This window comes from Diceros bicornis, chromosome 5 (assembly GCF_020826845.1).
Source record: "Diceros bicornis minor isolate mBicDic1 chromosome 5, mDicBic1.mat.cur, whole genome shotgun sequence".
NCBI lineage: Eukaryota > Metazoa > Chordata > Mammalia > Perissodactyla > Rhinocerotidae > Diceros > Diceros bicornis.
In genome coordinates this window covers 17,348,914-17,454,319 of record NC_080744.1, presented here as the reverse complement: position 1 = coordinate 17,454,319, position 105,406 = coordinate 17,348,914, and the positions used below count along the sequence as shown (strand labels likewise).

General features: G+C 37.1%; 1 protein-coding gene across 6 annotated transcripts; it reads right to left on the bottom strand.

The window, feature by feature from the left end:
• Positions 1-5,725: 5,725 nt before the first annotated feature.
• On the bottom strand, positions 5,726-104,617 carry HEATR5A (HEAT repeat containing 5A). Of its 6 annotated transcripts, none has more exons than XM_058540753.1 (36): positions 104,535-104,617; positions 91,015-91,215; positions 89,572-89,783; positions 88,577-88,685; positions 85,387-85,536; positions 84,528-84,702; positions 79,406-79,566; positions 77,663-77,918; positions 76,889-77,044; positions 75,254-75,504; positions 72,900-73,011; positions 68,728-68,880; positions 67,653-67,752; positions 60,466-60,575; positions 55,791-55,954; positions 55,529-55,704; positions 50,369-50,474; positions 49,530-49,720; positions 48,097-48,256; positions 45,443-45,632; positions 44,030-44,199; positions 38,763-38,901; positions 35,744-35,923; positions 34,149-34,388; positions 32,270-32,451; positions 30,921-30,989; positions 27,881-28,060; positions 25,860-26,082; positions 23,545-23,793; positions 21,651-21,778; positions 19,651-19,798; positions 18,513-18,785; positions 16,108-16,332; positions 9,964-10,118; positions 7,540-7,753; positions 5,726-7,234 (listed from the first exon to the last, which is right to left on the bottom strand). In XM_058540753.1, the coding sequence occupies exons 2-36, from the start codon at positions 91,180-91,182 to the stop codon at positions 6,927-6,929; spliced, it is 6,183 nt and encodes a 2,060-aa protein (XP_058396736.1). In that variant the 5' UTR covers positions 91,183-91,215; positions 104,535-104,617; the 3' UTR covers positions 5,726-6,926. The 6 variants fall into 6 exon arrangements, with proteins under 6 accessions (XP_058396736.1, XP_058396740.1, XP_058396739.1 ...); XM_058540757.1 differs by having other exon boundaries at positions 9,964-10,115; XM_058540756.1 differs by having other exon boundaries at positions 79,406-79,563.
• Between the last annotated feature and the right edge of the window lie 789 nt (positions 104,618-105,406).

The following is a 105,406-nucleotide window of genomic DNA, read 5'->3' as shown; positions in this document are numbered from 1 at the left end:
ATAAAATTCAGCCTTTTAAAGTGTACTATTCCATGGTTTTCATTATATTCACAAGGTTGTACAACAAACACCACTATCTATTCCAGAGTATTTTCTTCATTCCAAAAGGAAACCCCATACCCATTAGCAATCACCACCCCCCTAACTCCCCCAACCCCCGACAACCACTAATTTTTCTGTCTGTATGGAGTTGCCTATTCATAAGCATTTCATATAAATGGAATCATATGAGGCCTTTTATGTCTGGCTTTCTTCACTTAGTATACTGTCTTCAAGATTCATCCACATTGTAGCATGTATCTGTACTTCATTCCTTTTTATGGCTGAATAATATTCCATTGTATGGATAGACCAATTTTGTTTACACATGCATTAGTTGATAAACATTTGGATTGTTCCCACTTTTTGGCTATTACCAATAATTCTGCTATGAATATTCATGTCCAAATTTTTGTGTGAATGTCTTCAAATCTTTGAGCAGACTTGCTGAATTATATCATAATTATGTTTAACTTTTTGAGAAACTACCAAACTGTCTTCCTAACCAGCTGCACTAATTATTAAATTCTCATCAGTAATGTAAGAAGGTTCTAATTTCTCCATGTCCTCCCCAACACTTGCTATTGTCTTTTTAATCATAGCCATCCTAGTGGATATGAAGTGCTATCTCATTGTGGTTTTGCGTTTCCCTAATGACTAACGGCACTGAGCATCTTTTCCTGTGCGTATTGGCCATCTATATACCTCCTTTGGAGAAATGTCTATTCAAATCCTTTGCCCATTTTTAAATTGAGTTGTCTTTTCATTGTTTTGTGTGTGTGTGTGAGGAAGATCAGCCCTGAGCTAACATCCAATGCCAATCCTCCTCCCCCTTTTTTTTTTTGCTGAGGAAGATTGGCCCTGAGCTAACATCCGTGCCCATTCTTCCTCTACTTTATATGGGACGCCGCCACAGCATGGCTTGACAAGCAGTGCGTTGGCACGCACCCAGGATCTGAACCTGTGAACCCCGGGCCGTCGAAGCGGAGTGCATGCACTTAACCGCTTGCCCCACTGGGTCAACCCCCTTTTCATTGTTAAGTTGTAAGAGTTGTTTATATATTCTGGATACTAGACTCATGATTAGATTAGATAAGATTTGCAAAACTTTTCCTCTCATGCTGTGGGCTGTCTTTTCACTTTCTTGATGGTGTCCTTGGAAGCACAAAAATCTTAATTTTGTTGAAGTCCAATTTATTTACTTTTTCCTTTGTCACTTGTGTTTCAGGTGTCACCTCTAAGAAACCATTGACAGACACTTTTAAATGATTACAGAAAAGACGATTATGAAACTCACATAATGAGATCTGCTGACAGATTTTCAAGGAAGAGCATGGAAACTCGCAACCTTTTAAAATAGAATGAACTGTTCAAAATGGTTTAGGCATGTGTTTGCCTAGAGACAGGTTCTGGGGTGATTTCTGGAAGCTCCAGTACTATGTTAAAAACATAAGTAAAATAAAGAAAGTTCTTTATATTATAGAAAATTCTACAAATTTTTTGTACAATATTGAGAAACGAGAATGGTTACATTATTAATGAAAAGAGAAAGCGTCTGCAGTGAAAAATGTAGCAAATGGTGGAGAAACAACACAGCTCACTGGAGAATAGGACGTTTGTGGTCTAACCACTTCTCCTTTGAAATTGACTCACAATAGGTCTGCTGACCGCTGAAACAGAAGCATTTCCATAACTGAGAAAATCTATTTTTAAGAAGCTTTGTGTTTAAACAAAGGCCTAGATGATGTGTTTCTAGTTTTCCTCCCTGGCAGGACTAGGGAGGGAAAGGTACGGGAGACCAATCAGCCTGGCAGTTCAGGGAGTGGCAAGCACTCCTCCAGCATTTGACTATAAAATACAAGGCCCGAAGCTTGCTAAGACGACAAACAAGTAAGTGACAGAGAAATACTGGGGTTTACAGCCTCAGTTTTGGTTGCACTTGCACTACCTCCAATAATAGCACTAACAAAACTGTTTTTGCTGTGTCACTGGCATACTTCAAATTGCTTTTAAAAATATCTCACTTGGTTTGTTCTTTCTTGTAGTATTATATAAAGCAGCCCAGTACTTCTGATATATGTGTATATGCAAATATATATATTTTTGCTTATAAAGTTTTTTTGCCTCCACTTATTTTTTCAGAAAAAAATGATTAAATTTTAATCCCATTGACCAAACATTGCCAACATGTTTTTTTTTTTTTCATTTTTTTTTTGTGAGGAAGATCAGCCCTGAGCTAACAACCATGCCAATCCTCCTCTTTTTGCTGAGGAAGACTGGCCCTGGGCTAACATCCGTGCCCATCTTCCTCCACTTTATGTGGGACGCTGCCACAGCACGGCCTGACTAGTGCCTCGGTGCGTGCCCAGCATCCGAACCCAGGTCGCCAGCAGTGGAGTGTGCACACTTAACCGATACGCCACGGGGCCAGCCCCGACATCAGTTTTTTATTGGCAACAATGACCTTTCACTTTCTTAAAAAATATAGTTAGACTCCTTTAAAAAAATAAGTTATTTTTTTGAAATACATTGTCTATTTAAAGAACGATATACAGATGTGTACCAAGAATGCCTATCTAGTAATGAGAATTTCCCCCAAATAGCTTGTGGAATGATCATTTTATAGTGCCCCAAATAAAATAGTGCAGGAGTCCTAACCAAACAGAAATGCAATTCAAGGAAGCTAGCTCCTTTGAATTTGCAGAAACTGGGATTATATTTGTGGTCCGTACTGAATCTATTCCAGCTCTATATCACAACACAAAACTTCCCATTTCCTCAAAGCGAAAAGCCCAGGCATCAGTTAAACAGACTGGTAAACAGAAAAGTCAACATGGGCACAATTCATTAACTGGCCGATCATCGTCACTCAGCCGGCAGTTGGTTAACTATATTTCTAGCAAACATGGAAATAACCTTCTGATAAATTGAGATCTTTCAAGAGTTAACAAGTTATTTGTAAAGAGGAAAGTACATTCAATTGATGCAGAAAATGCAACACAGGAATCCATTGGGGATACATTCCAAGACCCCCAGGAATGCCTGAAACAGCGGATAGTACCGAACCCTAGATATACTATATTTGATAAAGTTTAATTTATAAATTAGGCACAATAAGAGATTAACAATAATAAAATAGAATACTGTTAGTTACCATGGATCTTAGCAACCTGAGCATATAATTTTTTTTCTTTCCTTGTTAAGTCAAGAACTTTCAACTTTTCACTTAAAGTAAGTACTTTACAACTTCTCTTTGGCATATCCGAGTTGCCAGCATCACTACTCTTGCGCTTTGGGGTCATTATGCGGTAAAACGTGGGTGACTGGAACACTAGCACTGTTCTACTGTGACAGTCGATCTGATAACCCAGAAGGCTACTAAGTGACTAGTGAACCGCCGGTAGTATGTACAGTGTGGACGCGCTGGCCAGGGGGTGATTCACAGGGAGGACAGAACTGGACAGCTCGAGATTTCATCAGGCTACTCAGAACGGCACGCAATTGAAAACCTATTTAATATTTTCGGACCACGGTTGACTGTGGGTAACTGAAACCGTGGCAAGTGAAACTTTGGGTAAGAGGGAACTACTGTACATGTAATTACCTTGACTCCACAGTTATAGATGTTAATGGAACTCTGGAAAGATACTTACAGGCAGAGTGTGGAAGCTTTAGGACTGTTGCCTTCATACACGGTAATGGCAACCATGCAATTGCCAGAAATGACTCAACATTTTAACTTTAGTTTTTTGGGGGAGTACAGAATTTATTTCATATGCTGTCAGTTTTGTATTAACATTATCATAGTTTATTAGCTTGAGGGTTGAATTTCTTCCCTCATAATGCAAACTAGTATTATAATAAAAAGACAAAGGGAATTCTTTAGGATATGGCATAAAGCAAATTTTCCTCTTCAACATTAATGTTACAAAAGACTCGTGGGCTACGCATTTACTCCATCAAGTAAGTATTGTTCTCTCAGCCTGTATCATATGATATTTCTTTCATAAAGTCCATCTTGGAAGCTCCTTTTCTTATCTGGGCTCCCACAGCACTAGGCTTATATTTCTTTTATACCACTTATTTGTATCTTTTGAAGTGCCTTAATGTTCCCTGTAAGTTGATGGTGAAGTTTGTTTCACAGAAATAGAATTTTGCTTCAATGCTCTATTAATTAAAATCTATTATATCCAATGTTATTTTTTAAGTCTTTCCATGATAAGCTTTCAAACACTGGGTTACACAGAATAAGACTCAACTCATAGTTTTGGCTCTGTTTCTTCCCTTAGAAAAATATAAAGCTCAAGACAAATATTAGATCACTTTGTTTCATCCAAGTTGCTAATCAACATGTTTACTTTGTCAAGAGTTACCAAGCTAGTTAGACTGCTTTATCACCACTGGAGAGTTGTTGAAATAAACAGAATTTTTGTGTGTGTGTGTGTGAGGAAGATCAGCCCTGAGCTAACATCTGCCAATCCTCCTCTTTTTGCTGAGGAAGACTGGCCCTGGGCTAACATCCATGCCCATCTTCCTCCACTTTATATGGGATTTCGTCACAGCATGGCTCGACAAGTGGTGCATGGGTGTGTGCCTGGGATCTGAACCGGCGAACTCCAGGCCGCTGCAGTGCAGCGCACGCACTTAACTACTTGCGCCACCGGGCCGGCCCCAAAATTTTAAAGAATTTTTGATGTATTTTTCAGATTTAACTATTCACTTTAAACAAATCAGAACTTATATCAATATCTAATCATATAATCTATTCCCACAGAAACTAGAGGACATAATTAAAAAAAAACCTTTTTCCTACTGTATTAGTCAGAAACCTTTTGGTGGAAATTTGGAGAAATGTAACTGAAAACATCTTCAGCAAGGACTGAGGAAGGCTCCTGAGGGAACCTAGAGCACTGAGAGAAGAGACAAGCTATATCTTGATGGAACCAGGACTGCCAGAGCACTTTTTCTGTCTCCAGCATGGACCCTGGGATCAGAAATACGAGTTCAAATCCCAGCTCTTAAGCCTTAATTTCCTTATCAGTAAGGATATATTTATTAATTCAATGTTGTATTAAACAAAGTGATACATTTAAAAAAAAGGCTATCCAGGGGCTGGCCCTGTGGTGTAGTGGTTATTCGGCACACACCACTTTGGCGGCCCCGGTTCATGGGTTTGGATCCTGGATGCAGATCTCAACCACTCGTCAGCGGCCATGCTGTAGTGACGACCCACATATAAAACATTTCCCTTTTAGGGAGATAAGATATTAAAACGCAATCTGATGTTTCATGCATAGAAGAATGCATAAAGTACTACAGGAACACAGATGAGGAAGCAGTTAAATCTGCTTAGTGTAAGAGGAGGATAAGAAGTGTTAAGGAGTGTTACCAAGGGGAAGCAACATTTAACCCAGGCCTGAAAGGAGTGGGAGTCCGCCAGATAGAACAAAGGAGAGAAGGGCATTCAAGTGAAGGAAACAATAAGAAGTATACACTCAGGTTTGCATGGACAATTGGGAAGACAGAGAATCCAAACCATTGCAAAGAATGCTCCAAAGAAAGAGCTCCTCTGAGAAACAAGGCCAAACTACAGAGAAGGGATATTATACGCTCCATAGGATTGATTTTCTGGAATCTGTGGGACTACCCAACCACCTTTTGTGGGTAAAATAATTTCAAATACAAGAATGATAAAGAAAATTAGTTTTATTTATGTAAATTAGAAAAATCAATTGTAGTGTTAGATTTTGTCAAATGTTTTCATTCTAAACAATTTACAAGAATATTTATATACAAACATAATAAAATAGAGTCCATCACATTGCTCTGGCTTGACTCCAAGTGTCTTTTCAATTCTGAACGTGCCCCTATCACTTCGGTTTTTAATTTTTAATAGGGAAATGCTTTGTTTTGACGTAGTGCTTAATTCATACAGTATAACACTGAAGTGGAGGAGAGTCAATGATTACCAACAGTTAAAAAATATTTTTTCAACCAATATGACTTTATCATTAGATTTTTTTCTATATTAAAATATGTTTCATGTTAAAAAAACATACTTGTACTCACTGATGATTTAAATTTTTTGTACTAAATTTGACATTTATATAAACTCATAGTTGATCTAAATATAGATATGAATCTATATTAAACTCATCAATATGAAGGTCTATCACAAATGAAAATGAACAAAATTGTTGGAACAGAGGTAACAGAAAATCCATTTGAGAAACTGAAGTGGAGATGGCTTATTCTATTTAAAATGAGTAAAATTTCCATTTTCTGACCTCAATTCAAACTAAACCAAGAGGTGGTGAAAAGCCATGATATTTATAGACACCAACTCTTAAGTCACACTGTAGGGCTGTTATGAATTTGTACTATTATATGTCGGAAAATTCTAAACCAAGTTTCCTAAATGTTTCCAATCATTTATGCTGTTTGGGAAATCCAAGAAAGTTTAATACAATTACTGAATAAGGCAGAATTTTAATTTAGTGGTTGGGATACAATATAAATGCAGATAATTTATACTAGAGTCAAATCTATATCTGTCATAGTATTAAGTACACCATGTGTGTACGGACTGTCAGAAGAAATCCATTTCATTTTTAAAGCAGTGGATTGTTTAGTAAATTCAGTTCTTTAGCACTTTCTTGAAACTCCTGGCAAGAATTCTGATAAAGCTCTGTGGTTTTATTAAACAGAAAAAAAATCCACAAAAAAATTTATGTTTGCTGTTACTTTGAAAAGTCACAGCTATTTAAGTTAAAACAATTAACCAGACCTCCAAGTGTACTTGTGTCTAAAATGTCACTTTTTGCCCCCAAAGAGAAAGAAATGATCAAGTATAGCATTAAGGTGCTTACTATTAAAAAAAAATAACATCAGAGGAAATGGGTCTTTAACTGGATGCTTGAATTTTTTCCTGGGTTCTTAGTACGTTTAGGTGTTGGGGTCTTGACTTTGACACTCTCCTGATTGCCCTTTACAGCAGCCTCCAGGCGGGCTTTCAAGGCTGGAGAAGAAGCCATTACACTTTTAAAAACTGATGAATACTGAGGCCCAATCTGCATGAGATTTTGCAAAGCAAAGTCATGTAAATTTCTCATTATGGAAGTTGCTGATCCCAGAGCATTCTCATCCAAAAGGAAGGAAATGAGGATGGGTAGAAGACAGGCCACCAGCTGAGAGCCTGGAAAAGGAAACAAATGATGTAAGCTCTAGGTCTGGGGATGTAAACGTGCATTATACAAAGTTGTAAACCCACTTGATCTGTACACATTTTTCCCCACCTAAGGGGAAAACAATTCTTCCAATTTCTTCTCCCAAATTAATACTAAGTAATATAAATATTTGGGATTAACATAACACCTGCCTTTCAATGAATGCAGAAATATAACGTTAAATGACTAATTGAATGTTTTACATTTTAAATAACATTAAATTTCTGATTTTGGACAGATTCTCATTTAGTATGACTTTAGTGCTGACACTTACGATGCTGTTCTTCAGCAACGGCTACCAGTGCTTCCAAGACCTTTATGCCTTCTTGGAAGATCTGAAGCTCAGTAGTGTCTTCAGGTTTTCTCTTGTCTATTTCCTGCAGTTTTTCCACGATAGAGGATAGTAAAGAATAAATGTATGGGTAGGAAACAGCTGGATTCGGATACTGAAAAATGGAAAGCAGGAGCTGATAGGTCTTGATTTGTACCTAATCAGGTAAGAGACAAAAACAGTATAAACTGTAAATATAAAATTACATTTATATTAAAATGTAGATTTCAATGCAAACTTTAAAAAGTAAACTAAAAAATGTAAATTTTGGGGCCAGCCTGGAGGCATAGTGGTTAAGGTCACGTGCTACGCTTCAGCGGCCCAGGGTTTGCAGGTTTGAATCCTGGGCATGGACCTATGCACTGCTCATCAAGGCATGCTGTGGCGGCATCCCACATACAAAACAGAGGAAGATGGGCACAGACGTTAGCTCAGGGCTAATCTTCCTCAGCAAAAAGAAGAAGACTGGCAATGGATGTTAGCTCAGGGCCAATCTTCCTCACCAAAAAAAAAAAAAGGTGGGGGGGCTGGCCTGGTGGTGTAGCAGTTAAGTGCACGCACTCCGCTGCAGCAGCCCAGGGTTTGCAGGTTCGGATCCCGGGCGCACACTGATGCACCGCTTGTCAAGCCATGCTGTGGTGGCGTCCCATATGTAGTAGAGGAAGATGGGCACGGATGTTAGCCCAGGGCCAATCTTCCTCAGCAAAAAGAGGAGGATTGGTGACAGATGTTAGTTCAGGGCTAATCTTCCTCACAAAAACAAAAGTAAATTTTATTTATTTATTTATTTTTAAAGAATTTATGGCTGTATTTTTTATTTTTTTTTTGTGAGGAAGATCAGCCCTGAGCTAACATCCGTGCCAATCCTCCTCTTTTTGTTGAGGAAGACCGGCTCTGAGCTAACATCTATTGCCAATCCTCCTCCTTCCCCGCCCCCAAAGCCCCAGTAGATAGCTGCACGTCACAGTTGCACATCCTTCCAGTTGCTGTATGTGGGACACGGCCTCAGCATGGCCGGAGAAGCCGTGCGTCGGTGCACGCCCGGGATCCGAACCTGGGACGCCAGTAGTGGAGCGCGCGCACCCAACCGCCAAGCCACAGGGCTGGCACCAAGAAGTAAATTTTTAAAGATTTTATTTATTTATTTTTTCCCCCCAAAGCCCCAGTAGATAGTTGTATGTCATAGCTGCACATCCTTCTAGTTGCTGTATGTGGAACGCGGCCTCAGCATGGCCGGAGAAGTGGTGCGCGCCCGGGATCCGAACCTGGGCCGCCAGCAGCGGAGTGCGCGCACTTAACCGCTAAGCCACAGGGTCGAAAGAAGTAAATTTTTAAAAGTCCCTAAAAAAAGATATTTATTTTGAATTTATCTTTAACCTTGGAAGTCCACGTGCTCACAGGTATTCAAACTTGCATGCTCACAGTGGTTGTGACAGTTTGGAGTGGGAACAGAGGCATGAGGGTATGTATAATAGGGAAGGATAACTATAAGTGATTAATTTTTCTTTTCTCTAGTTCCCATTTTCCCCCTCATATGCCCCTCTATAATGTAAAAAACAAAAACCAAAACAAGACATGCACATAAACTTGAAAAATATTTTTGATTTCAGAAAATGTTTTAAACAAAAATCACATATATCTGACGTTCAAATGTCATGGTCTTAAGTAACCATGTCTGGACCATAACCATGTGTCATCACATGTCAGAGCCACCAGCGTGAGACCACTACATAAAGCTCCTGAGAAGGAGAAAAGGGATGACTAGACATCAAATATATAAATCATCCCTCATTCAATTCATTGTGTACTTGAATGATTATTGTTTTCTGAGAGAAAACCTGGTTCTTATATTTTAAGAGTTGATATATTTGTGATCTTGTGCTACAAACTCAGTCTGTAACACATAAAGGAACAGGAAATTAATCTAGCAAACGAAGGAGCCATAAAGGAATGGGATCAACTTGTGTGTACTGTTTTTGGAACGGGTCCCCTTATTTCAAAATCATACACTGAAAGCATATGCTGGAGTCTTCCTTCCTTCTTTTTTTAGGAAATCCACTATAATAAGCTACAAAGTATCTTACTAAATGTCCCTTGTAAAGTTCTAGAGATAGATCAATTTTAAGATGCCCCTATTTCAAATTTAGTTTTTTAAACATTTCCTTTATCTTTCTCCATCCTCAGGGCCAAAGAATAAGACCATTATTATTTGGCTTTGTCACCCTAAGAATAGGAATTAATCCAAACCTAAAAACAAAAAATTTTAGTCTGGTACTTCTTGTTGGAGCCAACAAAATCACAAAGAAAAGTTTTGCAAAAGCCTAAACATATTCCTATTACAAATATCTCTCTGCTAAAGACACCTACCATAGGCTCTTTTATCTCAAGAGCAGCCTTAAATTTGTCAATACAGCGCTTCTGAAGGCATGGAACGGTAGTTACTTCTGGACTGGTAGACAAAATAAATACTGTGACAGCAGTAAGCAGACTGACTTCATCAAGTTCTTGGTGTGTTCCATCTACTAAAGAGAAATGATTGATAAGAAACAGATCTGTTTTACAGATCTGTGTGAAGTTGTCTCTAGTTTGTAGTAACAATTTCTTTTCTGTACACAACAGTTACAGACAATAAACACTGATTGATTGACTTCAGAATCCTGGCAAATGTAGGTTTTAAAATGTGCATTCTAAGTAATTCTAGAGGCAAGAATCACCAAAGTAATTATAATCTTCACAGGTAAAGATATCAGTAAATACATAAATACATTTATTAGAAATATACATTTACTAGTTGTGTGACCTTGGACATCTAACCCCGTCTTCAGTTTTCTCATCTGTAAAATGGGAATAACAACAGACCTACATTCATAAGGTTATGAGGATCAAATGAGTTAATCCACGTAAGCATTCAGAATAGCATGTTGCACGTAGTGCTCAATATGTATTAGCTATTATAGTATTATTTTTATTGTGGAGCTATACAGAGATGCTTAGACAATTTTTTTTGATTAAGTTTAAAGTATTCATATTTTGAAAATACAGTCATGCTCCACATAACGTTTTGGTCAAGGACAGACGGCATATACAACGGTGGTCCCACAGGATTACCATATGGCCTAGGGGTGTAGTAGGCTATACCATCTAGGTTTGTGTGAGTACACTATGATGTTCGCACAACAGAATCGTGTAACGACACATCTCTCAGAACATATCCTCATTAATAAGCGACGCATGACTGTACACATGTCAAGTGGAAATATCTTAGTATTTTGCTACGTGTACTATTTCTTAATAGTACAGAAAAACCTGGAAACACCTGCAGGGGCCACAAACATTTGAAGGAATTTTCTATTAGATGTAATTTACCTTCATTTCCCAAAGTCATACTCTCATTGAATAATTTTAAATGAAACTGCTGTGAAAAATCAATGTTATTTGAAAAGGAAAAGGTGTGGCAAATTCAACTCTAACCTGTATAAGAATGGACTGCTATTTATGAAGAAATGACATCTCTATATATCTATCTATATGTAGTGGCTTTGGTAACATTCATCCAACAAGTATTTAAGAAACATTTACTGGGCCTGGCAGGTGGTGTAGCAGTTAAGTTCGTGCATTCCGCTTTGGCGGCCTGGGGTTCGGTGGTTCGGATCCTGGGCGTGGACCTACTCACTGCTCATCAAGCCATGCTGAGGTGGCGTCCCACATAGAAGAGCTACAACTCTACAATTATGCTACACAACTATGTACTGGAGCTTTGGGGATAAAAAAGAAAAAGAGGAGGAAGATTGGCAACAGATGGTGGCACAGGGCCAATCTTCCTCAAAAACAAAAAAAAGAAAGAAAAGAAAGAAACATTTACTATGTGCCAGCATTCTTTTTGGCACTGAGAGTACAATTTACAGAGAAGATATACTATATACCAGGAAGTAAATAAAGAATTTAATTTCAGCTAGTACAAGATTTATGAATATAAAAAAAAATTAAAAGATAATAGAGGGCCGGCCCTGTGGCTTAGCAGTTAAGTGCGCGTGCTCTGCTACTGGCGGCCCGGGTTCGGATCCCGGGCGCCCACCGACGCACCGCTTCTCCGGCCATGCTGAGGCCATGTCCCACATACAGCAACTAGAAGGATGTGCAACTATGACATACAACTATCTACTGGGGCTTTGGGGGAAAAAAGGAGGAGGATTGGCAGTGGATGTTAGCTCAGAGCCAGTCTTCCTCAGCAAAAAGAGGAGGATTAGCATGGATGTTAGCTCAGGGCTGATCTTCCTCAGAAAAAAAAAAAAAAAGATAATAGAAAGCAATCCAGGAGTTGCTACATTGGGTGGTCAGAGAAAGCCCTGAGGAGATGAATATCTGAGCTGACATTTGAGAGACAGTTACAATGAAGGCATAATATTATGGATGAGTGGGATTTATTTTATGAAAATCATTTGAATGATTTTTCTTTTTTTTGTGAGAAAGATTGGCCCTGAGCTAACATCTGTGCCAATCTTCCTCTATTTTGTATGTGGGATACTGCCACAGCATGGCTTTTTTCTTTTTCTTTTTTTTGTGAGGAGGATTGGCCCTGAGCTAACATCTGCCAATCCTCCTCTTTTATTTGCTGAGGAAGACTGGCCCTGGGCTAACATCCGTGCCCATCTTCCTCCACTTTATATGGGACGCCGCCACAGCATGGCTTGCCAAGCGGTGTGTCGGTGAGCGGCCGAGATCCAAACTGGCGAACCCCGGGCCGCCGCAGCAGAGCATGCACACTTAACCACTTGTGCCACCGGGCCGGCCCCCACAGCATGGCTTGATGAGTGGTGAGTAGGTCCGTGCCTGGGATCAGAACTTGTGAACCCCGGGCTGCTGAAGTGGAGCTCGTGAAGTTAACCACTATGCCACCGGGCTAGCCCTAATTTGAATGATTTTAAGGTAAAATAGGTACATGGTCAATGTTTAAAATTATGACAGCATTATTATAAGCACTTTATATATATTAAACAATTAATCCTCACAACAGCACCACAAGGTACATACTCTTATTTCCGTCATTTTATGGAAGAGAGACTGAGGAACAGAAATTCAGTTATTTGCCCAAGTCACCCAATGAGTAAAGACAGTTTGATTCCAGACAGCATACTGTTAACATGATGCTACACTGCTTCCCATGGAGTCAAGTTATTTTTAGTCATTCATAGCAACTTGAAACTACAACATAGTCAGCCAGGCTGTCCAGAAAAAATGTCTTTTTATTCTCAGTAAGGTAAAAGCTCTCCTGGGTTCCTCTTCACATTTCTTCTAAAATTCACCTATTGTCCCTACCCCTGCCCAAATTCCTTTATTCCCATTTTCTTTTACAGAGAACAGTAGAAGGTTCCCTTAGCACTAGCCCCACGGAGAGGAGAGGCCTGTGTGGTAAGCGAGTGAGGCCTCTGGCCAACAGCCATGAGTGAGTCATCCTGGAAAGGGATCCTCTGGCTGCAGCCCCGGCCAACAGCCGAATGTGAGGAAGCTCAGGAGAGACCCTGAGCCACAACCACTCAGCTGTGCTGCTCCCAATTCCTGGCCCACAAACTACCAGATAATAGATGTTCATTGTTTTCAGCCACTAAGTTTTGGGGCAATTTGTTACGTAGCAAATGGTTTACCCGTCATGATCAGCTCCTTTAACTTCTCTCAGTATTTAGTCTAAATCCTCAAGGTCCTCACCTCATTCCCCGATACACAACAAAAACCCCTCTTCTTGTGTGTGAGATGAAAGAGGCAAGCTCATTGTAACTCAACATAAAAATTTACACCTATTACTTTCCTTCCTTATCTCCTTTTCTTCCCTCTCACTGGCAGAGGTTAATCCTTCTCAACGTGCTGTGAATTTTATTCCTTCCTGCCTAGAAAGGGACATTGCTTCCCTCCCTAATACTTCCAACTCCAACCCCACCCCTGCCTTCTTTTCTCTCCATAAGCATGAACTCGTGCTAGTCTCATCCTTAAAAAAAAATTCCTTGACCCTACCCCTTCCTTTGGCTTTTCTTCCTCCTGTCAAGGGAGCCTATACTTGATTCTTCCCCTTCCTTACCTCTCATTTGTACCCTGACACTGTATTTTACACTGCCGACCACTCTCTAGCCATGAAAACTCTTGTCTTTGGCTTCTGTGACTGCATTCTCTTCTGAATCTCCTCCCACCCTGCTCCATAAACTTAAGCTGGTGATTTCAAATATCCATAGGTTGCACTGACAACGCCCAAATATACGTAGTCTAGAATCACCTCTAGCCCAGACTCCTTTTTGAACTCCAGACCTCTACATATTTGCTCCACTTGATTATTCTAGACATTTCAGGTAACGGCACGATGAGTGCTCCCATCACTCATACCCTTGCAACTCCTAAACCAAACTATCAGTAAATTCTATGAACACACGCTTAACATCTTATTTTCATTATTCTACTCCTCTTTATCCTTACTGCTACTATCTTACCTCCAACAATCTTGCTTTCTTTTCTAACTGCTGCCAGAGCAATCCTTAGAAATGCAAATTCCATCACTTTACTCCCCTTCTTAAAACCCTTTAGTGATTCCACATGCATATTAAAAGAAGTCCAAAGTATAAATCATGCCGAACCCTCCACAATCTGGCCCCACGTACCATCCAACTTCATCTTTCTCTACTCATCACCAGTGTCACCACTCTCCTTCGCTTTTCCCTCAATCCCATATTCTCTCATTTCTCTACTTGCTGGCCCCAAATGTACCATTCTATTTAGGTCTCCAGGTGTTTGATCAAAATGTCGTGCCTGGAATCTGCTTCTATGACGTCCATGTGGAGAATGCTTTCTAATCCTGTAAGAAATGGACTCTCCTGGGAAGCCTCTTGTGGCAGACACAGAGGTGCATCACTGAGATCCCCTTTGTGGGGGCAGGTGCTGCCCAGCTGTGGGGAGTGTGGTCAGCTGTCAGCTCCCTGAGGACTGGCCTCAGCTACAGAGTTGCCTTGACTAAGATCACATCCTTCCTGGGGCAGCCCGCCTCTGAGGATAAGGGCCAGGCCATTTCTGTCCCACGTGAGACAGTCTCCAGAGCGCCCATAATAGGTTTGCTGAGCTCTGTTGGTGGCTCGCACTGCAGACTGACTTCTCCTTTTGCCCAATATAGCTTTCCATTATTTCCTTCACAGATGTTGCTCCTTAATCTCTTGTTCCTCAAGCCCCATCTCAGCATGACAGAACCCTACTGGTGACACTCTGTTTAATTCACTAAACAGAGCTGATTACTCTAATTTTTGCCAGTTAGTCCCTTTTTTATTGTACTAGAAATGCAGTGATAATTAAGACATTACTGTTGCTTTCAAGAAGCACCTTATGGAATTGATCATACCTTAAAGCAATTTATAGGCACTAAACTCTACTAGACTCTCAATTTTGGATACAAACTAGGTGGTCAATAAATGAATTCAATTGAAATCTTTTTACCATATGAAAGAGAATATGGTGAATTGTGACCTTTATAAACAGAATAAGGAAGGCGGAGATAATTTGTAATACGTCTAAAGATTTTTTCTTTTCTTTTTTTGTGAGGAAGATCAGCCCTGAGCTAACATCTGTGCTAATCCTCCTCTTTTTGCTGAGGAAGACCGGCTCTGAGCTAACACCTATTGCCAATCCTCCTTCTTTTCTTTCCCCAAAGCCCCAGTAGATAGTTGTATGTCATAGTTGCACATCCTTCTAGTTGCTGCTGTATGTGGGTCGCGGCCTCAGCATGGCCAGAGAAGTGGCACGTCGGTGCGCATCCAGGATCCGAACCCAGGCCACCAGTAGTGGAGCACGCACACTTAACCGCTAAGCCACGGGGCCGGCCCTAAAGACTTTTTTCAATCACTATAGCATAACGTTGAAAATGAAAACTACACAACAATAACAAGAGAAAAAACAAATTTTAATGGATACTGAACATAATACTGACTATCATTTAGTGATATATGCCAGGTAACAAGCAAGGTGCTTTTCGTATATTATGTTACTGCTCTAACAATTTCCTGCAACATAATATCATTATTTTGTTAATGAGAAAACCAAAGGCTCAGAGAAGTTGGGTAACTTGGCTAGTCAGTTACTTAGTAAGCCCTGGAATGAGGATATGAACCAGATGGGTCTTAATTTATATTTATAATGCATAGTTTATGCACTTTTCAGACTGTGCATATTAAAAACTTTTGTCAGCTAGTCATGGATCATACTATATTTTTAAATTAACATAATACTACATTTGAAGATCTGTCACTGTCAACTTAACATACAAGCTGCCAGTCAATTACATTAAAGGTTAAAGATATTAAAATGAGAACATAGATGTTTCTAGATTATCTACTTATACATATTCTGTAAAGTCATATGTAGTGAATATGGTCTCCTCCAGGTGAGACTGCCAAACATGATCAAGTAAATAGCTTATTCTCAAAAGGCTGTCCCTCTTGCTTTTTAAAACAAACTGAACAACTGCCTCCAAAGAGCCTTAATTACCTGGATCCCAACAGTCAAGAACTGTTGTTAAAGCACTTCGGAGAAGGTCAGTCCAAGCAGTATGGCTCTTTTCTGCTCTGGCCATGGGAGAAGACAGTATTCCTTTCAGAGCCTGTAGGGAAGCTGCGACCGTTGAGGATAACTGGCCGCCAGGTAACTTCACAGCAGTTTCTCGGAGGACCCCAATTGTGAGGTACAGTAGAGTAGGGAGAATTGAGATGCTTCCTGCAAGATACATGTAAAAAAAAAATCTCTGTATTTCAGTCTATATATGTAGTTCCTAAAAGGAAATCATCAATGAGTACGACAATGTCAAATATTTCTAGCTTTTAAGATTATTTTTCATAAAGGATTATAACTGTTAAGATAATTTAAGTAACATTAAGATTTTTAAGATCGGATCAAATTTTGGTTATAATTGAACATGTTATTTATTTATTTATTTATTTATTTATTTATTTCAAATCTTTTTTTTTTTTAAGATTTTATTTATTTTATTTTTTCCCCCCAAAGCCCCAGTGGATAGTTGTGTGTCGTAGCTGCACATCCTTCTAGTTGCTGTATGTGGGACTCGGCCTCAGGATGAACGGAGAAGTGGTGCCTCGATGCGCACCCGGGATCCGAACCCGGGCCACCAGCATCGCAGCGCGCGCACTTAACCACCAAGCCACAGGGCCGGCCCTGAACATGTTATTTAAATTGTACACAGTATCATTATCTTTTTCTGTTCTGTGTTATTTGGCAGTTGACAAATGTTGAATTTACTTTTATTTATTTTTTAATGTGGTAAAATATACACAACATAAAATTTACCATTTTAAAGCGTACAATTAAGTGGCATTGAATACATTCACAATGTTGTGCAACCATCACCACTATCCATTTGAATTTATTTTATATTAAAATTTTTTCAAGGAATTTGTAGCAATGCACTCGGTACAAAATATTAAAGTTTTCATGGCCACTAAGGAGTTGAAAAGTCAGTAATGTGTAAAATGAAAGAGACTAAAGCCTAAATGGTCAATTTAATTTTCCCAGAGGCTACTCAACAAAACTCCTATATTTTTACCACTCATCTTCTGCTAGTCATTTTTTCTGCCACTTGGAATAAGGCAGTGGTGAGAACAACGAATACAGGTTTTAATTAAAATTGAAGCTTAAAGTCTTGTTAAAAATAAGTGAGCACAAAAACTGGTCAAGATACATTTAAGCAGAAATAGCTTACCAATTACAAAGTATCTACTAAGTACTGAGAACCTATTATGTACTAGATTTCCTGGAGGATACAAAACTTCATTGCAAACAAAGTATATATGTCTGTATATATATTTGTCTTCTTTATATATAATAATAAATTACATATAATGCCTCCATATGACACACAAAAACTACGTATTACATATAGAAGCAACATATAGATATACATACATGCACATGAAAAATCAAAACTCAATTAAAACCAACTGAGCTAGAGTTTTTAGGGAGACAGTCACAGATGAGGGAGGCCTGGAGCTGAACTTCAAAGGAAGGCGAAATTTTAAAAAGGAGAGAAGAGACGGGGTCACTTCAGATCAAGTAACACCACGGACAACAGCACAGAAGAGGGATGAGCATCAAGCCTCCTGTTTGACTCCAAGAGTCAAACAGAGGGCCGGCCCCATGGCTTAGCGGTTAAGCGCACGCGCTCAGCTACTGGAGGCCTGGGTTTGGATCCTGGGTGCGTGCCAATGCACCGCTTCTCCGGCCATGCTGAGGCCGCATCCCCCATACAGCAACTAGAAGGATGTGCAACTATGACATACAACTATCTACTGGGGCTTTGGAGAAAAAAGAGGAGGAGGATTGGCAATAGATGTTAGCTCAGAGCCGGTCTTCCTCAGCAAAAAGAGGAGGATTGGCATGGATGTTAGCTCAGGGCTGATCTTCCTCAAAAAAAAAAAAAAAAAAAAAAAAAGAGTCACACAGAAAGAATCGGGAGGAGGCAGTGACCCAGCAGAGCCCTATGAGCGCCTTAAATGATATATATTAAAAGTATGGACTTGACTCCAAACAGAACTGGATGTGATGACAAACTTCTGTCATCACTGAGGCAGGGAAGTCCATTAGATACTGTACAACCAAAAACACCCAAGAGCTAATAACTGCCACAGACCGGTTTAAAATATTGTCAACCATATTAGAGCTTATCCGTCTACAGTACTTGCTGTCTCTGTATTTACTTTCACCCTTTTAGTAACACAAGTTATTAGATGTAATGTTAATCTTAGATGATTAAAAACATTACTCAAACCTTTGGGTCAGCATTAGTTTAATGAGAAAAGGATTAGCTACCATTATCTCCTGTATCTATGGAAACCAGTCCTCTCCTTCCAGGTCAAGTAAAGCAATCACACAGCACAGCATACCTTCCGGAGAGCACACGGCAGGAAGTTCAGCGAGGATAACTAAGGCAGCTGAAACCAATCTACTTCCATCTTCTGACAGCATCTGTGGCTTTGTGGCTTTTACTCCTGGGCTACCTGTCAATTTAGGATTTAGTTCTGGGAGCTGTCTAACTAGGATGCATACACACAATTCCAATGTCGCAAAAACCAAAGATTTCCCAGGCACAAGTCCTCCTGTGTCCTTTCCCTCTCCAAACTCTGGCAGGGTTTCCTTTTCAGCAGCCCCATCATCAACTAAAAGACAGAAAAAACAGCATTGAATAAACGCTTTGTGTTTGTCTTGCTTCTGGCAGATGGCAATTTAGTTCATTTCTGTTGTAGGTAATACATTTAAGTGGCTAAAGTCTTGGGTGTTAAAGACTGAATGAGAAAACAGTTATAGAGATAAAAGCAGTTGTCTTTATTATTGCAATGGACCACAAGAAATCCTTGGTAGCCTTCTCAGTCTTAAAATACTGCCTGGTTAATTCCTTGCTATTAAGAATGTGTACCTGACAGCTGGAGCTCCAGCGCTGACCTTGTGACCTTAAGCAATGAGAGCGGCTGGGCAGAAAGACAGGAAGTGGGGTCCCTGATGTCTTTTAAGAAGCTGCAGTACCAGCCCAGGACTGCCTACCTCTGGTCTTCTTTTAGGTGAAAGAAGTCGTCCTTGTGTTTTAAATCCACTGTTACATTGGGTTTTCTGCTACATGTAGCCAAATGTAATCTTAAACGATAAACTCACCAATATCAAATTAGACTTGCAAACAAGCAATTTAATCACTTTGTAAAACCAAAGTCATTTAAAAATTGTCAGTAGTTCTTCCATTTACATTGGTAAACACTTAGCTAAACTAAGTATGCAACCAGTATGAGGGATTTTTTTTCCCCTTTCAGAGTTTTGTTAAAATTCTCATTTCCCCAAGGAACAGTAGTTTAGCTACTGACACTATCCAAGCTAACATGTAGAGGTGACTGAGAGGACTTAAAGCCATACCTACAGATGTTTCATTTGTACTACACACAATAGATTATCGGAACGACACAGACACATAAGCAATACTTTAAGAAATAATGATGTTATGTGATTAACTTAGCAGCATTATGGGTTAACATTCACCTTCTGCACTTCGTCTTTTCTCCTTCACATGTTCTTGAGCTGCACAGATAATCTGCCTTACGACTTCAAGGGAAGCCAATTGAATGGAAGGTGATTCTCGGGTCAAAATTACTCGATGTAGAACATTCAACAACTCGATACCCAAGTCCTATCACAGAAAACATTTAGAGGAGACTGTATTGGAAATCACAGACTTTCTTTTTTCAAAATACCAATGTCAAAGGCCATGACAAAATTCAGAAAAAGAGAAGATAACAAATTGCTCACAAAAAATAAAGGTGTTAGTGCAATGAAGTTATGGAACATTTTCTCCACTTTAAACCAACTCCAGATTGGTTTTTGTCCAATCCTGTGGGAGATGGCACTATGACAAAAGATCATTTTCACATAGGTCCTAAATTGGGAAAATAGAAAAGGAAATTTCCAAAACAAGATGAGAAATTTGACTTAAAAGAATACACTGCCATGTAAATTCCCAGATTTAGGATTAAGGTATTCTAGTAATAACAAAGAATGACGGAGAAGTATGACATTAAAAGTGGATAAGTTAATAAGCATAGAATGGATATCTCTCTAAAGAATAAAATACACAGGACAAATACTATCTCATTTCCCCCTTTTCTTTTCTATTGGTTACTCTGATAGCTTTCTTTTATCTTTGAAAATAACCGTAAATCTGTCATAATAATACTTGTTTTAACACACAGAACAACCAAGTACAAAAAGTTTAAAATTTATTCAAGTACAATCCAAGTCAGATAGGAACCTGATTAATACTTTAAACCTAATAAATGAAAGTGTTAACAAGTTAAATAACAGTCTATATAGAGACGAAATCATACCATCCATTTTTCTTAACATCCAAGAGTCAACGATAAAAATCTACTATACAGGGGCCAGCCCGGTGCCACAGCGATTAAGTGTGCGCACTCCACTTTGGCGGCCAGAGGGTTCGCTGGTTTGGATCCCGGGCATACACCAACGCACTGCTTCAAGCCATGTTGTGGCGGCGTCCCATATAAAGTAGAGGAAGATGGGCACGGATGTTAGCCCAGGGCCGATCTTCCTCGGCAAAAAGAGGAGGATTGGCATCGGATGTTAGCTCAGGGCTGGTCTTCCTCACACACACACACACACAAAAAAATCTACTATACAGGTAATACATGATGCTAAGGGGGCCTGCCCACTGCACACTTGCTCTTGGGAAAGCAGTTAAAGGAAGTGCCATACCCCGTACAGTGATCCTTCTACCATGGTCACAAGTGGCTCAAATATTACTGTCTGACTCCACCTATAGGCCAGCCAGTAGCCTCTTAAAAAGACCTGAAAGGAGAACTCAGCCAACAGGAATACTTCCTAAAAGACAGTAACTACAAGGACCAAGCAGATGCTCTCTTGAGGAAACGCAATATAAATTCTACATGTACCCAGTGGCTATTGCACTGGACAGTGCAATATAGGACCTTCCCATCATCGCAGAAAGTCTGACTGAAGAGCTGCGACACAGAGTGTTAGCTGGCAGCAGCAGAGAGAGGCACAGCAGAGGCAGAAACAGAAAGTGACAGTCGGGGGCCGGCCTGGCGGCGCAAGTGGTTAAGTGCGTGCGCTCCACTGCGGCGGCCCCAGGTTCGCCGGTTCGGATCCTGGGTGTGCACCGACGCACCGCTTGGCAGGTCACGCTGTGGCAGCGTCCCATATAAAGTGGAGGAAGATGGGCATAGATGTTAGCCCAGGGCCAGTCTTCCTCAGCAAAAAAAAGAGGAGGATTAGCAGATGTTAGCACAGGGCTGATCTTCCTCACAAAAAAAAAAAAGAAAGAAAAAGAAAGTGACAGTCAGAGGCATGACTGCTCCCGGGTCAGCACAGTTCTGAGGCCTAGCTGTGCGGCTGGCTCAGTTTTCTTTTTATTTCGCTGTGTTCATTCTCTGTTCACTGTGGTAACCTGAACATGTTTCTGTTCCTTGAAATCTACAGAAGCCTAACAAGAAACAAGAAATCACCTGGTCACTGCCAATTTTAGATCTGGGCCAAGGAACATCTAGAAGGGCCTGTAATGCATGTAAACAAGCAGTAATGCTTTCCATGGTTGCATCTGAGCGTAAGGAACATAGAAATTCCACACTGATCCCTGCAGAAAGCAGAAAAAGAGGAGACTTCTTTGAGATTCTAAGTTTATGAAGTTAAATACTTTGACAAGATATACAAATAAACTTAGCAAAAAAGGTAATGCAAATAAGCCAGAATGAATTTAAGATCCTAAATAATTAAGTGATAAGGCAAGTCTTTTAATAGTTTGTTTTAATCTACATGTTCACAAAGAATAATCTCAATTAGGCTTGTGCACTATTGCGTATTTGCTATTAAATAGTTCAAAGATGCAAAAATTACAATAAAATTACACCAGCGAACTTAACATGTAGAGTTTCATAACTTCATTTTGACTAAAATTTATTGAGTGATTACCATGTTATCAGGCACTGCACTTTACATGTATCATTTCATTTCATTCTCACAATACCTGAGGAAGTAGGTACTATTATTATCCCTCTTTCTGAGACAGGGAAATGATCAAAAGTAATTTAATTTGCTCCAGGTCAGTTACAATGGGGTGCATCAAGAATCTGAACTGAGGTAGTCAAACTGCATAGCTTATGCTTGTAATAACTCTGCCATCCTTCATTCTATAAAAGTTTGTTTTTAAAAAGCTCGTCTCAAGGCAAATGGAAACAAAATTTTAATATACCTTAGGATATAGCAAATCTGGTCATGTTTGTTCTGGAAAGGAATAATAATAAAGTCTAAGTACCACAAATCTTAATTTATTTACCTTTATAACCTTCACATTTCATTTAATCAATAACTTCTTCATAGGTAGTGATCTAATGTGATCTAATGGATTGTTTCCTCAGAACTAGGTAAACAGGGCCGGCCCCGTGGCTTAGCAGTTAAGTGCGCGCGCTCTGCTACTGGCAGCCCAGGTTCGGATCCCGGGCGCGCACCGATGCACCGCTACTCCGGCCATGCTGAGGCCGCGTCCCACATACAGCAACTAGAAGGATGTGCAGCTATGGCATACAACTATCTACTGGGGCTTTGGGGGAAAAATAAATAAATAAAATTAAAAAAAAAAAAAAAACCTTAAAAAAAAAACTAGGTACACATGAAAAACATTTATTCCATTTATTCTAGAAACTCATTGTATCTTAGAAAGATACCTCATTTTAAAAATGAAGTTCCAAGAAAGCCAAAAAATGGGTTACCCTTCATAAATCTAAAAATCTCATTTATCTTTGACCTTAAATATTTGCTCGCAATTCTGTACCTTTGAGTATACTTGGTTTTTTTTGCTGAGGAAGACTTTCCCTGAGCTAACATCTGTTGCCTGTCTTCCTCTCTTTTGTATGTGGGTTGCCACCACAGCGTGGCTGCCGACGAGTGGTGCAGGTCCACGCCTGGGAACTGAACCCAGGCTGCCGAAGCAGAGCGTGCCCAACTTAACGACTAGGCCACGGGGTTGGCCCTGAGTAAATGTTTTGAACCCTGCAATCTCTGAGAACGGGGGTGGGAACCCCTCAAAATATTGATATTTTTTATATACATTCTGAGAAATTCAGAACATTTGCAGCCACCACATGGATCTTTTAAAAATCATGTGGCTTTTCTTGCAATTTCTATCATTCATTCAGCTTGATGCTGAAGCCAGCTTGTAATGGGATTCTAGACTTAATATAAAGAAATTTACAACTTTATAAAACGTAAACAAGTTTACTCAGTTATATCAAGACTATCGCTAATACCTAACAAAGGAGGTATTAACCACCTAGAGCTCATAGGCAGCGAGGCAAAATTCAAGCAAAACTCTGAAGGGTTGGAAGCTAGTAAGCTTTTACTGACCTAAAATAAGGTGGAATCTATCAGTGTAGACATCCTCAGGGGACTTTACTGCTGCCCCAGATGATGATCCCTGACACATGGAAGTTGGTGTTACAGGCCTTGAGAGATTAGATGCTCCTTCATCCGGGTCAGCAACCACAAAGCCTGTGCTTGTAAGCCACAACGCTGTAGCATGGAGGATAAGCGCCCAGGAGTTGGAATAATGCAGTTTTGCATTTTCACTAGTCTCTGCTGTGTAGAAAGCACCACCTACAGAAAAGAAGCCAACAGTTTCAGGAGGAATAAAAGAAGACATTAGCTCATACTTCATTTTCTCTTTTCTCTGTTACAAGATAGAGACCATTTCCAGCACCCCAAAAGTTCCTTTAAGACCCTTTCCTGTCAGTCCCCTACAGCCCAGGGCAAATACTTTCTGACTTTTACAACCACAGATTAGTTTTTCCTGTTCTTGGTCTTCACATAAATGGAAAAATAAGCAGTATGCACTTGTTTGTGACCGAGTTTTTGTTTAACAACATTTTTGGAGATTCGTCTAAGCTGCTATGTTATCAATATTTTGTTATCAACATTTTTATTTCTACTGGGAGTACAATTGTTGGGTCATAAGGTTGATGTATCTTTACAACTTCATAAGAAATTTGCAGGCTAACTCTTAATTTTTTATTTTTAATCATAAAATATTTTAAAATAAGTATGTGATGTATGTATGTGTATTTAAAACAAATACTGATACCCAGTTACCTAACTCTAAGATTAACATTAATGTTTTGCCTTTCTTAAATCTAACTCTTTTAAAAAAAAAAACACCTAAAACTTTGTTACACCACTAATTCTTGCCCCTCCTTCTGTAACCACTTTCCTCAGATCGGTGTGATTCACTCCCATAGATGGTCCTACACTGTGATCACACTGGATGTCTGTATTGATAAATAATATAAACTATCATTTTGTGTTTAAATTTACTTAAAAGGCATCATATTGTTATGTATCCTTTTTGAACTTGCTTTCACCTAACATTGTTTGTGAGATCTACTTACATTGATTTATCTGTCATTCACTTTTGCTGATAAATTATGTCAATAAATCAGTTTATTTCCATTTTTTTTTTTGTGAGGAAGACTGGCTCAGAGCTAATATCCATTGTCAATCCTCCTCCTTTTGCTGAGGAAGATTAGCTCTGAGCTAACACCTGTGCCCATCTTCCTCTATTTTGTATATGGGATGCCGCCACAGCATGGCTTGATGAGTGGTGCATTGGTCTGGGCCCAAGATCTGAACCTGTGAAGCCCGGGCCGCCAAAGCGGAGCGCGCAAACTTAACCACTATGCCACCAGGCCAGCCCCTAATTTGTTTCCATTTTTATGCTATTGAAAAGTACATTAAACACTCTACATATCTCTTTGTGTCTAACTCCAATTAAAATTCTAATACAAGTTGGCAGGCTGACCCTAAAATTCATATCAAAAGAGTAAAAAAAAGAAAAAATAGCCATTTCGGGACAATAAGAAGATTAAGAGAAGATACCACATATCCAAACCTTAAAATGCAATATTAATAACTGACCATAAAAATCAGATCTTCATCCCCATTCCGCATACACAAAATAAATTCTAGTTGAACTGAAGTCCAAAATGTAAAAAGCAAAACTGTAAAGCTTATAGGTCTTTACGATCTTAAGTAAAAAAAAATGTATCAGGTATTACACAAAAACACAAACCATAAACAACTGATTACATTAATTTTAAAACGGTTAAACAAGTAAGTTACAGACTGGGAGAAGGTATCTGCAAGACACAGAACTGCAAAAGAATAATATTAAAAATACATAAAGGATTAACAAATCAGTAAGAAAATGACAAGTATCAAGTAGAAAATGGGGAAAGATTATGACTAGGTGATTTACAGAAGAAGAAACAGCCCATAAACCTATGAAAAAAGATTCTCAATCAAGGAAACAAAATAAAACAATGAAATACTATTTCATATCCATCAGATTGACAAAAATTATTAAGGATGATAACATACAATAAGCGGAAGATGTAGTGAAACAGAAACATGCTGTTGCTGGGCATATTAATTGTCACCACCACTTTGGAGAGCAATTTGGCGGCATCTCGTGAGGTGAGATGTGCACACTTCATGACCTAGCGAATCAACTTCAGGGTGTTCACCCTGAGGCAACTCTCACATGCTTATTCTATGAATGAAAATATTCTGAGGAAAAAGTTTCAGATAAACATTACCTGCTAAAGGAGAAATTCTGAAAAGTTACTGACTGTCACTCTAGGAATTATATAACTCTTTTACCCCCTTACCGTCAACAGGAAGTTGGGAGGCAAATTCGGAAGGCAAAGTTAAGAGAGCAAAATCCTGAAGCGCAGCAAGCCAGAGCCGGCTGAGTGTGCCCAGGTCTGTGTGGACTAAGTCAAGCAGTCCATCTGATGAATATGACCCATTTCTGACACTCTCTTCTGAACAGGTAGTAGTCTTCAAAGGTTGTTTGTGGTTTTTATGTCTTTCTACAGCAATTATGTAGACCTGTTAAAGGTTAACTTGTAAATAGGAAAATCTTATACCTGCTGAAAAGGTGCTATAATATTTTTATCTTGCTGAGGAGGCAGACTTACCTTTGAGCATACTGGACTCGAAATGCACTGTGATACCAAGAAGGTATACACTTGTAACTACACATACAAAACTGGGGTAGAAAGATCCAAAAGTATTATCTTCAATGAGATATGTTAGGGATAACAAATACTTGGCAAATATGCTGCCACCTTGCATTTTACATTCATGACAGCTCTAAGGAAATGATCTGAGCACTCTTTCTCACTAAACCTAGTTATTATAATCCACCTCACCTTATGGCTTCAGGTGGCCATCTCTGACCTGCAATTAGCTGAAATACTGAAAATATTTTCTTTCAAAGTTACCACTAAATCACTATAAGTAGTTTACATAAATAGATTTAACATAGACTGTTTATAGGACTAACTATAGGTTAAACTATTCAACATAGTACATAACATGTACTACCCCTTTATCTATAACTCTAAAATCCAAAAAGCTCTGAAAAATCTAAGTTTGTGGAAAATGAATCTGGTGGCAAAACTGACTAAATTTATGTGTCGCTAAATTATGTGAGGCTATTTATAGTCTCTATCCAACACAGTGTGAATATTCAAACATTTTACTACAGATATATTAATGTGTTTGATCACAGTTTCTATGGTATTACCCCAGACTTCCTGGATGGATACATGAAACATGCACTGGATTACTTTTCGAAATTCCCCCAAATTCTGAATTCCAAATATATCTGGCTCTAAGGATTTCAGATAGTGGATTATGGACCTCAATTATACAGAACTTGTTGGTCAGTCATTATCTTTACCAATGAGAGAACAGGAGGAGGTAACAGGCTTAAGCAAGAGCCCAGAGATTCAAATTATTATAAAGAACACTGTATAAGCAGAGACTTATTTGTAAAATAGGTTACAGATTACAGAATTTCTGTGTGCTCTACTAAAAGTATATGTTTAAAAGCATACAGAGTTGACTGTTAAAGATCATTAGATCCAGTTTATTAAATCTAGACAGAACTACTTCCTCATCAAGGTTTGTTAACCCTAAATAATGACAAAAATAGATATTCTGCAATCTTCAGGTTTTAATTAGCTCTAGCGGAGGAAACTCTTTCTTACACGTTGCTTAATTCTCTCAATTGTAATCTGAGACTATGTACCTTCATTAAAATGATGTATGAACCCAGACTGGCCAAGTTTGGTAAACTGCTGGACCTAGATGATGATTATATGTGGGTTCATTATATTATTCTATCTACTTTCATATATGCTTGAAAATTTCCACAGTAAATTAAAAAATGGTACAGCTCTCTTCCTGATTAGGAAATAATGGTTAAACATTTTCCTATAAAATTTCCTTAATCTTAGAAAACTATTATTTAATATTTATAAATGTCATTCTTTGAAACAGCATTAAAACAAAGTGTATGTTATACAGTTGATAGAACATACAAGCAAACCCACATTTCCAATAATTCAGATTTCAATAAAAGTTGATTTTCATTGGCTATTATAAAGTCTCTGTGGCTCAGGACTGACCCTGCTTAAAGCAGTAGATAACAGACAATGGAGGACACTTCAGAATGCTTGGCCAAAATATCAATTAACATATAAATAAATCTCACGTTGAAAGTCTTTTATTAACCTTAAAAATGGACTTATTTGTGTTTTAAATAGTTAATTTCAGTTCATGGCCTAAGGTGTTTATTAACAACTTCCAAAATTCCAGTTTTAAATTGAGAAGTACTAACCTCTGCCCAGGCTTTTAGCACAGCTAAGATCTCCATGGTGGAAGCACTTTCATTATATAAGTGACTTAGAGCTTCTTTTCCAGCCTGTATTTTTGTTAATGATGAAACAAGCAACTGATGAACTCTTCGAAGATCATTAAGGTCACTTACAACTCCACTTGCTATCCAGGCACTGCAAACCTGGTTTTTAAGAAAATCAAAAGTTACATTTAAAAATTATAAATATCTCCCTTGTGAGTTCAGCAGAGCTCACCTACATCTTAGGAATCTAGTCACTGAAATCATCTTGCTATCAAGAAACCCAATGGATGCTGCTGATAATGACAATCAAAGCCAGTATTTCAAAAGGGAATGAAGTCTAAGGTTGAAGCAAGGAAACCAGTGCTACTAAGTATATAAATTGAAGAGTCTCAGATGCTATTAATATGGAGAAATGAAGCCTTGAAAGGTACCACTTTATAAATGTTTGGATTAGTATTTGAATTAAATCTCCAATCTTGATTGTTTCATCTTATTATTTTAAAATCAGGGATTGTAGGGGGCCGGCCCCGTGTCTTAGCGGTTAAGTGTGCATGCTCCACTACTGGCAGCCCACGTTTGGATTCCAGGCACACACTGACGCACTGCTTGTCCGGCCATGCTGAGGCGGCATCCCACATACAGCAACTAGAAGGATGTGCAACTATGACATACAACTATCTCCTGGGGCTTTGGGGAGAAAAACAAAAAATAAAATAAAATAAAATCAGAGATTGTGTGGTTAATTAATAAAACTGTTGAAAGATAAAAACCCTAACATTTAAAATCCCAATGAAGATTTTGATTCTTTTGAAGACAAGATATTAAAAAAAATAAAATAAAAAAACCATCATTAATAAGTCCCCAATGCAAAAAGTTTACTCAATTATCAAGGGCTGTCTATGGTTTTCCCAGGTGTCACAGCATTTCTCTTTTTCTATAGAAAATTTATTTTTCTTCTTTCCTCAATTTATTCTGTTCCTGTCTCATTTCACAAAAAATTTCAAGTGGCTTATAGCAAGAACACATATAGTAAAGTGATGATAAATTAGAGACTTGGCACAACATTTAATACAGTTCTCTGAATACTGAAGATAATCACACATTTCCTAAATACAACTGAATAAAAAGAAAGCTGCAAGAATGACGAAAATTAGTTTATTCCATTATGTTTATAATTAATTTAATTCAAGTCAGTTCTGCTTTTATTTATTTATTTATTTATTTATTTATTTATTTATTTTCCCCCCAAAGCCCCAGTAGATAGTTGTATGTCATAGTTGCACATCCTTCTAGTTGCTGTATGTGGGACGCGGCCTCAGCATGGCCGGAGAAGCGGTGCATCGGTGTGCGCCTGGGATCCGAACCCGGGCCGCCAGCAGGGGAGCATGCGCACTTAACCGCTAAGCCACGGGGCCGGCCCCTCTGCTTTTAATTATTTCAGGTCATTCAGGGCTGGATACTGAGTAACTGACAACCACTCCTAGAAAAGCAACTGTTTAAAATTGTATATTATATGGCTCTTAGATATATGAAAATGCTCAATCTCACTTGAAATACAAACCTAAACTATTCTGAGATAGCCTTTTTACTCCATCACAGACAAAAATCCCCAAGTCTGAACATAGATCCAGAGACCAGACTGGTGGTTACCAGAGGGGAAGGGGGTGGGGAGAGGGCAAAAGGGGTAGAGGGGCACAAGTGTATGGGATGGATGGCAACTAGACTTTCAGTGGTGAAGACGATGCAGTCTACACAGAAATCGAAATATAACGATCCACACCTGAAATTTATAGAATGTTCTAAACCAACGTGACCTCAACAAAAAAAAGAAAAAAAAGAAGATGGGTAAAATTTTGACTGGCAGAAATGGAAGTAGAGGGAAGGTGTGCCCCTAACATTTCTAGATCCTGGGGCAGGAATACAAACGGAACTATTTTAAAGTCCTAAGTCAAACTTATGCTTGACTGTTGGATAAAATGTATACTAAATAAAGTTATAAATCAAGCTAACAAATATTAAATAAAACATGCTCTATCCTTTTACCTTGGGGGGAAAAACCCTAAAAGTTGACAACTCAACGTTGCTGAGAACGTGGGACAACAGATACTTGCATACATTGCTAACAGGAGTTTAAACAGGTAAACCCCTAAAATATACTCTTTAACCCAGCAATTTAATCTTGGAAAATTTATCTCACAGATAAGCTTGCACCCAGTGAAATTATCTATGTAGGGGCCGGCCCCATGGCTTAGCAGTTAAGTGCGCACGCTCCGCTACTGGCGGCCCGGATTCGGATCTGGGGTGTGCACCGACGCACCGCTTCTCTGTCTATGCTGAGGGGGTATCCCACATACAACAACTAGAAGGATGTGCAACTATGACATACAACTATTTACTGGGGCTTTGGGGGGAAAAAAAAAGGAGGATTGGCAATAGATGTTAGCTCAGAGCCGGTCTTCCTCAGCAAAAAGAGGAGGATTGGCATGGATGTTAGCTCAGGGCTGATCTTCCTCACAAAAAAAAAGAGAAAAGAAATTATCTATGTAAATAAATTATGACATATCCATATACTGGATTACTATGCAGTTATACAAAAGAAAGAGGAAGTTCTCTAAATTTAAAAAGTAAAGGAGGGGCCGGCCCGGTGGCGCAAGCGGTTAAGTGCGCGCGCTCCGCTGCGGCGGCCCGGGGTTCGCTGGTTCGGATCCCGGGCGCGCACCGAAGTACTGCTTGGTAAGCCATGCTGTGGCGGCGTCCCATATAAAGTGGAGGAAGATGGGCACCGATGTTAGCCCAGGGCCGTCTTCCTCAGCAAAAAAAGAGGAGGATTGGCGGATGTTAGCTCAGGGCTGATCTCCTCACAAAAAAAAAAAAAAAAAAAAAAAAAAAGTAAAGGAAAAGGAGCAGCTGAGATAATGGTTAGACAACTACAACAGAACCTTGGTATCCAATACTAACTGGAGAACTGCTTCCCAAGAGAGGGTTTTACGTCTTGAGCTTTATCTTTTTAACCACTTACCTGACACGCTTTGGCAGTGACATCAGGTGGAGTCTCTGAAGCAAAAGCTGGTCTAAGTGCTGCTCCCACCTGGCAAGAGATCATACGACCCATCAAGCATCAACGAGGAAGACAGCACAAGCAAACTCTTTCTCTTTTTATAGTGATTTTTAATGTATTTATTTATAATAGGTATTCTGGACATCTGTTGTTTTTGCCTGTCCAGCATATCTTCCCGTTTTTTGGATAACAGCATCCCCATTTTCCTTTAGGGAATCCCCTCTTTCCCCAACTCAGCCCATGTTGTTGCTATGGAGCTGACAGCACTGCCTGGTTCCAGGGACCCACGCTGGGACATCAAAGCCCTCCTTAAGACTTCTGCTGGGAGTACTGGGAAAGAGGCACTGCCTTTTTATAAAACTCTGGGTGCTAAGAAAGCCATGCTGACTCCACTTGGAGAGAGCAAATTTGAGAATAAAGCCAGTGTAGAAGAAAGTAGAGCCAACTAAGATTCCTGAAAACAATTTGCCTTTTCTCCTTAAGTGAGCTGTAATTGTATTTCTATCATTTGCAATTTTAAGAGGGCTAAAAATATAACACAGATCCCTTTAATTAAGTGGAATTACAATATTTGATTCTAATATGATAGTTCTATGTAAGTAACTCTAATACCTTCCTCTTGCTTTCTCTCTAAGCATACACGGGCATGACCTGCTGGGAAGGCGTGATGGAGACTGGTAACTGGTGAACTTCTCTGGTCTCCCTAACTGCTAGCCATCAGAAGCTGCCTCTGAGTCACAACGAGAGCTATCCTGGAGGATTACATGTGATGTGCGTGATGTAACATGTGATGATTTTGTTATCTTCCTTGTTCTTCCTAGATTGCTCAATGCACCAGTCAAAGATCAGTTAAAAAGATTATAGAACCAGTAATAGAAACCTGAATTCTTTTCTAAGTCCAGAAAAAAAAAGAGGAGGAGATTACATCTATTCTAGGAGTAATGATCTGAAGATAAAACATGCATGTAGCCTAAGTGGAATATTTAGTAATGATTTTGTGTTATCTCAAGCTTATTCAGATATTTTTGTAAAGAATTTAATTACCAAAGTCCTTTGTTCCCCTGAATTACCAAGGTTTTAATTATGAAAATTAACCTTTAATGTTATACATGACCTGCTTTATATACCAGTTTGCTTTTACTTGAAGATTCCTTCTTTAAACATATGCATTTTCTATATACTGATTATACTGGTGATATACTAGCAGAGATATATACTCATTTATGTATTACGAGGTGGTATGTCAATCAGTTTCATAGACTTTTTACCTGTGTGTTTAATAATAAAATTCTCTAACAGAAAGTGCTTACATTGGCTTGATACTGTTCCAGAATCACATGACCTGGAAACTCTGGTTCTGGAATAGTTGCAAATCGCCGAATAACAACTAACAGTGTTTCAAGGCCAGAAAGACGGAGCTGATCACTGTGATCTGTGGCAGCCATAAAAGCCATGCGAATTAAGTCGGCAAGATGGAGCACCAAAAAGTCATCTACAAGATTAAAAAAATATTATCAAGAAAAAGAATATGCCGGAACTAAGATTTACATTAAGTGATAATTTCTCCTCCTTTCAATTTCATAACCAAGACTTGCTTTTAAGTACCTCTAATTTGATCTACTGCTTTGTTTTACTTTTTGTTAAATATACACTTTAAAGCTAGATTTACTGCACCACTGCAAATACTCACACACAAAAACTATCCCAAAGCAAATAATTATACAGCTATTCAAAAACCAAAGGCAGAATCAGCATCCTTTAAAACAGTGCCAATAATACCTTCACTAAAAATTTTGTCACACTTTCTGATACAAGTAGATTAGAAGGTACTTAGGAGACTGGGTTTTGATGAATAGGCAGTTATTTAATTATTCTCTTTATGTCAAGTTGAAGCTAAAAGATTTAATGTTCCTTTTTAAAAAAATGTTTTATGTGGTTCTTTATATGCACTAATATCTTATTTTTGCATGTCTTGCCACACATACAAATGATGGGAATATAAAAAACATTTGTAGCTACAAAATTATAAATGAGAACTTCTTTCATTCGTATAACACATTCTTTGGTATAATAACTCTACTGGGGAGAGACATAAGACAATCATTTAACAATGTTCTAACAATAAAATGTTCAGGGGTACAACTAACCTTTACCTAAAATATATTTGAGACTAACTCAGAGAAGAATAGTTACAGGTCACACTGAAGAAACCAACAAATCTTACTGCCAATTACAATTTTAATTGGGAGCACAGGAATCAGTAAGCATCTAGGATATACTCATTTTATACCTCTCATTATCTGGGACAGTGCTCATCACAAATAAGACACTCAATAAATGCCTGCTTGAAAAATCATTAAAACAGAGACACCTAATTCATACTCTCACACTGGCAATAGCAACATTTTGCTTTGTAATTCTTTTATCTGGTAAAGAATATTTCCAAGCACTTAGATATGTGCATTATGTCTTTGAACATATGTGCTTAAGTGAATTTTAAAAATCAGACATCAAACCATAACACATATACCTTCTAGGTAAAAATAATAAAACTGAACAATAAAAGGTCAAAATGGTCTTACAACCAGGGTTACTTTACATTGAGATAGGCTCAAATGTTTTCTAGGTAACATCCATGAAAAAAAAATAATCTATAAGCAAAATTGTTATAAGTTAAAATTCAGAAAATAAATTTTGGGAACTAGTTAACGCACATACTACTTTCCAAGAACATGATTATTCTCTATAAACTTAACCCACGCATATGTCCATTAAACAAAAGTGAATGCCAATTTAAGAAGCTTTATCATTAAAAGTGTGTTTATACATTAAAAATATAATAAATTTATAGCTTATATAAATGTTGTAGTCAAGTTTCATAACTGATTTGGAAGAATAAAAACTACCTTTTAGTTTTACTTTTTTTTTTTTGGTGAGGAAGACTGTCCCTGAGCTAACATCCGTGCCAATCTTCCTCTATTTTGTAAATGGGATGTCGCGACAGCAAGGCTTGATGAGTGGTGTGTAGGTCCATGGCTGGGATCCAAAGCCGCTGAAGCGTAGCACGTGAACTTAACCACTACACGGCCAGGCCGGCCCCTGGTTTTACTTTTTAAAGTAATATTAAAAACTCAAGCAGACAGTATTTCTACGTATATCATTTGGTCTTTTCACTGTTATGCTACTTACTTCTTGAATCCCTTTTTCTCATTTCTTGTGCTAAAGCAATGTCAAAATGCGCGCTGTGTGCATTCTCACACTGATTAATTATCCTACAGACACATTCGGCAGCAAAGACTCTAGTAACCCATCGGGGATTGGTGAAAGCATGGGATTGGTCACCACTTCTGTTGGTCAGAACTGAGGCATCATCTCCTTTATCTCCTTCCTCTTCTTGCATCATATCCACACAAGTTACAGCTGTAAAATCTTTATCAACGGAGAATATATATAATTACAATCGATTGGAAGATACATTTATAAAGAAACAAAAATGACTTCAAATTCAGACTAGAATTACTGTCAATCAATCACACATCTTTTAACAACGTAAAATAATCATGTCTAATAAACACAGATAACAGTGGTATCTGAAGAAATGCTTTAAGAGCTGTTCTAGGTCAAAATGACAAAGTTGTTAAATTATATTCAGGGGCCGGCCCAGTGGCGTAGCGGTTAAGTGCATGCGCTCCACTGCGGTGGCCCAGGGTTCGCAGGTTTGGATCCCGGGCGCACACCAACACATCGCTTGTCAAGCCATGCTGTGGCGGAGTCCCATATAAAGTAGAGGAAGATGGGCATGGATGTTAGCCCAGGGCCGATCTTCCTCAGCAAAAAGAGGAGGATTGGCATTAGATGTTAGCTCAGGGTTAATCTTCCTCACACACACACACACAGAAATTATATTCAAAGTGAAAAACTGAACATAATACTAGATACTAGGATAATAACCAATCCCCTAAGGAAGCTCAAAATTCTCTACCAGTGAGTGTGGTGTATTAAACTAGGGATGTGGCTTTAAACACTGGGGCCTTGAATGGATTTAAGAAGGTTCTGAACCCACTAAAAATACTTTTCTTAGGATAGACCCATGGCTGGCTGTATAGTCTCACACCGTCCTGAAGGTCGGAGCCACTGAGTAGTAAATTATTTCTTCTTTATATATATATATATTTTTTAATAATTTTATTTTATTTATTGTTCCCCCAAAGCCCCAGTAGATAGTTGTATGTCATAGCTGCACATCCTTCTAGTTGCTGTATGTGGGACGCGGCCTCAGCATGGCCGGAGAAGTGGTGCGTCGGTGCACGCCCAGGATCCGAACCCCGGCTGCCAGTAGCGGAGTGCGTGCACTTAACTGCTAAGCTACCGGGCCAGCCCTAACCCTGTTTGAAATTAACATCATGAAGTGTGGAGAAACTGGCTTGCTCAAAATGTCATAACTGTTGGTGAGTTTTCTAGTAGGCTGATTTGAGGCACTCCTTCAAATATTTATTACAGGTATGAAAACAAACAATGAGGCTACTATAAGTTAGGTCATCCCTTTTATAGCATAAATAACATCTCTACTTGTTACACAGGAAAGTCATGTAAGACAATGAAAAAAAAACTGGCTTAAGTGTTGGACTTAAATACTACACTAGAATCTTCATTTGAAGAAAGGAACATACAATTATAATCCAAAATATTCAGACAAGATTGATGAATTGTCATTGACAAACAATTTTATACAACACATTTTACTTTCCATTTTACTATTTCAACTAGTAATCACCAGTACTTACCAGCTGATGCAGCAAGTACATCTTTACAAAGCTTTAACCAAAAGGAGAGTTTATCCACTGCCATAGATGTGAGCATATGGTTTAAAGTTTCTTTGACATCCTGGCATAATCTCTGATCTGTCTCTTTGTCTAGTAAGGTCAATAATGCCCCTTCAAGGCCCACTTCTCTGATGTTAGCATCTGACAAGAAGAAAATCGATGATCTAAGTAATACAGAAAACAAAACTTCCATATGAGAAGCACACACATTCAGTAGTTATTAAAATTATAAAATAAAATCACATGCAAATATATTTTAAAGAACTAGTCCAAATATTGTGCCTTAACCTACTGAGGTCTATTTTAGTTTATACTTAGTTTGGTATTATTCGTGAGACTGCAATTATTTTTTATGCAATGTCACTGAAAGATGTCTTTTTTTTTTTTGAAAGATAAGTTTTTATTAAGAGTTATTAACATGTTTTCTTTAAATTAGGTAAACATTTTAACCCATTTAACATTTAATACATATAAAATTTTATATAATGTTTCTTGGTATGATTATTTTATTTTCTCTCCAAAGTTAATTTCAAATAAATAATCATAATTAAGTTTTCTTTATTCTGGCATAAAGGCTTCAATTTTATTAACATGAGAGTAAAACTCAGACAGAAAACAACTATTGTATGGAGAACAGTGTTTAATTACTACAACTAAGCTACTGTGGAATTAAAGAACATCATTGAATTAATATGAATTGCTATACAACATTCTCACTGCAAAGTAAGAAAGCATTTCAAAGGAGAAATATAAGCCTTGATCTAGCATCTGTTTCCTCTAATTCTGGAAATGCTAAAGGACAACTAAATTTTCTCTTGAAGATTTACCTTATCTAGCATTTATGAAAGCATTTAGATTCTAAAGATTATGCTACTATTAGACTATTTTAAAAGAGGAATTATCTTTTAAAGATCAGAGGGCAGCAGTAGGAATGTTTCCAATTAATTGTTCTAAATTGTTCTAAAGAGACAGAACAACTCATGCAATGTTTGAGTCAGGACTGGATCCTAAATTTGGGTGGGGGTGAGGGGGCAGGATGGAGTCATAAAGGACATTTTTTGGACAACTGTGGAAATTTGTGTGAGGACTACACGTTCTAAGACGCTACTAAATCAATACTGATTTTACGAGGTGTGGAAATGATGTGTGGTCTCATAGTAGAATGTCCTTGGAAAACACACACTGAAGTATTTAGGGGTGAACTGTCATGTCTACAGCCCGCTTTCAGATGGTGTGACAAAAGGTTTGTGTGTGTGAATGTATGGAAAGAAAGAGAGAGAGATAAAATGAGTGTCATAAAGATACTAAGTAGGTCAATCTATGTGTTCACTGCACACTTCTTTCAACTTTTTCATGGGTTTAAAAAATTACAAAATAGTGGGCCAGCCCCGTGGCTTAGAGGTTAAGTGCGCGCGCTCTGCTGCTGGCGGCCCGGGTTCAGATCCCGGGCGCGCACCGACGCACCGCTTCTCCGGCCATGCTGAGGCCGCATCCCACATACAGCAACTAGAAGGCCGTGCAACTATGACATACAACTATCTACTGGTGCTTTGGGGGAAAAATAAATAAATAAATAAATAAATAAAAATTTAAAAAATTACAAAATAAAAAAAAAGATTTATATGAGTTCTTTACCATAATTCTATTCACATAGCTAATACCATAATTCTATTCACATAGCTAATTCAATAATTCTATGAACATACACCATCATGTTTACAGAAGCAAAGCCTAAAGCAACAGGGCTGGCCCGGCGGCGTACCGGTTGGGTTTGTGTGCTCTGCTTCAGCCACCTGGGGTTCACCGGTTCAGGTCCTGGGCACAGACCTGCGTACCACTAGCCAAGCCATGCTGAGGCAGCGTCCCACATAGAGCAACTAGAAGGATGTACAGCTATGACATACAACCATCTACTGGGGCTTTGGGGAGAAAAAACGGAAAAAAGGAGGAAGACTGGCAACAGACGTTAGCTCAGGGCCAATCTCCCTCAAAAAAAAAAGCCTAAAGCAACAGATATAGAGATCGTTTCAGTGGTGAATGGAAACTGAAGGTCACTTTGGGGAGAATACCTCTCACATGGTTCGAAGATTAAAATGTCTCTGGTTAAGGTAGGTAATCAGAGAACAGTTTTCAAACGAGCTCTGCAATCTGTTTGGTGACTGCTATACCAGTTCAGCAATTCTGATTAACTCAAGCCAGAGCGAAAGTTTTAATATAATAACAAAACTGTAATTTAAAGAGCATGGCATGACAGTAAAACAATTATGGATCTGAGAGCTTTAGATATTGGAAAGCTTTGTGAAGTCTGAGACCTTCTAAAAGTGTGACAGCACTTTGGAAACTATATACATAAAACTCTAAGATATTATCATTACTATTTTTGTAGGCTGTCTGAATTTATATGCATGTTTGGGTCACTCACATAATTTTTAAATGAAAGGATAAATACTTAAATCCTACTGGCTAAGAAATCTTTTAATTCAGCTCTAAAATATAGAAGAAACATAAAAACCCTTTAACTTGAAGCGAACACAACTATGACAAATTTTATTAAATGAGATTTTGGCGGAAGAAAGAGACATATGATAAATTACTTAAGGGTTAAATCCAATTTCAACTGATTGGTGTGAAAAAACTTGCTCTAAACCAGTGGCTCTCAAACTTGAGTATACGTTAACACAGGGATTGTAAAAACATAGATAACAGATTGCTGGGTTCTACTCCCAGAGTTTTGGTTTAGCAGATTTGGGATGGGGCCCAATAATTTGCATTTCTAACAAGTCCCCAGGTGAGATGGATGGTTTGGGGGCCGAAGTGTGAGAACCATTGTTCTAAACCAGTAACACCACTGGTTGAAACGGTAATAATTGCTAGCAATGGTCTCTTGTAGCAGGTTTAAGACGTTTTATATATTAACTTTTAAATTTTGTTTTAAAAACTCATGTTTATATGGAAGATTTAAGATCAAAACAATCATTACCTGGAGTCAACTCTTCTCTGCTCTCCTTAGCAAGCATAACAGCATGTTCTGAAACCTCAGCTGCTTCTCTCTGCACAAGCTGACGTAAACAAGCCAGCACTGCTCTTCTCAGTAACAAATAGGGACTACAAAGGTTCACCTGAAAAACACCATTTGGGGAAAAAAAGAGCTGAAATTCTTTGAGGCACTCAGTAAGTCTAACAGATATTCACTGGACCCCTCCCGATTCTGTCCAGTCCATCACTGGGCTGGATGCAATTTTAAATACACAGAAACTTCTTCAGACTATTCTAGCACATATTTTTGATTATATAACTTAGAAATAGCTCAATGAGTAATATATGTACTTCATTATGCAAATTCATAAACAAATCCAAGCAAAAGCCTCTTGACAGTGTTAGAAGACACAACATTTATGAGTAAAAATAGTTTTGAGAGATAAAAGAAATACAATTGAGAAAGAATTTATTTGCAGCTTATACATTTGTGCTCATGCAACTATAGTATAATGTTTCACAATTCTCTAAGGAGAAATTTATACAAATCCATATAAGCAATATAGCAAATGGTTAAAATGGAGGCTCTGGAGGCAACGTGCCTCAATTTTGAGTCCTGGATCCATCACTTACTAGCTGTGTGACCTTGGGTAAGTTATTTAACCTCTCTGTGCCTTAGGTTTCTCATCTGTAAAATGGAGATAACACTACCTACATCTCACAGGGCTGTTGTGAAGTTAACACAAAGAAACATGCAAAAGTGCTTAGCACAGTACCTGGCAAATAGTAAGTGCTCAATAAATGTTAGTTATTATTAATGCAGTCTCTAACAATAGTATTTTATTCAGATGCCAGACAGAATAAGTAAATGCATTTTCAAATAAAGGCAGAAAGAGTTCGACTCAGAAAACATATTCACCAAAAATGCTTTCTAGAGACAAACATTATATACTGCAAATTTTATGTATATCTACTTATATATGGATATACATATGCGTACGCAGATATGTACTTAGTATCTTAGAGATATAGTATATTCTCGCTCAGAATGACACTCAATACATATTCTTTTTACTTAGAAGTATTTAAACAACATAAATCTCAATAGGGTGTGTCTACCAAGGGTAAATGATACGATTGGTGACAATACCTTCAACGAACAATTAAAACAAGTCCAGGTTTCTGGATACAAATTCTTACTCAGTGATTTCATAAGTAGAATAAAGTCTAGAGTTTTTGAAATTTATTTTGTTCAAATTATGAAAGTAAAGAACAGTTTGGTGCGGTTTACGACAATGAATATGTGTCTTATGATCATGATTTTCTACCCAAATTTGAGAAATAATGGCATAAATTCTTAATAGTGATCTTTAGATCTGGTGTATGTGGAAAAACAGGATGGAAGCAGGTGCGTTGGTTGAAAAGAGCAGAGGCTAAACTCTGAGAAAAAGAGTAGGTGGTAGCAGCTGTTTTTTGATACATAAGAAGAAACACAAGCAAAGAGAGCTAAATCCTAAATATTATCAGAAGCCAAAAGACAGAAAACGTTTCTGAACATATTATCAGTGAAACATATGGATGGGAATGGCTTTATAAATATGTTCTATTATACCCTCAACCCATATCATGAACTCAAAAGTGGAAAGAGAAGAATGCCATTCAAACTCTCAAGGTAACACCATTCCAGTCATGTTTAAGAATTCTGTTGTTAGAAACTAGTACATGGGATAACAGAGAAGTTAAAATGTAAAAAGATTAAGTTGATTCATGCCCAAGATTACAACTATATTCAACAATGACAAAAAAGCACTCTATAAGACAATTTTAAAGAAAAGTTAACGGATTTACTAGTTATTTTAACTGGAGTTTTACAAGCACATAACACAAGGCAGGTGCAGCATTTATTCAGGCTGGTCAAACAATCTTTTAGAAAAAGCATGCTTAAAAGTACTCTTTACTTGTTTGGTAGAAAAAAGACTGAAGGCTGTCATACCAAGCAAAGTGGGACACTCAATATCTCCATGTCATTCTCCAGCATTTATGTTGAGAAGAGGAACAGAGTGGGTTAAGGCAAACAAACCAAGCAGGCAAAAAATAGAAATTAACCTGTAATTACAATTCCTTTCTGAAATGAATATATTAAATCAAAATGATGCAAAATTAAGCGCAAGGAGTAAGGGCACCAGCTGGAGAAGGTTAGGGAGGATTTGTTTACAATGGTATTAAGTAAACACCAGGTAACATGCTACACATACTGGACTTTGCATTAACGGTTAGCTTAAAAAAAGAGACGCAGAGGAAAACAAGAACATCTACGACCAAAAAAAAGACACAAAGAAACAGCACTGCAAACTTCAAAAAAAGTTAGGAATCAAGGCTCAGGGACCTACCAACACAGAATTATCCAACAAGATCTCCTGCACAGAAACAAACGACAGACCAGTCACAACAAAGCCAAGAGATAAATACTGGGATGATGGGACAACAGTCAGCTAAGCATACAATATAAATGTTGATAGAGCTATCATTCAAACTGGCTTAGCTTAAGCTTTAAAAATATACCATAAATACTTCATTTTCCAGCTTAAAATATGAGTTAAGATCTTGAAAACGGTCAGCTCGAAATGTAAAGATATAAAATATACAATAATTTAAAAACGTACATTTGTGTAATTAGGTTTTCCTTTGGAATCTTTCATTAAGCATCAGTAACAAAACCAGATCAAGTAGACATGAGTGGGAGGGGAGTGATCTGGATTTCATTTACATGAACAGGTGTCTAGCAAGGGACAAAGTTAATGGTTTACCTCATCACAAGTTAATTATAGACTTTTACTCTTGGAAGCCAAGTTTTAAAACTGAGAGTACTCAGAATTGCTAGTGTAGCTAAGGACAAGTTCAGAATGGAAGTTAAATAGCATGCAGTTAGAAGAAAACCCTTGCCAGTAAGGTGCTTTCCTAACGATGAAATGTATTCTGAATATCCAGCGAGTTTCAATTAATATGAAAACACTTCATGCTAAATAATTAAATTCTTTGTAGAAAAGAAAACCTGATCACAAAGTTGTTAAATAGGAAAGCAAAAGCAATTTCCTCACTATAGGGAATACTCTGAAATACAACAAATTCAATCTAATTTAGTAAAGCTTTACTAACCAAAATATTAAGACATAAAATTAACAAACTATGGTGATAGCAATTTTTGAATATGATTTCTGTATAAGAAAAAATAACTTTATTTATTTATTTTTTTAACAGTTTTATTTATTTATTTTTTGTGAGGAAGATCAGCCCCGAGCCAACATCCATGCCAATCCTCCTCTTTTTGCTGAGGAAGACGACCCCTGAGCTAACATCCATGCTAATCCTCCTCTTTTTCCTGAGGAAGACTGGCTCTGAGCTAACATCTATTGCCAATCCTCCTCCTTTTTTTTTTCCCCAAAGCCCCAGTAGATAGTTGTACGTCACAGTTGCACATCCTTCTAGTTGCTCAGCATGGCAGCAGAAGTGGTGCATAGGTGCGCGCCCGGGATGCAAACCCTGGCCGCCAGTAGCAGAGCACGCGCTCTTAACCGCTAAGCTATGAGGCCAGCCCAGAAAACATAATTTTATAACAAATATTATGAGTAACATGAATAAGATTTGTAATTGTTACTTCTAATTTTCTCAATTGCTCTGAATATACCTAAGAGAAAAATCTGATACTATTCTTTATATGTAACCTTTCTCAGAATGGGAAAAGAGAAGAGTAACAAGTTTAATCAGATCTAATTCATCATGAATTAGTAGTTAGTCTTGCTCTTTACTTCTCAATAAACTTTACTTAATAAATGAATTAATGTATTGGTTAAAGGAGAATTTTAAAAGGCTATTAATGGAAAATTTCTACTACAATTCAAGAAGAAAAAATGGCAGTATCATCACATTTAATGGAGAGTGAAAGTTAGACCAACTGGCAAAGGAGTGGATATTTTTCAATAATTGGTTGTGGCGACGGTTCTTCGAATATAAAGAGTAATATTTCTGGGGAAAAGTCGTTGAGTGGGAAAGGTAAAATCTTTTCCAGTAAGTCCTATTTTCTCTAATACATGTTTAACACAGACAAGATCTAAAGTTTCTATCAGAATCTTCTTTTTCAGAGTCTTACATAATTATGACTATCAAAATCAATATGAAGATTAATATTATCTATGTTTAAGTTATATGTTAAGAAAATAAAAACAACTACTATTTATTGAGTGGTTATTAAGTGCCCGAGACACGTGCCTTTACAGGCGGCATCTTGTGTAATCCTCATGTTTTACAGACGAGGTAGCTGAGGCTGGAAGGTCATGGGACTTCCCTAAGGCCACACAGCTGGGAGGTGGCAGAGCTAAGCACCATCCACAACTACGCAGTCAGTATGAAATAATGAAATGAGGACTGGACAAGGAGTTCAGAAACCTGCGTTCTAGACTTAGAGCTACCTACCACTACCTAGATATGTTATCTTGGGCAAATTATTTGACTTTTTGGTCCTCAGTTTATTTTTTCATTGAGAAGACTGGTTTTATTGATGTTTGAGGTTCTTTCAAGGTCTGAAATGCATATTTTGCCAGAGGTTGAAAATGAAAGGTCTGCGTAATGATTCTCAACTGTCATGTCACTAATAGTAGTGTGCTGTGAACATTGCAGAGGCAGAAAAAGTTGGAAAGCAATGGTGTCAAGTTTTAATTCCAAATGTAACTCAATTTTTGAGGCAAGTCCAGATAGAAACCAGTGATACTGAGGATAAATCTTAAAACCACTGACAACTATAAACCACCTCATCATAACTGTTAGGTGATTGCCCTCATCTTTCTATATTCATTAAATACATTATTAGAACCCAGATAATGATGCAGGTGCTGCTAGAATATTAAGGAAAAATGTTATTTGCCCATCTGGGATAGAAAGAACTTTATATGTAATAATTTGGAATACAGGAAAAAAAGACATTACCACAGAAATTTTTCCACGTCCCATAGCATTTATACAGTACCTGGGACACTCAAGCACGCAATGTACGTTTACGGATCAATGAATAAATATTCCAAGTATTAAGTTCAACATTAATGGGAGAAAAATGAATCAGTATATGAGAGGTTTAAGACTAAATATAGGAAAGTTGCCCCTCCTCTAAAAGATAAGAACTGAGGGAAAACAGCTATTGCACATAGTCTAGAGAATAATTTAAAAAATCTAAGTTTCCAATAAAAGAAACTGAGGACTCGTTTATAATTTTACACTCACACAGAGGCAGCCGACCAGGCTGGACAAGTTGACGTGCCGTGGAGCAAACATATGGAGCTGCTGAAGGCACGAGATGGCCTGAGCCTGAACCAGGCAGTCGGGGTGATCCTGCATCACGGCACAACCCAACAGACAGGAAGTCCTTAGGGCAGAAACCGAAGTACTGCTACCTAAAACGAAGCAGAAAGCTTTTAATAATTGGCCTAAGAAATCATTACTCTTTAAACATATATTATTGGGCTTTAAATTGTTTTTCTAATTTTAAATGTAAGGATCTGTGAAGTAAATTTCTTCTACAAAAGCAAGGATAATCCAAGTGACAGATTTTGACATTATGTTGGTTATTCTCAGTCTGAAAGGTTTATGGCAAAACAAATCATTAGGCAAAGAAGAACCTATGATTATCTGTAGGTTATACCAAATTTTCATGAAAAGTGGAATTAGAACTTGCTAATAAACTTAGCCCTGCTTGAATTACCTAAGAGCTGCTTTCATATATTAAATTCATATATTTTGCATTTGAACAGATCAGAATATCTGAGTTTTTGCACTGAGTCATTTACTTTTTAACAGAGATAGGAGTTATTTAAATGATTCCACTTCATGTCTGTCATTTTAATTGTTAAGGGAAGTATTTTCAGGACAGACCTAATCTTTCTAAATATGGTACTCCCTGTCTTTTCAAGGTAAGAGAAATCAGACTGAATGGCATTTACTTATAAAATATACTGAGCACCTATTATGTGCTAATCACAAAAGCTTTTTAACTTGTCTCTCATTTGACAGAGGAGGAAACCAAAGCCCAGACACATAAGGATTTTCCCAAGGTCACCCAATTAAGTAGTCGTGGAGCTAAGATTAAGATTCCATGTTTATTTTCTATTATGTCATCATCCAGGAGTCAAAGTCTTCTCAAGACTACTCTCAACATTCTGCCAATATATTTGAATAGAAAATTCTGCTAAACTTCGCTTGATTGACAAGTAGTTGAGTCAGTAACAGGAACTGCACTCATTTGTGTGTGTGTGTGTGTGTGTGTGTGTGTGTGTGTGTGTGTATATATATATATATATTTTTTTTTGTGAGGAAGATCAGCCCTGAGCTAACATCCATGCTAATCCTCCTCTTTTTGCTGAGGAAGACCGGCTCTGAGCTAACATCTATTGGCAATCCTCCTCCTTTTTTTTCCCCAAAGCCCCAGTAGATAGTTGTATGTCATAGTTGCACATCCTTCTAGTTGCTGTATGTGGGACGCGGCCTCAGCATGGCCGGAGAAGCGGTGCGTCGGTGCGCGCCTGGGATCCGAACCCGGGCCGCCAGTAGCGGAGCGTGCACACTTAACCACTAAGCCATGGGGCCGGCCCTTGTGTATATATTTTTAATGTAAAACATCACAAAAGCAGCTATGCATACCTTGTAGCTCTGGACCCAGTGTAGTAATAAGGGCATTCAAACAGCGACCAAGACTTTGGTGAACTTCAGCATGAGTAGGAGGCACATTTAACAACAACATTATGATGAGAGAAAGGGTAGGTTCCACATGCACATTGTAAAGTGGGCCAGCAGAATCAATTATCAATGAGAGAGAATGTAGTGCCCAGGTCTGTGAAGACAGAGAAAAAGAATTTAAAATGTTACAGCAGCATTAAGAAACATAAAACACAATGAATCGTTCTTTTGTTGAAGCAAGAGATAAAGTACTGGCAAAGTAAAGTATTTGTGTGCCCTTACTAACTTGGAAAGAGAAATGGAAAATTTTAGGAGTTTAAGAAAAATGTTCTCTCTAAATATCCAGTAAAAAACAACTGAGAGACAATCATCTAGTTTAGAACGGTATATTTACATATAGCTCAGCACTAAGAATTCCAAGATAATGTTTGGTTCTTTAGCCAACAGCTTCTAACTAAATCTAGTTTATTGTTTAACGTATATAGAGAATGAAAATTCAAGTTTTTAAAAGATTCAACAAAACCTATAACTACATGCAATAAAACGGACAAATCTCTTGAACACAATGTTGAAGAAGGCCAGACATAAAAGAGTACATACCATATGATTCCATTGATATAAAGTACAAAAGTAGGTAAAACTAATACATGCTGTTGCAAATTAGGATAGTGGTTATCCTTGGTGGGACAGGTAGTAACTAGAAGAGAACATGAGGACAGTGTTTGGGGTATTGATAATGTTCTGTTTCTTGATCTAGGTGCTGGTTACATGGTGTGTTCAGTTTGTACACTTTATTCACAGAGACGCAACATTTATGACAGGTGCACTTTTATAAATATATAAAAATAAATATATTTATAAAATAAATAAATATATTTTATATAAATAAATATATATTTATATATTAAACAAACAAAACGCATATGAACCAAATCTGGCCTGCCAGCTGTTTTTATAAATAAAGTTTTATTGAAACACAGTCATGCTCCTTTGTTTACATATTATTTATGGCTGCTTTCCTGCTACAATGGCAGAAGTGAGCAGTTGAGAGAGAATATATGACATCTAAAGCCTAAATAATTTACTCTCTGGCCCTTTATAGAATAAGTTTGTCAACTCTCGTTTAAATGAAACAATATGGCCATATACTACCACTGAAGTTAGATGAGGGGTATAAAAGGTTCCTTATAGTATACTCTCTACTTTTATGTACGTTTGCACTTTCCATAACAAGAAGTATATAAAAAGCTCTCCTTTTAGGACATTAACTGAGAAAGTTTTACTTCTCTTATTAATGGATGTATAAGAAAGCTTACAGTACTTTAAATGCTACAAAAATGAACTCTTGTTAGGTGAGAGAAAGCAGCAACCAAGAAGAGTCAGATCTGACGACAATGGAAGCTATGAAAAGCAGCATTTAAATTAATCAACAAAAAAGGAATTCAATATAAAAGTATGTGCGTTGAAAACAGATTTCTTGAAGGCAAAGAGGAATATAATAAATAGAAGCAAAAAGTACTGTATTAAAATAAGGAGAAAAGAATGGAACACCTTATAAATCAACTCAATCAAGTACCAGATGATGTGGAAGAGACTATTCAAAGAATGAAAGCTAACTGTGAATTAGGGATACTGAAGTTTGACAAGAAGGTGGTTAAACTGGATCTTAGAATACTAAAAAACCTGGATTATCAGATAGGAATAGGAAGGGAGAAGAGCAATAGGAAAAATGTAAGTGCAGATGAGAGAATGACGTGTGGGAGGAAAGCAGGAGGATCAGCTGTAAGAGACTGGCACTTTGGGGTAATAATAGAGAAGCTTCCTGGGTCACTTGATGGGACCTGAATGAGAAGTTGATTTAAAAAGCAATGAGTGGTTTCCCTAGCTTTTCAGTAGGGAAGTAGCAACATGAAAGTCTTTCAAGGAAAAACAAATTTGGCCTCATATCTAGGGAGAGGTGAAAACAACAGGACCTAAAAATAAAGCGACCTGTTAGGAGACTACTATGGCAATTAGGGACACACAAGGGGGGCAGAGATAAGAGAAAGGGAGTAAAAGAGCAGGAAGAGTAACAGTAATTCAAGATTTGATAGGGATATCAGGAAAAGGATGATTTTGACAGAAATGGGTAAGATAATGTACAACAATATGGTAAAGTGGTTAGGAACATGGGTTTACAGTCCATAATTTGTATTCTTGACCTGATTCCATGATTAGTTTTTCAGCTGTGAGCAAATTACTTAGTTTCTGTCAGCTTCAGTTTTCTTTCTGTATAAAGGGCACATACACTCTAGATTATTGTGAAGATTAAATGTTAATACATTTAGAAGAATGTAATAATAATGCCTGGTACCTATTGAGCTCTCCAAAATAGTAGATATTATTAAGATGGAAGGGAGATCCATTTTCAGAAAAAGACATTGAACTTGACTTTAGACACTATGAGCATGAAGTAAAGACAGTGATTTGAATTTTAAAAATCAATCAAGGTTAACAATGGCTTTGACATTTATTATGGGAGGGGGGGTTATTTACAAATTACTAATGGTCAATAAAAACATAATCTGCATTATCTACAAATCATGAATTTTAAGGAAGCTATCACATGGGGTACTTACCTGCACATCAGGAGAAGTGCTGTCCTGAGACAGAGTATAAAGCATTCCAACACAAGAATTCAAATGTTGAGAAGAATTTATTCCTCCTAAATACCTATGTAGGGTTACCAAAGCCAATGAGTGTCCTGTTCTGGTAACTACATCCCTTGCTGACTTCAGTCTGTAATTATGGAAATAAAAATAAATGACAATTGCTGAAACAAAACTAATGCATCTACACTGTCACTTAGGTAAAACTTTTTGTATGAATAGTTACAAAATTCAGAAATATATTTACTGCTGATAAAAAAATTCTGAAATAACCCAACAGGTATCTTGAAAAAAAATATGTTAAATAAAAATGTTTTCACATTATTAATGATTATTTAAGTATGAACAATTTCAATGTCTTTCAGAGATATACACATTAAATTTAAATGGCAGACATTATTATTACTTTATCATTAAGCTACATTTTAAAAACTCATAATGCTGAGATACTTTAATTCCACACAAAGAGAGTTTCAACTCAAGAACTCTGATTTTAAAATTAAATATAAGAGAACTAATGTTTATTAGTATTTCTTATACATTGTGTGCTAATTTAAGTGCTTTATATTTCGTCCTTTAATCCTCCCAACAACCTTGAGATTCATACTACTATCAGTTCCTTTTCACAGATAAGGAAACCAAGATGATAAAGTAACTTACAAAGTAACTAACTATTAAATGGAAGAGTTGGGATTTGAGCCAAGTTAGTATTCCAACTCCAGACTTCAAACTCTTAACCAAATCAGACACACATATTCAGTAGACTACAAGGTCAAAGTGCTAACTGCATTATTACCACCACTACTAACATAACTTTATAGAAACAGATATATATTACAAGTATAACCGTGAACTTTCATTTGTAGTTTTTTTTTCATATTACTTTCATATTTACTATCTCATTTACCCTAACATTCTTAAGGTAGGCAGAGCAGTATTAACAACCTTCTAGATGAAATAGAGGAAAACTGGCTGAGAGGATTAAGTAACCTGCTCAAGGTTACAGAGCTGGTAGAAATGACAACAGTTTATGTTTCCTGATCTGCAGCCTACAGCCTTTTCTCTTTCCAGTGGATTATTCTTACTATCTATCATCTACATTTTACATGATAAAACTCTAAGTGTTTCACTCCCAGAGTTCATTCCACTGATGGCCAATGATATCGCTCATACAGATAGTGATCTTTCTCTTATCACATAAAAACTAAAGCCAAAGTAATAATAGTTCTATGTTCTAAGATGAGCAGGCCAAGAGAGGTTCTCCTTTATTTTAGAGTATTCACATTTGTCAATTTTTTTCTTAGTTAATTCGCAGAATGCAGTTTCACTAGATCCAACAAACCAACAAATTATACCCAGTTTTGACACACAGCCCATGAGTACTAAATAAAAAGTTCGCTTACTTGTCAAAGCTAACTTGAGCTAATGCAGCAGTAAAAGCTGCATCATCAACCACTTGGGCCAACCTAGCCCATGCCTCTGCAGCTGCACATCTCAAGAGGGGGTTGGGACTTTCTAGGGCTCCCATTACCAATGCCAGGGTAGGTCTTCTCACTTCTTCTGGACCCAAACTTCCCTTGGAGCCAGCCACATACTGAAATACGTAAAGAACAACCCAAACTTACAATTGTAGTAAATTCTCTTACCCAGTTTGGAATGTATATTCTGGTTAATCAAATATGTTCATACTTGGATTACTACTTAAAAAAAAAAATCAGAACACAAAAAATCCATACTGAACATACAAACAATAATTTGACTTTTCTCACAAAGTACTTTAGAATTTTAAACCTTCAGGCAAACAATATGGCAGTCAAGTATCACTGTAGTATATATGTGTTCAGAAGAACATTAATAGGGATTTCCATAAAACAAATAGCCAATGAAGCCTATTATATCTTACTTAGAAACAATAAGCCATAAATACAATAACTAGCCAGATTTGGTCCATAGGCCATACTCCACCAATCCCTGGTCTAGGATATTAGGCTCAGTAAGTTAAAGCATGGCTCTAAGCCAAGATTATAGGTTTGATTTCTGACTAACAAGTTTTATATGGAGAAAAAATAAAAAGGGAATTCCAAATCTTGAAACATTTTCATTGAGATTAAAAAAATGGAAAAAAAAAAAAAAAGCAACAGCCCTTTAAAAACACCTTCCTCCAACCTACTTAGTTGGCCATACATTAAAAAAAAAAAAAAAGGAAAAAGCAAACATTTGAATTTTTAAAAAATAGAATTACCTTCAAGAAAGTAGAAACTGAAGAAACAACATGTAATTGAACTACTTGTTGACGTGCTCCTTTCGTGTGCTTTATACTGTCCAAAAGCTGTTCCAATATAAGAAGCCTAGAATTAGAAACAAGATTTAAGAGCAAACAGATAAGACTGGATTCGTTAACAAAGGGCAGTACTGAGTACCTGCTGCTAATTTGTTTTGTTGCATTATGTTGTTAGAACTCCAAAATGACATAAACTGTTGTTGAACACACTGGAGCATTTTAGGAAAAGAATATATATCATAATCAATATAAAAATATTTTGATTATGTGTCATTCTGACAGTAGGGAGAAGCATCATTTTGTGAAAACAACAACAAATGTAGTTAACACACATAAAGATTTACCTGGGCAAATGCAGCTATTTCAGTAACTACTTCCTAAACAAAGGATATCTAAAAGTTACTTGTATCAAGTTTTTTCTTCTTAGTAACAGGACTTATTGGATTCAAATACATTGCTTCATTTTAAAGGTAGCACCAACTTATGTCATCTGTAGTTAATGAGAAGCAGCACAGCCCTTTGAATACCCAACTATACTTTAAAAATGGACTTGGGATCACACTATACCTAATACAATGTTAACTCTTGCTTTTCTCATTTAACATTACCTCTTTAGTAGTTTTCAAATCATTTTCATTCTTTGATAAGTTTCATGAAGCCAAATTTTACTATACACTAGTACTACAATTTATTCAACCATTCTTCTACTGGTGGAGAGCAATTTTCTAATTTTCACAATTCTAACTATGGTGAATATACACATTATTTCTGGTCTGTGGTTGAATGTGTCCATTAGCTATTTATGTATCTTCTGTGAATTATTTTTCATGTCCTTACAGGACAGAGCTTTTAAATCCTTATGCTGAGAATAAAGATATGTAACCATGAAGTAAAACACTCCATCTTTTCTACCAATTTCTTCAACATTTAAAAACATTGTTTCTAACCCTGCACTTCCTTTCCCCCATTCTCTCCCTTTAAATCAGAAAAACAAATAAGATTATTTTTTCGGATGAAAAAATGAACTATCTTGATGGCAGGCATAGTACCTCACAACTGATCTCTGCCTCTCTAGCGCCTGTGTTTGGCATGCAGTAGGCAGTCAAATGGGCTTGCTGAACAATCACAAAGGGCAGCTGCATCCGGTGAGTAACAACAGCATGACTGGCTGAAGACGGCATACGGGTATACTTGTACCCAACTCTAATGTACTTCTAACAATCTCTCTGAGCCCTTAACCAGATCTCTATCATTCTGTTGAGACAACACGGCCTAGATATAGCTCTGCTCCAAACAGCAATTTTGTTACCAGAACAGAATAAGTATGGGCATTGTGCTTTAAAAAAATCCAACTGTGGAAGAAGTCACGTTACAAAAAAAGGAAGGTATGAGGCTATGTGTGTATCATGTGAGTTGGGAAAAGCAGTATATACAATATATAAAATTAATTCATAGAATGTAATAAACATGGTGGTTCACTGAACACTTTGGGAATAGCAAAGTAACTCTAAGTACTCTATTTAAATATTTATTTCCTTATTTCAAGGTTATTTCTGCTCATCATAATAAATTTGAAAAACTCAAAAAGCACATGAAAGAAAAATAAAATTCACCTTATCATCCCACCATCTGGACAGAGCCACCATTAACATTTTGGCATCTTTGTTCTAGTTCCCCCGCAACCGCCCCCAAAGGCAAATGGATATCATCTTTAGAAAACTGGGATCACATTGTATATACTTTGTTAACAACTCTTTTTTTCCCCTGAACATTATTCCCATCTTATTAACTATTATACTGAAATAATTTTAAATGGTCATTAGTATTATATAGTCTGGCAATATAATATTTTATTTAACCAATTCCCTAGTTTGGGACATGTAGGCCATTTCTCATTTTTCTTATTATAAATAACATGATAAATATATTATATATAAAAAATTTTCTGCCTGTTTTTCAAGACCATATTTAATACATTTTGTTTCAAGAGCATATTTGTGCCCAAACTGTCCTGCAGGAAGCCTATGGGAGGGTAAATGTGACAACAAAGAGAAATTAAGGATAACATGCGGTCAGGCTCAGTAATCTGAAACCTAAAATGTCATTATTAGATCATATTCTAATCATCTGTTATAAAGGAACTGTATCATGTTGAAAATACTAAAAATACATAAGGTCAGAGAGCTTGAGAATTTTCTTATATTGTAATAAAATTTGACCTGTACTTATTTCCTTGGCCACATTCATGAGCCAAAGACTATAAACAGGACTTCCGGAGCCCCCAGTTTTTTTCTCCATCCTTTACCCTCAAATCCTGACTGAGATCTCAACAAAACATTTCAAATCTTCAGGGAGATGGAGATGACTTTTTTAGTAATACTGAACTGGTATTCCTAAGTAGTATCAATTATAACACATAATTACCAGTTTAGAACAAAATTAGGTATGGAAACAAAGTTTTGAGTCTAGATGAAATAAGAATACACACTTAACTGAGTAAACAGCAAAGAAATAACATTTGAAAATGCTGACTTACTTTATACTTTCAGGGAGGGTGTATAATGGTGAAATTTTTTAGTACTGCAAACTGTAACTATGCTTTTCCTCTCTCTCCATCAACTCACAATCTACATCATTTTATAGCATTTATAGCAGTGGTTCTCAACCTTGGTTGCACATCAGAATCACCTAAGGAGCTTTTAAAAACTTCAGTGCCTACACAGTATGCACACTATATTATTAAATCAGAATCTACATTTTAAAATGTTGTCCAAATAACTGCAATGTGCAGTCAAGGGTGGAACAATCTTCAGATGAATAAGTAATTCATTCTTTGTAATTATGTTCAAAATATATTTACAAGTAACTACAAACAACACATGCACAAGATCAATAATACTTCTTTTCTGTATAAAACATCTTGACATTCTAGAACTGTAAACATTTGAGTGCTTTAAAGTTATCAATACAAAGTTTTCTTATTTTCAGAATCCTATAGTCAAAAAAGAGAGAATCAATTGATTTCAAGACAATTTCTAAGTGCATAAACAATATACGAAAAACCTATTTCCAATTTTAGGGCACTCTCATGTTATAAAAGAGAGTTTCTTCTAAACCATCTAAACACGAAGCTAACCACAATAACAACAAAATGCTTTGAAATAGTCAGTTGTTGTTTTGTTAAATACAGATACTGTGATTAAGACCTTTCTTTTCTAGAAATGCAAATATATGGCCCAGAGTGGAAGGATCGGCCATTTTAAACAAGTATATATGCGATAACAGGAAATTAGAAACTTAACTTTCCTATCTACGTAGTTTCTCTCCTCTGGTCCTCTAACGACTCCCAATGGAGACTGCTGATAGTTGCTTATGACCCACTTTCTGTATCTGGGATCCTGCCAGACTACTTCCTCTAACAATCTCCAAACTACTGCTATCATTTTCGTTCAGTTAGAATCCAAACAGAATAATATGTTTTGCTTTTACCAGTTCTCAACTTTTTTATTACAACAAACAAAACCTCTCCTTCTTTGAATATTCTTCTATATTTAATCCAGGTAGGGTAAAAAAAAAAAAAACTTCAAACGACAAAAATAAGAAACCATTTACTTGAAATTACAATTGGGCAATAAAAGAAAAACTTCTCTAGGAGAGTAAGAAATCAATTTTTTAAAAGGAAAGCTTGTACGAAGTATGTTCTTTTCCTTTTCACTTTTTATCTTAGACCTATCAAAAAGAGTTAGTGTAGTCATTTAAGAACATGCTTGATTTAAATCTTTTGCCCACAAGGCCACCCGTTTCATCCACTGTAGTTACTGCTGTATTAATCCAAATTAATTATTTTAAATTAACTGCATGCCCCATAAAATAGTACAGTTAGAGACTAGTTCAAATCTTATCCTCTCCAACAATTCTCCTTTAAATATTCCAGACCACTGTGATTTTTCTCTCATCTTTTAGTGCTATAGCATTCATTTATAATTTAGTCATATATTGTCTTAAATATCTTATACCCACACTGTATAGTTATAGCATACACAGGGAACTATAGGCTATAAATAAATTTGGGAAAAATATCATCTTTTGAAATTAAAGCTCTGAAAAGACATCTCAAAGTATGTGTGTACCTTATGACACTGAGTAAATATTACCATCATTTTAAATAAAATGACATGAAGCTAACAAAAATTAACACAAATTTTATTCACTTTCCTATCCACTGAAAGTGAACTATCTAAAGCCCTGTTTCAGAAATACTAACAAGACTCAAAAAATATTTTTGTGAGTCTTCATCAAAGAGGCCAAGGTAAATTCCCTACCTCATTGGTATTCTCTAGAAGACAGAACTGGATAAAATGATATAAAAACTATGATCTAGTCAAATGCATAGTTGTGGGTCTAGCATGATAGAGACAGAGAATGAGCGAGGATAGTTAATTTGTAAATTGTTAATCAGCATAGCCCATGGGAGAGATTCACTTCCCATTTAGTATACCAGATAAAAAAATCATTTCCTGGACAATGGATATGAGTGGTGTTTTTGATCCCCAACAAAGATATTATCCTCAGTTATCAATTAAGAAATTGTCATTTTCAATGAGAAATCATTATCAGCTTTTGATTTTTCAAAATCAAAGTTCGTTTTGAATGACCTGAAATCCACCAAGCTGAAGACTCACCCCTGGACCTATAAGGGTTCCATAAGTCTCCAAGGTAAGAAAGCCTATGAGACCTAGTCCAAGCAGAATCCAGTGTTTTCCTTTGTACCAACAGCTCATAAATCAATGTTCTTGTGTTACTGAATTTTTCATTTGTATTTTCAGCTAGACAATAAGCTAACTGTAGGTAAAGTATTATATCCACAACAGTGCCTAGCAGTTTTCAGCCTAATCATTCAATCTAATCATTAACTTAATTACTTATTAAATATTAGCCAGATGATTAAACAAGAGCCTTTATCTCACATTCACCCATCATCTGTAAGAAATCTTTTATACAAATGAGAACTTTTGACAACATTCTTCTCACCCAATAGCTCTCTATTATGCACGCATTGAACCATTTACCAATCCTGAAATACTATCTTTCAGGATAAGTGAATTATTGAACATGGTTTACCTTTGAGGTTCTCCCACATGAGCACACACAACTCCAAAGAGCTTGACTGCAGAGCTAATGACTGACAGTGTGGGAGGCAGGGGCTTAGGCACTGAATCTCCTTCTACATCTTTCTCATAAATAGAATAAGGGTCATACTCGAGACTTCCACAAGCAATACCATTACCAAGCAGGAGCTACAAGAAAAAAAATTATATACAAGGTTTTAAAACCACTGTTCACAGACTGAATCAACCCAAGAGTTATTGAAAAATGACCATACCTGTTCTTCAATAAATCTATGGTCGGTCTCTTGTAGCAAAGGACTTAATATCAAAAGATCCTCCTGATGACAGAGGGGTGGAAGCAAAAATGTGAATGCTGCCACCTGTGTATCAGGGGCAGTCAAGTCAGCAGCCAGCTCTTTGAGGATGGCACAGAGGTTTCCTGTTGAGTCAGAGCAAACGAGCAATTAGCAATTTAGTACTAGCAGATAACTAGTTAGGATATGGGGTTAAAAAAAACCCAGGTTGGGCTTTATTCTATAAATTGGCCAACTTTAATCTATCACAGCCAAAGATTTTTGGTCAACTACGTGCTGCTAGTCACAGGCTAAGAACGGATACTGAAAAGACATCTCCAAGTATGTGTGCGTGTGTATACTTTAGGATACTGAGTAAATACTACCATCATTTTAAATAAAATGACAGGAAGTACAAAAACAGCATAAAAAAAGAACAGATACAAAAGTAGATAAATTATATTCACTTAAAAAAAACAGCCTGAAAAAAAGTTATAAGCATTAGACATGTTTTTATTGTGGAAAACTTCAAACACACACAAAAGCAGATATGTCTGTACTATGACACCCAACTTCCCACAGCCCCAGCATATGCTCGTAACTCATCCTGACCAGCTGGATCAATCTTGTTTCACCTGTCCCCCTATCCACTATCTCAACATCCCCTGCATTATTGTGAAGCAAACGTAAAAAGCATATTATTTCATCTATAAATATTTCATTGTGTATCTCCAAAGTTGAGGACATTTTAAACAATCCCATTATCATAATATCATGTTTTAAAAAATCACTGAACATCAAATACCCATTCAGTTTTCAAATTTTCAATTGTCTCATAAATGCCTGTTTTTGTTTGTTTTTATGTTTGAATTGAGATCTAAGTGAAGGCTACGTTGTAGCTAGTTGATGTATCTTAAGTCTCTTTCAATCCAAATTTCTTCCCTCTACTCCCCCTGCCCCCGCCCCCAGCCCTGTAATTTATTTGAAGAAATGAGGTTATTCATTCTGTAGGAGTTTCTACAGTCTGGACTTTTATGATTATACCCACCAGTGTAGTTTAATTTGTTCCTCTGTCATCTGTACTTTTTTGTAAATTGGTACCTGGATCCAGAGAGGATTCATTTTTTGTTTGTCTGTTTGTGTTATGGGGGCTAAGCTATAACATATGGCTGTCTCTCTTATATACACATTTTGAAAAATTGGTCTGTTTATCACATTGACCTAAATTACCATTTCAAAGATATTTATCCTAATTTCTAACGGATTATCAATAGAAAATTTTATCCACCTGGAGCGTAAATGGCTTCTCCCAGTTTGTATTTAAGTACTTTAGGAATGAGTAAAACCTGCCCTTAGAGAAACATTCACTTTCTTAAGTGTTTCTTAAGCAACAGCATCAGGATGAAATGAAGACTGAGGTGATGTTATTAGAAGTGGTAGGATGAGTTAGGAAGGGTTCACCTGCAATCATGTTCTGTATCATTAGCAGTAGTAAAAGTACTAACAACAAATATTTATTGAGGACGTTAATATGTGTCAGTAAATGTTCTAAAAGCATTACATGTAGTTTTCATAACCACCTCATGAGGTCGAGTTAGTACTGTCATTTTATAGGTGAGGAAACAGGAACAGAGAGTTTGTTAATTGCCCAAGACCACACAGCAATTACACGGCAGAGTCTGACTGAAACACAAGCAACCCAGACTCCAGAACTTGAGCTTCCATTCATTCACTCAAACTGTACTCAAGATGCTGTGTTTAATAAAATACATAAAAATTTTACAATATTTAATCCTTTCTTCAAGAAGATACAAAATACAGGACACAAATACACACATTAACTACGAAATGAAGGTAGGAAGTGCTATGTTTCATAAAAGATGGAAATGAAAGCATTGCTAAATTTAGAGAAAGGAGGGATTACATGCAGGAACTGGGGAGGGCAGACAGAGCGCAGTGAAGGCTTAACGAAGCAAAAGAGAGTTGCTCAAAGGAATGTCTGTAAGTTTAATTACCAGTATATGATACTCAGAAAAGTAATTCTGTTAGTAGTACAACATGCAAGGTATGTTTCCTATTACAGCTAAGTGTGAAAATAGTGGTAAATCTCTCTTTCTCATTTAAAGTGACTGCTCCCCTAACTGTCCCTGAACAAAGTATTTAAAGATGATTGATTTTAAAATGCAAATATGCTCTTGTAGAAATATATCACTGGCTTTCTGATGCTAATGAGACGTAATTTTCAGTGTAGAAAATATTAAAATATTTGAAAGGAGATCCATAACAAAACTAAGAAAATAAAAACTAAGAACCCAATTTTTACTCCACAAGCTTCAGAAAACTAAGTCACTATTATGACAAAAGTCTGCATTTACTGGACAACCATGAAGAAAAGTTACTTAAATTTTTATATCTGTCCCATATAACAAAAGCAATTTCTTATGACGTCTTGTAAGCTCACTTTTTGACAAAACATTGTAGCAACTGATATCACCAGAACTTTAAATCTGTTTTGTTACTTAGCCATATTTTCTGAGTTAATTAGATACATAACTTTAAAGACTACTATTTCCTTTTGTGTTAAAGATTTAGAAATTACTATGGGTTATTATTGTACTATGAGCTATGTTATTTAAAATGTCAATTTATGATATTTTAATGGTAAAGTTCTGACTGTTATGCTCCATACACACTATATAAATCGAATATAATCTAAAAAAGAATCAGAAGTCTTTAAGGAAAAAATCCTTAATTCTATTTCCACAGTTGTAAAGATGGAAAAAAGACAGATACAAAATGTCAAATCATTATTTTTGGTTGAAATAAAAACATTAATACATCCATATTTTCATTTTTCTATGAACTATATTTCTCATTTAATTCATGTTAGAAAAACAGACACACTTCAAAAAGACAGAGGGTGAATGTAGATTTTTTTCCTTCAAGAAATTCATAGTAATTCCTGACTTTGTCTCCCAATGAACACTCTGAAACTAATTTATAATCTATGGACTTCTATAATCATTATTCCATTAAGACTCCCAATTGCATTCCCAAACTCCAATTCTGAGAAAATAATAGAAGACTTTGTTTTTCTCCTTAAGTCCTTCAAGGGTAGACTTACATTATCATTTATCAGAAGATACACTATAGATTTTAAGTTGATATTCTAGTCTTCCTAAATGTTTAATGAAGACTTGAAAAAAAACCCCCAATTTTTTCATCTGTAGTTTGAAAATAAATTTCAAAATATGATGGTACAAATTGATGTAAAAGTTTGAAGGGAATTGCTCTAACCAGGACTTAGCTATCTGAGCTATGGAACACAGAAATGATCTCTAAGCTTTTTATTAGATACCTAGCAGGTATCTTTTATATTGAGAGCATAAAATGAGACAGACTTACCCCTAAGCTTTGACTGTTTATTAAGTCTCTAGATTACTTATAAATGGATAGGCAGCACTGCATGAAGCTCATCTGTTTTAATCTTGACTCCATCATTTATGGGATATGTGTTCTTGAGTTGGTTTTTGTAATCTCTCTGTGCCTTTATCTGTCAAATGAGGAAAATGGGACTAGCTCCTTGTATCATTCTAAGATAAAGGAGATAATAATATATGCAATTTGGAGAACAGTGCCTGGCATACAGAAATGGTTCTTTTGATAAAGTTTCTGAGAAAAGGCAACATATCCATTTTTTTTAGTTCTTCAGAAGCACATACTAAATGCTTACCTTATAGCAAATATTTTACTAGGTACATTTGTGAACCAGGAAGGGAGGCAGTGAGAACACCACCACTCACATAATGATAAAGGCCAAGACAGAAGTTACAATATTTTGAACTGATACAGTATATATTATATTGCATTTGTTTGCAGAATAAGGATATAAGTCAATAAATGTAGTATGTTTACAAGAAATAGATTTGAAGCAACAATCAACTTAATATGGTTGGCTGAAATTAAGACTAAAAAAATACTGAAGTTTCTATTGGAGACCATTTTCAACTTTCACTTCTTAAAACAGTCATCTTGAGTTATTCAACAGTAGTAGCAATATATTTTCTTAAAGCTGTATTTTAAATTTACAAGGTTTTAGATCTAATTTTAAAATAGGGCCAAGTTTATTTTACCAACCACAGTTTTCCAGTAACCCAAAGTCATCTTTAAGCCTAATAAGAGCAAAACCTATATTATAAACTTTATAAAATCAATTATACCCTGGCAGTTCAATATTAAACTTTTTATCTGGGCAGAGTTAAGAATGGAATAGTGAAATGGAATGTGTACTACAGATAATCACTCTAGAAGGAAACTAAAAATGGCCAAATTTCTAATAGATTTGCATTATATCTCTGTACAAAACTCTGGAGCAGGATCAAGACCAATCTTTGTGACTCATTCTCTCCCACACAGTGGAACGAGGGCTTTTTTCCCCAGAAGAGAGAAGAAAGCAAGACACAAAGAAGTAGGGTTTTTTTAAAAAAAAGTATTTTATTTTCTATAAAATGGTGAACATGTAGTTTAAGTGTGAACTACCTAAATCTCCTAGAAACAAGGCACTAAGTAACTGCCATATAATTCATTCATTCAGGCGTCACTTTCCAAGCACTGTGCCAGCCACAAACAGTAACACATTTTGCTCTAAGGCACATACCTTCATACGTTTCAGGAGGTAATAAAATCAATAATTCATAAAGCCTTTGTCTATAAACTACTGATGATGTTTTCAAAGGATTTCCGTATGTTTTTAGTATTGAAGAAAGCCTTAAAATAAAAGAGAAAGTCTATCTTAAGTATGTTATATATTGTTATATAATAATGTACAAATATTGAATAGGTTGACATATAAACATAAAATAGCTATATATATATTATTAGTGAACATTAGTGCTGCTTTTATGTTTTCTTTAAATAAGGTGTGCTTATAAGTTATAAGAGGAATTACAAGTGTCACGTGTGCAAATCATTCTGCTACCTTTCCTATCACAGTTCATAAAACAAAACTATATATTCAACTTAGACTTCTAAGGCCGTATTTTGTCTAGAAACTTACTACATTCCAAAATTTGCAACTTGGCATTTGTAAAAACTAAAGTCTATTATGTACAAAACAAACAAACAGGAGACATAAATATCTAGAGAAAAATCCAACTGTTGGTTACAAACTTGATCTGGAACGCCATCACCAAGTAAGAATGAATCATCAAAATATGCAAAATCATAAAACAAATTCTCTCTCTCTCTCTCTCTCAGGAAGATCTGCCCTGAGCTAACATCTGCCAATCCTCCTCTTTTTGCTGAGGAAGACTGGCCCTGGGCTAACATCCGTGCCCATCTTCCTCCACTTTATATGGGACGCCGTCACAGCATGGCTTGCCAAGCGGTGCGTCGGTGCACACCTGGGATCCGAACTGGCGAACCCCGGGCCGCCGCAGTGGAGCGCGTGCACTTAACCACTTGCGCCACCGGGCCGACCCCAAACAAAGTCTCTTTTAATGAAGCACAAGCTGAGTCAACGTTTCCCCAAAAGTTCCATTCACAGTCACTCATCACCTCCCTTCTTCACTCCTCTTTCACTTGCACATATTCTTGACCTTCTGTTCACTCTCACTACTGGTACTAAGACGTCATTTTACTGATGTTCACTCATCTAACAAACATTTATTAAAGGATTACTACTCTTTGCAAGGTACCATATTATCAACTGGAGTATGGTTTTCATCTCTCTTAGCAATACAGAAATTCAGTGGAATCACTTTTATTGTGCCACTGGAATAAATCCACTAAACCATCATGGTATGAGATTTTTAGGTACTCTGAGAAATTTGGGCAATGTTTATTCATTTGTATTTTCTAGAAAACTACTGCTTGCTATTTCTAATTTCTAGAAGAAAAGAGAATTATCTTTTTTTGTCATTTTATTAAAAAAAAACATGGTTCCATTTTATATCTTTCAGCTGAGCAAACAATGTACAGAAAACATTTACAAAATCTGGGTAGAATCTTTTAGTTACGGAAGTTAAGAATAAACCCACTGCATTTTTGTATTTCTCTAAAACCAGATGAGAAAATTACAGCTAACATATGACAACTATTTCAATCATATTGATAAGAAGTTAAGAAATTATAAGGTAAACTTTTAAAAATCCTGCAACATTCATTTGGTTTAAATACAACAGAATTTAGTTTGGAGGCGTATGTGTGAGTAGTTTTATTTTTAAAGAAAGTAAGATGAATAGAACAAAATAAGAATTTAGAAAAGCATTGCTAGTGGTTTCTGCTATTATCTATTAGGAGGGCAGATTAGAGTCGCTGAAGGGCCTTTCTGCTGTAAATACACTTAGATCCTAGATAAAAGATAATTTGCACTACTAGGCTTGCAGGAAGGACTTTTCCGAGGTCAGCCCCCTCAAATCCCCCCCAAACAAACAAACACAAAAGCATAAAACAAAACATGAGCTGAAGTGAGAATGGGAACACAAATGCCAATACCAACACAACAACCTACAACTGAGCTCGTGCCCATGGCAAGACAGGGGTGATAAAGTGGGGTCTCTTGAAGGGGGTTAAAATGGTCCCAAGTCCTGGCAGAGGCAAAGGCATACTGGATTAAACCCAGCTGAAGAGAGAGCTGAAGAAATTATCCAGAATGCAGCAGAGAGAAAAGGAGAAAAAAATACTAGAAAAAGTATTTTTTTCTAGTAAAAAATAGAAGAAAAAAAAAAAAGAGACACGGAAGACAAAATAAAAAGATCTAAAATTCTAATCAGAGCCTCAGAAGGAAAATTTAAAGAGAATGGAAAATAGGCAATATTTGAAGACATAGCAACCACTTTTCCAGAACTAATGAAAGGCATGGAATCCAACAAAATATACACCAAGTTGGATAAAGAAATTAAAAAATTGCCAGTTTAAAGCAGAGATTGTGAGGGTCCAGCCTGGTGGCACAAGCAGTTAAGTGTGCATGCTCCACTGCGGCGGCCCGGGGTTTACAGGTTCGTATTCCAGGTGCGCACGGACGCACCGCTTGTCAAGCCATGCTGTGGCGGCGTCCCATATAAAGTAGAGGAAGGTTCTACTGGGGCACAGATGTTAGCCCAGCGCCAATCTTCCTCAGCAAAAAGAGGATTGGAATCAGATGTTAGCTCAGGGCAGATCTTCCTCACAAAAAATTAAAAAATAAACCAGGGGCAGGCCCTGTGGCTTAGTGGTTAAGTGCGGGCACTCCACTACTGGCGGCCCGGGTTCGGATCCCGGGCGTGTACCGATGCACTGCTTCTCCAGCCATGCTGAGGCTGTGTCCCACATACTGCAACTAGAAGGATGTGCAACTATGACATACAACTATCTTCTGGGGCTTTGGGGAAAAAAGGAGGAGGACTGGCAATAGATGTTAGCTCAGAGCCAGTCTTCCTCAGCAAAAAGAGGAGGATTAGCATGGATGTTAGCTCAGGGACGATTTTCCTCACAAAAAAATAAATAAATAAATAAAACTGTTTAAAATAAATAAATAAATAAACCAGAGATTGTGAGATTCAATTTTAAAAAACTCCAACTTTATGCAGTCTATGAGATACACCTAAAAACAGTGACATGGAAAAAGACAAAGCACACATATAATAATCATAAAGATGAGAATTTAAACAAAAAGTATTATTAAGGATATAGAGAGCTACTGTATAATGATAAAAGATTCATCAGGAAGATGTAATTCTAAACTCCTATGTACCTAATTAGTCTCAAAATATGAAAGCACAGAAATTAACAGAACTACAGAGAAAAACTGATAAACCCAGCATTACCAGTGGAGGAGTTTAACACAGCATTCTCAATTATTGATAGGTTAAGCAAATAAAAAACTAGTGAAGACAGACGGAACAATGGAACTTAAAAAAAAATATAACACATTTGTCATAAAGTCTCAACAAATTTAAAAGGACAGGTAACATACAGATCATATTCATTAACTACAAGGCAATTAAGTTAAAAATCAGTAACAAAACCATAAGCTAAAAACTGTTCTATACATTTAGAAATTTAAAAACATACTCAAAGACAACTCAAAAACGACTCAAAGAAATTTTAATGAAATTTAAAAATACATAAAGCTGAAAAAAATGAAATAATTCATATTAATACCTTTAGGATTCAGCAACTGGAGCCTTAAAGGAACATTTATGGCCTTAGTTTATATGAGGAGAATTAAGAGAAATTCAATGAGCTAAGCATTCAAATTAAGGGGTTAGAAAAAAGAACAAGAACTTAAGAAAGCAGAAAGGAGTAATAACAAACAATAATTAATGAAGTAGAAAACAAATTCAACATAAGCAAAGTTATGCTTTGTACAGATTAATAAAACAAATATACCTCTCATGAGATGTATCGGGAAAAACAAGAGACCAGGAATAATGGAAACTAACCAAGAATGGAGGAAAGGACATTTAGATGTAGCAGAGATTAAGAAGATAAGAGAATAATAAGAACAACTTTATGCCAAAAAAACTGACGATGAAGACGCATTGAAAAAAATTCCTGGAAAAATCTAACAAGCAAAACAAACCCCCAAACCAGACCTCAAATAGTTAAAACAATTAAGAAAATGGACTATGTAGTTTAAAAAATATATATTCCCACAAAGAAAATATGAGCTCCAGACTGTTTTACAGACAGGTGGTTGCTAATAAAATTTCATGTGATGCATGATTCCAATCTTATATTAACTCCATGGAACCTGATGAAACATTCACCTACCTCATTCTATGAGGCTAGTATAACTTTGATGAAAATTTGAAGAGAAAGAAAATTATAGGGTGGCTTCACTGATGAACAGAAACCCAAATATAAGCAAACCAAATCCAGAAGTTTATAAAAAAGATAATTATTTCCAAGCTCAGTTTATCCCAAGAATGCAATCTGATAAAAAATTTCTCAATAAAATCTGTTACATTAAAATTATCAGATTAAACCATTTTATAAAAATCAAAACCCATTCATGATAAAAAAACAAAACAAAACGTAGCCAACTAGGCAGAGGTTATTTTCTTAACTTGAGAAAGAATATCTACTAAAAAGCTTGTAACAAACATCATTCTTATTCCTGAAACATGAGAAGCATTCCCTTTAACTAACCACTTCTATTCAGTTTTAAATGGTAGTTAGCTAGCACATAAGGAGAGAGAGAGAATATGAATGAATGAATGAATGAATAAGTATTATAAAGGGAGAAATCCAGAATAATCTACAAATGTTTAATATAGGAGAGTTTAGCAAGGTGGCTGGATATAAGGTCAATTATATTTTTGTACATTAGCAATAAAGAGATTATACACACACACCAGTCACTCCCACATACTTATTTAAATAGTAACTGCAATGAGAAATATAAAATATCTGGGAATAAATTTTTAAAAAGACGTAAGAGTTTTATATAGAAAAAATTTTATACTTTGTAAAAGACCTCAATAACAGAAGAGAGAGACCATGTTTATGCCTATTATAAAAATGTCAATTATCTTCAAATTTATCTAAAAATTCAACGTAATTTCAATTAAAATTTCAAAAGGAGACACTCAAAAGTGCAAGAAGGGCCAAATTATGCCTGAAGAGGAATAAGGCCAAAAAGCTTGTTCTAATAGATACTAAAATTTATTATAAAGATGATGTGGTGCTGGCACAGAAATGGACAAACCAATAGAACACTCCAGAGAGCACAGAAAAAGACCATGTTTATATGGGAAAATAATATATGACAGAGGTGAATGAAATCACTGGAGGAAGTATGGATTTTTTTAGTAAAATATGGGACAATTCATTATCCATATTAAAAAAGAAAATGAAATTGGATCCCTACCTCACTCCAAACACAAAAATCAATTCCAGATGGATTAAAGACTTAAATATGAAAGAAAAACCCTAAACATTCTAGAGAAATATAAGAAAGTATCTTTATAACTTTGAAGTAAGGAAGGTTTTTTAAATCAAAAGATAAAAAGTACTAACCAAAAAGTAAAAGATTGATAAATTTGACATTTAAATTAAGATTTTCTGTTAATCAAGAACTATTTTACCTAAAAATAAGTAAAGACATGCATGAATAGGGATTTCACAGAAGGAGAAAGACTGAGGAACAATAAATACACAAAATGACACAAACTATCTGGGATCAGATATATAAATTAAAATCATAATGAGATATCAATTTACACCTACTAGATGGGCTACGATTGATGTCTAAGTGTTGGTGAAGAAGTGGATCAAAGGGCACTCACGTATATTATTGGTAGAAATATGCAAGAATTTTGGAAAATAATTTGGATATTTCATTGATAGGATGAATAAGTTGCTGTATATTCACACAATTAAGTATTATACAGCAACCAAAATGATTAAAGAAATTTACATATAGATGAAGTTTAGAAACATAATGTTGAGTAAGAAAAAGTCTCAGAAACAGTATGATACCACGTGCCTGATCAAAACCAAGCAAAAGTAAACATTTACGTGATGCAAGAGAGTAACGGCTATAAAATTCAGGATATTGATTACCTCTATTAGAGAGGAGCACACAGAGAACTTCAATAATATTGTTAATGTTCGAGTTCAGGGGTAGCTAAATCCAACTCACTGCCTTTTTTTGTAGAGTTTTACTGGAACACAGCTACATTCATTCATTTACAGATTATCTATGACTGCTGTTGAGCTATAACAACAGAGTTGAGTAAGTGCAACACAGACTGTATGGACCACAAAGCCTAAAATATTTACTATTTGCCCTTCACAGCAAACATTTGCTAGCCTCTGCTCTGGTTGTGTTGGATTCAGAGGTGTTCATTTTATTACTACGCTCTATAAGCAATATCTTAAATGTATTTTTCTGTATACATAAAATGTTATATCATTAAATACTTTTTGGAAAGACTTTCTCTAAACTACATTTTACTAATTAGGAAATTACAAGTGCTCATGACATATGTTGGATTTTCTGAATGTTTTCTTATCATATAAGTCAAAAGTATAAAAAATATAAACAACAAAAACCTAAAACTGTTAACAAGGATCTGGTTCTTATGAACACAGAACAGCACTAACAAACCAATAAAACCCATACCTGAAAATGTTAACAGGCTTAATATTTAATTTCTTGGTTAAATCTGACTGTATGGAAGACACTTTATTGAAGTAACTTTCCTTCCCTTTTAATATGTATTTTTCTTTCAAGATCCCAGCCTAAAAAAAGAAAATCACGTAACTAAATTTTGCCTTCTAAATAATTTTATTTATTTATTAATTTTTCCCCCAAAGCCCCAGTAGATAGTTGTATGTCATAGTTGCACATCCTTCTAGTTGCTGTATGTGGGATGCGGCCTCAGCATGGCCTGAGAAGCAGTGAGTCGGTGCGCGCCCGGGATCCAAACCCGGGCGGCCAGCAGCGGAGCGCGCGCACTTAACCGCTAAGCCACGGGGCCGGCCCAATGTTTGCCTTCTAGATGTTAGCTCAGAGCCGGTCTTCCTCGGCAAAAAGAGGAGGATTAGCATGGCTGTTAGCTCAGGGCTGATCTTCCTCTCTCTCTCTCTCTCTCTCTCTCTCTCTCTCTCTCTCTCTCTCTCTCTCTCTCTCTCTCTCTCTCACACACACACACACACACACACACACACACACACACACACACACACAAATAAATAAATAAATAAATGTATGTTTGCCTTCCTCTCCAAGAGGAAAATCATTCACCAACCATAGAAACTTGGCCTTATTAACATACTTAAAATATATTACATAATCAGAGGGTAACTGATTGCTACTTTAGAAAATGTTATCAAATCTAGATAGCAGATCCTTACTGAGTTAGCAAATCCACAGCACAAGGAAGTGGTGGAAGAAGACGCTGAATTACTTCCTCAGTAAGGAGATCACCACAGTGGGAAATAAAGCTCTTGATAGCTGAAAAAGAGTAAGACTTTTACTTGGCAGAGTGTAATGAACCACGAAAAAAGCATTCAATTATGGTACAGCATTTGCATTTCTATTACAGAAATAAAGAAATGTGCTAAAAACAAAAAAGATTCTTGAAACTCCAGCATAAAAAGGAAGCTAGTGTCTTCTACCTCTATCAAAGTAAAAAAAAAAAAAAAAAAACTTCCTAGAATTACTAAAAGAGACCAACAACCAAGTTAACAAAATGTTGCTTTTCTGGGGTCTTACTCAGCCCTGGAGCTCAGAAGTAGAGGAATAAATTAGCTTAGACCCTCAGCTTTGCCAGTTCTACACCAGTTCTGCAGAACCATGCTGACTTTTGAGTCAGCATGCTAAGTTTTTATAGATGTTACCGGAAACACAGAAGTTTCTATAAAGAGTTATTTCATATGTAGAATAAAATAATATTTGTAAAGAAGTTAGACTGAGTTTCAAGATTAATTTCAAAATAGTTTTTCTTCTTTAAGAGTAAAAATGCCATGAATAAACAAAATCAAAATCAACGCTTTCTCGTCTTTTCAGGGATCTCACCCTTCCTTGGTTCAAATTTTCATGGTGGATACTGTTTTTAATCGTCTATATATTGGGGAAAGGTACAACTTTCATATATAAAAAAACTAAAAGGAAACCATGCTTAATTGATGCTAATTAAATCCAACCCTAAGATTTCTGAAAAGAGGAATTAATACCTACTTAAAGCAATCTTGATACTTTTCAACTGGATTACATCTAAGAAAACATGCATTATCCTAAGGATTAGAACTCTTAAATTTGGTTTATTAAATCATACTTCTGTTATAATCACCAACTAATAATTATGTTCAATTATAAAAAATCACCAGAAGCAGATATTTTCCCCCTTAAATTAAACAAAACATACAAGTAGTGTAAAGTTAAAGAGTGGGAAAAGCCAAAGGGAGAAAAAGATTGAATTCAACCTACCACAGAGTGCACCAGCTCGTCCTTCCAAGGTTACCTGCCATGTAAATGAATCTCCGCGGCTCTTTTCTGTTTCTAGATCTTTAGGAGACACTGGAAAGACACATTTCCACAACAGCAGAACTCGAGCAAGGTGATGGCTGACAACTGCAGGACCTGTAATTTATTCAACTTGTCACTTATAAAATAACCCCAAATGCTTACTCCTTAAAACTCTATTAGGGCCGGCCCTGTGGCTTAGCGGTTAAGTGCAGGCGCTCCACTGCTGGCAGCCCGGGTTCGGATCCTGGGCGCGCACCGACGCACTGCTTCTCCGGCCATGCTGAGGCCGCGTCCCACATACAGCAACTAGAAGGATGTACAACTATGACGTACAACTATCTACTGGGGCTTTGGGGAAAAAAAGGAGGAGGACTGGCAATAGAAGTTAGCTCAGAGCCGGTCTTCCTCAGCAAAAAGAGGAGGATTGGCATGGACGTTAGTTCAGGGCTGATCTTCCTCACAAAAAAAAATAAAATAAAAAAATATTAAAAAAATAAAACTCTATTAATAAGCAGGAACTTCCCTCTTAAACATATTTTAATCCACCACTGCAATACTTTGCACTTTTCTTACCTTCTGGTTCCAACAAATGTACTACGAATGAATTATCTGAAGACACTGGAGTAGAGAGAAAAAATAACCAGCAGTGAAGTCCTAGCTCTAGTGTCAGCTCTTTCACTATGGCTGTGATCTCTTTGAGATTCAGTTTCTTTTAGCTAAAAAATGAAGCCAATACCACTGGCACTGCTTGTCTCCAATGGTTTGTCAGATCCAGATGATAAAGCACACTCTAAAACAGCTTGAAAAACTGTAATGTACCATGAAAATGCAAGGTACTACTGTTTTGGAAACAAATAACACTGTATCCTGAGAGTAACGCTAACTTTTCATAGCAACTTGTTCTGGGCCAAAAATCAGGTGTGATACATCTGATTGGAATTTTTTTTTATGATTTCAGAGCAACGACATTTATGAACTGAGGGATCACGAATACAAAAATCCAGTAGTGAATGACAATGTAAAATGATAGCATTTTCACAGCATTATCAGTTAAAAAAAAAAAAGAAAAACTAGGAAGTATAAAAAACAAAACCCACAGCTTTTCTCCCTAAGTAATTTTCTTTAAAATTCTGGGGTTATCTTAAAATTCTGCTGTAAGTACTCCCTACTTATTATTCCCATGTTCTGCAAACTGATGTTCTTCTCCTGCAGGATGGCAGCATAGCAGAGAACAGCACTGGGCTCTGGAAGGAGACCACCTAGTTTAACATCCTGGCTCCATTCACTTAACAGCTGTGTAAACTTGGATAAGTTATTTAACCTTCCTGTGTCTCAACTTCCTCATCTATAAGTGGGGATAATAATAGTATTTACCTAATTGGACACTTTCTGAGGCTTATATGAGTTTACATATAGAACAGTGTTTGACTCATGATAAGCATTTATATAATGTTTGACATTATCCAATTATCATTCAAAAACTGCCTTATTTGCACGAAGAGGTGAGCCCAATGGCACAATGAAAGGGCAATGGCAAGCCTATCTTTTTTTAATGCATGCAATTTAGTGGATTAAAATATAATTAATTTCTCCATTTTTCCTCTGACTTGCTTTTTATGAAGAGGCCATATGCTAATCCCTACAGCAACACAAACCTAATTCAACACTCTTTGCTCACTACTTTCTTTAAACTCCTAGAGTTGGATGAAATAAGGAAATTGGAGTAAGGCAATTGAGAATAAGTGATTGTAAGAGGTTTGTGTGTGTGAGTGCATGCGCATGTGCACAAGCATATACAATGTGCTGCCAGAATAGAGAAAATTCGGAAAGCAAAATTTAGCAGATACCAAAAAAAAAAAGTGTGGAGTCACTGGGAACACCCATAGTTGACAAAAGTTTCATAAATATTTGCTATTATACCCTTACGATCTCACTAACTCAACAGTAAACAGTGTAGCATCTCCTGAGAGAGGTATCAAGACAATGTCATTTCAGAGACATAAGAACTAAGTGAATAAAAATGAGTTCATAGCAATTACAAAGTTAAAACATAAACGAGAGAAAGTTTATTCACACCAAGAATACTGTCTCTAACAAAAACCACACACACTTTATGAGCCACCCACAGATCTCTAAGACATGCATCTATATAGGTGAACTGAAGTTGTTTTATGTGGCATCAGACAAACTGAGAAGTGTAGCGAAAAAGGTTAAAAAATCTTGTAGTTGACATCTGAAGAATGGACTTGAATGTGGTCTATTTGAGTTTACATTAGCTCAGAATTTCTTAGTGAATATATTAAAAATAATAATGGAAATTGTAAACGGTGAAGTAAATGCTGAAAATGCAAAAGAGGTGTTAAAACTGCAAGGCAAAAATTAATAAAGCACTCAGATTGTCATCTAAATACCAATTTTCCACAGAAAAGAATCAGGGTTCCCAGGAGAAATGACTGGATGCAAGCCTGGGGCTGGAAATGTAAAAGCTGGGATATCTCGTCATGCCAAAAACAACCACGTTATCAAAGAACACTAGGTTCATGTTAAAACAACACATGGACCAGCTTGAAGGGGCTCCCACTGACTAAAGATGAGACAATTTGAGGATCAAAAGGAATAATGACTGCAGTGAACATCAATATATAAAAATCTACGAGTTCATAATGACACTTAAGAGCAAAAACCTCACTGCTTCCCTTTGAAAGCTGCTAAGATACTAGCAACACATTCTAAATATTGATAATAAAAAGAAAATAATAATGCATATGAAAACAGAAGAAAGCCCAAGAAAACACAATAATAAAACTAATTAAAAATTTTAACCCTTTTTTGCACGTTGATTATGAATATGCAATAAAATATGATGTACTAATCTCTTTTTTAAAGGAGAAGGATCTCTTGTAGTCTTCTTCCAATGGAATTACCTTGTTTTGAAGGTTTTATTCACTGAAATATTGACTTATTAAGTATTTTCCCCTTTAATTAACCAAGATTATCAATATGGCAGGCATGAAACACTCAGACAAAAGCAAATAAAACTTGACCACATTATTCCCATCACATTGTGAAATGATGATCTATGCCAGGGGCCAAGAAACGCTTTCTGTAAAGGGTCAGACAGTAAAATAAACATTTTTGGCTTCAAAAGCCATACAGTCTCTATTGCAATTAATTACTCGATTCTGCCACTGTAGTGCTTAACAGCCACAGACAATACGTAAATGAATGATTATGGTTGTGCTCTAATAAAACTTTATTTATGGACACCGAAAACTGACTTTCATATAACTTTCATGTATCACTATATATATATATTTTTAATCATTAAAGCCTTAGCTCACAGACTGTATAAAACAGGTGGCAAGCCAAATTTGGGTCACAGGCTGAATCAATAAATCTCTTTAATCATCTCAAGAACATTACTTAAAGTGGTTCTTCATTTATTATTGCTTATTTTAATTTAAGTTCCTTTTATATCAGAGTACTTCAGAGCTCTCAAAATGATTTACTGGTCAAATCCAGCCAGTTTTATATCTTACAACAAATCATATGACTATAAAATAGAGACTTAAAGCAAAATATAGCTTTAATAAAGTAATAAAATTGAGTTTCAAAGTTAGAGAACATAAATATAAGTCATGACCATAAAATAATTACTGATTTTTAATAAATAAAATTTAAATGAGCCCTATCCCTTTCAATGTAACTACCTTATTGGTGTTACTAATTCTCAGAACAATTACAGAACTGATTCACAGTATGGTATGTTCTCTTGCCTATCCTTATATTGTGGAAAAATTTTTTTTCTGAAGATGGATGTGAATGATTTTTGAAAAAGTCATAGTCATTCAGAATTAAGCCTGAAAGATGATCAAATTGGCTTATTCTACTTAAGGCTCATAAACTGGTCTTGAAGAGAATTTCAAACCAGAAGATCTGAAAAAAGTACGAAGAATGGAGTAAGTAAATGTGGCTTCCTAAGGTGACTGCTAGAAGAAAAATGTTTGTGTGGATATTTAAATTCTGGTACATATTAAAAGTTAGTCTTGTCAAATCACACACTACTATATTTTACATTCAGAAAACACAAAGTAGTTCATAGTTATGTAAACCTTCCACAAGACTGTTGTTACCTAGTGTCATCAGAGCAGCAATCAACAACCATCCAGCTTGGGTGCGCTGAGCTGAAAGGCGGCTGTTTTGCGCAGCAGAACACAGTAAATCCTCTGCTAATGTCATAATAATCTATTTATGTACAGAAGAACAAGGTAAAAAAAAAGCATATCAGTTTATAGCTGATTGGACAAACGACAGCAACTAATGTCTTGAAAAATTAACTCTTACATACAATAAATATAAGTGATGGACTGTTATTCTTATAGACTATACCATAGGACAATGTCATACAGGATACCATAAAAAAAGTAAGTTTCCAAGGTTAAATACTGGCATATTAGGTTCTACAAAGCAACCCTATAATTCTTTGTAGAGCATATGTGACAACACTGTATGACTGTTCCAGATTAGCTGTATAGAATTTGAATTTTAGTTTTAAGCAACTATCTGAGATCTGTAATTACTAGAGAAAGCTTCATTACAGGAATACAGCCTATATAGTCAATGGACAACATTCAAAAAGAGTGAGGACTAAAGAAACCAATCCTGTCTGCCTAAACTAATAAGATCTGAGAATATTAAATTTAATACATGCAATGGCAATTCTTTGCTTAGCAAGATGTGATATATTAGTTTAGAATATAAGTAAAATAATAAATTTAAATGAATAATACCACCTTTTGAAGTTGTCAATCACCTTATTCAAAGGGCCTTGGCAATACTCAAGATAGTTTTAGAATTTTTGAAGTAATGGTATGTTTTTTTACAAAGCCTAAACTGTGGAGAATATACTATAATACTCATTAATGACAGAGGAGTGACAATAAGAAAGGAACGAAGGTGATTTATTATTTAAAAAATACTTACATGTGTGTGAGGCCCAGGTTATGAGGGCTTTCATTGTCAAACAATATTCTCTGACAACTTGCAATTCCTAGCTATGCAAAAAGAAATAAAATTCCCACACTATGCTTTGCCTATTTTGTGTTTTCTATTTCATTAGAAAAGTTTCTTTAGTTCTCATCAAAATTCTTTGTATATTAAAACTGGGTTATTTACTCACTAGGTTCTGTATCATTTATCTATCTGAAAGTGCTACATTCAAAAGCACTAAATTTACCCAGAAAACTGTACCTTTTGGTAGCAATGCAATTTTGGGGAGACATTTTTTTCAGTATCATTATGAACTAATGAGGTCTTATATATTTATTATGTTTTTCAATCCACTGTTGTCATTATTTTTTCGATGTACACATTACCCCATCTTTGGTCAGTGGGAAGCCCCTTAAGTTACCTTCTGTATCCTATTAAAACGAACACAGTAGTCTTTGATGACATCCTTGCTTTCTGGCATGACAAGATATTTCAGGCTTATACTGTACATTTCCTGTCCCAGACCTGGAACCAGCCATTCCTCCATGGAGACCTGATTCCTTTTTGGTTCAAATGGTATTTAGAGCCATAATCTGGGCACCAGTGGTTTTCCCTGCTACAGGGTTGTCAATGCTTTTAGGTCTTTTCACTGGACAGACGGAGGATGTAAGTATTTTTGAAAAAATGAAATTATAAGTTTATAGTGATATTTTCAATTCAAATTTAACATATGGGGCTTTTACTTAACTTTCTTCATTCTACAGCTGTAGCTTTATTTTATATGTGGAAAATCTTGGTTCCTAAGAACATTCATTATCTACTTTATCTTTCAAGTTTATCTTTAAAGTTTACTACATGTAAACTCATTTCAAAATAATATCACCAATAATACCAACTATAAAACTATTAAATGAAATTTAAAATCTCTTTTGTAGCTCTATTTGTCCTTTACAGGGAAATTTTATTTATTTATTTTTTTTAATTTTATTTATTTATTTTTTCCCCCTAAAGCCCCAGTAGATAGTTGTCTGTCATAGCTGCACATCCTTCTAGTTGCTGTATGTGGGACGTGGCCTCAGCATGGCCAGAGAAGTGGTGTGTCGGTGCGCGCCCAGGATCCGAACCGGGGCCGCTAGCAGCGGAGCGCGTGCACTTAACCGCTAAGTCACGGGGCCGGACCTACAGGGTAATTTTAAATGCGCTTCTATGGCAGGACTAAATATATGGCAAAATAAAGACTTTAGGAACAAATTTTGTTACTAAATGGAGATACTTCTAACAGAAAGCACTCCTGTTTAAGTGTGGATAAGACATTTTTAACTATCCCTTTGTTTTTTACAACAATTATGTTGATAATATTTAACATTTAAGTAGAGCAGCTGATGGCTCAGAAATTTGTCCTGCATGGCTTTGACTGGGTGGTACACAAGAAGATGATGATGTTTTTGGGAAAAACTTGAAACATCATTATCATACATGTGGAGAATGAATCAATTACCTTGCCCTTTCCGTGAGGAATTCCTAAAGGACAATGTTTCACTGCTCCCAACAAAGCTGCCACAGCAAAACTAAAGCCAGTCACTGCTTCGGGTGAAGACTTAAGCACAGTAAGCCGTTCCAGGCACCGGTCTAAGAGAGGCGTTAGATAAGAAGGTAATGCCACAGCAATGCAGTGTAAACACCAAGCTGCTGCTAGTCGAACAGAAACGCTAGGATGAATGGTAACTGAAATGACACTGTCAAGAATGCCTGGAAGGACAGAAAAAAACATATGATGACTTAGCTCCACAGACAAAACTCAGCCATAGAACAGTCAAAAGAACAAGCAGCCACATGGATATAAAATGTTATCTTTATCAAAAGCCAAATCAAAATAGAAAAAAAATAAGTGACAATTATAAATAATTTTTCGTATCCAAGAATTAGTTTTACTAATATATCTCATGAAAACTGCCTTAAATTAAGTCAGTACACGAAAGAAAAATTTTATTTCCTAAATAAGCCAATGTTCTACTTACTTTATTTTGAAATCATTATTCAAGTAATGTTAGCAATTAAAAATTATCAATAAATAACAAAAACACCTTGAAAAGAAATGTTACACCATGCTCCATTCTCCTTTTTTTTTAAATCCCTTCTGGCACATTAATCTACATAATTAGTTTACTTCCTATCTATCATATCTGAGAACAAAACTGAGCTTTTGCTAGGTCCTCAATGGGCTACTAACCAATTACAAAGGCAGTGGCATACCACTACCAGCAAGAATAAAAGTTTACATTTGCTATAATTCAACATACACTTTCATCAAAACATGTAACAGTTCATGTTGACTGCCACTTAAATAATATATCCTGGGATAAACAACTTGTAAACAAAATATAATGTAAAGCTTCAATCAGCAGGAAATGTGCATCACAAAGGACAAAAACCATTAAAAATGATTTTTAAAAGTGATTAAATAAAAGAAGTCAGTCACAGAAGACCACAACCTGTATGACTTCATTTATATGACATGTCCAGAACAGGCAAGTCCATAGAGACAGAAAGTAGATTAGTGGTTATCAGGGGCTGAGGAACGGGAAATGGGGAGTAACTGCTACTGGGTCCAGGACTTCTTGCGGTGATGCAAACATTTGGGAATTAGACAGTGGAGGTGGTTGTACAACTCTGAATATACCAAAACCACCAAACTGTACACTTTAAAAGGGTGAATTTTATGGTATGTGAATTATCTCTCAAAGTGATTAAATAATTTTCAAAAGAGAAATAGACACTGCTTGAAAAGACCTTTAAGGAAATGAATGACTTATACCACATAGAAACTAATGTTTTTACTGCAGATGAGAGATGAGTTCAGGTTTACTTCTCTGTTTTTCCATGTTATCTTAAATATCTCCAGAAAAGGGGGGCAGGGGGAGATTCAGAGAATCTTTAATTAAAAAGCAAAAAAACTCAAATATATACATATTTTTAATAATCTGGATTATATATATTTTATAAAACATCTCTAATAAATTTGCAGTGGAATCTATAACAAATGAGCTATATGAAGGAGATTTCCTTTTGGAAAAAAGCTGTCTGGAGTAAAAGTAAAAATAAGGTACTGAGATGAGTCACAAATAACAGATACCTGCACTTGAATCCTGCAGCAAAGGTGCGGCTGTGGTGCCGAGACTGTGTATGAGATTTCCAAGTTCCTGTAAAGCACACACCAGCATATGCTGGCCAGCTGCTAAATCTGCGGAGCCAAGCCGGGTTTCCAAGTTACCGTCACTCATCACAGCATCTGACAGAGGCGTAAGAATGAACTACTGTTTTAGTAAAATGTATTACAGGGGGTGGGTGTTAGGAGCAGAAAAGCATAAAGGAAAAAATTAATACCTCCACTTGATCTATATGAAACCCTTAAGGCAGTAACTGAAATACTACAATGGGGACTTGCATCAACAGAGAAAGAACTAAATATAACTGATTTAGCTCAAGCAACCTGACCACAGATCCCTTATTACTCTTTTAGCAAGTAAAAAGCTACTGAAAGGGAAAACTCATGGAAAACTAAAGAATATTACAATTTTATTGATACACAAGATAAGCAGAGTGGACTTAAAACAGTATAGGAACTGAGATAAACTAATTGTTTTAAAAAACAATGTATTCAACTTCTATAGGAAGATCATGAATTCTGAGGAAATACTATCACCATCCTTTAAGATTTGTACATAAATATGACAGTTTTTACCAAGTTAGATAATTTATATCTCATCTATATATTGACTACTCTGAAACAACTGACATCTATTATCAAAGTGTTTTTTGTATTAACATAGTAATATACCAGTCTAGCTTTTTCAAAGGGACAATTCCTTTGGCACTGTTAAAACAGATTGTCTGAGTGGATCCATACCCACAACTTTCTTTAACTTCCAGACAGCCTGGCAAATATCCTTGGCAGCAGCAATTTGAGCCTTTTCTCCAAGAAGGCCTCCTATAGTAGCTCGAAGGATAAATGAAACACACCGGCGACCACAGACAGCATCAATCTGAGTTTGGGTGGCTTTAGGGTGCGACTGTGACACGAGGCTTAGGACATGAGAAAGAAAGGCAGCAAAATTTTTCTCTAGCCACACTCCTCCTAGTGTTGAAACAAATACCACGTAAGCCTAAAAAAGAAAGGAGTTTTATCTTCAAAATAAAATAATTTAAATTCTACATTAATGTCTTCTCTTCCACAAAATATGCAGAATTTATTAATATCTCTTTTTAGTCTTTCCTCATTTATAGTCACTTCAGCTATATAAATGTAGTACTACTTTTTTGTTTGTTAAGCCAAAACTGAAGTATGCAGTGTTTCAACTGAGATTTCATTTATGCTGTCTGTTGTACTTTATTTGGTCAGACTGTGCAAAGATCCAGGACAGTCAGTGTAGTCAGCTAATATGTAAAATGTCTGTGGATTTTCTGAACAAAGGATTCAAGCTCTTTAACATTCTGAATAAGAAACCCCAAATCTAACATATGAACACATTGTAAGAATTAACTATGTTCCAACACTATAACCCTAAGGGAATTTATTTCTATAAACCTGAAAGAAATTTAGGTGATGAATCATTGCTTTTTATTTTCATGAATGCTAATCATTTGTCTTACTCTAGAGATACAAAGACAGTAGTTTTCTTATGCAATCTGTTTTTTAGAAACACAGTTTGTAACTATACTGGGACATCTTACATTTTCATGAATGACATCACGCAGTATAAAACAATGAGGACACGTGAATTTAAAAAAACACAGGTTTGCTTTGAACTATAACGGCATTTATAAAACAAGATAATTCAGAGACCTCTGTGTTGTTTCATCCTAAGATGTTTTTCCCAGGGTTTAGGTTTTTACATTTTGGTTAGGACCAAGAATTTAAGCACTTAAGTAGATTACATGCTGTAACCTTTACTTAGGAGTTGAAACCATATAAAATGGAAATACAATATTGCCCATGCTGAATATGTACATAATAGTTTAAATTCAAACTGTACAAGCACACATAAACACAATGGAAAACATGTTAAACCACAAGACCCATGAAGGCACAAGGCCCAGAAACAAACAAAAAATGTTGTTTGTATTTCAAAGGAAATAAACAAAAATCTCCCATTGTTAGGAATCGAAAATACATAGTGGGTAACAGTCTATTTAATTTGCTTTGTTTGTAAATAAGGTTCTCTGACTTGTAATCCAGTTTTTGTTGTTTGTGTGTGAGGAAGATCAGCCCTGAGCTAACACCCAATGCCAATCCTCCCCTTTTTGCCAAGGAAAACTGGTCCTGGGCTAACATCTGTGCTCATCTTCCTCTACTTTACATGGGACGCCGCCACAGCATGGGTTAACAGGCGGTGCATCGGTGTGCGCTAGGGATCCGAACCTGCGAACCCTGGGCTGCTGAAGCGGAGTGCACGTACTTAACTGCTGCGCCACCAGGCCGGCCCCCGTAATCCAGTTTTTAAAAAGTGTTCTGGCCTCACTGTATCTATTTATAAGTATGAGAGCATAAGTGATGATCTTGCACAGTATCACTTCTGTCTGGAGTTAGACACTAACGCTTTCCTTATAGGCCAGTGAGAATTACGTTCAGATACTGATTTGTGATTCTAACCTGAGTAACTCCAACTCGAACATCCCTACTGACTGAACTGGTTCCTTTCAGCATATCTCCACTGGCTCGAAGAAATCCTGAACTCCCACGCAGAAACCCTGTTCCTAGTAATTCCAGAACTTCCTCCAGAGATATTCTGCGAATGCTTTGACGTGAAGCTGCTATAACAAAGAACAAAACATGATTCGTATTTCAGAGACTAAACTTTAATGCATGATCTTGATCAGCACGTTAATAAAAATAAACTAAAAATCCAAATAAAATGCAAAACTTACGAGACATTACACACATTAATACACAGTGACACAGGGGTTCAGAGGTCAAATCACAACAGACACTGAAGTACCATGTCAACAACATCTTCAAGTCTGTGCCACTTTCAGATTATCCTATTGCTCTCTGTTCCTCAAAGAAGTTAAAACGCTAATGGTCTTCTAAAATAAGGGAAAACATAAACTGCCCCAGTTCTCCATGAATGAAAATGTTATACATTGCTTTGAAGATTCTTTCCAAATACTAAAAATACCAAAATCGTAATTTTATTTTTCCAAATACTCTACAACTCTTATCGAAACTTATATAAAGTAACCACCATGTCCTACTTTTAAAATTCTCAACTGCAAGTCCAACTTTTGTTATATCTTCAGTTTCTGAAGAAATCAACGCCAACTATTACCCAAATTGCCCAGGTGGCCTTCAGGCTATAATAATTAAGAGATTAGTTACGGCAGAATGTTTAAGTTTGTCTTCAGTTTGACACAGCTGAGTTTCTCCCTGTGAATGTCAAGGGGATAATATCCCCTTTAAAAGAACCCAGGGCCGGCCCCATGGCGTAGTGGTTAAGTGCTCGCATTCCACTGCTGGCGGCCTGGGTTCAGATCCCGGGCACGTACCGAGGCACCACTTGTCAAGCCATGCTGTGGCCGCATCCCATATAAAGTGGAGGAAGATGGGCACAGATGTTAGCCCAGGGCCAGTCTTCCTCAGCAAAAAGAGGAGGACTGGCATGGATGTTGGCTCAGGGCTGATCTTCCTCACACAAAAAAACAAAAAATAAAAAAAAGAACTCATTTTCCCCCTTTCATTCTTTTGAAAAATGGTCACAAGCTCTGACCCTCACTACTGACTCAAGTCATACACAGCAGAGAAATAAACTTCCACTAATTAAAATTAAGACAGAGATAACCAACTGAAACAAATGAAAACCTACATCGGCATTTGGGAGAGAAACATCAGTAAATAGTACAAAATCCACGCCCTTATGGATGGTAAATTCTAGGAAGGAGAGACAACAATAAACAAAATAAATGATTAAATACATAGTACGTTAAACAGTGATTAAAAGACATGCAAAAAACAGAGGAGATCAGGAATACTGCGGGTGGGAGGAAGTGTTTGTGATTTTAAATAGGGTCGTCAGGGTAGGATTCACTGAAAGGGGGACACAGAAACACAGTTTGAGGGTAGTGAGGGAATTAGGCATGCAGATATCTGGAGAAAAAGTGTTGTAGGCAGAGGAAACAGCTAGGACAAAGTGGCCTCGAGGAGGGATAGGATGCCCAGTGAGTTCAAGCAGAACTATGAGGACAGAGCAGTGGAGGGTCTAGGAGGAGACAGGCCTGAGTGGAAGGATAGGGAGAGAGCAGAAGACACAGGACCTTCTAGATCCTTCTAAGGATGTGAGCGAAGTGAGGTGCCAGTGGAGGAACCTGAGCAGAGGAGTGATATCTGTCACTTTGCTTCAGCGCTGAGAGGACCGCAGAAGGGGGCAAAGGGGTAGAAGAAGGGGAACCCATTAGGAGCAATTTAGTAATTCAAGCAAGAGGTGATGGTGGCTTACACCAAGGTGGCTGCAATAGAGTGGAGTCTGGGCATATGTACATATGTATTTTTAAGTTTTTTATTAGAAAAAATTTCAACATTACAAAAAAGCTGCAAGAATAATAAACTCCCATATACCCTTCACCTAGACTCACCATTTTCCTTACCACTTTTTCATTTTTGAATACATGTGGGGCTAGTTGTTTTACGGAATAGCCCACAATTTGAGTTTGTCTAGTATTTCCTCAGAATTTCTGGCAGGAGAACTATCTAAGTAATGCCGTAAGCCTTCTCAACGCGTAACATCAAAAAGCACCATCAGGCATAGTGTCAGTCCATTCCTACATTGCTGATATTATCTTTGAACACTATTGAATAAGGTGGCTGCCAGGTTTGTCCACTGTAAAATGTCATTTTTCCCTTTGTAATTTACTATGTAAGCTGTGTGGTGATACTTTAAGACAGCATAACTATCCTGTAACCCATCAAACTTTCATCCAAGAATGCACTGAGGATTCCTACGTGCATAAATTATTATGTACTACAATGATTGCAAAAAAGGTCATTATCTAACAATCATTCCTTCTACATTAGTTGGCATCCCACTGTAAAAAACAGCTTTCCCAGCTCCTTTTTTCTTTTTTAAAGATGGGAGAAACAAAAGCATGCTTTTGTAGGAATACTCCAATAGAGAGGGAAAAATTGATGTAAGAGAGGGGAGACCTCCTAGGGCAATGTCCTTGAGCAGGCAAAAGGAAGAGCTCTAATATACACTGACAGTATGGCTTTAGTAGAAAATGGGATAATTCATCCTTAGTAACAGTGGGAAAGTCAGAGCATATGGATATAGATGCTAGTAGGTGGGTAGATGTGGTAGGGGAGCCTATGCAAGATAGGCCATCAAATGAAGGTAAGATGGGGAAAGGAGTCTGAGGTGAGAAGAAGGTATAAAATCGTCAATTAGGAAAGTGAGAGAGTGAATGGACGAAGGAAACACAGTATGACTGCCAGCCACCGCTAAGCACCTACTTCAGGTTCGTGGTTAAGAAGTAATTTCAAAAGACTACATAAATCCCTGGCAACTTATCCCAATGTTAGAAAAATGTCATACTTGATCCCTGCTTTTTAAGTGCCTTAGTATGATATACCATCTATTTGAAACCTGTTACTTTTACTAGAAAAATCATTTCAGTTCTTTTTTTTTTTTTTAAAGATTTTATTTATTTATTTTTCCCCCAACGCCCCAGTAGATAGTTGTCTGTCATAGCTGCACATCCTTCTAGTTGCTGTATGTGGGACGCGGCCTCAGCGTGGCCGGAGAAGCGGCGCGTTGGTGCGGTCCTGGGATCCGAACCCGGGCCGCCAGCAGCAGAGCGCGCGCACCCAACCGCTAAGCCACGGGGCCGGCCCTCATTTCAGTTCTTTACCTCATAATCTTTGCACACTGTGGTTGAGTGTACAAACCTCCATTGCATTTGCTTTCCAAATTATTAAGCATTATGTTGCTATTAGTCCCCTACTTAAAGAAAAATCTATTATGACATCTAGATCATTTTTTAATTGTATGAAAATAACTCAATTATAACCCAAGCTAGAACTTACAGATGCAAGATGACACAATTTCTAACAAAACATTGGGCAAAAGTTTTTTAGTGATGGTGAAGCTGATTCTTTACTTAGTATGATGACAAATATGCCGGTACCAGTTTAGTGCTACTACAGGAAAGTGTACATTGAAATAGTATTCACATTTGTTATGCAATTCTACATTCTGCTTGTTGTTACTACAACTGTGTGCTCGTGCTAACGATACATCTATAGAAATGAGCAAGTCACATTTTCAAGAGGGTTTGATTAAACATGTCTTCTAATTTCAATTTCTTAGGGGGCTTAAGATTTAATCTCTTAAATACTCTGAACAACCTTTTTTTCCCTGGTTTGGATTTTTTTGTAGCTTCTTCCTCTTCCCATCCGCCCTTTCTCCTCTCTCCCATAAATAAGAAAGTCTTTTTTTTGTGTGTGTGTGAGGAAGATCAGCCCTGAGCTAACATCTGATGCCAATCCTCCTCTTTTTGCCAAGAAACATCGGCCCTGGACTAACATCTGTGCCCATCTTCCTCTACTTTATATGGGACGCCGCCACAGCATGGCTTGACAAGCAGTGCGTTGGTGCGCGCCTAGGATCCAAACCTGCGAACCCCGGGTTGCCGAAGCAGAGCACACGCACTTAAACAGCTACAGCACCGGGCCGGCCCCAAGAAAGTGGTTTTGAATTACAAGATCAGAAGAACCACAATAAAAATTTATTTTAAATTGTAAACTTTTAGGTCTCAATTGGAGAATGAGGAGACTGTACAGTTTGTTAGTGTCCCCAGGTGATTCTGATATGCTATATTACCTGTCCTCTCTCATAACTGGTTAAGAAACACTGGCTTTAGCAAAAACCAGAATCCTCCTTGATGTAACAATGAACAATCCCTACAGTAATGCTTCTCAAACTTTAATGTGCACACACATTATCTGGGGATCTTGTTAAAATGAGAATTTTCATTTAGTAAGTTGGGTGGGGACTGGGTTTCTGCATTTCTTACAAGCTCCCAGGTGATGTCAGTTCTCCTGGCCTGTAGATGTTTGAGGAGCAAGGTTCTACAGAACAATCACATTTTCATTTGTGTGAGGTTGTTTATTCTTCGGAGATAAAACGATACAGTAAGTTTTCATTATTCATCAATGTCTTATGTACACTGTAGATTAAACCCAAACAAACTCTCACGTTTTCAAAGATACCCCATCTTTGCTTACTGCCTAGAAGTGTATAAATAGGAAATAAAAACTAACACAAACCAAATTGTCCAAATACAGTAAATGTCAAACATTGCTGTTTGGAATTATTTACATCATTGTTCCCTTGTACCAATCTAGAAAATGGCAAGCCAAATGTATGTAGTTAGATGTATGCTGCTAAAAAAAAATTCTCAAGACTTAGATTATATCTCTTATTGGATAACACTTCACAATTTACTTTTTCTTCTTAAAAAAAAAAAGGCCATAATGTAAAGCAATACAATGATTGCATAAAGCACATTTCGTCAAGAGTTCCTTTATTTCTTTTCCTCAAATTTTTACTGAATTGTTTCAAAATGAAATCTTGGGTCCTACAACAATGTTTAGGAACTAAAATTGTTTATATCCCACCTCTTTCTGAAAGTAATAATGGGTAGCAGTAATGCTACCTATGCTTGTTTAAATCAACTGGGAAAAAATTATAGAAGACATTCTGAAAGTAATTACATGAATTTACCTGTTCCTGGATGTTTAGAAATCACAGCTTTTGCCAACACTGTGCCTAGTAGCTTTGAAACGGAAATCCGCACATCATAATTAGAACCTTCAAAGGATTTAAAACATAGTGTGGCCACACTGTCCAGATCTGTAGTCCACATAAAGACGGCCTCATTCTGAAGTTCAAGGAGACACTATTCAATTGGAAAAACAAAAATTAATGAAAAATAAAATACAAATGTCAGGTTCAGATCTATTTAAGTCTGTAGAAACTATTAAGATCTAAAAAAAAAAATACACAAATCCAAAGTATCTAAATAATGATTGCAGGGACAATTAAAAGTCATAAAACTTATACTACATAAAGCAATGTGCCCACAAAGGCTGGGGAGGAGGACCCATCTGTAAGTCAGGAGGCTAGAAAAAATGTCTTTAGAATCAATCTGTTGGCTATGAGCAATTGTGAGGATAATTCCAACATAAGCCAACAATTTTACTGTACTATCTAACCAATTATGTTAAGAAGGCATGATAAAAACAAAAATCACTTTCAAACAACATAAACCTTACATGTAAATTTTAGTTTACACAGTTATAGCAAGGAAGCATAGCACAGTGGAAAGAATACTTACGAGCCTGGCAGTCTGAACTCCCCATCCTTTGACATTGTGTTGCTAACTACTAAAGAACCCTGGGAAATTCATACGACTCTCTGGGTCTCAGTTTCTTCATGTGCTAAAATGAGATGGTAGTCCTATCTGATTACCAAGGCTGCAGCTCTAAGATCACGTAGCTGTTACTAGTGTTTTCACAGGGACAAATGGATTTAATTTTCTTTATATTAACTTTTAGCAAATCTGCTTATTAGACCATTTCACCTTTGCAGCAGCACAACGAACAGCCATGGATCTATCTGTTAAGCAGGATCTAGCAGCTTTATAAATATCCCTGTGGCAAGATGTAGCAGCAGCTCCTAGTCCATTCAATATATTTTGCAGACTCAGCATAATCTCATATCGACCTTGAGACTACCAAAGAGAAAAGAAAAAATTTAAAGGAAAAAAAATTCACTGTGAAGAACAGCATTAAGCACTGAAATTTCTCATATATTAGAGAAATACTCAGATTTTTGTACACACTAACCAACCCATTCTGACATCAAGAAACATTAATAGTTGCTATTTTATGAAGTGTTTACTATTTGTAAAGTGTTATTTGCATATACTACATTTCAACACAATACAAATTGCACAGGCCTGATGTGAAGAGCAAATGAAATTACACGGAAAGTGCCCAGAGCAAAGTTTGCATGTTGGTCAGCATTCAATAAATGGTTGCTATAATATGAGGTAACGTGTTAAGAGCACAGGGTCTGCCACCTCCTAGCTACATGACTTTGGGCAAATCTGCTTCTTTATGTCTAACAGTACCCGCCTCACAGGTTGTTGTGAGGATTCAATGAATTACTACACATTGAGTGCTCAGAATAGTGCCTGACATACAGCAAATGCTCAAGAGATTTTACAGCTATTAGTATTTTATCATTTATCGGTCCAAGTAGTTTAACTCAGAAGTTAAAAGTCTGGGCTTTAGACTTAAAAAGACCTAGGTTTGAATCCTGGCTCTAAGCCTTAGCAGCTGTGTGACTTCAAGTTGTTCTTACTTATTTCTTCATCTATAAAATGAGGATAAGATAAACCTCAAGGAGCCAGTGCGAGAAGTAAATAAGACGCTGTGGGTACAATATTCCCCACAGTGCCTGGCACATAGTGCACTTAAGAGGTAGTAGTTGATTGCACTATTGCTGTTTTACTAAACGCCCCACATGACTTCCATATCCCAGGAAGTTACGGCCACCAGAGGTACGTAAAGTTGGAGGAAGACAAAGATCAACATCAAGTATCATTTTCACAGTAACGTTATTAATTTATCTTTGTTCAAAGGAGCATAATAGTGAGTAACTACAGGTGAACCTAACAAAATGGATGATAACGGGAAACTTCTGACTTTCTTTTATCTCCATTTCAAATGTTATATATCACTGGTGGGTGTGTATCAAAGGCGGGAGTCCCTTTTGATATCTCCGAAATGTCGTGGTACCTGATCAACTAAATCATAAAGGTAAGAAATAAGGAAGCAATAAAATACACAGCAATAACTTTAAAATTTCTGAGACCTACAGAGTAATCCTCTGTTAACCATGGGGCCTAAAATGTATTACAGTTTAACCAAGGAGTTAAGAGGAAAAAAAGTTTAAAGTGGTCATACCTCAGTAAATAAAAGTTCTTATAGACATCTGGCTTTATTTAAAAGCAGATTTATAGAAGTCAACAATCTCTTTTCTTGAATCACCTTCTTCAATCTTTCAGGAAACTACTGCTGAGAAGTGATCTGCTGAGTAGACTCTCTCACCGGTTTTATATTATGGACTTCACTTCTCCGTAAAGTTCTTGAATTAGCTACGTTCTTCTTGAAATTAAACATATTTTACATCTGAATTTTCCCATGTTTTATCTTGGTACATTTTTAAAAAATGTGTGCGTAACAAGCCAGAATTTTTATAAATTATTTCAGAGTTTTCTAGACTGCTTTTCTAAGTAAGGTAAGAATAAGAACTGGTGTGATATTTTCATAGTTAAAGGTGCTGAGTTATCTTTAAAATTAGGGACCACAGGGCCGGCCCTGTGGCTTAGCGGTTAAGTGCTCGCACTCCGCTGCTGGTGGCCCGGGTTTGGATCCCAGGCACGCACCGATGCACCGCTTCTCGGCCATGCTGAGGCCGCGTCCCACATACAGCAACTAGAAGGATGTGCAGCTATGACATACAACTATATCTACTGGGGCTTTGGGGGAAAAAAAAAAAAAAATTAGGGACCACAGATGTTAAATTTTTGATATACAAACATACAAATACTTTTCATCTCAAAACTGAATGGTAAAACTGAAGTTGGCAAGAGATCACAGTATCTTGGAAGTCAAGTGGAGAGACAACTACAAAAACACAGGGTATTCCACAGTGGTAAATGATGCCAACAAATCAATGACGCTAAGGTTGATAATACGCTCCCCTGGCAATTTAAAGGTCATCCAGATCCTGGTTGTACTTACATCTTCCGTGCTCTTTCCCACCCTGATTATGTTCCTCACTCCCTTCTGCTGCTGCTACAATACTAATCCATTCATCAGGTATACAGTAGTTACCAATTATGTATCTGGGTCCTTGGTGACAAGCACCAGCTCTGACACTAGTAAGCAGTATCAGATGGAAAAGGTGATGTGAGAGGAGGGAATAGGGATGGGTCTGCCAGAGAAATACCTTAGTTTTCACCCATTTGGATTTATCTGAATACACAAAATTTTACTGCATTATTGCAATATACAAAATAGATGTGTGTCACCTAGAAATATTTCATTTTGGATATATTTATATACATACCTTATGTATGCTTGTCAAAGGTAAAGCTCTTTTTTTTTTTTGGTGAGGAAGACTGGCCCTGAGCTAACATCTGCTGTCAATCTTCCTCTTTTTGCTTGAGGAAGGTTGTCGCTGAGCTAAGATCTGTGCCAATTTTCCCCTATTTTGTACGTGGGATGCTGCCAGAGCACGGCTTGATGAGCGGTGAGTAGGTCTGCGCCCGGGATCCGAACCCGCAAACCCCGGGCCACTGAAGTGGAGCATGCGAACTTTACCACTACACCACCGGGCCAGCCCCACAGGTAAGCCTCTTTTATTGCCTCAAGAAACCATAACACTTATAAAATACGATCCTTTTTTTTTGAGGAAGATTGGCCCTGAGCTAACATCTGTTGCGAATCTTCCTCTTTTTCCTTTTTTCTCCCAAAGCCCCAGTACATAGTTGTATATCCTAGTTGTAGGTCCTTCTAGTTCTTCTATGTGGGACGCTGCCTCAGCAAGGCTTGATGAGCAGTGAGTAGGTCCATGTCCAGGATATGAATTGGCGAACCCTGGGCCACCAAAGCGGAACACAGGAACCCAACCAATACGCCACCAGGCCAGCTCCTAAAATATGATCGTTTTGTTTTTTGGTCAAATTTGTAGTTACTTACCTCTGCACTCTTCATAGCTTTAAGAATATTCCCCACTGTATCAGTGAAGGTGTTACCCAGTATTCTACCCAACTTCTTGTACAAGGAACCCAAACAGACCACAGCAGCACTGAAACAAGATTTAAATTAAAAATTAGCCATGGCTAAAAAAAAAAAAAAAAGAAAAAAATCTTAGGATATATAATGGTGACTATTTAATTTTACTTTTAAAGGATAAAATTTCCCAGAATCTACTCCATTGTTACATTGTAAGTCATGACACTTAGGTGAGTATCAAATAATTACACTTTCCATAACAAGATTTTTAAAAAGAGGTATCAATCTTCAATTAATCTAAATCTCAGCCTAAAGATTCAAATTTCTTACAAAATAATTTTTAATAGAACTCAGCTTCATATATTAGATAATCAAAGATGGACTTAAAGATAAAAAACCAAGAAATAGTGTTCTCATCAAGTCTGAAGTCTGAAAACTTTATGGGAAAATACAGTCTTTTATAAGGTAAAAATTAGATCAACAAAAATTTCTATAAAATTACTATGTGGAACCGTACATGGCTTATTGCCTTCTCTAAAATAACAGGTGATAAAATGAACTGAATCCCATAAAGAAAGAAACTAAGCTGTTCTTCTTAGGATCTTAGAAGACTAGTATTTTTCTATATAATTACTATTCATTTTCACTACTAAGAATACACTAAAAGAATAACCAAATGTGAAGAATTTAAAATATCTTTTTCTTAAACACTCACAACTGCTAAAATTTTAGTGAGATATCTAGGCTTTAAATATGTCTAAAATATTTTTTAAAAGAACTGTTTCTCAGCCAATGTTAGATGGGAAAATGTCAGATTTCTTAAAAAGTTAGATATAAAAATGAGTAAAACAATTTGTATTCAATTTCAATATAATTATCAAGTTATTTGGGTTCTTTATAAAAATGACACAACAGGAAGTACTATTTTATTTTCTGTTCAGTTTTAATATTTAACTTACAGTTTAGTGGGAAGATAACTTGGAGAATCATCTTTGCTACGAATAAGATCATTACATTTATCGATTGTCTCGTAAACAGAAAACGTGTCTCCAATACTATAAAGAATGCCGAGATTCTTAGCAAGGAGTTTGCGGGTAGGAGGCCCTGGGGAGCTGTTCAACAAAGATAAGAGCTGTTCAACAAGAGTCTTCTGTTTCTCCCTTACGTCACTCTAGAAAGGAAGGTAACAAAAAGACAATTTAAAGTCAACATAATTACATGTAATCCTCTAATATGATTTTTCTTTCATATATTTAAGAACTAACTAAAAGGCTCTAGAAAAATGCAAAATTATTTTGACTAAAAATTACAGATAACTTGGCGGTAGGGTCATCACACCACACGAATAAATGGTTTGCTGCCCTGCTGGTATCGCCAAAAAATAAATTCTGGACCACAATACTGGAGTCTCTGTGCACAAAGATAAGGGCTCCATCTCTTCTATATCTTTCTTCTTATGTTTGAAAGGTAGAGCAAATTTGTATTTTAACTAGAGCTTCTTAGTTATTAACCGTCCACCCTACACATATCTGCATAAATGAGCAGCAACCTATAACCTATGACCAGAGCTGACCTTGTAATGGTTACCTGTTTTACTCAGATCTTTTTCTAAGTTTAGTGCAATTCTCTTTTTGTAAGCTTATGCATTTAAATGCCAATAATGTAACTCCATTTTACTTGTGAAAAAGGAGTACAGAATATCATTACAGACGTAATGGTATTCAGGTGCTCACTAAGGCCTAAACTACCACAATGAAATATCTATTAATTTAGTGCACGGATTTTTGTCTTTTGTTAAATTCTAATCATTTCCACGAGTAATGTCTTTGCACCACTTCTGCAATACATATGGTATCTTTATTATGTAGGAGAATGTCCTGATTTTTAGGAAATGTATGCAAAAGTATTTAGAAGTACCACCTCACACAGCTCAGTAAATCAGTCAATTAAATAGGGCAAAATGTTAACTGTTGAATGCAGATAAGAGTACGAGTGATCGGTCTTCTTTTTTTGTACCCATTTCATAAGGTTTTAAGAGAGAACGTTTACTCAAAGACTCTTCAGTTCAGATCTCCGCTCCCCTTTTTTTTAGGTGAAACTACCACTACATTACTTAGCACGATACCACACCAGGGCTTCATGCATATGGAGGTACACAAGGTACAGAAGATAAGCTCATTTCTCTCTGCTTTTTGGAACAAACTTCTTGTAATATTAAAACTGCAGGTTTTGGGGGAGGCGGCAAACAATTACTGTATTTCATTATAAAGTCTTAACAAGGTCTAGCATTTGAAAGCTAATTTAGGTTATTCTGGACAAAACTAGAAAAGCAAACCAAAGGAACTAAACATTATCTGGCACTTAAAAAAAAACCAAAAAACAGTTTTTGCAATTTTACCCACCCTGCTGGTTGCTAGCAAGAGCTTCTCCAAATATCTCAACCAATCAAAAATAAACTCTGCCTTCTGAACTTCACCTAGTTGACTGTATGCTTCTTCATTGAGCAATAAGCTATGAGCTAATTCCATTCCTTGCAGAAAATTCTCCCAGCTGGTCACAATTCTTCTCATTAAACTTCAGCTGAGATACCTAAGAACAAAAATCTGAAACAGAAGAAAACATATTTTAAAAGGAGAGTGAAAAGACAGGCAATCACTACACCAGAAATATTCCATGTAAGAGCACAAAGCATAATTAAATGTATACATCTTTTATAATGGCTCTAGGTAGTCCCCCCACCCTTTTTTTTTTTTTTCTTGCTGAAGAAGATTTGCCCTGAGCTAACATCTGTGCCAATTTTCCTCTATTTTGTATGTGGGTTGCTGCCACAGCATGGCTGATGAATGGTGTAGGTTCGCACCTGGGATCTGAACCCACAAAGCCGAAGCAAAGTGCACTGAACCCAACCACTGCGCCATGGGGTTGGCCCCATGGCTCTAGGGTAAAACTGGGAAAATCCCAATAGGTGACACAAAATCCACCTTTGTATTCTGTACCCCTTTTTGAGAGAATACACAGGCAAAATAGAGTAGCATTATTGACATTCACCTGCAAAAACTTGATAAACAGAAGAGACATTCCACTAAAATTCTGAAAATTTTAAGGTTAGTTGGACTACTCAGGTGTTCGATTTTCAGTTTTCTTTGTAGTCTAAATTCTCTTTTACTCAAATGAGTCATGGGTACATATTAACAAATGACCAAATATTCAGACCTCCTCCTAGAATTCTATGTAAAATTCTACCTAAAGCTTGACATCTCCTTGGGCTTTTGCATATCCTGTCATTTACCTGGAGATCTAAGCCAGAGCAGAGGGACTTATTCCCATTAGCATCCATTCCTCCAGCTTAATAAAGACACTGCCTGTAGCTTTAGGCTAGGAGTTTTAGGAGAGTTCCATCTCAACCAGTTCAGTCTCCTTATCTCTGTGAGCCTTGTTGTGAAAGCAAATTCTCTTCTGAAGGCACTTGGATGGATGTTGTCCAAGAATTGTAGCAATAAAGATCATATCTGCTCTCACCCAGATCCAATGTAGCCTTCACTTTTGTTATAGCAAATAATCAACAAAAGACAGAGGTTCTGTTTTTTAAAAATTCATGAGCATTTCCTGGGCACACCCTAGGGCCTTTCCAGAACATATACAACATACAAGTGTGTGTACACACACAAACACACAAATTTATAAGTGGCATTGTTATTATGGAATTCTTTTGTTTTTAGGAGATACATGCTCAAGTATACTGCAGTAAAGCAGCATAATGTCTGCAACTCATTTTCAAACGGTTAAGTAAATCAATCAATCAGCCATAAAATATGACAAAACATTAACAGTTGAATATAGGTAGTGGGTATGTGACTGATCATTTTACTATTCCTCAATTTTTCTGTATTTTTTTGAAGACCACAATAAAAAGTTGGAAAAAATTATTTAAGGTTAAAAAAAGAAACAAAAAAACACAAGCTGGCTTTAAAAAAAAAATTATTACTACTACTTATAGGAGTGACAGCTATCATCAAGAACATTAAATAACAGAGAAGACACCATATACACAAAAGATGGATACTCCTGTTCACTAATATATCAAAAATAAATTTGATACATTATAAATAAAACTCCAAGCTAAATAGAAACAGGTAATTGGAACTGCACAGAAGTATAGATAGAATGCTGCAGATAATTAAACTAAAAACATTTAAAATACATAAGTCATATCCCCTAAACAAATCTCAGTCTTCTATAGAGAAGCCAGTCAATAAAGATGTATCAGAAAATCAGATGGGAGACATGTGGAAGGCTTTTCTATCTTTCTTTCACTTTTTCTTCCAGAGAATGTACTGGTATAAAATTACCTAGAGTATTAGATCATCATAATTAGCACATAACTAAAAAGAGCCTCTTTAAAGACAGTAGTCACAAACCGATACCCTGTTGGCCAAATTTGGCCTGCAATGTATTGGGGGGGACAATTAGTTACTAATACTTAAACACAAAATTTCACATGAAAATCTGAATCCAAATCCCCATACAGCAACGAATGGCTGAATCTAAGAGGAGCAGGGACTCTCCAGCAGGCCACAGTTGCCACCTGGCCTGCCTTACTCATTTACATTATTTGCCAACTTCTATGGGTATTTATCTTACCTGCGTCCTCTGGCTTGGGACAATATTCTAGATTCTGTGACTCTGCCCCAGAGGCCAAAAGACAGCTTTCACCCACCCACCCATCTTCTCAAGCCTGTGTGCAGTTTTAGCCATCTGGGTTGTCCCCTCCCAATCAGTCCTACCCGCCTGCCCAATACCACCCACGACCTGGCACTGACGATCCTCAAAACAAAAACAAAAGTACCTATTAGGTTATTTTCAGAAATGTCAATTTTAAGGCACAAGAACAATATAAACAATGGTACTAATAAATTCACTTTTACAGAAACAACATGAATTTTAGCTTCTTGTTGAAAAATCCCCCTTTCCTTTCTTAAATTACCGAAGTGAACTGGTCAAAATATACACAATTAAGGATAAAGTTAACAAACACTAGAGAAACAACTTCTGGAAGAAACCTACTAAGTACATAGAAGGTGAAAAGCAAGTTTGCACTCAATATCTATGACTGTGTGAGGAAAAAAAATATCCTCAGTATCAAAGAGAAAATTTCTTGTAACCACCAGGGCAAGTCAAAATCCTATCTTAAGAATAAAATTACCCTTTTTAGAGGTCATTAGGACTGCTGAAGAGACATTTTTTTCCTCTGGCAGCAGCAATACTGTGGTGTAAAATGATCTATCAAGAAGCAAAATAGCTAACACAGTGCAATAATAAATAATTCAGTACAAAGCTTGAGATCATAAGCAGGGCATAAGTTGTCTCCAATGCCCTCAATATATTCCTCATATAAATTACTCCTAAAAGAAGTAGACAATTCATATTGGCAATCCCACATCTAAACCCCCAAGTCTCAAATGCACCTGTGATCTCCACATACGCACTATCAATGTGATAAGCAAAGACATTTTGCAAATAACAGATGTTCCTGCTCTTACCCGAAGTTTCACTTTAGGAAGATGAATACAAATGTGGTCAATCTACTGAACATTTTAATATAACCACAGCCCTATGGTTATATATACCCAGAGAATGCTTACTTTTCTAATTTTCTCTTATTTTTCATTTTTATGTTTCTGTTGAGATTACAAAGTGATTAGTTTATTAAAAGTGAACATATATAGCAACACATTTTTCAAAGTAAAGTTATGCTACTTGAAAAAAGATTTCAGAAAATTGCCGCTCCATCTGTAATGGCAGCCGTTATTTCTGGCAGAAGCTAATATTTATTGACCACTTACTATACTCTAGGCACTACTCTAAGTGCCTTACATTTATTTTCTTAAATAATTTGCAAAACTGTCCATGGGGTAGCTATTTTTATTAGCCCTGTTTTAAGATGAAGAAAGCGAGGCACAGAGAAGGTCACACAGAACCTGGTGGTACACTTAAGCAATCTGACTCGAGATATATGACGAACCACTAGATCCGATGCCGTCACCCCTTCATCCAATCAAGTCCCTCAAACACTTTGAAGCCAGTCATTCTTAAAAAGCTTAGAACTTGTACAGAATTTGTGGATATTATGGAACTACAGATCGCTGCACTGTTTCCCAAAGACAGAACACCAGGTTCCTGTTTTAATAAGTTTGAGAATCTCAGAATAAAAGATTTCTCAGGGTATTTAATAAGGTTAGTGTGTACTACAAATCTCCATGAATGCAATACAGTATGAAGTATTACTCAAAACACTGCCAGCACAATAGTGACTCCCAGAACTAAGTAAGCTGTCCCATGGAGAAACATTAACATGTACCTGTTATGATCACTTAGCCTATATTTTTAAAAGGTACACAAGAATATTAGTTCCACCACTTTACAGCCAAATATTACATGTGCCAACAGTTGAAGTGAGTTTACAAAGGCCCTTAGGTGCTTTTTAGACCATGCATTTCTTGGAGGCACTTGGGAAGAACTATCTGTATTTTGTACATGATAGATACTCCTAGTGACTCAGTCATAATTTTCATCCCCGAAGTCTTCTGCATTGAGAAAAGTAGGCACTGTGTACTAGACCTAAGACCTAGACCTCCAAACCATGCTTCTCAAACTGGGATAAACGAGCAGCGTGCCAACAGAGTAAACACGGAGCATATTATTGGAGGAGCAAATTTTACTTAAAGATTTCCCCTCTGATTTTAATTTAAAACATTATTTTATATTAAAATAAATATGTACTTAATATGTAATGGAAGGTAAAATTAATAAAGCGTTTCATGATAAAATATGAGACTTCAAAGAAATTCTGAGCATGACAATGCCTTTCTAGACAGATTTCCTTTAACAAAATCAGTGCCCTCTGCCAGTAAGAATACTAGTTTAATGGAAAAGTTTAAGAACCACTAAGCTACTAATAAGGTGAATTATATGAATTGCCATTTTATAGGTCAAAAAATGGCTGTCAGCAATTTCTTATGGTTCAATCTAAATATCAGGCTCAGTCTTCGAAGATCTGGCATAGTGTAGAAGCTAATGCCTGTACTTTGCATAGTATTCTTAAGCCAGTGACTTTATTAGCCTAGAGTAATACATATGTATAAATATTGTTGACTGCTGACAGAGAGGAATCAGCAGGGGGCCAAACTTCCAAGTCCAAGGTTTGCTAGAGTAACTTACTCCAAAGCCCATCTCCTAGAGCACTTATCAACTCTATTATCAACACCCAAGCATCAATTTTCCATCTGGAAATGGGTTAACATCAAATTTATGTAGGCAAGGAAGCGTAAGCACCTTCAATAATTTAAAAAAACAACACAAACTGATTATGCCAGTCTTGATACAAAGTGTTAACATAATTTTCTCTAACTAGGGTTTATAGATCTATTTTGATAGAGATGGGAACATATGTTGAAATTCATGGGGAAAAAAGTCTTCTTAATCTTTTTGGTCATTTTAGTTTCTTAAAATGATTTATTATATCATTTTGAGGAGGGAAAAGAAGAAACATGACAAATAAAGAGAACATCAAACATAAAATAAGATAGGTTCATTGGATTGGTTTGTTAGCTTTTTCTTTCCAGAGCATGAAAAGATCAATTTACAAAATGAACAAGCCACTAAACAGTAAATGGAACTAATTCCAGAATGTATCAAGTGCTTGAAGTTTTGAAATATGTCTCATACTCAAATTTCAATTACTTTTGACTGTCACTTTCCTAAACTCAACTCAGCCTCCAGTCTTTATTTTCTCAGTTTTGTTGCAAAAGCATAAAGTAAACCAAAAACCAAAACCAAAAAACTCTCAAGATCTCCCACACTTCAGGAAACATACATAAATCTTAAGATCCAAATCCTTCAAACAAAACAATAATTAGCTTTAATCTAGAAAGAAGCTGGATCATTGTATCCTGACCTAAGATTTCCTTAGAACTGTGATTCAGGCTTCGCAAATTACAGGTTACAAAATAGGAACTTCCAAGTTACACAGAGCATTAGGTCTTGCTTAAGATGTTGCCTAAGGAAAGCTGCCCCTGGTAGAGAAAATGACGCCTTTTTGTTACTATACTTTCAATATCCCTAGGCACAGTCCTCAAGTTGGTTTGCTGACACACTTAACCACTATACTGCATGTCAAATGGATAGTGAAGCAAATCATTTATAATTTTAGAGTTTTTTTAATACAGTTTTATCTTGGTAGTTTTAAAATCTTGTCTATATTTATTCCATCTTTAAATCTGAAATATCTTGCTTCTTTCTTCCTACAACGAACTCACTATTTTAAAATTCAGCTAAAAAAAATCACTTCCTGTAGGAAGCCTTTCATGATTAATTACCCTATTCTTACACTGTCTGCTCTTGGTATAGCACTTTTTCCATTATTAGATTTATGCTTTTAAAATAATGTTTGGCTTCTCTAGCCATCACTTAGATTGTGAGATTCTCCTGATATTTTTCCAAATCATGATTCAAAAATCTTAAGATTATTAGACTCGTAGCATTATGGGTAATGTTCTCGTCTCCAAATTTCTAGTGGTTTAAAAACTTTTAAATGAAACCCTTAAAAACCAATAAGCAAACCAAGTTTCTGTCAGACTTCTAACTTTTAAAATTCACAATACCATCTGTCAGCATCATCCCGGTAACATCACAAATGGGGAGGGCCCACATATAGCTTGCTGATGTTCATGGCTATGCCTTTCACCTTCCCAGCAGACTCCCAAATCACAAAATGACAATGGTAGCTATTACTCACTGAGCCAGGAACTTTTTACGGGCTTACATTATATCATCTGTAATCATCACAAGGAAGAAAGTAAGGAAGGTACTAGTGGTCCCTATTTTATAAATGAAAAAACGATGAAAATGCCAGTAAACTGTAGAGCTGAGAATGAACCTGGGTCTCTTTGGCAACAAAGCTCATTCTCTTTCCTCAATGCTATTAAATTAGGTAAGAAAGATGATCTTGATATTATTTTTAGAGAAGCCCATAGCAACTGAAAATGCTTTAGAAAATAGCAGGAAAACAACAATGAAATTCAAACCTATGGTATTATTTGACATGAACGTAATCTTAGTCTTTCTAATTCTCTATAACAACCCTAAAAATAAATTAGTTATCATTAGTTAGTACTTTAAAACGTTAAGTGTACAATACTGATTTAAGCTCACTTAAGAATTTGATTTAGCTGAATGGTTCAAAATTGCAGGTACATTAAATCTAAATATGATAAATACAGAAACTTTTATAGCCAACACTGAGATTTTAGAAAAGCTTCTAGTTTTATAGTGATAGTACAAACAAGTTCAACTCTTTTGGAAAATATAATGTATGAGAAGTCATAAAAATATCAAAACCATTTGACAAAAGCATCCAGCTTTTGAAAATTCATGCTGAAAAAAAAGGAAAATATCAGAATTGTTAAGTGTGGATGACAGCACTATAAAAGTGAAAACTGGAAACTTACAAGCCCAACATTAAAGAAAAGGTTAAATAAATTTTGACATAGTCAAAGAATATTAGGCTCTCATTAAAAATTATAATTATGAAAACTCCAAGTATAGAAGTTTTACATGTTAAGAGAGAGCCCCAAATGGTGAAGAGTGTTTTGTAGAACAACAGTGCCAAAGAATGAGGAAAAGTGTTGTGTTCCAAGCTAAAAATGGCTTGTTGTATCATAAATCTTAAAATTTGATTTTTTGGAATTCTGAATACAAAATTCCCATAAAAATCAATGTAATCCATGTTTTTTAAGTCATACCACAAAAGTCTAAGTTGTAAGTGCCCCAGGCACACCATTGATACCTTATTTTAATATATAATGAAAAATACATTCAGTGTACCAAGATTCCAAGAATATTTCCTGCAAACTTGGTAGGATTGGGGAGAATACTGCTTTTCACCACTGCACACTACAAGTCAATAGGAATGGCAGGTACTCACAGCTCCAAGAACCAACGGGGAGCATACCTTACAGGACAGACAAGTTAGGATGGAATAGGAAAGAAACTGGACTTAAAAGGACATGGAAATTTATAAGAAGCTGGGATAAGAACGGGCCAGAAGTGGGGATGCAATTTACCTTGCCTCCCTCTTTTGTTTTTCCGAAGTACTGTAGGTTACTGATAGGCATTGGAAGATAGGCAGAAGTTGGATTCAGTAAAGGAGATTGCCAGTGGGGGCCTCAATTATAGTCTAGTGTTTCTGCCAATTCTCCTTCAAAATCACACAAGAGAAAGCCCCTGAAGGGTCAAAGGAAGTGTTGGGGGTGGGAGAGAGACTAGGCAGTAGGAACCAACTATAATAAGGCAGTGATAGGAAAAGGAACTAACTTTTTTTGACGATTTACTTATAGAAACTTTTAATTGACTATCTCATTTAATCCTAATACTGAAACTTAGATATTCTTATCCTCATTTTACAGATGACAGTAACGAGTTAAGAAATTTGTCCAAGGTCAAGATGTGATTTAAGTGGAAGAAAGAAGGTACATTTGAAACTACATGTGTCTAGTCTCAACGTCCATGTTCCTTCAACTACTTCACACAGCTTCTTCATACAGTCTGTAATTGCTACCACTGACAGTTATGGCCACAGCCGCTGGAGCATCTCATCTTTATAACTTTGTTGTTCTTTCTTATCACTTCACTCTCCTTTTAAGTCTCCAGTACTTTGAGGCTTTTGTTAAAGTATGAGGTCTTCTAGAGAGACGTCAGCTTCCAGAGGGCCCTTTCCATCTACTCAGTGAATCAATAAGTAATAACAGTGCTAGTTTAGTCTTGAGCTATTCTTGACAGTTTTTATCATCCTTCATTTCACAAACCAACTCTTCCATCTCCCCCGGGGAAGGGAGATTTCATTCTGGACATGTAGCAGTGCCAAATGGCAGATTTTAAGACAAGAGAAATTCTACCCTTCTATCTCCCACCTTACTCATCTGAAAGTCACTGTCTAAGCCATCTCACTACTTGGTACCTAGCTGAGAATCCAGAAACAAGAAGTGAAAAACAAACGAAAAAAGTTTTTTTTAACACAATATACAGCAATTAATTGTTTCAAAGATCACAAATTTCAATGACATAAGTCTCCTGGTCCCTCAAAGCCTATTCATTCTTACTTCAGACACGACTAATAATCCAGTTATCTAGATTCTGGCTAGGGTGGCATATTAAAAGCGAAGGAGCAAACTCACTGAGAGCAGGAAGAAGTCAGAGCAGGCAGCTAACAGTGGTGGAAGCGACCAAAATACTATTTAACATAGCTATTTTAAAAAGCAGGGCAATATGGGGCTACTTAGTATAAGAGCAAAGTACACAAGATGCCATTAATCCCTCAGCTCAGCAGAGTTTACAGGGGAGGCCAGGAATCCTTGCTCAATTTTCCAAAATAACACTATCCTTGTATTTGCTGCTGTGCAATCTGTCATCTAGGACTTCCCAGCTTAGTCATTAGACCCCGCCTGCTTTAGAATCGCCTCCTTTTCCCTCTTCTCTAACTTTTCACGGCTCTTACATCGTGGTTAGTATTCACAGATTCACCCTTAATCCACACAAGGGTCTGACATCTTGTCTTGTCCTCATGGTTCCCACTTCGAAGTCACAACATGTCCTATGGAATACCTGGCCAAGCGGTTAGCTATATTTCCAACCTTCCTGGAGCCCTACCTGGGGGCTTTCCTTAGTAGACACTGCTTCTCACTCCCTGTCAGATGCCCAGCCAGGTTCTTAACTTTGCAAGTACAGCTCCCTGGAACAACTCCACTATTACTCTGCCTTCTGGCTGCCACTGTCATAGCGCACCCAAGTAATACAGTGAACACACCATCTATTACCTCCAACCCCCAAGTCGGTCTGGGGCAGCACTCCATAACCAAATTCGTTGATATTTCTGCGGCAAAATATAAACATTTGCAGGAGGTAGGATAAATAATGACTATAAATAGCTTCGTACCAGTTCAGGTTATGTTTTGCTCCCAAATGAGTTAAGAAAAACACTTTTCAGAGCCTTTTGGGCTCTGGAATTATGATTAAGAGATTTTGAACCTGTACATGTTTTTCTTTTTTTGCTTTTCAGATTTCCTCCCAATAAAAAAAAATTTTTTTTTGGTGTCTCAATGGGTAATTTCAATTTTCTGATAACTTTACTTACATAAAAAAATGTATTGAATAAATGAGGTATTATTTTGCACATATACACAAAAACATGCATATATTCAACATATAGAAACCTAAAAATGCAATAGAAAAGGATATAGATAGATGCTGTTGTATATTCACCCATAGAGAAGCATTATCTGGGCAATAAGTACAACTAAGTTACTGAAAAAGTACACATATAAAACATTTTATTTAGTGCCATTAGAACCAAACCATGGTTTTAGATTAGCAAAAGCATATGCACAGCTTTAAATATTTAGAATTACCACCTCCTACAAGTTTTCCTTCTTTCCTGCCATACAACTCACTTGAATATCTGAGGCAGGTAATATCAACAAAGTGCTTTAATATGGCTATGTTATGCTTCTTTTTTGGAAATAAGCATCTTTTACGTCACTACTAGTAAAAAAACAAAACAAAAGCCCTAGCATGAGGAAGGATACAAGCTCCAGTTTCAATCTGTCGGGTATCTGTTTAGAGAGTTCTAATTTCCCATTTGGGTCTCATTGTAAATATGTTTGATTTCATGTTCACAGCTACACTTCCAATAATTTTCTGATCTTTTTTTTTTTTTGTATTTTCTGTCTGTCTTTTGATCAATTGCTATGTCACTAGATTCATGCTAAAAAAATGTTTTGGGCGCTGACCCGGTGGTGTAGGCGGTTGGGTGCGCGCGCTCTGCTGCCGCGGCCTGGGTTTCGCAGGTTCAGATCCCAGGCGCGCACCGACGCACCGCTTGGCGAGCCATGCTGTGGCGGGGGCCCATATGAAGTGGAGGAAGATAGGCATGGATGTTAGCCCAGGGCCAGTCTTCCTCAGCAAAAAGAGGTGGATTGGCAGATGTTAGCTCAGGGCTGGTCTTTCTCACAAAAAAAAAAAAAAAAAAAGTTTGAGTAAAAGTAACTGTTACTTGTGATAAACACCATGAATGATACATTAAAAAGAGTTCACGAGTTCACTAAATGAAAAAAATATTCCACACCAGCTCTAAATTAAAACTAAAAATTATCAAGTTGTTAGAGAAACATATAAAAACCCTTCTCTTTCTCTAGCCTTCCAAAAGGCTAGAATCGCTGAAATTAAAAATTTTATACCAGGTAAGTATATATAGCAGGACAGCCGTGCCCCTCTTCCATCATTACACATCTAGGATCCAGAAGCATTTATGGGATCCCACAGTTTACCTGACATAATAGAGAAAAAGTAAGATTAAGAATTAAAACTGAACTTAACCTATTTCCTCCTACAAAAGATTTACTGATTAAGAGTCTAGAGTTGCAGTCCAGGGTTGGCAAATTTTTGCCGTAAAGGACCAGAGAGTAAATACTTGAGTCTTTGTGGGCCATACAGTCTCTACCACAGCTACTCATAAACAATATGTAAACCACCATAAACAATAGATAAATGAGTATGGTTGTGTTCCAGCAAAACTTTATCTACAAAAACTGGCAGCAGGCTGGACTTGATCCACAGGCTGTCAATTACCAACCCCTATTCTTAATTTTATTTATTTATTTTTTTTTTTTATTTTTTCCCCCAAAGCCCCAGCAGATAGTTGTATGTCATAGCTGCACATCCTTCCAGTTGCTGTATGTGGGACGCGGCCTCAGCATAGCCAGAGAAGCGGTGCGTCAGTGCACGCCCGGGATCTGAACCCGGGCCGCCAGCAGCGGAGCGCACGCACTTAACCGCTAAGCCACGGGGCCGGCCCCCAACCCCTATTCTAATTCAAAGAATTTAACACTAGAACTAGGCAAGGAATTCAATTAAATAACATAAACAAGTTTTTACTAATTCCTTAGGCTTCAGTTAACTCATTTTTTAAATGAAGATTCATAAAAGTTTCTGTAGTCTCCTTAAAAAGTAGAAGTGCTTTTTATGTGAGGACTGTGGTCCCAGAAAGGGCTGTTGAAACTTCTCAACTATACTATGGTTAATTAATGAAACACATTAATTAACTCAATAAAGCTTTTTCTCTCTTTTTTTACATGCAGATGTCATTAAACTGGTCAACTATGATTTAGAATAAAATAATTTTAGAATATGAAGGGCCTAAACAAATCCAGAGTTTAATCCTTTATTTTATTCACAAGATAATTAAGACAGACTCATAAACTGCCTGAATCCCCTTGTGAAATAAAGCTGGAAGGAAGGAAGATAGGTGTACTGCTTAAAGACAAAAGTACTCAAATTTTTTCCTTAGAGAATGTATTCATTATTTACGTAATTCAAACAATTTTTTAGGTATTTTGGATTATGTATTTTCTGTCACTAAAGTCAGATACAATGATAAATAAACAGAAAGGAAGAGAAAAGTAACCTAAGATCCATAAATAGTAGTGGAGGAGCTTAAGCTAAAATTTAGGTCTCCTGAATGTCAAGTCAGGAGCCTTTTCCTATACCATAGCTATCTATATGAAATAACTGCATTCTAAGACAGATCCAGCCTCCAGTACTTTTCCAACGGTCACTATTACGTTATAAATCCCGCCTGCTTAACCATTTTACTAAAGAAAAAGAAATCAATGGTATTAAAACGTATGACAAACATTAGCTTCAATGCCGATCTAAAATCACTTTCTCAAAGACAGGCTTTCTAAAATGTTTGGAAAATGAAACAGGGCAATTCTGCTCTCCCCACCCATCCAATGTCGGCTCTCAGGACACTTCTGCTTTCCTTACACTTTAAATAATCTCGCCAGAGTATTTTCTCCGAAAGTTCAGAACCGTTTGTGGGCCCCTCTTTTCCCCTCCTTTTAACGTCTCCTCTAGGTTGTAAGTTCCTTAGGGCGCCGAGCCTGCACATAAAAGGTGCTGCGTGTTTGTTGGATAAATGAATGCATATAAAAACAATGTATAATTATGACCTTTAATAGGGAGCTCAAATGATTTGACTATTATCTGATTTGACAGTTAGGAAAATCATCTTAACTTGCCAGAGGTAAACATTACTGTGATCACTAAGCAGCATAAAGCGCCTTATAAAGTTTCTGAACACTTGATAACCACCTGAAACGACGTCGTGCCGGCCGAGAGCAGGGTAAGAAGGAAGGCTTTCTCGCACTAAGCAAATGCTACCCCAGCGAAGGCTTGCTTTCCTTGCGAGGAGGACTGCAAACAGTCCTCCCTCCACATAGCCGGCAATGACCACTCTCTCTCCACTGCTTCCCTCTGGCAAGCCGCCCGGAGGGCTGCGCGCGGGCGTCCCGAGCGCCTCGGCCGCAGCCCGGGATGCGGAGCCGGCGCGGCGGGCCCACCCGGGCGGGTCCGGGCGCGGCGCGCCGGCGAGGCGGGCTCCGACCTTCCCCGCACGCCCGGAGTCCCAGGCTCCCGCCGGCGGAGTCCACGCCTACCTGTTGTGCCCGGGGGAAACCAGGCTTTCCCGGGGCCCAGGAGGAAGGGCTGACCGCGCTGGGCGGCCGGCCGTCCCCGCGCTCCGCCTTAGTCCCTCCTCGGGGGGCTCCGGCCCCTTCGGCCACGACCCCTCAACCCTCGACTCGTTCCCGCACCCGGTCCCAGCTTCCTCCACCACTTCGCTGCCGCGACGACCCCGGGACCCCCAAGCCGCTCACCTCTCGGAGCGGGCCCGGTGCGGTGTTCCTCCCAGCCAGCAGGCAGCCCGGACGCCGCTCCCTCGCGCGCGGCCGCCTCCACTCCCGGGATGCCCGACCGCTCGACCTCGGGGGTCCGCCACGGCTCAGCGTCCGTCCCAGACCCGCCACGTTACCGGCTCCTCAGCGCAGCAGGGCAGCGCCGTGACGCGCCGGCGGCGGCAACTGCGAGGCAGGGGGCGGGAGGGGCGCGCGCGGGGCGGAGCCGGCAAGCTCGCAGCGGCGGGCGCGGCCGGAGCCGGCGATTGGGAGCGCGCCCTGCGCCGCGCCGCCGAGCCGAGCCGAGGCCCCGCCAGCCGGCCGCCGAGCCATCGAGCGCCCACTCTGGCAGGCGTGACTGCTGCACCGCCGAGAGAGCGATGGAGGCGACTGCGGCCCAGTTTGAGGCCAGGGCCGCGGACGTGCGGGCGGGAGATTTTGGCCACAACTGTTCTTGTTTGTTTTTATCGCCAGCTAGAATCCGTGGGGGCGGCATTGGGCATCTGAAGGCTAAGACACAACTGGAGCCTGGAGAAAAGCAGGCAGCGAGTGCTGTGGCTGTAGATGGTGGAATGTTAGACGTGGAAGGGGCCCTAGAGAGCCTTGTAATCTTACCAGGTTTTACAGCCTGAGACTCAGGCCTGACGTAAAGCGACTTGCTTAAGGTCATACACTGAGTCAGTGGCGGAATTGGGACTAACAGTCTCTTGGTTCCAAGTCAAGTGCGTTTTTCCAGTATACTCAGTGTTTTCAATGCAGTTTTTCAATTATTATTTTGAAACAATCTCAAGCCTACAAAAATGTTGCAAGTATAGTACAAAGAATTTTCTTTTCTGGAACCACTTGAGATTTAAGTTGTTGACACGCTGCCACGTTGTCCCTAAATACTTTAGTATGTATGGCCCAGTAATAAACACCTACTACATGATCACAATATAACTATTAAAATCCAGACTTTTACATGATTCATTACGTTTTGCCAGTTGTCCCAATAATGTTCTTTATGGTA

Coding starts and splice junctions, on each gene's coding strand:
- HEATR5A (XM_058540753.1), bottom strand. CDS start 91,182: ATGAGAAGAATTGTGACCAGCTGGGAGAATTTTCTGCAAGGAATGGAA. Junction 35,924..38,762: donor CAGAGAAGAGTTGACTCCAG/GTAATGATTGTT, acceptor TCTTCTTGTCAG/ATGCTAACATCAGAGAAGTG. Junction 26,083..27,880: donor TGCTAAAAGCCTGGGCAGAG/GTTAGTACTTCT, acceptor AACCTTTAACAG/GTCTACATAATTGCTGTAGA.